General features: G+C 39.4%; 1 protein-coding gene and 2 long non-coding RNA genes across 17 annotated transcripts; 2 read left to right on the top strand and 1 right to left on the bottom strand.

Moving 5' to 3' along the window:
- Nucleotides 1-12,228: 12,228 nt before the first annotated feature.
- LOC146544212 (uncharacterized) lies at nucleotides 12,229-25,117 on the top strand. Its single transcript, XR_014883344.1, has 2 exons — nucleotides 12,229-12,328; nucleotides 12,905-25,117. It is a non-coding gene; the product is annotated as an uncharacterized LOC146544212 (long non-coding RNA).
- Nucleotides 25,118-25,172: 55 nt separating this feature from the next.
- LOC146544211 (uncharacterized) lies at nucleotides 25,173-34,935 on the bottom strand. 2 transcript variants are annotated; one of them, XR_014883343.1, is made up of 4 exons: nucleotides 34,630-34,935; nucleotides 34,259-34,413; nucleotides 30,609-30,751; nucleotides 25,177-25,422 (listed from the first exon to the last, which is right to left on the bottom strand). It is a non-coding gene; the product is annotated as an uncharacterized LOC146544211 (long non-coding RNA). The 2 variants fall into 2 exon arrangements; XR_014883342.1 differs by having other exon boundaries at nucleotides 25,173-25,422; nucleotides 34,259-34,935.
- Nucleotides 34,936-37,791: 2,856 nt separating this feature from the next.
- ANO5 (anoctamin 5) lies at nucleotides 37,792-88,050 on the top strand. 14 transcript variants are annotated; one of them, XM_019615252.2, is made up of 23 exons: nucleotides 37,792-38,024; nucleotides 46,841-46,885; nucleotides 49,287-49,357; nucleotides 54,173-54,220; nucleotides 59,811-59,852; nucleotides 61,173-61,286; nucleotides 65,496-65,564; nucleotides 66,676-66,960; nucleotides 67,298-67,411; nucleotides 68,450-68,616; nucleotides 69,326-69,460; nucleotides 71,035-71,140; nucleotides 71,233-71,293; nucleotides 72,658-72,809; nucleotides 76,203-76,277; nucleotides 76,892-77,114; nucleotides 78,883-79,052; nucleotides 80,155-80,252; nucleotides 80,488-80,618; nucleotides 81,398-81,603; nucleotides 82,597-82,778; nucleotides 83,589-83,694; nucleotides 84,419-88,050. In XM_019615252.2, the coding sequence occupies exons 1-23, from the start codon at nucleotides 37,964-37,966 to the stop codon at nucleotides 84,638-84,640; spliced, it is 2,883 nt and encodes a 960-aa protein (XP_019470797.1). In that variant the 5' UTR covers nucleotides 37,792-37,963; the 3' UTR covers nucleotides 84,641-88,050. The 14 variants fall into 14 exon arrangements, with proteins under 14 accessions (XP_019470797.1, XP_019470796.1, XP_019470800.1 ...); XM_019615251.2 differs by having other exon boundaries at nucleotides 59,808-59,852; XM_085223915.1 differs by having other exon boundaries at nucleotides 37,793-38,024; nucleotides 68,501-68,616.
- The last annotated feature ends 15,372 nt before the right edge of the window (nucleotides 88,051-103,422 follow it).

The following is a 103,422-nucleotide window of genomic DNA, read 5'->3' as shown; positions in this document are numbered from 1 at the left end:
ACTCTGTCCTGGATTATGTGATGCTCTTGAAGGAAATATGTTCACTGAGAAAGAAGGTAGAGAGTGGGATGAGCAGAATCTACCTAAATAATCTACTGATCTCATTTAATAGAGGGAGAGAGAAAGAGAGAGAATTACTCTATTACAATAAAAAGATTTCACTCTATAAAATAAGGAGAGATTGTTGCCATGGCATCAGCAAAATTCATCCTTCACATAATTGCACACACATGAACCTTTCTTGACAGAACAGAATTATAAATGTGCAAGGTAAAATATTTTCTATTATGCTTCCTCACAGAATTTTAAATAGATATTTGCATTATATTTAGATGAAATCATATAGGTAATTATATCTTGCAAATATCTTCCAAAGCAAAGCAACAAATATTGTGCTGGCATGGAAATGCACATCCTCAGAAGGCACTAGGTAACTCAAAGCACACAGAAAAAGATGCATTCACTTTCAAGCTACTCTCCAACGTAGATTTCTCATGCATGAGAAACCCTCTGAACCTTGACAAAACTATATTCAACAGATAATCAACAGGCTTAAAGCTGTTCCTGGAATGACTGAACAACTCAGAGTCATGTTCCTGGGGATGTGTTCTTCACATTCCTACTGTTATTATTACTACATGGGCTAAGAAAGTATAATCTTATGTTCCACTCTATTTGTATTTACAATGCATATGGTATTATTTTATGACAGTTTTCCCAAGTGCTCTAAGTACTTAGCAGAGAAGATTTTATTATAGAGTTCAGGGGCCTGAAGTCAAAAGGCACTGCTAGATTTTCACTGCACTTCTCCACTTCATGCACAGAGATTTCACACTGGTCTTCAATGTGAACAAAAAACATTGACTTTATATGGTGGTGTAACATCATTGTTCACCTCATATTATTAGTCCTTGCAGTTATAGTGAATTTAAAGATTGCCATTTTGAAGACAAGAGGAACCTCCTTTAAAAGGCAGCAATCAAATAACCCATGTTCTTGTACAATACGTGATAAATAATTGTCTGTTATGCTAATTTCTGATTAAGTAATAAATGTGTACGTTCAAAAAGATCACTTTGATGATCCCAAGTGACTAAAAGATTTCCAATCATCGAATAAGGTCTTTAATAAGTGGATTTTTTTATTGGTTTTTACTGTTTTATATATATGTGTGTGTGTGTGTGTGTGTGAATATATATAAAAAATAAACTTCTTTACAAATGAAAGCATAATTTCTGAGATTTGTCTGACGTTAACTTCTAGCCATTAGACTGTGTTGCATTTTTAGTCAGCTTAAGCATCCTGCCCATGTAATATACAGGTGTAATTAAGCCACCTTTTAAAGTAGACAGACTGGGCTTCTTTAGGATGCAAAATAACTTCTGCGCCCTTCTGAACAACAGATCTGGAAATAACAACCCCAAAGGATTTTCACAAAAGCCACACATGCAGGTAGTATCACCTCCTAATTCCTAAAAGAAAGTTCCTTTTCATAAGACCTCTGAACACATGATTTCTCATAGCCAAAGCTCTGCACAGGGAGTTCACAGTTGGTTGATTATCCATTATGACCAGAAAGTCTTTTCCAGAGGCAAGACCATTTTGAGCATAGTCCCTCAGTCTGACAATTTGACCTACATTCACTGCTCCTAGATTCATGATGTTGCATTTGGTTATACTGAAGTTAAATTTGGACTTACCAGATGAGGAAGCCAAAACATTCAGATGATGCTGTATAATTGGCTTGTCTTTGAGCAGATGAAATTTGAAACTTCACATTCTCTCTGCAGGATCTGTAGACTTTTTCTATAAAGATAAGAATTCACCCTCCAGTGCTCTCTACCTCACAGTTTCTACCAGTATGACACTCTTGGAAAACGTAACGAGGGAAAAAAAAAGATTGCAACTTCGTACAATGATGTCTTTAGTCCTTCCTTTCATCAGCTACCAGTCCACATCCAATCACTTAGTGCTAAAGCCACCCACCCTGTAGGAACTTTGCTGCACAGATCTAGAATTCACATTTGCTGCGCTGACCCATCAGTCTTTCCTTTCCTTCAGTACACCAGAGTGAAAACAGATGTGCTTTGCTGCATTCTAACATGCCATGTGTTGCAGACTGACAAGAAAGATTATAAATAATATAGAGCTTCATTCTCATTACAGTGATTGTAATGAGAATGATAAATGGGTTCAAATAAAACCATTCAGACTCCAGTGATAAGATTACTATCTCTTCTGAATGTGTATCTAACCCAATTTCATGATATCATTATCTTCCCTGAAATGCAATGGAATATATGGCAATTTAGAGGATCAATCCTCATATATTTTATATATGCTGCATTTTCTCTAGCACAGGAAAAGTCCTTTCACTTGATCTTCATTATGACTACACTTCTAGGTATCTCTGCTCACAGATGATAAAATAGATTGCTACACATTAACACATACATTGATCTGTGCACACAAGACAGTTACCTCTCGGTTGGCTTATTCCTTAAAGATCAAAGATCTTCTGTTATGACTTGTACTGAGTTGAGAAATCTAATTAAACAACACTGAGGAGAGAGAAGAATTAGAAATGCCCGAAGAAAGAAACTCATTTGTTTTTCAGATGCAAGTAACATTTTCTAGCAATATAACCACTCTGTGTACTTAAGACTTGACATGACTTTTTGGCAAAGTAAATTTTGTTCTCTTTCCTTTTTCTTCCTGAAAGGTTTGTAAATTTCAGTAGCCAAAAAGCACAGAAAGACATAACTAAAACACGGACATTTTCTCTGAACTTGTGGATTGAATATTACTTAAGTTTTCACCAACCCATAAGCCTGAATGTTTATCACAATGTTTACACAGCTTTTTGTTCTTTGCAAAATTATCAAGTCTTTACTGTGTGTCGGTATTTGGATGAGATTTATCCCTGTTGACTCAACTAAATATAAAATAAGAAATTAAACAATATTAACAAAACCCTCTGACTTGAGCCTCCATTAAGCACTAGGTTTCCACAAGCGTTTCCTTTACATCAAAAATGTCAGAGAATGAAAGTAACTCCTCTGCTCTGGGCTGTGGGAAGGCCCTAAATCACCTCTTCTTTCCAGAAATGACTAATAATTCCTGTATATAATATAACTGTAATCTTGTGTAAAATATAACTGTATCTTGTGTATGCATGAAAGTGCTTCAGGATGAAAACTGCTGCATAAATATAAGCTGCTATTAATTATGGCACCCAAAGGAACGTTCAGATAGCTTAGTTTTCAATCCGAGCCTATATTAACATTCCTGTGTGTTCTAAATTTCCTTTTCTCCACACCTTTTTATTTGCCATTCTGTCAAAGGAATACAAATTCACCATTCCTACACAACTCCAAGCACAGATATACACTCCCTGCTGATTCAACTGCAACAATTTACTAATGTATGTATTATTTCTGGAGATCAGCTGAGGCTACTGGGAAAAAGGGAAAAAGTGTATGTACATACCCAAATACATATAAAAAGGGAGATTAAGAATGAAGCTGCTGTATATAGATTTTCTTCAGATTTCCAATTGATTACATAAAATGTAGCAAGTAAGAGAGGTAAAAGATGATAAAGGATTATAATCAAATTTATCATTTGAGAACACCTTCAAAGCACTTCATTACAAAATCAAATCTTACATGACATAAATGTACTAAGAGTCTAAAAAGTATTTTCATCCATCACCAGGATAATTATCCGGTAGATAAACACTCAGTAACAACTAGAAAATAATGAAAATAAGAAGTCAATCTTCAAAAGAGATTAGGGCAAGAATTCATCAGCAGGATTGAGGTGGACAAGGCAGCAGCCCTTACACCTCTAGTGCTGCAGTAAGCACCATGAGACTTCTGCCATAATGCAGTATTAGGCTTTTCCAATGCAGTTGAGCATGGAACTGATTTGTTTCTATGATCTACAGCAAAGATGTGATTTTGACTACCAGATATTTTGTAGTGATCATAAAACAGCAGCCATTTCAACATCTGGTGGTTTGTAATTCCCTTCAGAATTGTGAGTTCTCCTTTTGTATGCAGTCCTTATTAGTTAGCAAAATTAGCTTACCTACACATATTCAGTATGGGGCTCTCCTTTAAACTCTTCACAGATAAATCTGGAGAACTCATTTTTAAACTTGAGTGGCATGCTAGAAACGTGTTACCAAGTATTAACTTCAGTATGGCATACAGTCACACTGAGAGGTAGTTCTTTCCATTCCAAATTGCTGTTTGCCAGGAAACCTGCTCTCTCTGGACCTTTCATGTCAGGCAAAATGTTCCCTGAAGTCTTGTTCCCTTTTTGATCTGGGGCCATTACATCAGGTTAGAAAGATTTCAGACTGATAAATAATTTTCACATGCTGAGGCAAGAGGTAGTTCTGTCTGTGATCAAATGACTGATTAATTGAAGGTTTCATAGATTTAAGCTGCACTGCTAATGTGCATCACAGTACTAAGAACCTAGGCTGAGGAATTTGTCTTCTGACTATGGATCAGATCCACCTGCCCATTAAGAAACTGTTTCATCCAAAGTGCATCTCAGAGAGACAAGAAAGACCTTTATTACCTTCCTTAATTTATACTTCTCTTCAGGAAAGCAGTGCAGGCAACTGCAAGGTTTTCTTTTGGTACTTTCCAAACACAAGAACAAAGAATAGAAAATCATTTCAGATCTCTTACCAGCCCAATGGAATCTCCTTGTCTTGCTTGCTGTGGCTGCTTAAATGTTTTTTCTTTTATTTTTCATCTGCTGTCTTCCACATTACACTTTGTTTTAGACTGATGGCTATTTCATTGTAAGAAACTTGGAGATCATAAACTGAATGCTGGCAGTGTCATGCAGAACAAGTTTCTAGAACAAACACTACTCTGCAGTTACATCTACTGTCATATCCTCACAAGCCAAGCCTGCCCAAGTCCCATTGCAGCCCCAACAGTGTGTATCTGCTCTTTAAACAAGCAGCATTAAAAATTGTGTGTCACAGAGGAGAAGAATGTAAAAAAATCCATTACCCATGCTTTACTAAATGATTAATCCAAGTGTTGTTTTAATTTTTCATTTGAAGAAAACGAAGGAAAAAATTAATTTTTGGCCTTCAAATTCCCTTATTTCAAATTAATACAAGATGCAAAGTCAAGACTGTTAACTCAGTTCTTTCTTAATGGGATGAAAAACTGTGGACTACCCAAAGGACAAGCCAATGTTCAGAAAATTCCTTCCCTGGACACTTATATTATAATAAATTATTTCTCTTCAACTTTGTGCGTGGAAAAAGAAAAAAAAATAACACCATTGTCAATTGTCACTCATCCAGAACTACTTACAGGCACAATCCATTTTGAAGCCCATGCTAGAGCAACTTTTAATTCAATGGGTAACACTCTACTATTTTGCTGCCAGAGCATGTGTTTCATTTCTTTCCTTTTGGCTATTATTGATGAAGCAAGAAAATCACCTCGTTATCTTGTGTAAATCTAATCTCACACAAAATTACAATTTAAAAATCTACAACATTCCCCAGATATAAAGCTTCTGCACTTCAGGGTGTTGTCCCTCTTAACAGTCAGAGAACACAGTGTTCTCATTTAATCTAAATACCATGGATGATTCAGATTTAATTCTGATTAGAGCTGTGGATTTCACGTTGCAGATAAAGACTCAAAGATGGACGTTAAAATTGAGTTTTACCATGTGTATAGCTTGGGAGGGCACAGCTGTGTTACATAACTTAGCAAAAGTCTAACAGTGAGTGATGAACATTGGTAATTCAGAGAAAGTCCCATGACAACGTTTTTCTCCTCTAATTGTTAAGCAAGTCTTACCTAAACATGAACTATATTACATGGGAACACTCAAATCAGTGACTTTCTGTCATTCTGCCAGTAAATGCTGCATAAAAGGGTATAAATTCCACCATTCTGTTATTACCAGTTTCAATTTTTACAGGATTAGTTTGTTTTTTCTTCTTAGAACTCTAAGATTTTATGGTGCTTTAATGAATAACTAAAAGGGATCCAGACTCAGTAAGCCTGTGACAGATGTTGTTTAATATCATCATCATTCTTGTTCTTTTCAGAGCTTACACCATGGGGATTATATTTTGTGGTTTGGTATGTGATCTTTATAAGAATTTAACTATTTCATTAGTTTATCATATGAAGATGCTATGTTAATAGCTGCTATTCCTGCTTAATTGCTGCTGATTTTTTTCTTTCCCTTGCATTTCCCAAGCATAATACCCTGTAAATCACCTGTCTTTCCTTCTCAATGACATAACAAGACTGCCAAACACTGACATATTATAGATAAAATGGTGTCAGCCAGTAGCTGTTAATGCTGTACATATTTAGATGACACGATGCCCTTCCTTTGGATCTATCAATTACCTTCAACTCTTCCCTTACACTAGTTTACTGTTGCAGAAATAGGACTAATTTTATTTTCTGATAGCACAAGCATCATCTGCGATTCTATACATCAGGGAAGGAAGAATGGCAGATATAGAATAAGAGAAATATGATAAAGCCCAGGACACCAAGATGGCAGATGGGCACATAAGTAGATATCCTACTCAACTTTTACTATTTTTTTAATCTACCAGAACCATAGATTTTTTTCCATAGGAGGAAAAAACAAATAAAAACAAAACAAAAAAAACAAACATACACATCATCACCAAAACAAAAACAACATTAACAATCCACAATGATTATGAGATGGCTTTAAGAAAATGAGAAATATTGCAAATGCCTATCCTGCTCTTCCTTCCTGGGATAGCAACCAAACAGTATGGGCACACTTAGAATAATTCGTGTAGATCACAGAAAACAACAGAAAAATGATCCTTGAGCTTCATCTAAACAGGACCCTTCAGATATTAGCACTAGCTGTGTATGTGTTGATTTTATTGAATCCTGCAACAGTACTGTGGAGTATTTCCTGGTAACTCATTCATAGCTAGTAAAATAAGGTCACCCATCAGAAAAAATGTTCTATAATGCTATGACCTCAAATACTCCATGTTCCTTGCCTGTCTCCAAAGATTCCTCATTAACTGCCTGGTACAACTTCCCTTCTGGAAGTACCTCCCTACCAGCTCAAGCTTCTCACAGATTTTCTTCTCAAGAGTTCACTGTCATTCTCATTCCTTCTAAATTGTGGGGGAAAAAAATCCTGAATGTAAAAGATGCTTTTCTAAAAAACTATTCTGCTCTTGCTTATTCACCTTAACAAAGTTAAAAAGAGTCATAAATGTTTGATTACTGATAAACACAGCTTTTCCTGCATATTATGGGCTTTTTACTAGTTTAGTTGAGTGCTGAGGCCAAGGGGGAACTTAGTTATATATATTTAAGCTCAGTGCTAACTCTTTAGCCTGTTTTTGCAATAACTGCAGCTTATTCAAAGCCATTACTTACAAAGTTCAACAAGATGAAAATTCCCATCCCAGAATCCAATCAGGTTTTCTCATTAATCAAACTGCTTGAGAGCTCCTGCTCCCTAATCACATGCATGAATGTTGCTAGTTCCAACCACTTCTCTTTCAGATGTGAACTGATATATTTAACAGTATATTTTTACAGGGCTTAAATACTATTTCATGGAAAGAAGGAATCATTTTCCTGTTTCCATTTCTTTCTCTTCTCCATGTTATATGAAATGGTCATATAGCCACGTCTTTAATTATCTCAGCGGTGCTTTTTTCTTTTTTTCTACTTAAGTGCTATCTGCTTCCTATCTCTGTATTTTCCTGTCATCTTTTATTTTATTTTCTTCCTCCTCCCTTTATTTCTTCAACTGTAACAAAGGAAGAGAAAGTATAAGCTCAGTATATGGCTATGTCTGTATTTACAAGTCGTGCAAGACAATGCAGAGCAAAACTATTACTGACATCCAAACTATGCAAATTTCAGGAGTTTTAATTTGGAGTAACTACAGTGAGGATCCATTAATGACTAGGGTGCATTATGTGCAGTTCTTGAATGCATCTGCTCCTTCACTTTCATTGGGAAGGAAACTGGTCTGCATGTTCAGTGATACAAAATACAGCATGATAAAAGAAGACATTATTGGAAAATCTCCTTTAAAATCAGACTTCTGAGCTAAGTTGTTCATGTAGACATACTCTAACGCACTGAAACCCAAGTAGTTCAGGTCTTAGAGTTACAATTTTCTTACAGTGAACTTCATCTAAAGAAAACAGAAACCATATTGTGAGCAAGCTCCAGACTCAGGTAAAGTACAGTTTCCTTCTGACTGAAAGTAGTAAATGCTACGTCAGACTTGAAGCAGTCCTGTACCTGAAGGATACTTATGCATGCCACTGAGAGGCTTAAGGCAGAATTTGGGCACCTTCAACGCTTGTGTTTGGCCTGCAGCAGAGCAAGGAATGTGTACCAGACCATCTACCTCTCTTTTCAATTTCTCTAAACGTGCTAATTGTTAAAAACCTCAGAAATGCTGCACTTCAGAAAGTAGATATTTCTAGGGTGTTAAGGGTACTAGAATATGAGCTATGTAGACTGTTTCGTAGACCTGGCAACTACATTCAACCTGTGCATTACAGATGAAAATAAAGAAAAGACGTATGGTTGGCTTTTACCACCTGAGGTACAGTACTCTGATTTGTACTAACACTGATGAAACACCAATCTTTACATTTCTGCATCCCCCTCTCAATTTCTTAGTTACATGGAGAAGCAATCAGCTTCTCAAATTCTTTGCTTTCAGCTTTCTTTAAAGCTAAAAGGCCCTGCGACCCAAGAGATGCTCATAATGTCTGTCTTATTCTGAGTCCTGAGGGTGAATAGTAAATTGCAGCGAAGCTAGCAAACAAGAGACATCTCAAGTTTAGCTTCAGTTTTAAAATAACAGACTCTTCCACTAATGGAGTTTATTAATTACCATGGGATCCTTAAAAACATGAGGAAGTAGAATTTTTATGATTGTTCTTCTTAATGGAAAATGTTTTTCTTCAGGGTACAATGTTGGACACATCACAATTTCATACAGTAAACAAACACAAATACGAATTTGAGAGGAATTCATTTTCACAAGTATTTAAAAAGGATTGCTTGCACCCAGGGAACATGCCTGTTTGGTGATTTAACAGGTCTTTTAATCTGCATCCAATTTTGTCCTAAATCTTAAAGCAGCCTTTTCACAAAATGCCGTGTGACGCATGCCATACATAAAATGTTACCCTGGCTCAGGCTCTGAGCTAGCTGCACACTGTAATGGAATATGGAGCTCTCATGTGCAGTGCTATTTCAGAATTAAACTTGATGAGAGACTGAAAGCACTTACTCTTTTGATTCTCCATGGTCTGTGCCACTGGATTTTCAGTCCCTCCTCTAAAACAGTTGAAAACTCTGTGAAATATCACTGCCTTCACTGTTTTCATATTCTCCCCCAAACACTTGGTGCTGGCTAACATTAGAGACGAGATACTATAATAGATGAATCTGACAGCGATTGTTATGCATTTTGTGTTTTTCTGAACTTTTACTAGATCATAACTACCTCACTTTATCACGATCACCCTCAAATTATACCTTTGGTTGAACTTAGGAAAAAAAGGCCAAAGCCTGATATTCTTCCTGCCATAAGCAATGCAATTGTTATTGGTGCTTTAAGTAAAAGCTGCATCAAGCTTTAATACAGAAAACTGGAGAATGAAGAATCTGAAGTATTTTCACCTTCTCCAAGGTTATGTTTTGGATCAGACTGACGTTTTTCATAGTGCAATAATTTTCTTCTGTTTCTACTTACCCAAGAGGAACAGAGAAAACCTAGCACTAGTCATATGACCAATGACTACCCATGTAACATCATTCCTGAGAGACTGTCAGAGAGATCAGCAAAAAGCCTCTGTGTCAGCTGAACTACCATAAGACACTTGTAGGCAAAAAGCTCTGCAAACATATATGTAAGAAAAAATATTTAATAAAACTTTTTCCCTAGGTCTACATACACAAATTATATTCCTATCAAACAGACATATATATGGATTCAAAGGTAAAATAACGATGCTAGGTAGCATTTCACTGTAGAGCTCTAATTATTTACATCGTTTTCCTCAAAATGTTAGAAAACTGTATAGTGAGTAGCATGAACACTGTATTCCAGCTGGAACAATTCCAGCCTAAGATGAATACATAAGTTAGATTTTCAGTCAATGAAATTATGATATGATCATAGTCATGGAATCATAGAATGGCCTGGGCTGAAAAGGACCACAATGATCATCCAGTTTCAATCCTACTCCTAAATGTAGGGTCACCAACCACCAGACCAGGCTGCCCAGAGCCACATCCAGCCTAGCCTTAAATGCATCAGGGATGGGGCATCCACAGCCTCCTTGGGCAACCTGCTCCAGTGTGTCACCACTCTCTGAGTGAAAAACTTCCTCCTATCATCTAACCTAAACCTCCCCTGGCTCAGTTTAAAACCATTCCCCCTTGTCCTATCAGAGGGGGACGATCACCTCCCTTTCCTGCTGGCCACCCCTTTTTTAATGCAGCCCAGAACACAGTTGGCCTTCCGGGCTGCAAGCGCACACTGCTGGCTCATGCCCAGCTTCTCGTCCACCAGGACCCCCAACTCCTTCTCCACAGGGCTGCTCTCAAGGAGATCTTCCCCCAGATTGTATAAATACCTGGGATTGCCCCGACCCAAGTGCAGCACCCTGCACTCGGCCTCATTGAACCGTATCAGGTTTTCAGGGCCTCACTTCTCCAGCCTGTCCAGGTCCCTCTGGACGGCTTTCCTTTCTTCAATATATCGACTGCACCGCTCAGCTTGGTGTCATCTGCAGACTTGCTGAAGGTGCACTCGATGCCATCATCCATCTTCGAAGATGCTGAAGAGCACCGGACCCCAGACCGACCCCTGAGGGGCACCACTTGTGACCGGCCTCCACCCTGACACAGAACCATTGATCACAACCCTTCGCCTGCGTCCAGCCAGCCAATTCCTAATCCATGCAACAGTCCATCCTTCACATCCACAACACTGAAATACCATTTCAGAGTCTTTTGGATAGCATGCAGAAGTACAATTGGTTATTTATTTGGTGTTGAGTATTGTTTTGTTATGGAGTGGTTATTTTGTATTTCCTCCCAATGAGTGGGAAAGAGTCACACAAAGTCCAGCCTGTGTTTAAATTACATTATCTACCTGTACTTCGGCTTTTTTTTTTTTTTTTTGCTTTTTTTTTTTTTTTCTTTAATGATTTTAATTGCATATGCCAATGATTCAAGGCTCTGGTATTCATCAGAAGACAACACATTAGAGACAGGTTTCCAAACTGGAACGGCACGAATCCAAAGGCATACAACTACCAGTCTCTAAAGCAAAACATTCCCACCCAAGAAATCATCAGCTTTTTTCATCAGTCTTCACCAAAATCTCTTCTTAATCCAGTCCTCAGAATGACCAGTTGGTGGAAACTACAATAACTCCAATGGTGTACACAAAATAGCAGCTGGTGTTTAGGGCAAGTCCTAATGAAGCTAATGGCACAATTCCCACTGATCTCAATGAGACCTGAAGTAGAATGTGACAGCTGCATATAAACGAGGGCAAACTGGTAACAGCCTTTCAGCTCATTGTATTTCCTCGCAAACACACGGAGGCTTTCATACATCCTTTTGTCCACTCCAGCTCCTCAAAGGAGATTTACAATTACCTTGAGACTAATGCTGAGCAGTACAGATGAAACTGATTTTTAGTACTTTTCTGTGTAAGAAATTAAAAAATGAATGTTGTCTCAGTCCTCAGATGGACTTTCTAGACTACTAAAATTCTAAAAATACTAAGCGGGCAAAAAATCTGTATGATTTAAAATGTTTTCCAATGCAGTTTAAAAATAAAAACATTCTGTTCATTAAGTTAAACATCAAAAAAGTGATTTTGATTTTAAAACCTTGTAAAGGAGTTTGTTTGTTTTTTTTTTTAATAAAAGGTATCACTTCATTTTTGACATGAGCAAGCTGGAACTAGGCTTACAGAAGTCGTATAAACTTCTTCTCCACAAGGATATTTCTCATGTCTTGAAATTTTGACCTTCAGATGGCATGAGGCTTGCAGGATGGGTCACAGGATGCTTCTGCACACCTTCCTAAAAACAAGTGCCTTGGGGCATGTAAAAACATGTCAAGACAGAAGAGAATTGGGTTCAGTACCAGTAGCTGACGAGGTGCTCCTGTTGTCATGTGGCTACTGTGCCTTAAGCTGAGGGAAAGGGAGAACAGGACTCCTGGGACAAAACAGAGACTGGAAATGGACTTCCTTCAACCAGGTTTGTTAAATGCTTACTCCTTTATTACACTTGCATAGAGAGATGAGAATTTCCTCCTTGTCCTTTGATTTCTCTGCTAGCAAACTAGCTTAGCAGTGCTGTATTCAGACACACTACTCTGTAGGGAGACCTAATCATGCCTACAAAACATCCATTTCACTTTCTCATTCTCCTACTATATCTTTGTCTTTATAGTTCATATCACAGGTGTTCATCCAGCAGGAAGAAAAAGGTCAGGATCTTCTCGTTCACTTTGAAGAGAGTATCAAAAATCTAACCTGTTTTTTCTTGATTTAATTACTTTGTGAGGAAAGCTCTCACACCAGTTCTGTTACTGTTGTTTTGCTTCAGTTGCTACTTGAGGCCATAGTATAGCCTGCATCAGATGTGCCTCTAGGCTCTTTTGGCCTGCTGAGATCTTTTTTTTTTTTTGACACTCTGAGAACTACTGATGAGTTTTCATACCCCTGTAGCCATGCAACCTGTCTCCTTGGCAGCTAAAAATAACACTGCACTGGTTGGACTGCTTTCCAGCATGGTTCATGTATTCTTTTCTTGGCACATAATTTCCAACAGGTGTAATCATGCTCTAAGAGGCCCATGCTAGCAGCCTGTACTACAGTAATTGCTTAAAGGAGCTGCTCTTTTAGAAGAAATGATGCCTGCATTGTCACGCTGGCTGCTGATCATTGCCTGGCACCTCTGCCCCCAAGGCAGGAGTCCAAACAACTTGTGAGAAGGCACTCTGCCATTGCAGCAGATGGACATGAGCATAAGCGGCTTAGGGACGACGCCTGCACATCAAGCATAGGCATTGAGGGCATGATTCCTAGCCAAGAATACTGCAACTGCTGTTTATCTTCTGCTTATGAACCAAGAGTTGTTTATATTCTGCTTACCAACCAAGAGTTCAGGGAATGTGTCATTGCTAATTAAGACCTGGGCTGGCCTCATATTCAAGAGCATAAAACATGACTGTGCAAAACGAGTGTCTGACTGGCTTGAGTCAGGCTGCAAGTCCTAGCAGGGGACAAGGGAGTTATCAGGACAAAATCTGCACTGAAGCTGACCAAAATGATCTGTGCTGGAAGCAATACCCCAAAACAATGCTATATCATCAGATTTAGGAAAAAGAGGAAAGCAAGAGTGAACAGCAATATGAATGTTAATATGTAGGTGTATTTATTTTTGCTCAAATGAAGAAGTAAAACCTTGGTACACACAGGTATGTAGTTGAAATGGGTAAAAATGTAGACCCAGTTTAAGAAAAAAATCCTGACTGTAAATTGCACGAATACATGGAAAAATCTCTGGAAGGAAGGTCAAAAGCATTTTTGTTTATCAATTGTAATACTTGAAAGAAAAAAAATCCTCTAAGTAAGAAGACTAAATTGCATTCACTAGTAGAAAATCCAACCAACCTGAAGGAACTTTTCCTCAATCTGTTCCACGAGTCAGATAAGATGTTGACTGAGGTGCAGTGGGACTACAAGTCTTATAATGTTTCTGAAAAACTGATCTAGAATTAAGTGCTTCAGAGGCTGTGTCCTTGTAAAGAGAAGATGTGAAGCTGAAGATCAGACAGTGTATTTTCTAGACCATGATGGGACCTGCTTCTGCCAGTGGGAGCCAACCACAGTAGCAGACAGCAGGATCAAGGGCATGCTGAAAATATATTGGAAACATTAAAACTGGATTTTGATCTTGTTATCTGAGAAGCCAAGAATTCATTTAATATCACAAAATCTTGCATGCCCCTTTACCTTTGTAGCATTAGAAATAGTTAAAAAGAGGGTAAGGAAAGAGGTCAAGTACTTGCTTTTCTGATGAAAATGGAAATTATAGACAGATGGAGAAAAGCAAATGAATGAAAACGGCAAATCCAAAACTTAGTGTGTTTCACTGCATGATGTTTTAGTGAATACTTGAAACGCAGCACCCTAGTACAGAAAAACTTGCCAGAGGAGTGAAAACACAGGGAGCAAAACTGAAGGATGAGCACAGCTCACATAAGCTCCCCCGTAGGTTTCTTTTTCTTATAATGGAGGTCACTGAAAGGAAGCACACTGAGAAAGGAAGCCAGACATTTCTGAGTATTCGCATACAATATAGGAAGCATACAACTCGCAGAAACTTTGATGTCTGAATGCAAAGAGTTGGAAGACAGCTTGAAGTAACAAAATACATGTTGTATCTCTAGAGAAGGATGTTGAAACATGCTGCTTGTTCACCAGCTCTATCGACAATATTCCCTTGTCTTCACTAAAAAGTCTTTCTACAGTTTTCAAAACCACTGTATTCCTCACAGCTACTTTCCTTATCACTATATTTGTATCTACAGCAACATCTGAATTTATATTTAGTATATTGAATTTATATATCTCTATTACCTACAGACATAAGAAAAATATATCAGAAAATATTTTTGATAGTTAGAAACACTGTTAGATAGAAATGTTGCAAAGCCATCACATCCTCGAGTTGTTTCATGCGATAACGTACATATTTTAAAATACAAAGTAGATTAGGAGTCATTTGTAGTTCTGCCCTTCACTGTTACTGTGCACTTCCCCCTGCCATGAATGTTGAAAGTCTTACTCAAAGACGTGAAGCTTGAATTTGCTCAATGAAATAAATTCTTATGTAGCACTCTTCAAGTCACTTAATTCTCATCTGAATATCCTGTACACCAGTTGGACTAGTGTAAATCATCTTCTCACGTAGTGCAGACAGGATCCTTCCACACGTCAATGAAGTCCATTAAATGGGTATTCTCTGCTTACTTATAGAACATAGGTCACAAGTTGAAGATGATGCTCACAAGTTGAAGATGATGCATTATCCTTGTCCTCTCCACTAGCTGGCAGAATATCTAATACGTGTAGGGTTGGTTTTGCAAAGATGTTGAGAAAGATCACAAAGCACAAGATGATGAAGTGATGGCATTTAGTAAGGAATTTTCTGGAGGAGGGCAGCATTTGAAGAGCACCAGGTAAAATAAGAACCTCAAGCAAGTAGCCAGTAATTTAACAGCAACCAATAGTACATGGCATACAGACAATAAAATGCATATACCAAAGTAGTACTTATTTCTGTTTTATCTTTAGCTTCTCCCTCTCCATCCACCACACACCACCCTCCACAGTATCAAAGTCAAGGGTAGCAAGCAGACGAAGCACCTGAAAATCAGGCACTCCACAGTCATACCAATTCTCTGAAAGGTCTCCAGACATTTGCATAACATACCACAACTGCACAAGCTGTGCACAAGGAGGGAGAGCAACCAAAGAAGGTTAGAATGCATACTAAGGCTAGATACTAGCATTCTGGCTCTTCTCAATGTTATTGAGTCCTTTCTCTAGTCTCCAGCTTCTTGCTTTCTTGAAAAAAGGTTCTTGTGTCTATCCTCTCACAAATTCACATATTCACTGTCTAACTAACTCCAGTTATTCATCTCAAGCTCCAGCAAAGCAAGTGTCACATACCAACTCTCATCTGGAACTCTCATTGCCTACCTGGAAACCAAGAGATCTAAACTCCTGCACTAAGGAAGGTTTGTATGTCCCTCTCCCCACTGCTCACCTCAGGCCTTGTGTCCCAGTTCATAGAGATTCCTTGGAAGTGTATCTTTTCTTATGTAAACCTGCTTTCTCACAGTCCTCACATAGCTGCTGCCACAAGGAGAGAGCACGCTGGAAGAAAAGAGAAAAAAAAAAAAGGTAAAGTAATCAGATGGATTTTCCTTGGGCCTTCTGACACTCCTGATATATATTTCAAGAATTTATTCTGTCCTATGGAGGAAGGTGGGGGAGGAAATGCTATTTGAAAGCAGCTGTTATAGGAAACACTAAGCATGAGGATGTTTGAAATGTGACCCTGACCTACTCTGTGCTTCGCATTTTGCAGGAAAATGCTTTTATCTACTGCAGATTCACAGATTTTAGCCCTTTCCTGAAAGAAAGTGTCTGTGACCCATCTTTGAAATAGCTAAGCAGGGACTACTCTTTTTCTTTTTAAAACACAGTTGAAAGGGGAGATGATGAAACGGCACTGAATAAAATATGAATTCTTGGAGCAGAACTCGAGCTATCCATCTATCATGTCCTGCCCTACCCGTGAAGCTATGTTCATACTCCTATTATCTTACTGGCCCAGTCAATCTTGAGTTCTTTTCAATATAACGATGCAGCTTCACCAGAGTGCCTGGAGAACACTGCCCACACAGATATGCAATTAGCCACCAGAACCAGGCAAGAAAATGGGACATGCAGGTCTGAATTCTGTAAGGCAGGAAAGGAAGATGCATCTAATTCTTCTGCAATTACAGGCTACTACATACAAGGGAAATGGTAGGGTGAGGGGATCTTCCTTCCAGAAGGAAATTATATCTTCCACTGTGTTTTGTGGTATCCTTCCATCTTGCAAGTCATTTAACTAGATGGACTGTCTTTTGAGACTTAATCACAGGATTATCTAATTGCTGGATCTTGAATGTGAAGCCCATCAAATTCAGGTTCTGAATTGTTACTAGAGCTTGGTGTAGACAAGGCAGAGTAATGTGAACTCTAGCAGAAAAGGGAAAAGAAACATACTGAAGTATCATCAGCTGCAGCTGAACTCTGAAAGCAAACAGCAGTCAAAAGGACCAGCATTCAGATCCTGACACAGAGAAGGAAAAGGCAGAATTGAAAGAGGGAAAACATAATAAAAATGTCATGAGCACAAGACATTTTTAGGTTTCCTATTAAGTAAGTGTGGTCCAGCAAAGCAAGGATAATCTGTAGTACTGGTTCACTAGTTAATATGTTAAGGAAATTCTTGCTTCAGAATTCTACAGGGAACAATTGTCATTAGGCACTGTCACCTATTGTAGATAGTTATGAAGGATCTTAATAAAGAAAGAGGATATTACACTTTTCATTTAATAATATCTATCTGCTGTCTCATGGTCTAGATAAGAACTTCCCATGATAAATGTATTTAATTGAAAAGCAAAGACTGCTCCTTGCTACAGATTATTTTTGGCTGAATTTTTTCCACTTGTCTTTTTTTTTTTTTTTTTTTTTTTTTTGCTATTTACTCCATATGGTCTGGAAGCATTTGCAACCGGAGAGGAAAAATATGTTCTTTACTGAACCAAAACAACAGTTCATGTAATTTTATGTACTATCATTGGTAGCAGTTAGTATGAGTTACTTCAAACAGAACAGAATTTCTTGTACCTTTTCCATTTAAAAATGTGGAATAGTAGCCTCGATAAGAAAATTTTGGCTCAAGCTCAATATGAGTGTGCCCTGAAACATCGTGATTTATGGTCATTTAAATACTGTATCACATTAGTATTAATAAGTTCTAATTTTAGTTACTGTAGTTTGGTAATACTGGGACATTTTCAACTCATCTGTGGGCAGTGTTTTACTCTAGTATTACTTCCTCCTAGTTCACCAAGCATGAGTTAAACTGCTTGAGAAGCAGACTGCTTTCCATTTGTCACTAAGAAACTTTGTCTACAGAATACAAAAAAAATCAATCATCAAACAGTTCTTCAATAAAAGAGCTAGAGAACTTTTCTCACCAATTTTTCAAGTTGTTCTTTTTGCTTCATGGTCTTGTCTAATTCTCCAAAACCACTAACTACAGTCTGCATTTGAACAACAAGCTATTAGCTTGCTGTTTAACAGCTCTCTGTCTTTTTAGTTTAAATTCCCAAGGTCAGATGCAGATCCCTCACATTGCCTCCTTTCCTCTGGACTGTTCTGTTCAGGTAAGCTTCCTCACACACACACACCCCTTCCATCTCTGTTATGCTTTCTGAAGCAGAAATTAAGTGTGGATTTTAACATACACAGGAGGCCTTCACACTGGTTCACCCAACACAGACAGTCATGCAAATGTTTTATGCATTCCGATCAACACCAATGTTTGTGAGACACGCTTTCATTCTACTAGAACTGTGGAAAAAAAAAATCAGTGTCATTGATTAGGTATTTTGTCAACTACGTTTTGATGAGATGAGTAGCTGGAAGGATGTTTGACTTGTTTTGCATTTGTGCACTCCAGCAGAAACAGCTCATTGGCTTAGATTGTATGTTTCAGCAGCAGAAAGCTTGGAATGAAATGTCATGAGACTGTGCTGGGTTATATGCAAGGTTTCCTAGCATTATTAACTTAATTTTTTTATTTTTTTCTCCTATTAGTGCAGTATGCTTCAGTAAACTTAGTATCTGACTTTCATAACTACTTTGGAAATTACAGATACCTCTTTTCTGAAGCACTATGAAAATTCATCATCACAAGTCCTACAAAGAGATACTGTAAAAAAAAACAACAAACGACATCCTTCATTAAAAATGCATTAGGTGCTAAATGAATCTACAAAACTACATTCATATACCCATACATTGCCTGTATGGGGAATAAAATGTATAAAGTTTGCAGCTGGCAATCTGTTATTGAAATAGAACATCGATGTAATAGGAAGTATCTGCTTGCATCAGCAAGACTGCCATCATAAACTTTACAGAGTAATCTCCTGCTGTTAATAGTATTTCACAGGAATCACTATAGACAGCACAGAAAACATATCCACTAGAGAAATACATAACAATATTCAATGGATACTCCTTTATCTTAAGTAAATATAATGCAAACTTAAGACAGATCGATATTTCAAAAAGTTCAATACTTAAATTTGATTCCGGATCTCAGAAGCTCAAAATATGAGGATAGGGTACAAATCTAATTCAGATTTCTCATTTTATCTACAAAAAAAAAAAATCTACCCTGTGAATTCAGCACTGGAATCTAGTACTAAGTATACAAATGTATGGGGAAAGTTGAGTCGTGGCCTGATTGAGCACCTTGGTCAGCCCTGGGAACATAGGTGAAGGCAATTCACCTGGGTGACCAGAAGGGGTGGAACTTGGCTCCAATTGTCTGAGACCTCATTTAAGGGCTGACTGGCACTGGAGGAGGATATCTTCCTGGTGAAGCTTTTCCCTATGAACCTAGAATCTTCTGATATGGGTGAGCAATCTTCTTCTCTTCCTTTCTAACATCTCTCTATTGTGTCAGTCCTTCCCTCATCATACCTTTGTTGTAACTCCTTTCCCATTATATTGATTTAATTGCTGCAGTAAGGAAGGAGGAATTCTCAGACATCTCCCATTATGTTAGTGGTTCGCAACTGAAATTGTAATGGATGTGTACATTCAACAGAAGTCTCTAAACCAAATCCTTAAACCAGTGTAATTCTGTTACAGTCCAGATCACAACAACAAAATGAATCACCAGTGAGTAAAAACAACCACAGGAAGAAAGAACAACTTGCTTAAACTCATTTCACTGAATAAATAAAATCCCAAGGTCCAATAACTTTAGCAGTAGTGAAGCTTCAAGTGGCATTTACAGATAAATTTCTTAAACAATATGTGATTTGTATTTTCTTGGTTTCCAAAATAATAAGATTCTTTATCTTGGTATTTTCTTTTCTTTTTTTAATCACTGCAACATTCAGGTGGAAAAATGTGTGATATCTAATGGTCAGGCTCCATTTACACTTCATAGCAGTGTGCAATGGTCCTTTCTGACCATCTTGAGGCTGGAAAACATTTCTATATTACTATTTCCATATCTCAAGTTCTTCACGCTTAAAAACTGCTGATTCATAACAGATATTCCTCTTCCTTTCTCCCTAAAAGTTACTTTCTGAGCATGTTCAACTCCATGAAAGAGGCAAGAGGATCCATCCACAAAATCATTAAAAGATTTATTTTGATATATGAAAATCTGGGTTAAAAAAAAGTTTCACGGTAGTACAAAACATGGGCTTAACAAACCTACCAGTAGAAGAGTATTGCACTGCAAACTGTAGAGCAATTGGTTCTTAGTCTTTCCTTGTGGAGCTTTTCTTTAGCACAGAAAAATATTCTTCATTTGTTTGAGAGAGATTCTTGGGATTTATATGGTATAAAGACAAAATGAACAGAAGTTTATGAGAAAATTAGTATTTGTTTCTTCAAAGTAGAGCCGTTTCACTAGGGAAATTTAGGAGAGCTGTGAGAGACAGAGTGCTTCTCAGAGGCACTGAAAAAGGACTTGCACCTGGTTCATTCACTTTGCTAGCCTTTCTGCATCATGTAGCTGCTCTGCCACTTCTGCATGCATTAAAAACCCCATTTTTAGTTGAATGTTAGATCCAAGAATTGATGACAGAATTCATAAACTTGTCTCAGAATTATGAATTCCTCCAGCTGTCTGGAAAAGAAAAGTTAATACTAAGCCATGTAATTCCTACAACAGGAATTCACTTGAGAACCTACTCTCAATCTCTCAGTTATGTGCTGCCTGAAGACAGGCAGAGGTCAGGTTATTCTACAGAATAGGACATCATCATAGCAACAATAATGTCTACAGAAATCGCTGTTGCTAGAGAAAGGAAGAAAACTAATCTCTAATGGCAGGTTGTCAGAATCAAGTGATTTTCACTGGTCAGTATAATTGGGAACAGCACTGCCAAAATGATCCCACTTCTAAAAAACATGACTTATTTCCTTTTTCTGACTTTGAAAACACTGAAAAGCCTTCATCTTATTAATAGGGCATAGCTTTTCAGAAGCACAGAGTACACATTTGTCTGGAGTATTTCTAGATTAGATTTCAGGACAGTCCTAAATCTGTATCAGTAAATAACTAGGCAAACAACCACAGTATGATTGCATGGAATGCTCCAGAGTAATTAGCAGATTAAAAAGAAATTAGCAAATTTTTTTTTTAGAAGGCTAAAATCTAATCTAATCAAACACAATTCAACTGAACTTCCTGGAGGAAAGGATAATGCAGGTGCTCCACTTAGAAGACTTACTGAGGATTTTTTTCTTTTTTTAGGATTTTCAGAAATATGGATGTAAAGATGTGACTCAGTGCTTTCTCAGACTCCATGTGGAGTTGCCTCTTGGGGACTCTGCCTTTCAGTTTTGCTTTTTCCTTGCATCTACAGTGCCGTAATTTCTCAAGAACGCTTTCCATCAGCTCAGTATTTCAGAAAGCATTAACTAGCACGCTTAGTTATGGAGCATGTGCCCACTTTGCAATGATTTTTCCCTTCTTTTTGTTTTTGTAGATGAGATTAGGATATTTCTGCCTATCTGCGCCGAGTCTCTTAACAACTTACTACTGTGAAAGGTTTTGCCCTTCACGCACCCCAAGCCTCTCAGAAAGGGCGCCAGCCTTCCCGCCTTGAGGCAGCGCCCGCCGCGTGCTGCCAGCGCCCCCTGGCGGCACGCTCGTGCTGCGCAACGGAAAGCAGCCCCGCTCGCAGCTTTTGGGAATATCCCTCAAACGGGTATCTTCTCCTTAAAAAAAAATAACACAGTGAAATTGAGATTTAAAGGTTTGAGTTCTCTCAAGACTGCTTTCACTTGTATAAAGAACGTAACAAATTTCCCTAAATGTTTAACGTCAGTACTTGCAGTACAGCAGGAGGAAAAAAAAAACAAAACAAAACTTGTCTAATGCCCAAAAATGACATCTGTGAGGGAGAAAAAAAAAACAACAAAACTGTGCTATAAAGGACGTCTAGTACAATTTATCTTCACAAATGCCCTTAATAGACTACATTTGCAACATAAAACTGCTTTTCTACCCAGTTTCAATAACAATTTCTTTATTATTCATATTACTGCTTAACTAGCTCCGTGCAGTAGTAAATCATACTTGTGCTATGCTAAACAGATGGATGCATTTCTGCTGCCCATTACGGACAGGTTAGCCATCACAGAAAGTCTTAACAACACGTTTCTCCCTGTCATGTAACCTCCATCTAGGAGCATTACTAAAATCAGTAGCTGAGATTTCAAAGGTTCGTAAGGAAATCTGATCACCACGACGTTTGTCACACAGCCAATGTCACATAGCCCTTTCCACAGATCAGATACTGGTGCTGCAGGCTGAGAACAGCAGTCTGAATTCAAGCAGCAGCCATCTTCCCAGAACAGCATCTGAAATTTCACTTGAGGCACATAGTAGAGTCAACTAAATTAACATTTTCACCATTATTGACACTACAAGATTTATTACTGCCTGTTCAATTTAAAAAGATTCCCCAGGGAAATTTTTAAGGGGTGCTTGCTTTATTGGTTGTTATTGAGTTGGACCATTTGACAGCTGGTGTGGAATGTCTGAATAACAAAATCCTTGCTCGGAAGAAATCAAGAGACCTCTGGTGACTGATATGGAGGATATTGATTTGATTTTAGTGTGATGCATTTAGTTTTCATTGTTAAAATAATATAACAACGGATTAATTTATAGAATGAATAGTAACCATATGAAGTGTATACACAGAGGAGCCTGTCTAGGGCTGCTGCTAAAGCCTCCTGTCTCATAGAGCTCAGCTCTTGATCCCCTAGTAAGCAATACGTTTCGGTAAGGTTGCTATGTAGAGTTGGATTATTATGGGAAGAACCAGGGCTGAACCCTAAAACTTCTAAGTTTGATATTCCTAGAATCACTCCAGTAACGCTTTACTGTGGATGTTGGGTGAGGAGAGAATGAAAGACAGGAAAGGAAGATTTCTGTCATCTTAGAGCTCAGGAATTATTTTCTTCCAGCAAAAAGTATTAATCACGAAACATGCTTTTATAATAAGACTATTGAAACAATACAAATACAGGTGAATTAAAGTCATGCAGTCTAAAAAGTATTCTTGGTATTAAAATATAAAACATTTAGCAAGGCACAAAACACTGATAAAAATGGAAATATTTTCTGATTATGAAGAAAACAGAGAAGATCTAGTAAAGTGGAGAAAGGAGAGACCAAGAGTGCAATTAATTCATCAAGATGTACCAATGTTTATAGAAACATAGAAGAGGCAAATGTCTTCATATACCTTGCTGATGAAGAGAACTTTCAGAAAAGCACAAGTGCATCAAGTTTACCTGCTACCAGCATTGTTTGCTAGTTGCCATAATCAATAAGTCCTTCATTTTAGATTTAGCCATTACAGCCATAAATTTTACCACTGCTATCAAAATGGCTCTCCGTCTCCAAAGAAAGGATTGGTGAATATTTTACACCAAGAACCAATAGGTAGAGGAGGGATGTCATGTACTCGGAGATAGTTGAAATCAACTCCAATGAAGCTTAAACTAAAAGTTGAAGATTTTTTGAAGGGACTTGAAATATATCCTTAAAAATGCTCTAGAATGTCTGGGCTGTTTCAATTAAAGTTGAACTCTCTGCTGGATGGGCAGAAGCTAATACTGATTCAAGGTGAAGAACAGGACTAAGAGACCCTTTTCCAATGGTTTCGAGCTAGGCAAAAATTCCTCAGCCTCACACATTTGTTCTCCTCCCCGACTTTGCCTATGGCAAATGTATAGTTGTGGCAACCTGGTTGTTCATCTCTACAGCCCTAAGCTGCAACCACTGAGTCTGAAAAATTACCCTGTTAGCAAAGGAGTTTATTCATTCTGTGAGTATTCTGGGGCATATCTGCTCTGAATTTTCTACTCTTGGCGTTCATCTGAGGCTTAATATGAATTGATCATTAACTCAACATCTGTGCTGCATACTGGCTTTTGGCAAAAAAAAAAAAAAAAAAAGTGTTCAAGGCAAGTATTTAGATTCTACAAAACAAAGAAAGACAGGAATCTGCTTCTCTAAGCACACAAAGGTTACTCAGCAGGAATAGTTTTGTTCCCACTGTTTTTCTCTTATTGTATACTTTGCTGTGTGCAGCTGCTGTAATTATATTTAAACCTCTCTGTGTTATGTATGCTAATGTAATTTTCTGTACTGTGTTTGAGTCATCCATAATTCACTTCTGCTTTTCTAAGAGAAAGTTTTGTTCCTATGGGGCTGGAACATAAAGTTGGTTTCCCAATATGACAGATGAATGCCCAGCCCAGTAGATTAGAGCAAGTTCCCTTATCTTTGATTCTGTCATCAACTATTCTACAAAGTGAAGCCATTTTAAGATCAAAAGATTCCCTGGGGTAGGAGACATTCATAAGCAATAACTCTACCTCACCATTTCTGGTTATCTGGCATTTGTCCTTCATCAGGCTAATATCTTGATATTGGCCAACAGTACGAGATTCTTTGCATTTTTGTCTCAAAGCTTGCTGAGGAACAGAGATAGGCAAGTCCAGGTCAAAGTTAGAAAAATCTTTTGTCTGAAGATCTGCAGGCCAGGGGCGACGAGAGAAATAAGCAGCAGGTTAATGTCCAGGAAGTAGTCTTTTGTGTGTGCTGCACCTGACTCTTCCCAAAGTGTCCAGGAATACAACATTGGCAGAGGAAGGAGGATAAAAAAGGGACCTACAACTAAGAGGGTAGGTGTCTGACATCAGATGCCTTGTGACGTGATGCCTGCATGCTGACAGAATCTCTGGACTTGCTCTGTCTGTACCTGCTTGCTTCCTAATGCTGGCCACTCTGCTGCTGCTCTCCCCTGCACTTTTGCCTCGAACCATCAGAATGGTGTGCAACGGGATGCTGCTGGATCTTGGTGGTGACTATCCCTGCTTTATGTAATTCTTGCTTCTTTCTTATCTTTATTACCCGCTTTCCCTTCCCCATCTCCCTGATTAAGATTTGTAATAAACTGGTTGGACCAACATTTGAACCGTTGTTTCTTAATCTCACATTGGGTATACATACATCAAAGAACCTCCTATCTCTCCTATAAATTGGAGTGAGACACCAACTCAACTACCTCATAGTAATTTTATTTTTTGTTTTGACCACAATAAAAAAAATCACTTTTTTTTTTTTTTTTTTTTTTTTGAGAACAGAAAGATACTCAGGAATAGTAAGTTTCTTTCCAAAAGCCTCACCTTTAAATGATTAACATCTGTTGGTGAAAATCAAGGTTACATTGAATAGATATGGCTGTTATGTCACGTCTGAGATCAAAGCCAGTGAGTGACCATGAATCTCTAAATTCTCAAACAGACAGAAAAAATATTGTGTTGTGTTACCTAAGTGAGAGCTTTGCATACTTTCATAACAAAACTGATGAGTCTGTCAGCAGAGGTACTCCATGGGGTGCTGCAGTGCTATTCCTGCCATTACACACTGTCATATCACTGTGAAAGAAAGAGACAAAGCAAGAATACTTCTTGAAAAAACGTTTAACAATGAAGCAAAAGAAGAACACACTCCTTCACATTAAACCAAATCAAAATACCATGTACAAGATCCTAGCTGCAGATGACTAGACGCAGTAAAATGAATGATCATATTATGACAGATTACATCCATGGATACTGTGCAGCAAGAAGTATCTGAAACCAAGGAGCAGCACTTAAGATCAGCCTCACTGAGAAAAATGATTTATTGCAAGCGAAAAAGGAAAACATTAAATAAATAGCTTTTCTGGGGGCAGTATTCTTCTCTGTGCTTTTTAAACCTGCAGAAAAGCCCGTGGGAATTTAAGATGCTAATTTCAAAGAAATGAAAGTTATTCCTAACATGCCGTTACAAACATTTATAACAAGCAGTTCCATTCACTCTGCCTCGAATGCCTAAAGACCTTTGCAGTTCTGTTTGTTTTCTGGTTGATTCTCCTCATCTAAGAAAGAGATAAAAATGAATGCTTCTGATGGGCTTATTTCACTTTTTCAATTACATTATTACTGCAACAAAAGTCTTGAGCCAGTAAGTTTAATGCAAACTCTGTCTAATGATAGACAAACGAAGCATTTAAGGATTAGGTTCATAGAATTACATCATCAATAAGTTCAAACATGAACATTTACTCACTATAAATAGGACTAACATCTCCAAAGTAACTGTGCTGGGTGGGAACAAAGTGTCAGGAACAGCAGATATTAGTTCAGTGCTGAAGCAGTTTGTATTTTCATATGTGAAATATCAGATACTCACAAAGAGACAAGGGCGTATCAGAAGTGGCATAAACTGCTTGGTTGGTGTTCCACAGGGATAATGCCAAACACCAGAAGGTGAGAGCATCTAAGCCTTGAATCAAAAATCTCTTTCAGAGAGCAGGAAACCTGGTTTGTTAGGCAAGAAAGGGGACAATATGTGGAAAATGTGCAGGAAAAGCAGAAGGCCAACTGTGGAAGCAGCAGAAATCCTATACTTCTCCTATACCTTTGTTTCCTCCTCAAGGGAAAAAATTGTAAGTCTGAGATATTCTGAGCTGGTTGGGAAGAGAATGATGAACAAACCTGAGCGTATGGGGATAGTCTGATTAAAGAAGGAATGAAAGAATGAGGGGTATCAGAAGCAGGTGGAAAGAGAAGGGATCCAGACGTGGGTAAGAGGAGACAGGTTGTACCCAAGGGATGGGAAGAGAGAACAGAGGTAGGGAATAAAAGACTCTGGGAAGCTTAGTTACGTGTCAGAGGAATCTTTATAAAAAAAATATAATTTATATATAATAATATATTATTAATAATATAATAAAATATAATTAAAAAACAAACAACAGCAAAAAAATCCCACCCAACTTTCACAGACCAAAAAAAAAAAAAAAAAAGCCCTGTACAAGTGATGCAGCAGTAAATCTTCAAGATTTATGGTTCAAATTACACATAATTTTCACTCTGCATAGATGTAACATAAAAAGAAGAAGAAAATGAGAGCTGCAAAGGGGGAAGGAAAAGGGGATGGGGACGATCTTGTTTTTGAGGGGGATTATGTTTTCTATATACAGAGGAATACATTTTCATTCTGAACTATTGAGAAAAAATGAATAACAAGTGCTCCTTAACAAGAATACCTTGGTATAACCCTTGTATATATATGGTACCTGGAGAACATAGGAGACTAAACATAATGGAAGCTCTTCTCTGTATTATATACGTGTCTCTCTCTTCTCCTTAGCTTTCTACAGGAAGCATTTATTCTGTTCACAACTATTCAAACATGAGGAATGAATCCTATCAATTGATTTTTGATTGTGTAGGAAGAAACATACAGGCAAATAAGGTTATATACTATACTTCCCACACTGTTACAGAGCTTGAAGATTCGAGGGGAAAATTGTGAAATAAATTTTGTGTATCCATGGTATGGAAAGTGAGTTTTGTCTTGAATTTGATGGGGAATTACAAATTGGATGTTAGCTCTTACGATTTTACAGACGGACATTTTGTTAACAAGTCAGAAAATACATTTCTCTTAAAGTAATGCAGTTATTTCAGGCCTGTACATGACTTCAGCTTGGATTCACGCTTTTGCAAAGTTAACTATCTAGAGTTGTTTGCACATTTATCCTGCTTTATGATTTGTTTTGCCTGTTATTTTCCTTCTCCCTACTTCCTTCTCCCTACCCATCTGTTACATGCATATGCTTAATTATCTCCAACTATTGATGAGTATACAGGGCACATACAAGAATCATCAAGGGCAGCCTGGAAGTGAAGCTACTATAGGGCAGAACTGACAAGGCAGCATCAAAGCTGTGAATTCATCCTTGTGAATTAGCACGAGTGAAAAATTAGCAGGAGGATAGATTTTTTGTTTCTTTTGTTTCATTTTCACTTGGAATCCACTAAATTACGCATGAACTGGTTTAGGTTGTAGGGTGACCTACGTAGGTATGAGCTGGGAGAGACTGATGTACAAACTTAGGTAGAACTGAAGAACTAAGCTATCGTTAGGTTACTCTGCCAGGAGTTAAATGCAACACTATTATGGACCATAACACTAAAGAAATTGTGAATCCCCTACCTCTTTGCAACTCCTGCTGGTTACTTTGCTTTTTGAAGCAGCAAAATGGGGCTCCAGCCAAGCCATTTGTTTGGATTTGGCACGGATTTATTTATACCCTGCTGAACCAACTGATTCCACTGGCAAATTGATAGCTTGAAACATATCACTGGGAGTTATTTGCTGCACAAAGCTGAGTTCTGTTGGCCAGGTTCACAACAGGTGTAATAAGCCTGAGGAAAATCTATCATACTTTCCATATAACTCATGCAGGACCCTATTTCCTGACGTACCCCTTAACTACTAGCTGGGAAACTTCTGAGATGCACAGTATAAAAACATGGAGCAATGCTCCCGCTGCTCACCATTTTATCATTCACACTGCAGTTGATAGATTATCACTGGACCGTTTCTATAAAATATAATGATCAGTAGTGACAAAGGGAACTGTTCCGGAACAGCAGCGGATGACAATGCTTATCTTATCACTGTCTGAGACCGTTTTTTTGTTGCAATTAAAATCAGTGGTGAAATGGTCAGTGTTAGGAATCCACCCGGTGAAAATTTTAAATCTAGCTTCTCAAATGGTGATTTCGTTCAGTGTATCACATAATCATGCAAAGCAATATGGCTGCGTTCCAGAGTTTCTTATGAAAGAAAAGCAATAAAAACAACAGACAACAGTGTATGGGAACTGTTGAGTCACGGCCTGAACCACTGATTGATCACCTGGGGAAAGGACCTGGTCAGCCCTGGAAGCACAGGTGAGGGCAGTTCACCTGTGTGACTGGAAGGGTTGGAGGCCTGGCTGCTTCTCTCTTAGACCTTATTTAAGGGCTGACTGCCACCAGGGAAGGATCTCTTTCTGGAGATCCTTTCTTGGCCAAGCTTTCCCCTGTGAACCTGAAATCTTTTAATTCAGGTAAACAATCTTTTTCCCTTCCTTTATAGCACCTTTCTATCTTGCTCATCCTCCCATCATATTGATGTGCCTGATTGCTACTGACAGCAACAAGAAAAAAATGTGAACATTGATGGGAAATATGTGGAATAAGCTTCTCAAAACATTAGAGAAGGGCTCATGAAACAGGTTGGTATGCTGACTCTATTGAAGGCTGAAGTAAGTTTCAGGAAAGAATCGTGTAAAACTTGTTTGTCTTTGGAATTAGAAGTTCTCTTGTATTATTTTAAATGTGAATCTTAGAGCGTTTAGATAGGAAAACACTCTTATCTATTAGCACTTCCTAAGGCCTAGGTGTGAAATACTAAATGATAAGCAGTCAAAAATATCTTTCAAAAATAGCATGGCTGCCCTTAAGTGCGAGGAGTAAGAGAAATGCTCTGCTTGGTTCAGTGTTCATTTAAGCGTAGCAGGAAGAATGTGAGGAGGATATCCATTTCACAAGGAAGAATGGAGGAATGCAGTTTAATAACATCCTAACCTTGTGAAAATACGAAGAAAATGAAGAAAAAAGCTGCTTAAGACTGAAGCAAAAGTAGCTAATACAGATGGAGCTTCACTGGCTAATAACTGATAGAGCAGTGATTACTCACTGGTTTTAAAACTGTCATTCTATTTCAATTCTCAGGATGTCAGACTCAGAAAAATTCAATCACATCAGAAATCACAGGCATACTATTAAAGGGCCAATTTCTTAGGAAACTCAAAAGTTTTAACAGGATACTGCGTCCTTTTCTGGGCTCCTCAATTCAAGAAAGATAGGGAAAGAGTCCAGCAGGTGGCTGCAGAGATGATGAGGAGGCTGGAGTACTTCCATTACAAGGAGAAGCTGAGCTCTGAGACTATTCGCCTGGAGAAGATTGAGAGGGGATCTTAGCAATGCTTATAAACTTCTAAAGGGTGAGAGTCAAGTGGATGGGGCCAGTCTTTTCAGTGGTACCTCAAAACAGGACAAGGAGCAACGGGCACAAACTGGAACGCAGGAAGATCTGTGCAAACATGAGTAAATGCTTCCTTTCTTTGAGGGTGACAGAGCACTGGAACCAGATGCCTGGAGAGGCCGTGAAGTCTCCCTTTTTGGAGATATTCATAACCCACCTGGACACTTTCTTCCTCCAGAGAAGCTGCTTTAGTGTGTGGGGGGGTTTGGACTGGACTATCTGCAGAGGTCCCATGCAATCCCTACCATTCTGTTACTCTTTGATTCTATGTAACTGAAGTCCATTCAATTAACTTGGGATAGTTGAAGTGAATGTCAAGCAAAAATGGGCTAAGAACAACTGTATTTAGTATCACGTGATTAATGTAAGGAGTGGATCAGGAAAAGCCAGTGTTACTCTCCTATTTAAAGCCATGTTCACTCCCGTAACGCACATGTTAGAACTGATGGGGCACAATATGAAGCAATTCAAAGTAAGAGCACTACGCTTCGCATCTCCTTCAGGAACTAATGGGAAGACATGAAAGAAAATATGACTGCTGAGTCCTTCTGCAACTGACTGGTTTCAAAAGACAGGTCAAAAAATGCCGTGTGTTTTATATTAGTTCAGTTCTTAATCACATTCAATTTAAACCTATGAAACACGGACTATTTTTCTGAGATGCCAATTATTTGAAGTATCAGAGTTTATGTACCAGATCAGACGTGTATCGCTTTTTCTTCTTAACTCTACAATACAGAGAGCAATCGGTGAACGTTTGCACGTTTATATAAGGCTGATGAGACAGTGGCTTTTTGTCCAATGGTTTTCCGTTGATTCAGGTCAAGTAAGTGAGCACTGTGAAAAGAGAAAAGGATTCTTCAGAGCTTTTTGGACAGCAATACCGAATTACAAGGGAAACAATATATCTAGGGCAGTAGGGATGATAAAGACAAACTCAGAGTTTTCAAGCATTTCAAAAAATGCCAACACTCAAAAGACTTACCTGAAGATCTAACTTAAAGAGAATCATCCAAAACTATGTATTTGTAGTAAATAGTTGATAGTAAAACTTGAGGATTACAGAAATGACCCAATCAGTGATTACTGAATAAGTAACTCCCATATTATCTTCTTGCCTCTTTTCATATTTAAACAAAAGTATGAAGCAGTAGAACTAATAAGAACAAAAAATTACAAATGAGATTCTTCCAAATATATGAAGTACCTGCATAGTTTTCAAGAGGACATAGTTAGAAAGTTACCACTAGTTTGTCTTCTGATAAACAATACAATATACATTTCATAGTAACGACCTCATGAAAAAGTATTTGGCTTTAATTATGGATGGCAGAGCTCCTCTTATGAATTCAACAGTTTAACAAGAAAGTGGAATTAACATTCTTAGAGACAGCCATGGGAACAAAAAAGCGCTCAAGTATAAGATCTGCTGTACAAAAATTACAGAATTATGCACTGGTTTATTCTTCGTTATTTGAAGCTAGAGGTAAACAACGTAAGAAATCATACTTTTGGCCCTGGTAGGCTTCTTTGAAGCCAGATGCAATAAAGAATCACCTTACATCTTGAGGACCTTCCTCTGTTCCCCTGAAATTTAAAATACACTTTGCAGCCAATGAACGTTTTGCTTTGATATTACATCTTTGATATTACATTTTTCTTATTTATTGTTTCTAACTTTTTTCTTCTCAGTTTTCATCACAGTCTGTTTGTTTTCCTGCTTATAACATCCACATGAATTATTTGGTTATACTGAAATCTTACTATTTATACTTATCTTACTTATGAAGTACTGACTTTTGGATACATTTCTTTCTACTTTGTTTTGTCCCTTTGCTTTCTGCCCAATCCTTCCAATTACATGTGAGGGTGCCTGTGTGTTTCCACTCCTGCTGCTCTTGGATGCTTATCGTGTTCACAGGGTGCACATAACTAATCTATATGCTCAGCATGCACCGTGGCTGGGAAGGATGGGCCATGTGGGCAGCCCTGACAACCCTACATTAGGGTTCCCCTGCATGGGAAGATAAGTGCTGCATTTTTCAGACAGGATCTGGTGTAAGGATCTGCTAGAGCCTAAGGAAAGGCTGGAAACATTATCTGGTTACTATATCTCACACAGCTGCAAGGGAAAACTGTGAAGTACAAAACAAATTGGAAAGGATGCAGCAAACAAGAACTATAAGCTCACTGCTCAGTTTTATTAGGATTAATAACAAGTCTGTGTTAAGTCATACTGGATCGAGGCTGACCTCATATTGCTACTGTTTAATTTCCTTCTTACAACAAAGGACCCCTTCCAGCCTGTGATACTGTTGTTAGATCTATCAGGTTACAGGCCAGCGTCAACACCTCCAACCAGCAGCACCTCCAAACATCCAGTTGGGTTGTGAGATAGCATCAGCCAGTGCACGGCCCTAAGAATCTGGGAAAACCTGAGTGTTTGGGCAGGGCAGAAACACCTTAGTCATCTTCCTTTCTGTCTATAATCATCACAGTTTTTCCTACAGACAGCCCTACATACCCTCATTTTGCTCTTGTTATCCTTATCTTTTCTGTCTCCATAGAAAACTATATATTGTTTTCTTCTCTGGCCCATCTGTCTTCACTCATTTCTGCTTAAAACTATTTCTTGCAGCCTTGGAACTAGACTATCATTAGGCAGCAGGCCTTTGCAGTTTCTATTATCTGCTCTTGAAGGGGAGGAAAATGGGAATGCTGGCAAAGAACAGGAAAGTACTAAAATGCACGTGGTCAGAAAAGATGGAAATCATCAGCCAAGGAATTGGAGCTAAACTGTGGAATGCTCTCAAGCAGACAGGCTAAAAACAGAGACTATACAGCCTGATCATTTGATGTCAAAGAAGCCCACATCAGAAGATGCTTCCATTGTTTGGGTTGTTTTTAGGGTGCCATGCAAGTGCTACATGGATGGTAGCTTTGAAAACTTTCTGTAAGTCTACCAATTATGCAGAATTGGACAATAATTTATAACAGCAAATGTGAAACAACTTCTTAAAACTCACACTTTGAATAGAGTTGTTCCTCACAGAGAGTTTTATAAACAAGAGAGCATGTTAATTCAGTACAATCCACAGGATTAGATACTTGTATCATTATTTCTATTCTTCTCACCAGCTTGGGAGCTGTATCTTGCACAAAATAAGTTGTGCTTTAATATCTTGCCTTATTAATAAGCATATTCAAGTTTCCATTTTCCTAGAAATATTTACAAAGCTGCTCATCTCTTTGTACAATTTAAAAAATCTTTACAATAAAACATGTAACCAAGCAGAGCTAAAAGCATGCATATGCAGGAGAAGAACAAGTCATTAAGAGGTGTGTTCAAAAGTGTACCTCAGCTTTTTCTATACCTGAGGAAGCCAGCTCCCCGTTACCTTTCAGAGGGGGAACACTCTCCTTGTACCTTCATAATTCCACCCTGCTTTACTTTTTAAACTGATTAATGCACACTGAAGTGAACTGAGTTTCAAAATGTTTTTGCTAGAGCTACTTAGGTCTCTGCAGCACTCCAGTGCTTGGCCCTCACACACTAACCTTATTTAGTCAATCCACAGTCCTCTGTGTTTAAAAAAAAAAAAAAAAAAAACCACCACCAAAAAAAACCAACTATAATTCAACTTCATTTTATCCATTTATAGCCATGGCATAATCAACAGATACAGAATAAATAAGAATTATTTAGTGTCAGCGTATGTAATTTCACAGGAGAAATCACTACTACCACAGGAGGGCACTAAACTCTGAGAAACTATGTAACAAGAAGAGAGAGAAAATGGATGAGAAAGCAGGCTGGTATTTATTAAAATGGTGCGGTTTCTTATCTTAATGCTGTTATTTGAGTGCCAGAAATGATGAAGTACCCCTGCTCATCCCTACTGCATTCAACATATATATATATATATATTATTATTATTATTATTTTTGTGAATGTAACTATCAGTGCAGAACCCATAAGAATTAAATACTGATCTTTGCTCATGCTATTTAGGAGCAGTTTAGTAAAATCAGTGGAATTGTATTCATGGAGAATTGACAAGAGTGAAGAATTGTGCCTCAGATGTAGTTAATGAGTAGACTTTTCAGATATTAAGGTACCTTTATAATGTCTCCAGTAGCATGAGGGAGATGGGTTCCCTCTACTCCTCATTAAATTGCAACATAGCTTTCTTTTCGTGGTCTTTCTTGTGGTTTCCTTGGGTTATTTTAAGAAGTTTGATGCTGTTTATAAACTGAGGAATCTATTAGAGTGCAACTACATAATTACACATTCAAAATGTGTGCTTGCATGTGAAATGGAATACAGATTTCTGTTAAGATTACCTTGATCTCCAGCAGTTCTTTTGAAACCTGTCCTGGACAGTCACACAGAGGGCACAGAGCTGGTGCTGTCTCGCACTTTCCTCCTCTGGAGCAATCAGTACCCAGCTGAGATGTGGCTGGCTTAGCTGGGACCACACCCGTGCCATTTCCTTGCCCTGGGGTAGAACAAAAAACAGAGTTAATCTTAGCTCTACTGTTGCACGTTTGAGGGAGCTCAGGCCAATAAAAAGGCAGACCACAGTCTGCAAAAGCGTCTGTTTGTTCGGGTATTAGAGGTACTGTTCTTACCTGCACCACCTACTACATACAGCTCACAAACTGAAAAGCAATGAAAAGGAAAAAAAATGCAGTAATTGCACATTTTTGCATACCGTGTACAACTTCCTTCCTTTGAGAACTGCTAACATTCTGCCATCTCATACCAGAGCTACTGACAGCATCCTCTTATCATTACCATTTCCGGATGTTTTTTGAGCTGCCTGGCAGAATGCAAATAGAGCCATGCTGTCCTCATGTACAAATTCAAATGCCTGTTCCTTCAGTAAGCACATTTCCTGGGCTTCTGGATTGCATGGCATTCACACAGCTGTGTTCACCCTTAAAAGCCGCACAAGAAGAGAGTCAGATGTCAAACAGGCTGAGTAAAAAGCAGAGGTAGTTGAGGAAGGCTGGAGTGAATCTTCAGAAAGCTAAAAGCTCCCTTGGGTTTTTCTCTGACCAGTGCCTATTACATTCCTTTCTTTACCGTGCCAACTGTAACAAGAGAGTGCATTAACAAGAGAGTTTGTGGTGCTTCCTCCAGTAGGTCACAGAGATACTCTATGGGAAGAAGATACTCTGCTTTCCTTTTCTACTGTATCTATTTTAAACTCACACTTTTTTATTTCATCTGTTTCAAAATTTATGCTCACGGTCTGATGTGAAAACTCACTAAAACTCTAAGCACCTATAAAACTTTCCTAAGCAAAGCAATACAATGAACAATACACATATTTTCAGCAGCAGAAAGTTACTACACCCTCTGTGACTCTGATGGAGATGCTGCCATGTGCAGCATATGGAATCCTGAAAGCATGTGCTACCTTAATAACCTCTGGGTCCCCAGGTGGTAAAACCAACAGCTGTATGTATAAAATTCATTCCCAGTAGGTAGATAATAGACAACAAAGTTTTTCAAAGCATCTAACTGATATGCCCAAGAGCTCTATTTTCTATCTGATTTAAGACTTGAGGCCATATATTCTAATATGCTTTGGTGTAAAAAATTGAGTCAGTTCTTTAACAGGACTTTCAAAAGCAAGGATCCCAGAGTGTGAGCTGTGTTTCTGAGCAGGTCACGGAGTACCTTTCTGAGACGTTGGGAGCAGAGATACTCTTAAAACCTGGCTCTCCAGTGCCCACAGTTCTCTATATTTGTATAAGTTTTGAAAATATGAAGGCTCCTAAACCAGTTCCATGCTTTTGAAAAAGCCTTTATAAGGGCTAAATATAAGATTTCATAAGGGCTGCAAATTATCTGCTCCCATTTAGCACAGACAGTTAAGGATTATGTTTTGCTGCTGAGCGTTGTAAGTGCAATCACTGCCAATGATTTCTGCTGATGCTTGCTAATATACATATAGTCTTCTGGAATTTTTTATTTTTTGTTTTATATATACACTGTATTAGAAACAGTATTTGAACTCCAGACCACCAAGTGCAGAAATACAATGGCATTCCTTTTTTTTTTTCCCAATTGATATTAAAGGACTAAAATCATCATGAATAGTGTGGTTCCCCATTTCTTTATTTTGGCAGTATCTATTGCTTGCAATGAGTCACTGAACTGAAAAGCCAGAAGAAAAAAAAGGTCGGTCAGCTGAACAGTTTGACTTCACTCATTGCATATACAGCTTTATGATCATCAGTGGAAATGCAAGGAGAGGGAGAAAAGCATTGTGCTTTCTGAAGGAAGAATGATCTTGCATCACTTAGGCATGCTCTGAAAGCAAGTAAGACAGTGGCTCTTTAAACTCAGAATAGACAAGAAACTTAAATGCTGGGTATTGCATGTACCTCCTGAGTGCCTGCCATGGACACAAGGTCTTTCACAGAGCAGATGCCTGTCCCTGACACGAGCCACTGTGTAATTTACACAAAACTGGTTCTTCCAGAAACCATGCACTTCTGCAATTACAGAGATCTGAAAAGCATCCCTGGAGCACTCGCATAGGTTTGGATACCGACAGCTTGACTGCCACACGTGCTGGGTGGAGCGTGTCATTAACAGGCACAAAGCAGCGATGGCCACCGACAGCCTTGCTTGCTAAATACAGAGTTCTAATTTCATCCGCTGTGGGGCATAACAGCATTTCTCCTGTACTTAAAGCTCCAGTAAAATTAAAGCCTTGGAAAATACAGCCTTTGAGTTGAACATTGTCACTTGCTGTTGTGAGCCGTCCAAACACTCCCGTCAGCACACCACTGTGGTGTGCTTTGTCCCCACACCCTGCACAGAATGATAGGATGGCCTGAGTTGAAAAGGACCACAATGATCATCTAGCTTCAAACCCCATGCTATATGTAGGGTCGTCAACCACCAGACCAGGCTGCCCAGAGCCACAGCCAGCCTGGCCTTGAATGCATCAGGGATGGGGCATCCACAACCTCCTTGGGCAGCCTGTTCCAGTGCCTAGTCTACATAAACACCTGGGATTGCCCCAACCCAAGTTCAACACCTTGCACTTGGCCTTGTTGAACCTCATTAGGTTCACATGGGCCCACTCTCTAAGTCCCTCTGGATGGCTTCCTTTCCCTCCATCTTGAGATCGAAAGCCAAACGGAGCATCGCAGATGTTGGAGAGCAACCAGATGTATTTTTAGGCCTCGCTCCCATCTAAAAATATACTTCAGTCATACACTTCAGCAATGCCACAAAGGCCTAATGCTGTACGGAGAGCGGAGCACAGCCTGCTGCTGTAACTGGGTGGCTCGACCCGCCTGACTTGAGCTTTGTGATTAAGAAATCCTGCCCTGAAACTGCTGTTGTGTGCTGGTTGCTCAAGGAACGCAGCTCTGAACAGGTTTGTTGCACAACATTGTTACTTAAGTCAGACAAATCTGAGTGTACAAAAAGCTAACGTGAAGGAAGGCTTCGAGATCTGCCCTGAAGTGAAATAAATGCGCTGAGCCAACAGACGGCTGGAAAGTATCCCTGATTACTGAAGAGATGAGAAAATGGGGGTGATAGCCTGAGGGATGCAGGTGGAAGCTGGCTGTGCTGGGGGGGGGAACAAATGGACTACAGAACAGCCACGTTTCTCAACATGTGGGTCTATTTTTAGTCATATCTTTATTTTTCCTGAAAGAAAAAGAAAAAAAAAAAAAAGCAAAAGAAAAAAGAAAAATCAAAAAACAGCGGTGCTAATGGTGCCGGGGCACCGCCCTAGCCAAAATGTCTGCGCCTGAGCACAGCCCCGCGTCGGGCCGCCACAGCGGGAGGAGCAGCCTCCCACCGCTACCATAGCGGCCGTGGGAGGGAAAAAAAAAAAAAAAAAAAGGAGAGAGGAAGCGGCGGTACAAAGCGAGCTCCCCACGGAGAGCCCCGGCTTTCCCCGCTCCGCCCCGCAGCACTGCGCATGCATCGCCGCCCCTGACTCACCCCGCTGAGCTGCGGGAGGCGGGCGAGCCGGGAGCGGGGCGAGAGCGGCGGTGGGGGCAGCCACCATGAACCGCCTGGGCAAGAAGGCGAACGAGACGCTGATCGAGATGGCCCTGTCGGCCGACGGTAGGCGCGGGGCCGCAGCTAGAGGCCGGAGTCGGGGCTAATCTCGGTGCCCGCACCGCGAGGGGCCCGAGGGAGGCGGGGATTCGGCTTTGCGTGGCAGCCCCACCGCCGCTCCTCCGTCGGGGTGGCTGAGCTGAAGCGTTCGGAAGGAATGCGAGGATGCGGGTGTCGGCTGTGCCCTGCCAGCGCGGGGCGGGGGTTGGGTGTGAGATGGTACTGTGCCGTGGAAAGATCTTTCTGAAAATATTATGGGAGCCGTGCTTTGCCACCGGTCCCAGAAGCGAAGACCCCCTGGCACGGGATAACCACCGCCCCGTGTGCTGGGGCTCGGTCTTGAGAGCTGTTTCTCCGTGACATCACTTCTCTTTAGGAAAACACGTTTTGAAACTCCTCCAGCAACAGTGTGGTTGCCAAAACCCTCGACAGAATTGTTTGAGAAAGCAATGCCTGTGGGTGCTACCCGGGGACAGCCAAATGGGAGCTCCCCGTGTGCCATCTCTGGCACTACAGCCTGCAGGGTGCTTCCCAAGCCCTGCGGGGAGCCCTGAGTCATGGCCAGACCCGCTGACTGCCAGCACGGAGCAGGGCTTTCCTGCTTTCCTCAACCGGCCTGCTTTCCTGAAGGAGCTGGAGACCGAAACGTGTTTAGTCAATATGTGGTAACCAGGCAGGGAGTGATGCTGAAAGTCAGGAATGTGAACTTAATTCTACAGTGCTCCGTTTTCCCATGAGTGTTGTGTGTTGGGCCTTTTTTAAGTCATAAACCTCGAACCTAAGGAGTTGGGAGGGGTTTCAGTGGGTGGGTGTGATATAGCAGCATACACCATATATTGGCACGTAACTGTACACAGTTGTGCACCAATTAATTTGCTTGTTAATCAAGCACTCTTCTAAAACAGATAAAGATCTTAATATAGGCTAAAGGGAGTGGACTTTTAGAAGCTTGCTAATGTGTTATTTAAAAAAAAAAAATAATAATCTGGTTTTACAATAAAAATAATCTGCCCTTCCCGCTGCGGTCTGCAAAAGTTAGCAATATGCATGTTAGCACTGAGGCTTCTCCAAGATCTGAACATATGCTTTGTACTCTTAAGGAAACCTAAAGAGGCTTCCAGGCATAGATGTCAGATGTGCCACACACAGTAGTGTCTGGGTGAGGGTAAATAGGAAAAGAAAAAGCTGCATTTTTGCCTTAAAGGCATGTTCATATCTTGATAGTATATGTGTACTTAATTCTGGTTTGCTATTGCATTTCATTAAACTTAAATGCTGAAGAACAAGTTATGGGAGTGAAAAGCTACTTACCAGCAGCGGAAAGTTGAGCGTGCACTCTGTGTTTGGAGCTCATGTGCCAAACCTTCTCCTGCACAGGAAGTTCTTTCGCTTCCTGATGAATGAGACCAGTGTGAGGTAATAACTTCCACTTTGAAGTGCGTGGTTTTGCTTTTCATTCAAGATGAGCATCATCTACCTGAATATTAAAGAAAAAAAAAAGAAGTGAACTTGCAAAATTCCCATGTAAGTATTAAAGGAAGAAGATGCAGTATGTTGTTAGGAATGTTTCTTTGTGCTGCCTTTCAGCATTATATTTTCTGCTTAATATACCAATGCCACAGCTTCTGGAAGCTGGCAATTGGCTTTGTACTGTGTTTTGAAATGTAGACCCGTGCAGATGAACGCAGCTTAAAGTGCATGGAACACATAAGGGGAACCCAAATCCAACTTCTTCTCTGCAAGGCAGAAAGAGGTTATTCACCATTCCCCTTTGGTAGTAAAGACTGATGTCATGGCTCATCTTTCTAAGAGGTACCTGACTGCTTCACATTCAAATGTTTGCCTACGTGCTTTGTCGTCTTGCTTGTGTTCCCCCAAGAAAGGCAGAAACATACCAGGAGAGGTTGATGGTGTGACTTCCAAACAGCACTTGTGCTGACTGCTAATAATGCATCGGTGCTCAGGGCCAAGTATTGCTGATGTAAGTAACATTCTCTTAAACTTAACTGAAATTGGTTCGTACTCCCAATATAAAATGAAAATATAGGCCTGTGATCAAAACTACAGCAGTCTTTAATTACTGGGGGAATAATAATTTTTGATCTATTTGTAGAAAATCTGAGCGGGTTATCACCCACAGGACAAAACTGGAGGGTGAACTAACACCAAAACTCTCTGAATGAGTATTCCCAGGTATTGAAATAAAGCTCCAGTGCATTTAGGCACACTTCAGCATAGAAAAGGCAAGTGAGAAAATATGCCATTAACCTCACCAAGCAACACGTAATTCCTACATGAGATTTCTTTAGTGGCAGAGATGTCACTGCCAGGCACAGTTTAAATACGTGTTGGGTATCCAACAGGTTAGCTTTGTTTAAACAGAAAACTACAGTTTGTAACAGGAAAATCTGCTTTGTGGAACAGATTCCAACAATTTGCAAAGTACCACCTTCTATGTCGGTGTGCTCAGTAAGACAATTTTGCTGTGATGCTATTAATGAAAAACTGAAAACTTAAATCCTAGTCCACTGCAGTGTTTAAATATTAATCTTATCCCGAAACTGCATCAAAAAAAAATAAAGATTCTCCTTTGGACTGTTGATAAATGTTTTCTGCAGCTCAGTGGCTGGCAAAGTGGAGCAGCTCCATAAGAAGGTCTGTGTGCTCTCACCTGCCTTATTTGTCCCCTGGCAGTAATTGGGATGTTCTGGACCCTTCTGAGAGCTGAGAAATACAGTTGAATTCAGTCAAGTACAAGAGAACTGACCCGTTTCTCCCATCTCAGATGAATGCTTTTTAGCTTCTATGTAAATAAAAAAAGGAGTTGCAGTTTCACTTATAAACAAAATGCTAAATTACTTTGCTTTCCAAAGCAAAGGTCTGATGCTAGCCAGCACCTATTAAGAACTGAAAGCTGAGCTAAAATATGGATTTTTGCTGTTTGTAATTTGATAAAGTACAGTAATAATGCTTTTTTATAGTAGTATCAAAATCTAGAAGGGCACCTTAACTTCTCCATACACATGATCAGTAATTACTAGGACACAAAGGAAAACTGGGATAAGATGCAACAACTCTGCTGAAAATGCACTTTTAAAGTTACTGCTGGCAGATAGTTTGTCAAAAATATTCTTTTATACGTAGTGTCTAGTTAATGAATTGTCTACAGGTGAGAACAGCAGGTCTCCTACCGTAAAGGTATAGTTTAGAAAGTATTGGTAATATCATCTGGTGTGCAACTGTTGCAGTGTTTTTCTTATATTATGTAGCAAGGTGGTGATGCAATGGACTTTTCTACTGTTTTTTTTTTTTTTTTATTGTTACTTCTGGGCTGAACTGAAGAGCCATGTGATTGTCAGGATGTACTTTGCTGTCTAGCAGCACCTTCACTGTATTTCAGAATAGCTTTTCAAATGTGGATATTGAAGAAGAGGGAGAAGGGTCTTTGTGCCCTCCTGATAGGGATGCCTCCTGCAATCATAATACAGCTATGTAAAGATTTTGAGATGTTAGCTGAAGATGCAGAAAGATGAACAAAATATCAGGAGTTGCTTGTGAAGATGAATTCTTGGAGTGGTGGGGTTGACTCTAGGCTGGGACTTGGTTACTTGGGATTATATTGTAGGCATGTTTGTATTTTCTTAATGAGCCTCCTTGCAAGAACTTTGGGCTATTGGATGTTTGGTGTTGGTCGCTGTAGCGTGGTGGGTGCCAAGAGAAAGGTGTGCTGGTAGCTGAATTGGCTGCAGCTGCTGAGATGGCCTAAGGTAAGGCAGGCTGTGTGAGTCAGTGTGGAGATGTGTGCCCTGTGCAACTGCGGTGGTGTGTTCTAAGTAGTAATTACCTTTCTTAATGTAACATAAGGCAATTCTTAATTTACTGAGCAGGGTGAGGGATACGACATAGACATCTATGTTCAAGTGTGCTTCTCATGAGGAGCTGAGAAAATAGCTTAACTCTGTACCAAAGTCAATTCAATACTGTGGTAATCCAGTGAAGGATTTCTGAATCTATTTATATGCATTCAGAATACATCCAAGGGTGAACTTGGATCACTTATCACACTGCTTTGGGATAGAACTGGAACACTGTAGGGCTGCCTTCAGACTGTCTCTCTTTAGCCCTTGCTTTGTCAGTAGTTTATGCTACTAGAGAACTTGATTTTAGCTGGAAATGATGAGCAAGTAATGAGGAAAGAAACTTCCTTAGCTCCTATTTGCACAATTGTCATCTGGTGTTCTCAACAAATCTTGTAGCTTATTGGGTAATGGGATTTTAGTTCTCTTTGGTGAGGGGGGAGAGGAAATTGAAATACAGTAGTGTGATACAGATCTGTACATAATGGAAAAGATAGGAATAGATGTGCATCTATGGGGAGTATCTTAGGGTAAGGTGCTGTTTTTTAACTGGAAATCCCTTGTGATGCCATGTCTCCCTTAGCAGGCTCCCAAGGGTAAATGTGAAATTGTAGGCCTTTGGCAAGACAGCAGAATGCCAGCAAGCACTGTGGGTAAGGCTTGTGGTGAGATGGCTGGTCTTTAATTTTCTGCACTTCTCCAAAATTAGAAAAGGTGCTGTGGTTTGTTATTCAAAGGGGTTTTCTTAACTATCAGGTAGGAAATCGGAGGGCCTCTTCTTGCCCATTATACAATGTACTGGAAATATACCGCGCTGACAAGTAATGACAAGCAGATGTATTTCACAGGCCATCAAAAAGTTGGATGTCTGAGCTATTTTGGTCCTGCTAATCAGCTTGTGTCTACATCAGAAACCATAAGTGATGGGAGATGTGGTCTGTCACCCTGCTTATTTTCTCGATTGGTAGGGAACGTTTCTGTGGGTCTTCTATATGACTTCCATGCTTACTCCATCTTGTTTGAGTGATTTGAATAGAAGGCATTGTGTTGCAAACTCATACACCAATATGTTTCTATGTTACTTAATAACAGAAAGTGAAGCAAAATTCTCAGTGGCACGTGTCATTGGAAGTATGACAAAAACGGTGCTGAAGCAGAGTATGGGGACAGGAAGAACCAAGAATTGCAGGTGAAATTCAATGTCCATCTGAAATTAAGTGTGGCAAGCTGAGGAATAGGGCCAGTGGACAGAAAATGGATGATGTAGTTGTTTACAGTGCTTACAGTGTTAGTAAAGGTACGAGTCAAATATGTTCCTTGTAGTTCTTGCTGCTCCTCTCCCCACTCTGTTTTTCTCCACTGTTGCCCCATGTGTAGCTCACTGATTGTGCTGCTTTTCTCATACAGCCTCTATAGATTTCTTATGCTAGGTTGTAATGTGTGTCCATAGAATGAATGGTACCTGGGGACCCCCACTGCTTAAGAGAACTGCTGCAGAGGCTGAAAGAAGTCAGAGATTCCGTATCACGTTTTAATGCAATCCATGAATGAATAATGATACGAGATTTTCAATGGGCCTCTAAGAAAGCAAGCCTGTACTTAACACTTTAAGTGCTTGTAATTCCCTTGAGCTGTGATGAAAAGCGATAGCACAGTTGTCCGTTCCTCCTCTGTTCTGCAGTGCAGTCAGCATGCACCTGGCATTTCCATATATGTGCACAGCCATTGCTTGAGCTGCTTGTCTGCTTCTGCAGTCAGCACTGATGAAAAATGGCCTTTGGCGTATAAATAGTCTGAATGCAAACAAACACTGCCATAGTCCTTCGCAAGCTGCCAGGTCTAATGCAGGCTGCTGTTCTACCACCCTACTCTTCTGATGCTTATTTGCCATTTAGGTCCTAATTCTTCCACATGTAAAAATGCCTCACTTTGTCCAACTATTTCTGGTCTGGGCTTTCTCTTTTTCAATTGCGTTTGAACCTGTCAATTGGTTGACATGCCATTCTGCATAATGGTGGTACCTGGAAGGTTTAAATGCCACGTTCCTCACTCACAGCACATTTGATGCAGTGGCTTAGACAGGGCTTACAATGTCGTAGTAGTTATTGCCTCAACCACATTAAAAAGGTTGTTCAGGTTGTGTTACAACACTATGCTTGTGGTTTTTTGCTAAAAACAGATTTACATAAATCCAACATATTAAGCTTTGTGCTTTCTAATCAAGATGGGAGGTTCAATGGGTTTTATAAAAGGAAGGCAGCTAGGAGTAAACTTTGAGTTCCAATTCAGAATACCCATTTATTATACTAGAGGTTAGAACTACGGACTGTATTTTGTCCAAATTACCCGATTTTGTTTGTTAGATTTTAAATTACTGTTTCTTTTTTTCTTTTACTACCGATGTGTTGATAAACACCTGTTCTGTGGAATTGCCCATTTAATAATTAAACACATGATGGCCATGAAGTAGGTAATAATTGAAGGTGTTTTTTTTTTTTTTTTTTTTAAGGGAATCATAAAATTCTTTTCCTATGTTCCTAGTACATTATCTTGGATCTATAAGAAAATTAATGTTTTCACTGTTTAGGAATAGCTTCAAATTTTCAGGAGCAGCTCTGTGTGTGTATAAAACACTTCAAGCATAACCTTAAGATGGAATCTTTGGCTCAGGAGCGCAGCTGTTACTCTTCAGATGATATCAGATGAAGTAATAATGCTTATTGAACTTGCTGGTGAGCTAGCAATCTAGGTAGGTCCCAGTTCCCCTAGGCAATGCTGTCATCCAGCTTGGGAATCTAGTCAGGCTGGGATCCTAGTCCCAGGGATCCCAGGGAACAGGGGTGCAGCAAGTCTTGCTTTATTGCAAGTCAAGCTTATATGACTATAAAATAGTAATTGTGTGGGAGATGAGTGACCTTATTCTGGAGCAGTATTCAGTTTGCATTTTTGTTAGTGACTCATTGCTGAATCAGGCTCCTTATGAGTAGAAATCGGTCAAGTAGCTCCCAGCTGACAAGTTCAGCAGCAATCCCATGCTGATCTTTTGGGAGCACAGGACACAATGCTGTAAATCATGTATTGATTTAGCAGTAAGTATTCATGTTCTTGAATTGATTCTTCTCTTCCCCTCAGAAAGACAGGGTGCTGAATAATGGAGGAGTTTACTGAGATGGTATCTTTAAGACATCCGGGAATAAAATTTTCTTTGACTCCTTGGTAAGGGTGAATATTAGGAATTGTGTTCATAGCACAAAGTAGCTACCTCATTTAAGTTTTTAGTTCACCTCGAGCATCTAGACTTCACTCTAGGAACATGCATAGGTGTGAACTGAGGTGTCAGAGGTTTGCAGAACGGTATAATGGGTCTCAAAGTCCCTTTTACCTGCTAGTTTTTGCTGATTAAGAAAGTTGCTATTAACATGTCTTAAGACTGGGTTCTGCTTCACCCTGGGACCATCCAGCTCCATTTTGGTGCTCATTCTTGGGCACTGCTGAGCTCTGCTGCTTGACTTGTCCCATCTATTGGGTGACCACAGGAGGCCTTGATCTCCAACAGCACCATTACTTTCTTGTGACAACACTGAAGAAATTGAGATTTTTATAGATTAACATCTCAAAATAAACAATTTATTTTGCACTGTTTGTTTTCTTGCAAGTTATTTTAATTCTTGACTACACTGTTAATACAGATTTTATAAAATAAGAGAATTTTTCCACTTCCTGTCATACTGTAGCATGAAGGGTAGGTCAGTCATCCACGTGGCCTTCCATCCATTTATCTCATTTTAAATGTGTGACTTTCAGGCATATCTACATGTATTACTTCCTTCTGTAAACTGCAGCTACTGTAGTGTCTTTAAAAAGCTGTAATCTTGGTAGTGCCTATGCCATTAAGTGTTTTTGGTCCTTCAAAGTGGAATGCCTAGACAAGTTTTTGAAGGACAACTTGCTCATCATATTAAAACACTTTATTTAACCAAATAGGTTCAAATGTGAAATTGCATTGCTTTCTTTTCTTTATCTGTATAGGAAAAATGAAGTGATTCGGGCACTGTAAGCAAATTTAGACTATTGTAGAATAACTCACCAGTTCAATGCACAAGAAGACATTCTTCATGCTTGCGATGGAAATAATGAGACTGACTTAGAAGTATTGCTTGTTTGTAGAGTAAGCTATATAAATTCTGACAAGCTGTATCAGTCACATTTGTATTCTGCAGTCTTCGGTCCTGGATGCCAATTTCTGTGAACTGTTTTGGATTACTGTTGTTCATCTAGGTCTGTAATTGAAATAGAAGTGAACTGTAATTCTTCAGGATGACACGTTGAAAGTTTATAAGTAGATTGCCCTTCAGTTGGGTACAGTGTAGTTCATTGTATGTTAATGATAATGGAAATCAAAATTACAGGTCATAGGAAGCTCGCTCACTTCCAGTAATGCACAGCTCCTGGGACACATATGTTTAAGGCATTAGAAATAGCTGTGCATGGAATTGTAAGGCTGTTGGAGACCATTCTTTTAGATGTATGAATAGTTTCATATCTTGTTACATACAGCAGAGCAAGTAGTCTTGAAGAACAAAGCAGTTCCATTACAGATGATGGTTTCATCAGTGTATCATTGCCTTGCATGTTTGGATATAAGAATGCAATTTCTTGAAGTGTTTTCAAGATATTTTCTTGGTTAGTGGAAACTATTCTTGTCCTCCCTGTTGCTGGTACGGGAAAGCAAAAGCTCAGCTTATGTTGCTGAATGAAGGGCCTGGACTGAAAGCCGAGTGCTGAGGTTCAGGAGAAGCCTGCTCTCTGCTTTCTGTCTGATCCGTTGTTCCTACTGCAGGCTCATCTGCTCAGTTGTCGAGGCTTATTGTGAAGAATAGAGGAGGCTTATTAAATGTGTTAATGTTAGAAGTGGATGTGACTTGAGACTTTTGGTTTTAACTGAAGCGTTTTTTCCTTTTAAAGATGACGTTGCAGTTCTCACCAGGTTCAAGCTGTCGCGGTCAGAAGGTATCACACTGAGCAGCATTGTGCCTTCCTCCCTTCTGTGTGTGTCCTCTATTGTTACTCTCCTAATTTTTTTATTCTTTTACTTACTACTCTTCTTAATTCTAAAAGCCTCTTGATTAAGAGCTGACCAGGCATTTCCATTCATGGTACCTGTTGCAGTTCTGGGTTGAGGCTTCTTTACACCTAGATATGCCTTTTCTTGTCTTGCTGCCTAGGAACCTGCTTATATGTTTGTCAAGGAGTGAGCATTTAATAATGTTGTATATCTCAGCTACTTCAGGTTCTGCATTCTCTTTTTGCCTTTTTGTATGCTGCACCAGCCTTAATTCAGTTTTATTTCCCTGGATTAGAAATGCCAAGAGGATTTCTTTTTACAGTTTGTGTAGCTTATTAGCTGAGCTAATAACCAAAAAAAGCATTTAATAGTAAAACTCTTAATCACACTCGTTCCTGGGGTTAAGTTTTCCCAACAACAGAATTCATAATCCAGAGAAGATGACCATCTAGGCTGTTGTAGTCTATGGAGTTGGTTCAAGTCAGCAGCACAGATAAATGGAAGGTCACTGCTCCAGGGCCGAGGTGCCTGGCTGCTTCTGCTGTGGGGAGCTGTGTGATGTTGGGGCTTTCTGCTCTTGGGCTTCATACCTTCAACCAAAGTTGCAGTAGCCAACTGCTTCCCAGTGCAATGGGCAATGTGGGCAGTGGAGTGATGGTGATGCTCCTTTTCTTTTCGGCTGTCCTAGGCAGCTGCCTGCTTGGCTTGTGCTTAGAGCCAGCCCTGTATCAAGGTACAGCCTCTTTCTATAGGAATATTCTTGCAGAAACAGTATCTCAAGGAAATTATTCTGAATATTTTGATAGTTGCTGCTTTTTTGAGCAAAAAGACTTCTAGGTTCTTCTTATGTTTTTTCCCATTTTGTGCCACGTGTTTCTCTTGTTTGAATGTTTGTGTTGTTGGGAAGGTGACATGGGTTCTGTTCTGTTCCGAAGCTGTTGCATTAAATGTTTTCTCTTGTTGGTGTTCTGTCTTAGACTGTAGCATTTATGATGTAATCGGGTGGGAAAAGTGAACCTAAATTAGTTACTTCCTCACAAACTGTTTATAAATCACTTGACACTGGTCTTGATTCTTATATGATAGAATCATAGAACGATTAAGGTTGGAAAAACCAGTAAGATCCCCAAGTCCAATCCCAGCCCATCTTCAGCATGCCCACTGACCACATCTCCATGGCTCTGGAACGCCCCCAGGGATGGTGACTCCCCTACCTCCCTGGGCAGCCTGTGCCACTGCATCACCCCTCTTTCTGAGAAGTTGTTCCTTATGTTCCTGCACATCAGCATATACAACAAACTTTTTATAGGAGCACATATAAAAAATTATATGTATAGGTATTTCAGGCTTGTTTAAAAAAAAAAAAAAAGTAGGCTTATGTTTTTGGTAGGAGTTAAACTAAGTGTAGTTGTTAGAAAGCGCACCAGTCTAAGCTGTGATATTCTGACCTGCCTGAGCTATATCCACTGCTGCTTCCTTGCTGTCTGACAGGGAGGAGCATGATAATTCCCCTGCTGCGATGAAGAGGCAGCTTTGTTGGATTCCTGCTCTGGGTTGTGATGAGCTATATACAAAGCCATTTATCCTTTTCCATTTATGGTGGTGGAGTTATTTAGATACCTGATCTAGGACGCTGTCTGTCAGTCTGATAAGAAGGGACAAGGTTGTTTGCAAAATCTTCCTAGAGCAAGAGCCCAGCTTAAGGGCTCAGGATTGCTCTCCAGAGGAAACTGCTGACAGGAGGTTCAGATCCACAGATCCAGCCAACCTCTTACAGTGATTTAAGGGTATTCAATGTAATTTCCTTCATTATGTTAATATTTAAGAGGTAATCTATTTGGCAGACCAACTGTATTTGTGGGAAAGTCAGCTTAAGATAATATTCTTGATTCTGCTATCCTGTCTCCATTATGTGGACATCCGTAATTGTGACGTTCAATGCCATCAATCCCTTAGCAACAAAAAACAATTTAATAGTTAACGCACAACAATCAGGGTAATTGAACTTTGATTACCAAAGCAGCAAAGGTCTGGGCGTTGGACCCTCATTAGATGGTAGCCTGTAGGACATTTGAGGAATAATTTTATCTTCTCAAACACAAGATGCTGATGGGTTTTGTTTATCACTGTTAGGAATGTTTATGTGACTGCAAGTTAATAGATGCTGAATGTGATGTCTCATGGTGTTTTCTCCCTTCAAAGAACCATTCACGTAGCTAAATATTTTTCTAGATGTTGCTTTTGCTTGCTCATAGTTCCATGCCTTCTGATTTTACTTCACTTTCAAATACAAGGATATTTTTAAAGGCCTGTGCTTATACAGATCTCTCTTTCAATGTTCTTTAGGGGAAGAAAGCAACGGACCTTTATGTGAAACCATTTCAACTGCAGGATCTGAGGTCCCAAGTGGCTCTGAGGTAAGGTACAGTACAGACAGGATTAATGTTTTGCTGGTAGAATGAGAGAAACAGTGCCGTGAAAGAGAAAACTGATTTTGATTAAGAACACTGCTACTAGATTCTCATATGTATATCTTTATCCATGTGAATGTTTTCTTCCTATAATGTTTTGAAGGAGCAAAACTGTGAAAGTAATGCTACTACTCACTGAGGAACTTCACAACACAAAGCTTTAACAGCAGTGGAAAGCAATTTGGGGCTTTATAGCACTTTCAGTCTCAGTCTTCAAAGAAGAATCACATGGTTGCTTCAGTGTTTTGTTAATGGGAAAAACATCATGCTCCTCCACAAGCCAGTACTTAGTTTTATGCTTGTGTTACAATACTAGACAATCAAGGCTCTCTTCCATTCCTGTGCTGTAGGTATTTTTAACAGTATAGCTCTTGATGAGAAAGCTAAAAGGAGGAGAGTTATAAGAATACCTCTCCCTTGCAAGATGTGCAAACCGAAATGCATCACCATTTACTCACTTGTCCCAGTGCCTCATTTCCTAATACAGAACACACAATAAATAAATAGGGGTACGTGGATACTATTCAGTTAAGAAAGAAATTAAAAAGAATTTTGAAATATTTTCTGAAATGGATGGTTTTAATCTCTGTTGTTTAATTTCTTAATTGTTGTTGTATGTTTAGAGGAGGATAGGAAGAGTTTTAGATAAGAATAACAATAGCTGCTTTGCTGAAGTACAGTCTTAAGTTGCCTATGAGCCCTCATCAGAAATGATATCATGGAATTGAGTGCTGGCAAAGTGTAGTTCTGCTATGTTTCTAGAGTACCTTCCCTCATCTGCCTTCAAGAGGTAAATTTAAAGTTGACTTTGTGAAGGCAGAACACCACGTCCTTCTTAGATTACACAGATCTTTGTTTTGCTAGCACGTGCACCGTATCACCCACGTGTTTTCTATGAATCTACCATATTTCATCTGTTACTGTGTTCAGTCTGCTTCCTCCCCATCTATTGTATGAGTTCCATAGTAATCTTCTTTTCCAGGAAACATCTTGTTGAACAGACATAGCAAATACTTCACTGAACCCAAGCAGACATGAGCTCAAATTACACTGTATGAATCATTGCACCGTGATAGGCAGCAGAGTCTGAAGCTGTTTCTAAGTTCATTTTGAGTGCTTGTGTTTACATGAAGATTGCCCATTTCACCAAGACCTGAAAGATTTCAGTTTCTTGTGGGAAAGGGCAGGAGACGTGGGAGAAAGGGTGTGTGACACATTTAATGTTTGGGGACATGGGATTTTAACTTTTTTGTATGTGTTCAAATGTTATAGAAAAGGAGGCTTTCATCTCCAGCATTTTCTTGTCTGGGAGGCAGTCTGCTTGAAGAAAACACATCTGGTTTTACTCCCAGATGCTATCCGTGGTCGATTCATGCTGTATTTCCTCTTTTTCTGCTTATGTATATTCTTAACCTAGTAATTTTTCTTAATTTGTTCTCAAGTATCACAAAGAAATGTCATACTAACATGTCCGTTGACTTAATGACTTTCTCTCTCTAAGAGGAGACAGCATAATTTGGTTGTTTCTTCAGGTCAGCTGGCCATCTGACATGTGTTACATTTAAATTGATACTTCTCTCTGCTTTACATCACCCTACCGTGCATCCTTTCACTCAAAGTCATCATCAGATTTTTGCTCTCTATACATTAACTTGGCATAAATTTATACAGTTGTTCCTAATCATCTCGCCCAGCACTGTAATCAGCCATGACAGCCTTAGTTTGTAATGATTAATGTCCTTTATACCCAAGTGAAGTGTTTCCATGAATCGATTCCAACAGTAACAGGCTATGTTGCCTTCATTTTTTTCATATAATACTAATCCTTTCTCTTGATATGTCTTCACAACTTCAGTTTCTTCTGTATAAACCGAAAGACTTTACTTTCCCTCAGTTCTTTGTTAGCTTGCCTTTGTCATCCTTAATACATTCCTAGCAGTTGAGTGGGCATGTGAGAAAACCCATTGTCTCTCCTCTTTTTGCAAAGACCCGTTTGAACTCAGGTCAGTGTGCTCTGTTATTTTTGGCAGCCAGCATGTTTTTCTGTTTTACAAATTTGGTGATAGATGGGTAAATGTCTTCTTAACCAGCTACTTAAATTTATGTTCCTGCAACTTGGGTGCACTTCATATGAATGCTTGAAGTCTCAAAGCCATCTAACTTCAGTGGTTTTTAAAACAGAAATGGAATTCAGTCATAAAAAGGATAGTGGAAGAGAGTTACCTGAATTTCCATCAGGTCACAATTACAGCATGCTTGTACTGTTGGTTTTTTGTTTTTTTTTTTTTTTTTTTGCTGCCCCTCCAAAATAAAACATAACTTAGGATAATGTCATACTTAGCAGTAGTAGAGTAGAACTAAGGTCTCCTGGCTAATTTAGAAGCAGGGAGGATTGGGAGAAGTTAACATCTAGATTCTAAAGAGAAAACATTACCCATAATATAGAGGCATATTCCTGACTTTTGCAATTTGTACAGTAAAATGATTTGTATACAAGGAACAGGGGAGGAAAATAAAAAAAGATGAAAAGCAGTCTGTGGTGAAGCCTGTCAGCATTTATGCAAAAGTCAGATGAAATCCAGAACTCAAAAAGCAATGAAATGTGCAGTCAACAATGCTTGTGGTCCTTCCTTTATGATTTTGCATTTGTGCTCTAATCTGTTACTACTTTATTTTTTTTTTTCATCTGCTTCTTATTAGTCTCCTTATTTACTTCACTTCCAGGGCCAAAAGAAACAAGGGGCACTTAGAGTTCAACAGCCCTGGATATTAGAAGCTTTACAGCATGAATCATTTCTAGATGCTTTGTCATGCAGGGAGGCAAGGAGATCTTTTCAGCAAATAGCAGACTGGAAAAGGGAAAAAAGGGACATGGTAGGAATGTTTTCAGATAGGTGCTGCAAAGGGATCTGTTTCCAACTAAGTCTTTGTGAAATCAATTCATAGACAGCCACTCCCATTAGGGATAGACAACTGTCCTAATTCAATCTTGAAGCAGAATCTACTAAATTAGCTTTTATAGAGTTCCTGTTCCAAGAAATACATAAATGAATCTTAAAGATTTCAGGCAAATGGGAAAATGAATGAAATAAACACTGAGAATCTGTTTTTCCTCTACTTAATGCTTGTGCAGTGAGAGAAGAAAAAATATATCATGAGTCCATTCCGTTTGATAGCATGTTTTGTGGGAGATGAAAACACAAACTTATTTGCAGTTTATTTACATCTGTAAGAAGAGTATATGGAGGAATACTTAAGGGAATATGTTAGGCTTAGGAATGAAGATTTTGAAGTATGAAGGACCAGGTGAACACTGCTACCACCAGTGTCAAAGTGTTTGATTTTGGCTTTTATTTGAAGGAGTTGGGGTTATTTGATTATTTCTGAAAGCACTATTTAGTTCTTGTTCTGGAGATTATAAAGAGAAAAGCCCTGCTTTTCAGTGCATGGACTTCAGCATGTAGTGGAAAAGTGGTCTCTCTACAGGAGTTTGAATGGACAAGAAGAAGTATGTTGACTATCAGTAACTTTGAAACATCCAGTTTCCATGACTTACTAATTTCAGACAGTTGTACTGAGAGTGAAATAAGATCCCTAAATTAGTAGGAAAGCAGTTCACCAAAGTCTAGGACTAGACTTTGCCTGCTATATCCTCTCATTTCACAACATACTCTTTTACTAGGTATATTCAAGTTCTATCTCTGAGTAAAGCTGTGTGGGCAGCTCTTCAAGGATGGCTAAGGCCCATGTTGACATCTTATCATGGCTGAGATAGGAAGCTGTGAGCAGAAGCAGTACAGGAAGGAGAGGTGGAAGAAGAGCTGATGGATGGCTTCTGCCATGGACATGGGCAGATCAGGAGCCTCAGGAGATCACTGACAGACAAGGCTGTGCCTCCACTGGTTTCCAGTTTGTACACTACTTTACATGGCTGATATTTGCAGAATATAACTGGAGAAAAAACTTTGCAATTAAGAATTTCGGTGTGCATTGCTGCATAAATCATAGGATCATTAAGATTAGACAAAACCTGAAAGATCATCTGGTCTATCCCATCCCCACCATGCCCACTAACCATGTTCCTCAGTGTCCCATCTCCATGTTTCTTGAAACCTTGCAGAAATGGTGTCTCCACCAGGATACTGTTGTCTTTCTTGACTATCTGCACATACTTGTGGCTCACATTCAGCTGGGTTTTTCCAGTAGCAACAGTAACACGAGAGTTAGATTTGTAAATCCTGGTCAGACTGTCTTAAGATAAAAGAACAGTAGAGCCATTATATTGGCATTGCTTCTCATGTGGATTTTTTGCAAAAAGAAAAATTTCTTTCTGTTTATTTGGCTGAATTCAGAAAAAGATATTTTTGCTTAGATGAGCAAATGCTCAGGGATGGTATCATTAATGAAGAATGGAAAAGAGTGTGTTTGTGTTAGTTCAACATAAACAGGATCAAAAGTAGTGTTTGTTTCATGAGCAGACCTGTGTGGTTTCTCTCAAGTAAAGTTTTAGACGAAAATAAAAATGAAAAAGTGAGTGAACTTGTAATCTCTGCAGGCTAGGGACTCAGTTACCTGGGGAAGTAGAGTTCTGCTCAAACTTTGACTATCTGAACTGAAAATCCAACCATCTCTCAGAATAACTTCCTGATGATTTAAACCAGAAGCTAGACTGTTTCTCCTCAAGTAGTTTTTTTTTCTTTTTGAAGCGTCATTTGCATCATTGCTAACAATGTTATGTTTTTCCCGTGATGCCCCTGGCAGGGTCTAAACAGCACTGAGACTACTTTACTCATCCCCGATCATCAAGTGGTAAGCAGTAAGCAACATTCATGCTTCCTTGCATGAATTCGTGTGACGTCTTCTGTTACCATATGCCAAAAAGTCCCTCACTAAAAAAATTTTCCAGTTTCGAGGCAGCCATCCTTCCAAACAAATTGCTTTCCTAGTGTGTAAAAATGGATGTGGCTTTTGAGTCTATTGGCCTCATGACCACATCATGTGATGGCTTAATTGATGAATTCAAGGTAATTGAAAGGGTTCAAATGGTGGATAAAATGTCAAAATTGAGAAGTTAACTGTTGGTGAAGAAAACTGGAAAGTTTGCTTTTTTTGTTATTCTTTTGGGTTGATGGGATATAGGCATTCTGACTACGGTGTGATTAACTTGGGATCCCTTTTTATCATAACATGCAGGATTCTGAGTCAGCATGATACTTTAACACGTTTTAATTACTACACGTTGGTAGTAATTACCAAATATGTTAGAAAACAATCTCCGTTATTTTACAGAGGGGGAAAAAAAAAATAAGAAAATAAGTGGAGAAGTACATGCTGAAGTGTATTTAAGTTGCTTGCTTACGTGGGGCTCTGGTGTCTTCCATTAACATATATGCTCTGTTAGCATACTTTTTAGTTTTCTTTGTTCTGTTCCTGCTCAGTAGTTTCTTTCATCCAGAGAGGGTTTTTTTTCTGCACATTCAACTTGTAACGTGAACATCCTGAGTGTCCCTAAACTGCTCTGAAATGCATGTTTTCAAGCTTTTGTGTGTCTGGAATTGAAACACAGGTGTTAAAAAGATGCAGAAATAAAAAAAAGAAAAAAATAATAAAAAAGGATGTGGGGCTTTGTTTCTTATGATGGCAAAGGTTATAGTTTCTGATGCAACTTCGTACTTTGCATGAAGCATAACTGGAAATGGGGCTGCAGAGAGTTGTAAATGCACTGGGTAAGTGCATGAATTGGGTAAGTGCTTCAGTTACCTGGGTTGCTCAAAGGAAGGATATAGAAGTGAACCTCAGTCAAAGTGATCTCTGATGTAACAGTGGCTTTGTTTAGTGTGCATTAACTATGGAGGAGTTTGCTTTTTCCTTTTCCTTGCTCTGTGTATTTGCAATTGTTGTGTAAATGTGTTTACAGGAGCTTTTTGCTTTTCAAAATTGCGTTTCATTGAGTGGTTACATTTGGCTCAGCAGAACTCCGGTCTGAGTGTCACCTGTAGCTTTCAAGATGTTTTGTTCCATGAAGAGGGAAGTACATACACATTGCACTCAAATTTGCAGTGATAGTGTTCTTTCTGTTTTTAAACCACTGGGTTTTTCTTGCTCTTTCACATCTGGAGTTTTTTTTGCACTATGGTTCATTTTTAAACCCCTAATTTTGTTTGGTTTTCTGTATTCTGCATTTCTATATTTTTTTTTTTCCTTTCCTGCAATGGATTGTTAGTGTGTAAGTAGAATCATAGAATCGCTCCAGTTGGAAAAGGCCTTAAAGATCATCAAGTCCAACCATGACCTAACCATCCTACCCTAACTAACAACCTTCTGCTAAATCATGTCCCTGAGCACCACATCCAAACGGTTTTTAAACACATTCAGGGATGGTGACTCAACCACCTCCCAGGGGAGCCTATTCCAGTGCTTAACAATCCTTTCTGTAAAGAAGTGTTTCCTGATATCCAACCTAAACTTACCCCAATAAGGTCTGCCCTCAGTCTCCCTTTCCCCAGACTAAACAACCCCAGTTCCTTCAGTCTCTCCTCGTAGGGCACATTCTCCAAGCCCTTCACAAGCCTTGTTGCCCTTCTTTGGACCTGCTCCAGCACCTCCATGTCCTTTCTGGACTGAGGTGCCCAAAACTGAACACAGGACTCGAGGTGAGGCCTCACCAGTGCCGAGTACAGGGGCAGGATGACTTCCCTGGTCCTTCTCACCACACCATTCCTGATACAAGCCAGGATGCCATTGGCTTTCTTGGCCACCTGGGCACACTGCTGGCTCATATTCAGCTGACTGTCCATCAGTACTGTCCATCAGTAAGTAGATTAATTGTTTTATAATGTAGTCATTCTGGTTTGTTATGGTGTGTACAATAAAAACTGATTGGTGCATGACTATCTGAATTATACAATAAATAAATATTTGCTTTGTAAACTATTTTGCAAACAAGTAAATGAAGTGTTGCCTTTTTTTCCTTGTAATCTCAGGAAGTTTTCTTACCTGATAATGTAGGACTGTGGTTATGCAATTCTAAGATGTGCTGATGGGGTGCTGTTACTGATGTAATTTAGCATTACTCATAGCTGGGAATTCTTCATTGTAGTATAACTACTGTAGATAATATTGAGATTCTCCATCTTGGGTTAGTGCTCAGTACCATGTAATTACTGAAATGACAGCTGTAAACGATATTTCCACTCTTGAGATACACAAACTAGAAGGTGGTGAAGGACACTGACCCCTGGACCTCCAGTCCCAGTGCTGCAGAGTTTGGACCTTTGTGACACGTGAAGCTCTGGAGGGAGGAATGGCTGTATATGGGAGCTGCATTTCTTAGCATAGGCCTCCAAGAAAGCTCAAGTTTTCTGTCTGAATTTTACTCTGAAAAGTATTGCCTTAGGCAGTTCTTCTGTTTGTCAAGTCCAGACATAGAGAGGGCTGAAACACTTAGTAACAAGGTGTGTTTGGAGGAAACTTCATTTTACATAACGGAGAGTTATCCCTTGCAGCGTATACCAACTTGAGTTTGTTGTTATGTGAGTGACCAGAAATAGAAATCCCTCTGAATCATGAGAAAATAAACAGGACTGAATCATCTGTGCCTGCCACCTGAAGAATAGACTTGCTTTTCCGCTACTTGTAATGGAGCACTGAAGAAAAGCTGACTGTATTAAGCAAGGTCTGATGCCTGTTCAGGTGAGTCAGTATGGCTAAGGAAACGTTTACTACAGCCTGTGTCACTCAGCTTCAGCCCAGAGCTGTTTCTCTGAGGCACTTTATTACGGCTCCCAGTGGTCACCAGCACTTCCAGCTGCCTGCTCTCCCCTGCTCTTAGTGGTGATGGTTTTGTTTGCTTTGGACCTGGCAGAGCATAGCTGAAGCCCTGTGGGAGGAGGCAGCCAGGCCTGCTCCTGGAGTGCTTGGGGAGCGGTTAGCATGTGAGGAAGTTTGAAGGGAGCTCAGTTTAGAGCACAACCGCCAGCTGGCATTTTACACACTTCATCTAAATCTGTTTGGGCAGGAGTCATTGTAATAGTTGACAGCTTCACTTTGTGTTGAGCTGAGCTTTGTTTATTTCCACGCTGTCATTTCAGTCTCCCCCATGAGTCAGGAGCTCCTGCTGCAGGGCTGCACTTTTGTCTCATATGGGATGGCAGTCTGCTTACTGAGATTGCTGGGCAGTTAAGCAAGGTGGTGTGCTCTGATGTGTCTAGGCAAGTGTCTAGGCAAGCTAACAATCACAAGATCAACTATGTAGTTTATATGTGCCCGGTTATCTTGTAGCTAGATGAAAATTTAGCCAGGATGTTAGTGTGTTCAGCTCATCTGCCCAGATGCTATGAAATCACTTCACTTTTAGTGAGATGGTGAGGCTGGGAAAATTGAGAAATGACTTCAAGACGATGAGTAGTCCTTGTAAATCTGCTTTATTCATCTTCTGGAAGCACTGGCGCATGCTGAGCACTGTCACATTGCTTCGTGGAGTCATGCAGTGAGTTAGATTGGAGATGAGCACTGGAGGTCTCCTCCTCGAGGCCAGGACGTGGATCAGGTTCCAACCATAGAATGGCTTGGGTTGGAAAGGACCTTAAAGGCTGTGTAGCTCCAGCCCCCAGCCGTGGTTGCTGTCATTCAAGCTGTGGATCCAAAGGATGGAGATGACACGGTTTGGGCAACCTGTTGGACCTGTTTCTGCTCAGCCACTCCCTCAAATCCAGCAGGAATTTTCCTTGTTCCAACTTGTGACTTTCACCATACGCCTCCGAGAGAAGGCTGGTTCCATGTCCTCTGATTCCTCACTGGGCACCACTTAGTTACTCCAAAGCTTTTGCTTGTAGTCTGTCTGTGTTGTGCTGGGAAGTTTTAATTTGGTTACTCGTATTACAGTAGAAGCCCATCAAAGACCATCTGCTATGATGAGAGGTATAACTTAATAACCGTGGCTTGTCCATGGTAAGTTATTTTGAACGCAGTTCTGAGAAGACCTGTGCAGAAGTAAAAGATAATCCATAGCCTTGTACGATTGGCAAATATAACCAATGCAAGCAATCACCATTTCAGGCATTTTAGCCCCATGAGTGCACATTCAGGTGCAGAACAGCATGAATATGCAAGACCAATCTTGTTCTTCCTATGAAATTCAAGTGTAGCACATTGGGAAGGAATAATTTATGGGTTTTGTGAATATGCCTGTCATTATCTATGATGAATAAATTAATGTACAGGAGAGAGCTGAGAAGTGTTCTTCACAAAGCAGATCCAGAAGTGTCTGCTGCATCTTTCTAAATTGCTGCTGAGACTGTTAGTGACTGAATGGGATTCCGACACATCATGGAGAATAAGCAAACTTGGATGGCACTGAAAATAAAACAGTACTTCAGTTGTGGGGAATGATCTGGTTGTAACTGTGCTACACAAAGAATTTTGGATGCTTATTTGACACGAGCTTTTTTGAAGTTGTCATTATATTTGTGTATATGGCTTTTGTTGCTTCATGAGGACAAACTCTGTGCGAGCATCTCTGCCTTTTTAAATTGGTGATTGAGATTAGCTGGTGCTAGAGTGCAGCTTAGGGTTCACTTAACTGTAACATTGAATAATTACAGTACTGTTAATACTGTGTAGATTTCAGTGTGGTTTTCTTTGCTAATCGGGCTAACAGCTGCAAATTACACAGCTGTTTTTTTTTTTGTTTGTTTTTTGTTTTTAAACGAGCAGAACTGTAAGAGCTGAACCAAAGAAAGAATACCATTCCCTTCCTCCTATTGGATTCCATGATTATTGTTCAGGCATCTGAATTGTGCCTGATTGCATGCTACACTGGTTTGGAAGCACCAGTGAAGGGGCATAAGGATGTACAACATGATGGAAACACAGGGATTGCATTTATTTTTCAAACTTGAGCATATTTGAACATAAACACGTTTCCTGGAATACGTGGATGTTATGCACGTAGCCTTTTCAGCTCTGGGATGACATGACTGCTATTTTCCTTTTACTTTTCAGCGGATCCAACGTAACATGGGTGTAGTAGGACTATGCATGCTCCATTCATGATCTACTGCCAGTTTCTGTTTTCATATTGTCATCTATGCATTACATGCAAAAAAGTCTTCCCATTGTTCTTCTAAACTACACTGAAATATCCAAATGACAGTAATTAGCGCTCTCAGAGCTGTTTAAAAAACCCAAGTTTATTATCAGAATGCCAGGACACTTTTCCCTTTAATAAAAAGCACAGTCATGCTGTTTGTGGATGGTCATGCTTTTGCTGATACTTGGAGGCGTTTCTTGGCTTTGTTAAGCACTGCTCACTGACACCAAGTGTGGGGTGCTGCAGTCTCCCCTTGGGACTTAGAGAGGGACGGCACGCTAACTAACTACTTGTTGGTTATTCCAGCAGAGTGGAAGGAGATATAATCTGTTCCTGAAACGACGACTCAGGGTAAAACAGTGATGAATGATATTGCAAGTGCCTTGGGTGGCTGCAGTAATAACATGCTTCACTGTGTGGTGTCTTCTGTTAACTGGGAGTGAGGTTCACCATTGCAAATATTTTGTGCTTTTCCATGCATCTGAATATGGTTTAAGAAGGAGAGAGATGCATCTCTCTGAGTTACTCTTTTTTTGTTCCTGCTCTACTAAAATAAAACCCACTTGGATTCTATATAACTGCATGCCAATTTGGTGATTGTGCCATTAAATAAAAATAAACAACCGAAACAAACAACTTCCTTAGCATGGAGTTAAATTTAGCCCCAGGTTTATCTGCTATAGAGAGCTCTTTGCCATGTGAACCTGGAGTCCTTTAGGCAATTTGGTAGACCTGAATGTCGATGCAATTGTAAATAATATTACCTAATATTAATTTTCATAATAGAAGGAGGTAATTATCTTTCTTTGCTAAACATTAATTGTTCTAACCTGTTACAGAATGACAGAATGGCCTGGGTTGGAAGGGACCTCAAGGATCATGAATCTCCAACCCCCTCCCACTGGTGGTGGTGCCACCAGCCTCCCCATTTAATTCTAGACCAGGCTGCCCAGGGCCCCATCCAACTGGCCCATTAGTAGATAAGATCAATGTTATTGATACAAAATTCGTATATGCTGATAAATGAAAACACGAGCCTCAATAGTACAACCAGAGTATCAATTTCCCTGTTGTGTTAATGTGTTTCATTCATTTTTTTTATATTTTTTTTTTCTTCAGGGAAATAAATATACAATTTTAAAATATTACCACTGTGTCATTTGTATGCCAGTTTGTACATGGTCATTCCTGGGATGTAATTCTCTGTGGTAGCTGGCCTTAGTGACTCTTGTTGCATAGAAAGAGATGTATGGGGTTTCACTTCTTGCTGCCTGCTTCAAGTTGTTGAGCTGTGCCCTCCAATGCTTTGGTGCAGAGTGGTGTTCTTACTAACTGCAGAAAAACTCATGCTGCAGAATAATGCTTGTCTTGATCACTTGTGACACATTCTAAAAAGTGTGTAAGAAGAAATGATAGCGTTGTTCACAGGTATTGCTATGCTAGCATGTATTGTATTTACTCTTTGTATACCAGCTATTTACACGTGATGTTTGTGGTTATAGTCAGTTAATGTGAAAACGATTGCAACTGCATATAGGCCTTGCTAAAACTTGCCTGCAGCTATGAAGAAACTGAAAAACTGAGGCAACTTTAAGGAAACTGTTTTGCCTTTTGTTATTTTAGAGCAGCAGCAATACTTGATTCTTAATCATGTGCCCATATCTTCCGCAGATTGATAAAAGACATGAAAGCAAAGATTCAATATTCTTCAGGGATGGTGTCAGGAGGATTGATTTTGTTCTCTCCTATGTGGATGATCTTAATAAAGAATGGGAGAAGAAGTTGGTAAGTTTGCTTTTTTGAGATCTCATCAATTATCTATTGTAACCTGAATATCAATTGCTAAGCCTTTCAAATCACTGCACTCAGCTGGTACTCAACTTTGTAAAAAGATCTCTTAAATGTGCGAAACACCATTCCGTGTACAGAAATTTGTGTAATGGACTGTAGTGTGTTAGGAATCAATTTTATTGGATTTTGGGGGACTTAATTGATCACTTAGTTGTTTGGGTCGTTCAATATATTATACAGTCAGTTTAATGCCAAATGATTTTGCTTTCTTCTTTCAATAATCTTAGAAGTAGGTGAGGCCTTAGTGAGCCTGTATCTGCACGGTGTTAAGGAAGGAATTTTCTTCTAAGTAAGGTGTTATCCAGGTTACTTGTAGCAATAATGTATATTCTTTTATACAAATGGGCAGCGTTTTGATTTTTCATCCTTATCTTCCTTTAGTAGAAAGAGAGCTAAATTAGAATCCATGCAAGAATCCATGCAGTTCTCCTTTTAAGACTTCTTTAAGATTCTTTCATTACTGAACAAGCACAGCATCTCCTCTCTGAGCTTTTGCTTGGATTTTATTTACTCTACGTATGTTCTCACTGTTCTAGTAAAATACTTAATGTGACTTTGGTAAGAAACCTCCTGTGGAACAAAGTGCGCTGTAGCTGGAACAAGCAAGCATGGGCTCCTTCTAAAATGTCAACTGCTGATCATCCTTGGGCTTCCCAGCAAGATCTACTTGCCTGAATGGCAATATTTCCTTTGGCAACATAGGTTCTTACAAGGGCATGCTTTATCAAACCCACTTTGCTTATTTGTCAGCCATAAACCTGGCTAGATTCCTTTTTCTACCATAAAGTAAAATGCATGTTAAAAAGAGTGAAGAGAAGACCAGTCAGCGTAGAGAGAGGAAATATATATCAATGCAATATAAATGAAAGCAACTCTTAAAATAAACCTTTTCCATTAATCAGATTCAAATAGCATGAGGGAAGAAGTGGAGACTATTTAGGTAATACCTAAAGCTGGAAGGAAAATGAGCCAGTTGCTCAGTCTAATTACTCATTCTTTTTGTTGCAGCATTTTCCTTCTTATTGCTCATTAGTGGGCAGCAGGAGTCTTAGCCAGTGTGTCATTATTTACTGAAGGGAAAAAAATAACACATGAAAACTAGCGGCGGATATTATAGTTCCTCTTTGAGGTAAAGATGCATTTGATAGGAAGAAGCCTCTGTCTTGCAAAATTGCAGAACATGCCTACATCAAGTTTTGTGGGATTTAATTCTGTATGTCTCTTACCACAAGGGTTGGCAGCTCCTTGAAAGAAGGCCTGTGGTTTGTGTGTGTGCAGGTCAGCTCTGCAGGTGTCACTGGTAGGGCACATCACCTTTCACATGGTCCTTGGGAATCTGTGGAGAAAACAAAATGTACCCTGTATTTATGTCCAGCAAAGACCTTTGTACAATGAACATGCCATGAAATGAATGCAGGCTTTTGTGCTCAGGAGTACTGTGCTGTCATTGTTTCAATATTGATGTAGCACAGGTTGTGGAATTTGGTTGAGATCCTGTGCTGGCGATGGCACACTTTCTGTTACTGCAGCACAGTGATGCATCAAAATGTAACAGCTAAGAATGCAAGTGTTCATCAGAAGAGAAAAACAGTCTTACAAAGGGTTCTGTTTCCTTGTCTCAAGGAAACAGCTTTATTCTGCATTTCCAAGAAGGGGGTGAATAACTCCTTTGTGTGTTTCAATATGGCCCTGATACAGATTCATGAGCTGTTCATCTTCCCCCTTAGCTTCCTGCAGAACAAACACCATCACTTCTCTGGTGTTTCCAGAAACTGACCAGCTTGAATTCTATTTTGTATTTGCCTTCCATAGTCTACATGAATAAATCCTAACCACAAGATCGCTGTATACAAAAATTGTGATGATATTTTGGTGAGACAGTAGCTTTCTTTTTCCTTAAAGAGCAGAGAATCAGAAGTATTTTATTGATGCATTAAAATGTACGAGAATATGGAAAAAATAAGTGACATTCCAAAAACATATCTAACAAATGATTCACATAGGACCAGGGCATGATGGTTATTTGTAAGGTTGGTGCTCCCTGCCTGCCAGAAAGGGAAAAGTGAAGAGAGTGAGGGAGGTGAGGGTTTGATTAAGAAATACGTTGGAAAACTTAATGGCTTTATTCTTCTGTCACCAAAGAACAGATTTGTAATCTATGCATCCTGGGTAACTAAAGATACAGTGCTGCATCTGCATTGGGTATTTTAGTGCTGTTGGACTTTGGCTCTTGCCTTGTTAATCTTATCAGGGCAGTTCGTTGAGCTCAGCTATGTAGGAGGTAAGGTTACCCTCCCCAAGCCCATGGGCTAGCCAAGCAGAGCTTGGAAAGGTGAGTGCTAGGTTGCTCTATACCCTATATGGGCCCCAGTTGTCTCAGGAAATGGGGTTTCTGTCTTACTGGTGCTCCTGAGAGGTTTAAGAAATGTGCTTAAGCCAAATGTGAGAAAGGGGATTAGGCCTGCCATTACTGTCTGTCCCACAGGGCTTTTTGTATCCCTATGGAATAGCAGGACGGGATCTGAAGTAGAAGCCCAAATGTGTGCCCCAAAAGTGTAGCTTTTTATGGTTAAGGCAGTGAATATAAGATTGTTGTATGTATATATTAAAACACACAAAAAAAATGGCACCGGGACAAGGGTACTTTTTGTCCAGTTTAAGCCTTTGCTAACAATAAAAGGAAATAGAGTGTTTGCATAGAAAGGAGGGGAATTTTTTTTTTTTTTTTTGCTTTGTTTGTTTTTCCAGCAGATTGATTTCCTTTGAAAGATGGCTCTTTCAGGTGGCTGGGAAGTAACATTTACAAGTGTTTCAGGGAAGGTGGCACATGAGAAGAGAGCAAGGTGGTAAAATTTGTATTAGGGCATTTCAGTTTATCCTGCTATGTCTACAGTAAGAGAAGCAAAGTCAGACAGGGCTTGTCCTTTGGCTCTGCCAGTGATTAAGCTGCACAGATTAAAGAGGAGCTGGGTGAGAGCATCTCTGATGGCAGAGGCCTTGAGCTGGCTCTCTTGGATCTCCTCTAGGGTTTGCCAAGGAAAGAACACAGGCAGTGTGCTTTGGTGGGGGAAAATGGCATCCAGAATAGCACATGTCTTTGGATGTGAAGCTCACCTATTTGCTAGGTTATCTAGTGTCTAATTTAATGACTAAATATATTTGACAAAATGAGATGTTAGAGATAAGGTAGAGCCTTGCTAGTAACATAGTAAAAGTATCAATGTGTTTTAGCATAGATCTGAGAGCTGTTCCTCAGTCTGCATGCACTGATCCAAGTACTTTATGCAAACTTAAATGTAAATAGGGCAGCCTGCTCCTCACAGAAACAGTAACAGGGAATTGGCTGGTAACTGTGCTGGCTTTTTTTTTTTTCCTTTATCATGTGTGTGTTTAAAAAACATCATGTAAAACTGTGATAGAGAACACATGACACATAATTGCAAGTTTTAGCAAGAAATCAACTGGTTGTCCATCTGCTGCTTTCTAATGAGGCCAGGGCTCAGTATTTAGTATAGCTTGAGGTTATTCTGGCACTTCTTCAGCAAAATTTTATGCAATTAAAAGGAAATTAATTCAGTCTCTCAATAGGAGCAAAAACTGTTCCTGCGGAGAAAGAGGGGAGGAAAATGTTCTTGCCTGAAGACTGCCTACAATTACTGGCAGAAGTACAGGGCTCAAGCAGGATATCTCCACGCCTGTCACATACTGCCACAGGCACGGTTACTTATCTCTGCCTGAAGTCCATGTTGACTTGACACAGGCAAAGAACATTTGGGCTCCCACATGATGATTTTGTAGTCTTATCTACCTGTCCACCTAAGCTGTTTATGAAACGCATTGAATTGTCTGCAATTGGTACCTGAACATTTGCATCAGGCAGGGTTATTAAACTGAAGACACTGTAAACATTAACAGATAACATTAACCCTATCCTGAATGCTTCCAAAATTTTTCTTATTATCTAGTTTTTCTCTTCTACATAGAAATATCTTAATGATAACACTTGCACCAACTCAGAAATGCTTAAGACTTGGCTTGCCTGTCCACTTAACAGGATGGCACAGCATACAAGCCTGTTTCCAACAGTGGGCTAGAAGCCATTGTGAGTCAGCCAGCAAATAAAATGTATTTATTTCTCTTCAGGAAAGAAGAAAAGAATTTGAGAGCAATCTGCAGAAGGCTGGTTTGGAACTGGAAACAGAAGACAAGAAGGTAGGAAAAGAACAAAAGGCAGCTTGAAGAAAAACTAGTACTAAACAAATAGACCTGCAGATAAGTATTTAGCGTATAGCACTTTGTTGCCTTGTAAGAAAAATTACAAAAAGCCCTAGCAGATTTCAGTGGAGCGTGACTTAGTTAAGTGTAGCTATATTTGTCTAGTGGAATTATTTTTCCAGACATGTTCCTAAGGATTGTGCAAAGAAAGTCATTATGTTTCAGGAAGAAGTGATTGTTTTTGAATTCAAAACAAAAAGAAATCGGTTCCAAACTAGGTTAAACCTGTGTGTAGGGTATGCTCACAGCTAGATGTTATCTCACCGGTTAGCAGCATATGTGGGAGACAGTGAATAGATTAACATCTGCTCTCTGGGTGTGGAAGTTCCAATAAGGACAGACCCTGGTGTAACGACTTCAGGATGTTTGATCTGTGTTACTGTTTGGGTTTTAAGTGGAGAGCAGAGGATGCTGCTTTTACAGTCAGTATGTTTTTGGATTTTTTCTTTCTGCCAGAGACTGAGTGAGGCAAAATAACCTGTGATGAAGTCCAGGCTATACAGCCTTAGATGGGGATTCGTGGAGCAATATGTTATATTATCTGATGGCTGCTTTCTTCTGTGTGCATATATGTGACATGCTACAATGACACACGCAGGGTGACGCCTCATGATAAGATTATTCCTTATCATAGCTGCAGGGCTGTAATGGATGTTGCAGCTCTTGATAGTATTGGTCTGCTTTGCTGTATAAGAACTGCTCCTCTGGGAAAGAAATCACCCTGAGAACCTGCAGGACAGCTGGACTGCCAAGTGGCAGTGCTGCACAGTGAACCCTCACATTTCCAATGCCATCAGCATGCAGTGAGCATGCTCAGGCTTTGCAGTGCAAGGTGAATGTAGTCTGAAAAGCATTTAATGGTGCAGAGATTATCTGCATTAACAGTCAGCCATTCACATAACCTATTCAATGTTTAAAACTTAAAGTCTGAAAAAAAGAGGGGCTTTCAAAACTGTAAAAAGAAATAAGCAGTGTGTAACAACTGTACTGATAAACCTTGCAGTAAAACACAGTAATTCTGATGTCAGCTTTAACTTCTGTGGGACAGGAATCTGAAGATGGCAAAATTTACTTTGTGAAGATCCATGCCCCGTGGGAGGTTCTGATCACATATGCAGAAGTGCTGAACATTAAAGTTCCCATCAGGGAAAATGACATTCCCTCAACGGTGGAGAACCCCCTGGACTGCATGCTTACACCATTCAGGCTGCCTGAGAAGGTGATGCACCCAGAGCCAGATTATTTCACTGCACCGTTCAGCAAGGACAAGCAGGAGCTGTACCTCATCAATGATGAAAGCACTTTCTTCTCGCCATCCATGAGAAACAGAATAGTACGTATGTGACTTCTGTCCACTTTCATTTACATGTTAATTTACACTGACTGGAGGAATATACGTTCAAGGAAGGAGAATGTAAGCTGTTGTGCCTGTGGGTAAATATGAGGAAGCCTAGATTTCTGCACAGTTTTCTTAGAGCGCTGAATTAATGTATTTAAAAGTGGCTCTTCTGCACTTCTGCAGGGCAGGTCATGCAGGGAAGGACCTTCTGAAGAACTGCTTTTTCCTTCACATATTATTCTTGCAGATTACACACAGTGCACAGCCATTAGAGTTCTGTTCAGTGGCCTTAAAGCAGGAAAGGACTGAAATTCATGTGTTTGAATCTCAGGTTAATTATATACTTACACGTTGTCCGTATGGAACAGAAGAAGGGAAGAAGAAGTTTGGGATTAAAAGACTGCTGAATAATGGCACCTATTCAGCTGCTTATCCTCTTCACGATGTAAGTATTCTAGCATTCCACTCTCTTGAGTATTTATCAATGTTTTTATCTTTCACCTACTGTGACATTGCTGTTTACAGCAGAAATGAAAATGTGCTGAAATTCTCTCAGTTTGTCCTGGTAATGGATTCTGTTTTGCAGTACACAAGAAATATCTGCCAGTCTTACTGTTGGGCTTTTATGTTCTGAGAGGTTTCTTCCCACTGATGAGTTTCTAGGGTCTACTTTAAAAAGTCAGTCCTACAATTTCTAGGAAATTTATTCCATAGTATATTCCTATAATGTTTATGATACAGATTATGTGGTAATATGTTAGAAGGATAAATGTAAGTTTATAGGGAGAGAGTGTAGCTGATGAGACTCTAGGCTGTACTAGTGCCAGAAAGTACCTCCAACTGTTGGGAGCACCAAAAAACAGTAAGGAGGCAGTGCTGTGAAAGTCTTTTCTATACATTACAAGAGTAAATTAGTGTCAGAATTTCATTTTGTTCGTCTTTTCATTCAACTTCAAACAACCACAGCACTGAGTACATGCTAGTGCAATGACAAGGGGCAGGGGAGACAGCTCTGACTTACATTCTCTGGCTGTACAGCTCTCAGTGAAATGCTTTCAGCTGTGGAGTTTGTAATGAGAGACTGCTTCTGAGCTACAGAAGAAAGGATTTAAATTTCCATTATTTTTCCTGAATCAGGAGTGAAATGGTGTTTTTCTGTTTCTGGCAACTTCTGCAGCTGCATATGCTGCACCAGTGTAAAAACCATTCACTGCAGTAACCCTACTGGAGCAAATGAGTATCATAGTACACATGCTGTACAGTGCAGCTTTGGTGTAACATAGCATGAAGTCTCTCCTTACAGTACAGGTTGTTTTAATGTCTGTGATGTTTACTGAAAATGCAGATTATCTTAGAACATGCATATATGAAGAAGTTTCTACTTAAACTGCTAAAAGAGAGCGTGGTTGAGTGAATTGCAAATTATTTTAATTGCCTGTTAAGACATGTACATCATTATTAATGCTCACCTCTTTCAATTTAGTGTTTGAATCTGTCGATGAGCTGTTTTGCCTTTCCTCTGATTTGCTCACAGTGTCAGTACTGGAAAAAGGCAAGTGATCCAAACTGTGACAACGAGAGATACACGCTGTACATGGAGTGGGCCCGTTTCTTGCGCTTCTACAAAGAGCAGCCTTTGGATCTCATCAGGTAAAATATTGTCTCCTTTGTATTACACTGAAAGCCAATTGAATGTAATAAGCTTACAGATTGGAATTTTTTCTTGCTGGGAAATTTTTATTGGGTGAAGACCTGGTGAGAATCAGGCACATAAGGGGGCACTGAGTCCTTGGAGGAGGTAGTATGCGTTTTAACTAGCAACTGGGATAATGCTGTTCTGCAAGTAAAGTCTAGCCAGCTCTCCTGGGATTGATAGATGTGAACGCATATAAAGAATATTTTTTGTTTTATAATCAATATCTGCCACAATTTTCAAATTTCAACTTGAAAAAATGTTGATGAAATCATTTTCTGATGCATAACTCAGTGTTAAACACGAACTTAAGCTAACCTTACCCAAGATTTCTTTGATTTGCCTCATATCAGCTTAATAGCGACCGCGTTACTGAATTCATGGGTTGCACCTGCTCTTCTGCCGTACAACCAGTTCTATTTCTGTGATAAACTACCTTTACGTTCTAACTGTGTGATCAGAGCTGTTGTGCCCATTTCTGTGACTCCATGGAGGATGAAAAAGTACATCTTCATTTACACTGTCCTCTGGGGAAGAAAATGATTGAAGCTGGAGCTCTGGTGGAGGATGTGGGAGTGGGGAAGGGGGATGAAAAGAGGCCATGTGTGTTATTCATTCAAATTGTTTCATTGGTTTGGTTTTTTTGTTTGTTTGTTTTGTACACAGGAAGTACTATGGTGAAAAGATTGGAATCTATTTTGCCTGGCTAGGATTTTACACTGAGATGTTATTCCTTGCTGCAGTCGTTGGTGTAATCTGTTTTCTTTATGGCTTGTTTACAATGGATGAAAATATGAGCAGGTGAGTGTAATGTTAAAAATCTCCTGAGCTTGCAGTGGTAAAAGCTAAGTAAAGAAAAAATACTGTTCATGTAGAAAGACAGGTAATGAGCTTTTAAAATCAGCAGACAATTTTATTTTTCACCTATCTGCATTGACCTAAATGGTGGTGAACCATTGGTCCACCATTGGTCCAAAATGGTGGAGTCAGAAGAAAACTGACTATTCTAACTATTAGAATCATAGAATCATAGAATGGCCTGGGTTGAAATGATCATCTAGTTTCAACTCCCCTGCTGTGTGCAGTGTCACCATCCACTAGACCAGTCTGCCCAGAGCCACATGCAGCCTGTGGCCTTGAATGCATCCAGGAGTGCTGGCATCCACAACCTCCTTGGGCAACCTGCTCCAGTGTGTCACCACCCTCTGTGTGAAAAGATGCCTTTGAGATGCTCAGCAAAAGGTGCAGGTCTCCAGCTGCACTGGGATCAGACAGCAGCTGCTACAGTCCAGCAGAAAGCACTCCAAAATCTAAGCAAAAGCAAGCCCTTCTGCCTCTGCTAAGGGCTGGAAATGTGAAACTCAACTTGTATGTGAAAAGCAGTATTTTATTGCCATTTGGCAACGGCTTCTAACATCAGAGTACCTACAGTACATAAGGGCTAAAGAATACCACTGACATGTCTCAAAATTGTTCGTTTCAAGTGTATATCATTGCATTACGCTTTTATATTTTAATCTGTCTCTTACTCTATTGACCATTTTATGTAGGTCATCATTTTTGCTGACTACTAGAAGCACGAGTGCAGTGCAGATCAGCAGTGTTCTGCCATCAGAAATGACTTGATTATGGCAGAAGCTAGAGTTTCCTTCTTTTTAAATAGACTTATTGGTTTCTTCAAGGACCCCAAGATTTACTGTATTCAGGAATTTGGGGTGAGGCAGAAAAGAGGGTTGAGATTTAGGTTTTTCTAAGGAGTCTTTGATAAAATGCTAAGTGTAAACTGCAAAAGGTAGCAAATTAGAACTCAAGAGCTAGCTTTTTGCCTACATTTATCTCTACACAGAACGCAATTGCTGTCATCTGTTCTATTCTGTCACTGTGAGACTTGCACAGTTACATTCAGAATTCACTGGGGAATGGTGCTGTGTATATTCAATTTTCTCTGGACAGGAGAGGTAAACACTAGATTATAAAATTCACTCACTTGCTTGTTAAATTTAAGTAGTAAATCATATTGTACATGACGAGTTGAATTAACACTTTCTTTTAGAAAAGGCATTGTGGGCATCTTGCTAACCTGGTGTGAAATAATGTGGTTTGTATCTCACATAAGAGCAGTGCAGTACAGCTCCTTTCAGACTTCTGTTCCATTACTGGAAAAAAAACAGAATGCCCAAGCCAGGGGATTAGCTAGTTAGCCTCCTTGTAACAGCTTCTTCTTCTTTGCTTGCCCTTGGCTTCTCTGTTAAGCTGCAGATGTTGAGCTTTGAACAAAAAAAGCTTCAACATCTTTATTTTTGAGGAAGTACATTTCATATAGCAGCTCTTAAGATGCTATAAAAACATATACTGTGCAACGTTTCTGTTCTCAGCAAAGAGATCTGTGATCCTGCAATTGGAGGAGAGATCATCATGTGTCCTCTTTGTGACCGAGAGTGTGAGTACTGGAGGCTAAACACCACCTGTCAGTCCTCAGAGGTCTGTACCTGCTTCTTCTGCCCTTTCTCATGTTTATTCACACTGAAAACTGTGAATTTGTTACTGAATGTTTCCTCTGTATTCTGTCGCAGTATTCCCATTTGTTTGACAACGTGGCAACTCTTTTTTTTGCCATTTTCATGGGCATATGGGGTGAGTACATTTGCTAATAAGTTTTAAGTCAAGCAGTAGAGAAATCTTGACCAAACTGTTGAGAGAGGTGTGAAGAAGGAGGATGGATGGCTTTAATATCCTGCCTCCAGTGCAGAAGTGATTATTAGCAGCACTGTCAGGATGAAAATCACTTGGATTCTGTTCCAATCAAGTTTATAGATTACAGTGGGTTTCGATGATGTGGAAATAGATGAATTTTCTGAGACTGCCTGTAAGCATGGGCTCATACTAACTGGCTCAGACTTTAAAATAAGATCATTTTGCACATAAGTTCTTTTCCTGAAGTTCATACGTCTTTATAGATGCAGGATACCAAGGTTGTTATTTCTCATTCCCTAACTACCATGTCTGCTGCATGGGTGGAACACTATATGAGATGCAACTAAGTCTTCAGTTTGGTTACAAATCTTCCATTAACAGACACAGATCTGTGTGCTAATGTATTTGTTATTGAAGGATCTAGCAAGTCACCTTTTCAGACATTTCTCAGAAAAATAATTTTGAGTAAGATCATTTTGTATCGCTGTTTTCCTAAACTTGCTGTGGTTGTAAGCTCTAGCATTTGAGTGACATAGATTACTCATTTAGGAAATACCAAGAGAAGACTTTAGAACAAAAGATCAGGTTTTCTGTGGCTGTATAAGCTATGGAGTCTCTCCACCTCAAATAAGAGCAATCAGATGTCCAAAGGTTTACATTTTAAATTAGTTTACAGAAGGCTTTTAAAACATTATATGATAATATAACTTTTATAGCTGTTTACATATGAAATGAGTTCCTTCTAATATCTATATATATAATGTTATTAAACAACAAACCTAAAGCTAAGCTCCCTTTTGACCATACAAAGCGTTGGACATCCCCTGTGCCTAGAATGACCATCATATCAAATAACCATCCAAAAGCAACAAAAATCCTTGAATGTAATATTTGAAAACAGCTCTGCTTACTTGTAACAGTTCTTCATGTGTTACACAGTTATACACAAGCAATTAATTGAATTATCACAGGGTTTTTTTTTTTGCTAATTCTGTATTATTATTTGTATGTGAGAAGTAATGACAGCTGTAATTGAGCATGGTTGTTATAAGCATGCCAATAGCCATTTCCTGTCTTGGCATTTCCCATTTCATCCTCTTCTGGAGTTAAATTAACTGATAAATGTAGTGAAACTGTGTTTAAGACTTAGCTTTGAAATTCAAAAGGTAGCTAATAAAAATAGAGGAGTCATATTGTGAGAGAAAATAGCAACCTGAAGAATAGGAGCCAGTACAGAAGCAAGCTTAATTGGTTCAGAAGGTTTTTCACTGCTCCGTTTTAACTATACTTAACACATCCAACAGTTACACTTTTCTTGGAGTTCTGGAAGAGGCGGCAAGCAAGATTGAAATATGAGTGGGATTTGGTTGATTTTGAAGAGGAACAGCAACAACTCCAGCTGAGGCCAGAGTACGAGGCCAAATGTACCCAAAAAAAGAAGAATCCTGTAACTCAGGTAACATTCAGACTGGGTGGACACACACATTCAGTTGTGTGCTGCCAAGATAGTTTGATAGTGTGTGAGTTCTGTATCTAATCACTAGGTAAAGATCCATGCGGCACGTATGGATTGCATAGGAAGAAATAATGCAGCTGACAGCAGTGTGGCTGTGTTAGCATGCTGCAGTTAATAACCCTGCCTTCCAGGGGGCTGTTAGCCCCAGGGCAGCACTGTCAGGGTGTGACTGCACTGCTTCCATGGTTGAAATAGGAAGCAAGGCCTCTCTGCACTTCAGCCTCTCACATGATGGGCATGGTCCATCCCTTAGACCACAGCATTTGTTAATAATTTTCATTTACTATCCTCTAAGGATTTAAATTTCTCCAGGAAACTGATGCATTAAATCAGGAAGACAGAGCAGTGTCTATACCTTCCAGTTGGCTAACACCATCTTTATGGTGTCCTTTACATTTCAACACAGCTGTCTCTGAAATCTTCACACCTCCCTGTGCACTCTTTCTCATCCTTTTACAGCATATTAGGGAGCAGTTGTCTTCACTAAAGACAGACCAGTGTGAGCAGCTGTGGTTTTTCCTCAGATATACGAACACATTGCTGGGGAACACTGGAGACATGAAGGTTGCTGAAGACCATGCTTTGAAATCTAATAGAGATATAATTAACCATGCTTTTTGACTATGCTAAATAGTCTAAATACCTACCAGAAGTTAATCATCTTCATTTACATTTAATTTAGGTAGGAATAATTTCAAATATTTGAGTCTTAGATAGTTGCGTTCCAATACAACATCCACCACCTTAATTTGATGTATTTTTAAATCAATCTTCCTTATTCTGGAATTGTGTATAAATAATTTACTTTCCCTAATCATGAGTACAATAAGGTAACACAGTCTTCAGAGAAAAAACAAACAGAACTTTGCCAGAGTTTGGGAAGCATCCTCGTTACATCAACAGTAGACTTATTTTTCAGGTCTGTCTCCATTCTTATTAGGAAACATGCTAAGTTTATTTCTTGTGAGTTTTTCTGTCTCTCTTTCCCCCTCTACACATTCAGCATTAACATTCTTGCTGCCATACCAGCAGCTTGCATGCTGCAGTCATACAGAGATCTTTGAAGACAAACGCTATGATTTTGAGCGTAGCTCTGCCAAGATATTGCTTTCTGCATGCTCAGGAAAAGAGTTTCAAGCAAATGATAATTTTTGCCAGGCTAGTTGAGCTAATTGCAAACAGGTGCCTACATGCTGTGTGCTAGTTTGCCTCCCTGCGTACACTTCAGTTCAAAACCTCCACTTTCTTCCATAGCTGTGCAGTAGCAAAAAACAGTGGAACAACTGTGGCTCTGCTGCCATGGGAGGAGAGGGGAAATCAGAAGTAGTTCATGGCCCTGGTGTGCTCTGAGGTCCTGTGCAGCAGCAAAGCATGATCGTGTGAGGATAGGGAAGTAATGGCCTGGCCTGTGGGCAGTGCTTACCTACAGTGGGGATCAAAACCTGTGAGCTGGTGAAATGAAGCACCCACAGCAGTCAAATATGGCACGGGTTAATGTAACTGTCTGAGGGAAAAGGCTGTTCTCTGTACATTCATGCTGCTCTCGTAAGTCAGACAACCTATTTGGAATTCATTCAGGAGATAGAAATTGGACCTTGATATGTTTTTATCTGTGACTGAGATACTGCACTGTTCTGAGCTTTATAACTATGTATTAACATTTGCCATAAAAATTCAATGGCTGCATAATCCTTTATTTTATGACACATTAATTTATTACCTGGGTGGATTTTCAGAAGCTTTTGTGCAGCTGGGTTTAGCAATGATCCTTGTCAATTCCCAGTTACAGCAAACCAAGCAGGTTGGCCACACCATAATATAATTTCACTACATTAGATAATGTGCAATACTGAGCAGTGACTTCAAATAAATTAATTCTGCAGACTGGGTAAGATGATATAGATACAGGTCACTCAGTTTCTTGCATCCCAAAGCTAGCTTTGCTTCAGTTACAAAACCATTTCTTCATTGTTTAGCTTGGAGAAGAGAAGGCTCTGGGGAGACTTCATTGCAGTCTTCCAGTACTTGAAGGGAGAGTATAGACAGGAGGGGGAATGGCTGTTTAAGAGGGTGAATAGTGAGAGGACAAGGGGGAATGGTCTTAAACTGAGACAGGGGAGGCTTAGGTTAGATATTAGGAGGAAGTTTTTCACACAGAGGGTGGTGACAGACTGGAACAGGTTGCCCAAGGAGGCTGTGGATGCCCCATCCCTGATGCATTCAAGGCCAGGCTGGCTGTGGCTCGGGGCAGCCTGGTCTGGTGGTTGGCGACCCTGCACATAGCAGGAGGTTGGAACTGGATGATCATTGTGGTCCTTTTCAGCCCAGGCCGTTCTATGATTCTATGATTATTCCTGGCCATGATTCAAGGTACTAGGTGCACTGAAATAGAAATTAGCCATCTTCAGGCTTTAATTAACACCTCATTTGCTGTTAAAATAGTATTGGCATCATCCTCACGGTGCTGAACAGTTCAACTAGAACATAAGTGAAGTCTGCTTTTGCTGATTATAGCAGAATCATTATGATGGCATGCTTAATATTGTGCTGGCCTGCAGTAACCAGGGTTTCTTTGTCCAAGAGGGGCAGAAATATGCCACAGTGCCCTGGCCTGAAGATTTATCAAATTCAGATTACTTGCTACTAGATTGTATTCCATTGGCATTAATTTTTAAATGAGCATTTCTTAATACATGCGATGTGGTATTCTAGGAATTAGAATTGATTGAGAGAGAGAGACCTTTACACCAACATGGAAAGCTGTTCTTGTGCTATGTGGGAATACTCTTTTGGGTAAGACCTAGCTGCCTGATGCTGCGGCAGAGATGGGCAACTAATGAGTGTAGCCATTTCTTCAATTCTAAAATTGAAGGAGTGGGGGAGAATGATTTCTGGCTGTGTGGAAAAACATGGTACATCCAAGTAAATGATTGTTTTGTGAAACCTTGACAATAATTTCCTAAACTTTAGTCCAGTTCTGACCTTAGCACTCTACGACAGCTTACCTAGCATTATAGTAATGGTTCTATCCTCTTGTTGGTCTTTTTCCTTCATCTAATTGATATTTTGCAAAGGTTTAACCATTCTTTCCAGGTACCATCTTTACTCTTAGCATTGTTATGGCCACTTCTGTCCTGATGGTTTTTATTGTTAATTTTCTGCTCCAAATTTCAAAATCCTATCCTATCTACTCCTTTAGAGAGACAGTGGTTCTGAGCAGTTTTCCTTGGATGTGGTTACTTTCACACAGCTGTTGAGAGCTCTGTGTGCTGCTTGAAGTTAGAATAAGATGATAGATTTGTGAACTATGCTGTGCTTGCTTGACTGTTTCAGGAAATGGAGCCTTATTTGCCTCTAACTAGCCAGGCTGTGCGGTTCTGCATCTCAGGAACTACAGTGTTGTTCTGGGTGAGCATCATTTTTGAATCATCACGTTAACATCTATCACAATTGCTGATCATCACTAATTATGGTATTAACACATACTAGCGTGGTAGCTTGCCACCTGTTACTGTTCTGCTGATTTCCTGCTGTCATGCAAAATGCATTTCAATTCAGAAGGAAAAGAAACGAAACATTGGAAATCCATCAATAAGTAGTAATTTGAAGAGATCTTATAGGGATAACTTCTCTGGCTTACATGCTATAGTGAAAAAATTGTGCAGCAAAGGTATATAAATTAAATATTATTATTCACTACTGTGAAGTATAGAAATATCCACAGAGTGAATTTCAGGGTGGACAGTATAATCTAACTTGTCTTACCCATTTCCATTTCTGAGTCTGTATCCTTCTGCACAATTTCACTTGTCTTCTGCTTACAAAGTAATTTTAGTGGCTTTAATGTATCTAGTATAACAAATTATTTGTGTACTTTGCATTTCAGTGCTGCTGAACTCATAAAGAATTGAATTTCTCACAAAATTCATAAAACTCATAAAGCATGATGCTGACCTTATTTCAAAAGATGCATGTGTTGTAGCTATACTGAACTGTGTGTCTGAAATCTGTCCTTTCCTTAGGTGTCTCTGATCATAGCTAGCATGATAGCTGTGATCGTGTATCGCCTTGCTGTATACGCTGCCTTCGCCAGCCTCATGGAAAATACTCAGACTCTGCAGCCCATCAGTGGATTACTGACCCCTCAGCTGGCAACTTCAGTCACAGCTTCTTGCCTCAATTTTGTCATCATCATGATACTGAATTTCATATATGAGAAAATAGCTATCTGGATCACTGATATGGGTAAGCAGTGTAAATGAAGTCAGAACTCAGAAGGAATGGCTGGAGGTAGAACATGTTGAAAATAGAGTAATTTATTGTTTGCAACTTTATTCGGTATCCATGGCCATGTTAAATATTTTCCCTGCATTTCAGTAGCTATTGTAAGCTTCTTTCTCATAGTGCTGCATTTGCAGGTACTAAAAACTAGCCTGACGGAGTCAATTGCAGTTCTGAACATAATTAAAATAATTAAAAACCATTATGCATTGAGTTTTTAGGAAGCTGAAAATTATTAGGTGATGATTGTAGTCCCTACCACTGCCATAAAAACAGTTGGGTGATTATTTTTGCATTTTGAGGTTTTACAAGAAGAAGGAAGAATTGGAAGGTGTGTGTTATAGAAGCTTAACTTAATTAATTGTACAGAAGTTCTTGTGTCAGATGTGTGTTGAATACCTCACTTGACCAGATTAGACCAAGAAAAGACAGAACAAGTCATAGATGTTGGTCTTTCTTTCTCAAAAGGCACGAATTATGATCATGAAGGCTCAGTTACGTTATTTTGCTGCTTGGAAGCGAGGCGGATGAATTTCTTAAGTGAGCGCTGCCTGTAGTTATGAGTTAAGAGAGAAAGGAATTCATTTACTTCTGTGGGACTGCTGCCCTCCCGTGGCAGCCCTATGGAATGCAGCTGGCAGAGGCTTAGAGTTGTGGCTTGTGTCCCTGAAACATCTTTCTGAGCACTGCCTGCTCTATAGAACGCTGATGTCAGATTTCAAGTAAATGCCTTCTGTTCTTGAATCACACAAATTTAAACCACAAACTTAGTCAACATGACAGTACTCAGATGTGAGATGACTTTAGCACTGGGCTGGTGAGGTCAACATATTTTCCTGAAGGGGAACTTGAATTTTTGTGGTTTACTTTCTTCTCCTTTCTTCTAGCCTGAATTAGTTGTATTCAGCTGTTAATTAACAGGGTATGTTATTAATAATATGGGCTGCCTGCTACCTTAAGAAGGTAAACATGATGGAAAATGTCATCATGGAAGTAGGCAAACCTTAAGCAAAGGTTTAAGTGATGTCAACTGCCACGAAGATCAGGTTGGAAAAGACCTTCAAAGTCATCAAGTCCAGCCATCAACCCCTGCTATGGAGTTCTATCACTACATCATGTCTGTTAGTGCCATGTCCATGCATCTTTGGAATAGCTCCTAAGATGGGGACTCTCCCACTTCCCCAGGCAGCCTGTATCCTACCCCATTCTTCCCCACTCTCAATTTCTCATTTAAGAGGCACTGGGCCTGTCCAGTTTGAGCTGATGTCAATTTAAGCTGCACGTATGCAGAACATTGCAAAAATAGCACTAGCATCATTCTCTGCAACAAAGCAAAAATATTGCTTATCCTGCCCATTGTCAACATTAGAATTTTCATATTCAAGAATACTAGTTGCTGGTTGAGATGTCCTATTTTTAATATAAGAGATTTGGGGGTAAAACAAATGATATTAGATAGTGTGAAGAAGGCAATGGAATTCAAGAATGGGTTCAAGAATGGGTTCAAGAATGAATTCCACTTGCTTGCCTACTCAGACCAGTGCCTTGTAAAGTAAGAGCAGGATGCCTCAGAAGAGGAGCTCCAACTGCTGAAGTGAATTTGGAGAGTATTTTTGATTTTGTGTTCATTTTCTTTGGGATGTAGGGGCATTGTGGGTGATGACAATTTATGGAAACTGTATCCCCTTAAGAGAATGAAGGAAAATAAAGTTCCTGTTTTCTCATTTCACAGAGATTCCCAGAACTCACATGGAGTATGAGAACAGGCTCACTATGAAAATGTTTCTGTTCCAGTTTGTCAACTACTATTCATCCTGCTTCTATGTGGCCTTCTTCAAAGGAAAGTTTGTTGGTTACCCAGGTGCATACACCTACATGTTTAATCGCTGGCGAAACGAAGAGGTAGGATTTCTTGATAAAGGTGGAATTCATAATTCATAACAAAGTAATTAAACTCTTCATCCCTTTCAGCTTTTGGAGTTACAAATTTCCAGCTGCAGGTCTGGTCTGCAGGCTTCCAAGTACTCTTCCTGCTGTTGGTAGTCAGGGAAACCCTGGCAGTGGAAAGTTGTGACTCTCTGGCTGAGAGTCTCACCCATGTGGCTCATGGGTGAGAAATCTGAGTGCTATTCTTGGCCCCACTTCTCCTGAATTATCAGTGGATCTCACCATATGTTTTAAAAGTAGTTCTCTACACTGAGAAATACTGTGAGAAATGGAAATGGCTGCTGGTTTTTTGGGGTCCCTGCTAACTTATAGCTAGATTTTTCACAGAAGCCATCTCGTAAGAGGCACCTCTGTAAGGCTTTGCTTCTTTCATACATCATTGCTAATTATGCTGGCTGTACAGAGATGAAACACAGCGTTTAATGAAGTGTTATGTGGAACTCAGTAGTGAAGGAAGAACTTTAGGCAAAGTACAAAGAAGTAATAGTGTGGTTAGTGATAGAGCATCTCCTAATACAATTTGACTACTAAACTTTTAAGAAGGCCACAATAAAGAGCTGAAATTTTGAAGATAGTGTTCTTCGCAAACAACAGAGACTGAATATTGGCAGTTATTTAAATGTCCTCAGTGTAGGGAAATGAACAGAAAATGCAGGTGCTTGCTAGGTCAGGGTTGGCCTGGTGTTCAGAGCTGCTCAGGCACCATAGATTCCCCTGGTTGGGGCTGTGGGACAACAGCTGCACCCAGATCCTGCTGCTCCCTCCTCAAAGTGACCAGTCTGAAGCATCTCTGAGTTTCTCTCTCTTTCAGTTATCATTATGTTTGAACATGTGCTCTATTGCTCTATCAAGCATGCTGAGCATTTAATGCCTTTCTAAAACAGCCTTGCTGAAAATTGTATCTTAGCTGGCAGGCAAGGTGAGGATTTAATTATCGTCCTAAGAATTTTTAAGACCTTTTCTTCTCTCCTTTCTTTAATTTATACAGCTGTAGAACGTATTTTGTCTGGGTAATGTCCATTATTAATGCCCATTAATCCCCCAATCTGTCTGTCAGTGTGATCCTGCAGGCTGTTTGATTGAATTGACGACTCAGCTCACCATAGTCATGGCTGGCAAACAGATCTGGGGAAATATCCAAGAGGCCATTGTACCGTAAGTTCTCTTACACTGTGATGCCTGTGTTGTAAGGAAAGGATTGGTAGCAAGCATTGGCGTGTGATGAAGCTAAGAACAATGTGTGCAAATTAACTGTATAGATAGTAGATAGTTTTTGATTGCTTCTCTTTGTGAAAATGTTTGTAAAAGCATATTGAAACAAGGAGATCGCTTAGGGAAAGGAATGCTTGATTTGCTTTTCTCATTCTTAACTTTTTCTAACTAAATGCAGCTGGATTTGTAACTGGTGGGGACGCCGCAAAGCCAGAAGTAATCCAGAGAATTTGTATAGTCGCTGGGAGCAGGACCATGATCTGCAGACGTTTGGAGCCCTGGGCCTTTTCTATGAGTATCTGGAAATGGGTAAGTTTTAAAAGTACGGAGTTGGAATGAGGATAAGGTACTTTGCACTGACACAAGAAGACTGCATCTCAACTAGTTGTTGAGGGTTAATTGCACCACTTTAATCTAATAAACAGGAGAGGGTTAATAGGTCTAAATGATTCAGTAGGTAAGCCCAGTTATAAATAAATGAAAAGGTGCCTTGTACATCTTTGAATGGGAGGGACGTCACAGAAACATTGTAAACACTGTTTCCCCCATTCGAATGCTGAGCATTGTTCTCATTGCAAACAGCTGTCTCAGTCTGTATCCCGTTCTCGTTTGCAAGCTGATGTCAGTGGAAATTCAAAGTGGTGGATGAGTGACAAATCTGCTGCAAGGGTGTGTGCTACAGATGTGAGATCTGTGAACCACATCAGAGGGAATCCATTTGTTTTAGGAGTGAACTGAGATTGAACCCAGCAGACCAGGAGGGGGAGCACGAGCAACAAAGAGTTTTTCCAAAGGTTCTGTAAACAGGATGTGCATATTAAATTCGTTTACAAAACCTGGGTGTGTTGGTGTATTGGGATTTATTGCTATCTGCTGCTTAAACCAGACAAAAGGTTGTGTTTCATTTCCTGTCTTTAAAATAAAGTGGCAGCATTAGGTCTGCAGTGAGGACTGTCACATTCTGCAAGAGATGTTTCATTTTGGTAATGGAGAGGACTTGTGCAGCCCGATGGAAGTTCGCTGTCTGCAGGTGGCAAGTTGAACTTTCCTAGAGACAGATTTTGACAATTTTCTTTTCTTGCTTACAGTCATTCAGTTCGGATTCATTACTCTCTTTGTGGCATCCTTTCCCCTGGCTCCTCTTCTTGCTCTGATGAATAATATCTTGGAGATTCGAGTAGACTCCTGGAAGTTAACCACTCAGTACAGAAGACCCGTGGCTGCAAAAGCACATAGCATAGGAGTGTGGCAAGAAATCTTGAATGGAATGGCCATCTTGTCTGTTGTCACTAATGTAAGTAAGCTAACCATGCCAAACCAACTCTTCCACTCTTCTATAGGCTCAGAATGTGCAGATTTAAAAGCCAGCTAATGCTTTATCTCCTTCATCGACACCATTCACTTTATCACGTCACCCTATGGAGATATGGTCCATTTGAGTCTTTTGTCTTGTCCATTTGCTGATATGTGGAGCTTTCAATCCTTATTTCACTGGACTGTAATCTTTCCTTCACATGTCTGTACCTTCTGTCATTTTGAAATGGCAGAAGCCAGTCTGAACTTTAGTGTGGTGGTAGGAGTAGTGGCTCAGAGTACTTGGAAACAAAATGGTATGTCAGTATTTTAAATTAAGTATAATGTAAAGCAGGCTGCTGATCAAGAATTGCTTCTTTTTAATGCAGAATATTCAGCAGTATCAGATCTGTAGATGTCTTAGGCAGCTAGACTACTCACAGCTATTGCCAAACTAGTAAAAATACCTGAGCATTTCAAGTATCTCAGGTTTAGAGGCAAAGCCATAGTTGACTTCTTAAATACAGCTGGAGAAAAAGGCTCCCCTTCTTTCATCAAATAATTTAGCTGTTCCCTCGCTGAATTCACATTCAGCCTTTCTCACATGAATTCAAACCTGCATCTCCCTTTCCACTGTTAGAGAATGCTATTGCTTTGGGGTGGGAAAGTACCAGGAATTTGTCCTGTATTGCATACAGTAGCTGGCATTTCTTAAATGAGAAGAAAGGGAAAAATGATTTTTGAAGTCAAAGTACTCTTCTAGAGAAAAGGATTAGCTGCCTCTTAAAATAGCTATTCATATGTTTTGTTCACCAAGCGTTTAAAATTAGCTGGTTCTTACGGCAGAGGATAAAGGCAGGTTCTTTTCCAGGACAACTGCACTCACCCTTACTTTAGTGGATCCTGGGCTATGTAACAGTCACAGTACCAGAAACTCTTTATGGATCCCCTCACAAATTTTTGTGCTCAATTTCTTCTCCAATTTCATTTTCAGGCTTTTATTGTTGCATTCACATCAGATATGATTCCTCGTTTAGTTTACTACTATGCTTATTCTGAAAATGAAGACTCGCCGATGTCTGGATACATAAACAATAGTTTGTCAGTATTTGAAATCTCAGATTTTCCTGAGAGAAACAAGCCTAAAGAGAATCCAGAAGGTTTTGAACAATGCAGGTTGGTGTTGGTATAATAATAAATATTTTGTGCCTTTTATAACATAAAAAGCCAGTACAGTTCTGCGTAGTTTACTAGAAATTAAATATCATTTTCAATGTTCTGAAATTTATGTCCCTAAAGTTGCAACTTTGGCCAAAATTTTCTAAGGATTCTAGGCTGCAGTGCTCTGGTGACCATGGAAGTATGATAAAGGGGCGGATTAGACTCCAATGGTGGAAATGAGATATGGCCTTGAAAGTCAAAGTATTAGAGGCTTCTAGAAGAATTGGAGAAGAAGTTCAGAGAAGTCCTGAGTAGCATTTATATTTGATTTGGTGAAGAAAAAAAATATATAAAAATCAAGCTAGAGCTCTGTGATGCTTTTGCTTTAAAGACTCAGGTGTCTGTCCTACTTACACATGTGAGCGTAGAACACCTGATTGAGACTGTGCTTCCATTAAGCCCTGCATCTGTTCAGTATACACAATCTGTCAACATCTGTTGCATTTACTCTGTATTTGTCAATTATTGCGTGGTAAGTTCCATCACTCCTGCATTATTTGATTATTGCCTGGAAGGGAAAAGTAAGCTGTATCTGAAATTTCACTTCTCACACATCCTCATTTATAAGCTGAGGCTGTGAGAGTGTTTAAACAAACATAAGATTGAAACAAATTGCAAGGCAACCTTTTCCTGCAAAATGAAACAGACCGTTTAAATCAAGATGAAAAGGTTCCTTAAGTGACAGCTGTATTTGCTTGTAAGTGTCACTGAGCTTGTAGTCTGTCTCAGGCTGAATGTGACATTTCACATTTTTCTATTCAACAGGTACAGAGACTACCGGTATCCTCCAGATCATGAGAGGAAATATTTACACACGATGCAGTTTTGGCACATTCTTGCTGCCAAGCTGGCATTCATAATTATTATGGAGGTATGTTCCCTGTGTTATTCCCTTCTGAAGTTAGCACCTGATAGATTTTCTAGGTAGTTACTAATGTTACAGAAAAACAAAGTTGTTGAGAGTATAAAATAGCCTCTTCCCCAAGTCATACCAAATACCCAGGTCCTAAATGGATACTCCAAGTCTAGGAAGTTAAACTGCATAATACCAACAGTGAAAACAATGGATGAGGAGACTGCAAGAATTGATCTGTATTCAAAATCCTGGAAGTGTTTTGTGGTGATGTGTATTGGTTAAAAATTAGCTAAGTCAGTAATTTGGATAACTAGCACTGCAGCATGAAGCTGGTGTTTTAAAGCTTGCTAAGGAAAAGGGTGTACTTGAAGTGTAATCCTTATCACTTCTCCTATTGTATGTTATCAGTTACCCCCAGCAGATCGCTATCAGCACAGCATTGGGAATTTTTTAAAGAAACACTTGGCATTAGAAAGTGATGCAGAAATCCAGACCCTGATGTTTTCCTCCTGGGCTTCCTACTTCATAAATGGTTTGGGATTCAGGCTTTTATATAATAGGGAACATTTTAATCTTTTGGCACATCTCAGGTGCACATTGTTAGTTAGGACAGCCAAATGAAACGTGTTCTGCTTAAGAACAAAAAGAGGACTGGTTTATTCTACATTATGCTGCTTCCTTCAGTTCATTTCCTGTGGCTTCCTTGTTTTATTTATTTCCTTGTTTATTTATTTTGCAGCATGTTGTATTCATCGTCAAATTCTTTGTAGCTTGGATGATTCCTGATGTACCTGCAGATGTGAAAGCCAAGATAAAACGTGAAAAATATTTGACGCAGAAAATCCTGCATGAGTACGAACTTGAAAAACTGAAGGAGAGACTATGTCAAGGTGATAAACGAGCCACAGAAAAGGAGTTCATTGCCACAGAAGGGAGAATGGAGTTATCCAGAGCAATGTAGTTGAAAAAACAACTATTTGGGATTCAGCTCATTTTAGCTTCTTTATCTGTGATTTGCTCAGTATGCATCATCTTGAAAGCTGTAGGACAGCTTCAACCCTTTGCTTTCGGTCCAAAGATTTTAGACTTTTCTTTAACAGTCATACTGAGCATTTTAGGTTTAGTGAAAACTATTTAAAGACATGACTTAGGCACCGTTCTCTATGTATGCATCACTTCAAATAATCAGTGTAATCCTGTAATCCTACAATTTGGACCCAATCTCCATACAAGGGATTTTAACAAAAAGGACCCACAAGGTATCACAGTCATTAGCACCAAGCCCTTACCCTGTATCCCAGCTGAATGAGAAAGATATCCCAGAGGACTTCTGCTGTGGAAAATGCTGAGCATTACCTTATGATGTGAATCTTTAAAAGCAGAAAGCACTCTTGAGGGAAGATCTGGGATAGGGTTTTAGGGCATTTTTGTATCCACTGTGTTTTCTGAAGTGTTTCTTCCTGGCTTATAACGTCTGTACCCTTTTTTTTAGAAGGAAATAGGTTTTTAAAGATACACCGGTTTAATTCCATTTGGAATTATTTTAAGGCACAGAATTCAGGTAATACTTACTAATGAAGGAAAAATACCCACTGTAATTTATTTTCATTAAGCTACGCCTGCAATAGAGTTTGCTCTTTAAACAGATACTGTGGAATCATCTAATTAATTTTCTAAAAGATGTCTGATTTGGAGAAATACAGCTAATATATTTCTCCATCTCAAAACTTGCCATTGGAAGAACGTGCTTGACGTAAGTTTTGGGCCAAGCTGCTCCTTTGGTTGGATTCTTCCCATCTTTGTGAATGCCAACTAAGGCCTTAAAAATCACATGCCCGTACCGTGTACTGTGGAGCGTGACTTCAGAGCACAGCAGGTTGGGAGTTGGGCCTCTATGTTAATTGATCAAACCACGTGATTGTATAGAGAACAGGATTCATATTCAGATGATTTTAGGGATGCCAAGTACTCTATGTTTACGTTGTTATTGTCCTTATACATAGGAGCTTTTCTTTTTAATCCACAAGAGGGAATTTCTTTTGTTCTGTCACGGGGCCTTTCACCAACGTTATAGAATCTGTAAGTAGGTAAATAACTACTTGTGTGTAGGAGCTACCAGCTGTTTACAAACGTGCCCTTGTTTTATAATTTTAAGCAGTTATGCATTTTTATCATTTTGCTGTATTTTTAAAACATATCAACACTTCCACACTTAGTGCCTTGTTTATTTGCATTTGGCAAAAGATGTGAAAACAATCACTATGTGGAAACGAGCATTTCCAAAGTGTGCTTGCAGGCATCATGATACTGTGAACCTGCACACATGCCTGTAGTGTTAGCCACACAATGCCTGCCTTGGCACACTTGTCTTTGTTAGTGCTATGCAAACCATTCATGCCCAACTGCCCATACCTATATGCTTGGATCAGCTAGCACCAGGCTGTTGAGTTCTCTCGTGTGCAAGTACACTGGCTAGAGAGATGAGAGATTGTAACACATTTGCACTTTGATAGTTATACTTCCTTGCAAGTATACAAAAAAAAAAAAGTTGGATTTGAATGCCATATCAGCCAATGATGTACTGTTTACAAGATCCACAACCTACGGTTTCCATTTTTTGTTTCAGCAGACCTAGCCAATTTTGTCTAGTAACTTTAATGTTGTAATCGGTGTCTTGGGTGGAACTGTAATTACTAGCAAAAGATCTAACACAGAAGTGCCTACCTCGAGCAAACATTGCATGGTTTGGCTGCCAGTCAAGGAGTTGAAGCAGATGTACATTTCTCTCCATTTCTGTAAGTTATTCAGCTTATTCTGTAAGTTTGCTTAGTAGATCAAGCATGTTGGCAGTTCAGGTTAATGATGAACTGTGTTCTTACATATCCAGATACATTTGAAATAATGGATTTACTGCAGGAATGCATGTATGAATAAGCTAGTTCTGCTGCTTAATATGTAAGCCAAAGAAAAATACCAGTCACCATGATTATGTAAGTGACACCAGAACTTATATACTGCAAGCACTTTGCTGCTTCTTACATATGTACTGTTAATTAAACTGCTTAATTTAGATTTCATGGTTTTTTTTCTCCTGTTAGCAAAGCAAACTGTTGCTTCAAATAATAAAGTGGTGAGATGCAAAGCGATACTTTAGTGCAAAATATACACATCTGCCTGAAACTGAAAAAAAGTTGGAAATTCAGCTTTAGATTCCCACATATGGAACATTAGCTTCTTCAGGTCCTACAATAAATCAAGTGTCCTTTCAAGTTATTGCACTTGAAAAGTTGTCAACAAAATAGCTGTCTTGTGAATGATTCTTGCCATTTAAAAGCAAGATTAAAAACAACAAGGAAATTCCTGAGTTCAGGGTACAGCACTGAGGTGCAGAAGCCCCACGCAAAGACCCTGAATTTGATTTCATGCTTGGCCTCCACTTCTTGCTTCTTCCAAATGTGTTTTTTGACATCACTTCCTATTTGTTGCTATAGAAATATGTTTTGCAGCAAAAATGAAAAGATCTGGGACCTACTTCTTTAAAATATATGCAAGTGAAGGAATCTATCCTTACATCCATAGCATTACTTCATGGTATAATAGAAAACTGTTGGCAAGAATAAGTGTCATATTAAGAGCAAACGTCACAAAGAAAATCCTATGCCTGTTTGTGTAACAGTTTGCCTTTGCTTGTCATTCAGCAGTGTTTTGGCAAAAGCTCATTGGCACACTTAGAAGGATTATAATGGTCCAAGTACCTGCTTCCTGAAGTGTGAAAAGTGGCAATAACAGAAAAATAGTCTGGTCAGTTTGAGGATGTAGTTATCATTAAAAGATTGGCTTTCAAGATGTCCAAAATACACATCTAGAAGTGTCCTTTGACCAAAGGGATGTTACTTCCACATTGGAACTGCAGCAGGTAAAGCTACAGCAGATTGCTTCATTAGAATTAGTGAAAAAATAAAATTGGCCTTTCAAGTGTCATACAATCAGGGATTATTATTTTTTCAGTTGAAATCTAGTATTTATATATTAGGTTGATATTATCTGAGCAAATGACTGCAAAATGAGTGCTACTATAAAACACTATGCTGTTTTTTTTCTAGAAGATATTATTTTTAGTTTTTTTTATGTAATACTATCAGCTGGAGACGGTGGGAAAGAGTGAAAAATCCATGGACTTCTGTACTGTTCTGTGTGTACTGCTTGTTCTGACTCATACTGTCATGTAATCAGAGTGGAATTTGTCTGCTATGTATGTTGCTGGTATATACGATACACTAATGTTGGAATAATTTTTTTAAAACGTTGCATTCAGCTAACTTATATATGTACATTTAATAACCTGGCAAATAAAGCAGTGTTTATTTTTAATACGCTGTCAACTTGTTTGTGAAGATGCCAAGAATTCTTTTAAGTGAAACACCCAGAGAGCCTCACAGAGAAAGATATTTGTACAGATTTCTGCAGCTCAACGTGTGGGATATTTGGGTGCTGCATACAGATTTCCTACAGTAGTAATTTCAGTAGCCTGAGTAAGAAACTTGGTAAGAAAGCCTACATCTGGCCACCATCTGAAACAAGGACCACACTGTGTAATTTTGTTGCCTTACATTTCCTTAAGAAACTACTTAGCATGGGAAACGTGTGCTAAATTCTAAACGCACTGTAAGCAGTGCACATCAACTGTGACGGAATGAGTATATGATAGCTTATGAGTGAACTTAGCTTTGAAAGTTTCTCATGTTAGAAGGCCATGATATAGTAAAAAGATTCAGCCTTCAGGTACAGTACAAACAGTACATCAACATAAAATCATTAAGTTTGGAAAAGATCTCTCATCCCTAAGTCCAACTTCAGCCCCTCTTCACCATGCCTGTTGACTATCACCTTCATCTCTATAGTTCTGGAACACTTCTGGGGATGATGACACATGTAACCCCATTCACAAGGTAACCCAAAGTTTGAAATCTCCACATTCCATGTCAGATGTAACCAGAGTTGGAGATAGAATGACAGGTCACTAGGTGGACCAACCTGTGGTTTGGCAAAGAGGTTGGATAAAGGGAGAGCAAATGCAGCCCTGCCAAAGGGCTTGCTTAGATGTGAAATGCTTCCTTCCCTAAACAGATGGAAAGAAGGAAAAAAAAAAAAAATATATGTGATCATTACCATATTGATGCTTCAAATAATTGAGAAGATATATGGTAATTAAATTAATTTGTAATGACACTGAGCCCTAGCTACTGTTCTTGTCTGTCTGCCCGCATGCCCAGGGTCGTCACTCTGCAGCTTAGTCCCGGAATCCTTGAAAAGGAATAGCTAAATTAAATCTTGTTCTGGTTTTAAATAATCATTTTTCTCTTCCCCACACTTACATCATTCAGATGCAGCTCAGGAAGTTTTTTTTTTTTTTTTTTTACATAAGCATGTGTACTGAGAAATGTGCAGGGAGCTGAGTAGGATGTGAAATTCAGCCTCCATGTCAATTTTTGGAAGACGCATATGCACAACTCCCTTTGCAACAACTAGTGACTATGCTTTCTCAGTCAGAAATGAGTCAATCTAAAACAATTAGTAAGTGTCTAACTCCTTGTAATTCCTCTTTTAACTCCTCAGCAAAGCAGTGCTGTTGTCTTGTGGCCTGAAGGCCTGCAGCTATTACTTAGCAACACTACATGGTAGGTCTACAGTCACTGCTGAAAATGCCTAGAAACCCCAGCAACTCTGTGGTCAAGTGTTGCATATCTATCTAGCCTAAGTAGGAATAAAAGAGATACAAACTCAGCTGGCTTTTCAAGATATTGTGTAATTTAATCAGAACCATTCATTGTAGGTGGTAATAAAGATATTAAACTACTCTTTTTTAGGATGATCCTTTTCTTTTTTGCCCTGGTGTCAGGCTCTGATCTGATTGCATATAGTCCAAAGGCAGAGCAATTGCTGTAAAACATCATGGGGTTACTTCTCTGAGCGATGCCTTTAATCAACCAGCCTGAAGCCGCTGTGTTTAAAGGCCAAACAAGAAATGGTGGGACAATCAAAGTAAAAATACCTGTTTTCAACAGGAGAATAGCTAAGGAACTGTTAATTAGATCTACAAGTTCAAGAATTATAAACAGAGCTGTAAATACATAAAGGACCTGTTTCTATTTATGTATGCGTGCCTGTAAAAGTGGGTCAAGAGATTTGCATAAATACAGCTCACTACGTGATGGAAATCAATTATGTGACCATCAGCAGAACCAGCAGTTCAGTACCATGAGGTGTCAAGACTTCACACTGCTGTAACTAAGATACTAGTGCTTTACAAACAAAAAGAATTTCCAGCTTTCCCCTTCCATACAGGATTGCTACTGTGCTGTGACAGCCTTTTTGACTTCTGAGGAAGTGGCAATACTACTAAACACTGAATTCTATGTGCCAGGTAACACTTCCACTCGTCTGCTAGCAGAGACTTTCTTTCATGGTGTTACAGTCAGAAGGATTAGTGCAATGGAAAAGCAAGGCAGGAGTAGCAAAATGGCAAACAGAAAGGGAATGCTCACCCATTTCTGAGGATCTAGGCTTGTAGGGAAAAACTCCATGAGGGAAGGATCTCCAACCAGAGCTCCTTCCCCAGTGCCAGTCAGCCCTTGAATGGAGTCTAAGAGAGGAGCAGCCAGGCTCCACCCCTTCCAGACACACGCTGAATTGCTTTCACCTGTGCTCCCAGGGCTGACCCAGTCCTTTCCCCAGGTGATCAATCAGCGGTTCAGGCCATGATGCAACAGTTCCCATACACATGGGCTTCTCTTTCTCAAATAGAGAAGGCTGCAGGGTGACTTCATTGCAGCCTTCCAGTACCTAAAGGGCACCTGTAAACAGGAGGGGAGTCAACTCTTTGAAAGGGCAGGAAAATAGCAGGACAAGGGAAAATGGTTTTAAGTTGAAGGATGGAAGATTTAGGTGGGATATCAGGGGGAAGTTCTTTACTATGAGAGTGGTGAGGTGTAGGAACAGCTGCCCAGAGAGGTTGTGGATGCCCCGTGCCTGGAGGTGTTCAAGGCCAAGTTGGATGGGGCCCTGGGCAGCCTGGGCTGGTATTAAATGGGGAGGCTGTTGGCCCTACATGTTGCAGGAGGGCTGGAGATAAATGATCCTTGAGGTCCCTTCCAACCCAAGCCATTCTATGATTCTAAGAAACAGAATTTCTCAAGAAATATTCCCTGCATTTCACCCAAGAACCAAACCACCCTTTATTAATGATGCTTTCTGGCGTGTCAGCACCTCGGTAGCTGGTGTGTGTATGTTCAGGCCAGAGAAACATTGACAGATGTCAAGTGCGGCACAGTGTTTTCTTGGGGAAAAGCATACTTTCCATCTGTATAATCAATGAATATAAAGATGCTGTAATTACAAAATAAACAAGAGAGTTTGGCTAAGCAGGTTATAACAACAAAAAGAGAAAAGACAGAATGCTTACCCACATCCCATGCTCACTGCAAAACTCCAGAGGAGGGATCTCCAGAAGAGATCCTTTCCCACTGGTCCCTTAAATGGGCCTAGGAGAGATGGAGCCAGGCTCCACCCCTTCTGGCAGCACAGGTGAATTGCCTTCATTCATTTAGAGCCCTCAATCAGAGGTTCAGGCCGTGATTCAGCAGTTCCCATACACCATACCTCTGCCTTTTTCTATTTTTTTTTTTTTTAGTGAGACAGCCTTCTATACCATTATAAGGCAATTTTTAACAAAGATTTATCAATAGGAAAGTCTCATGCTCTGAGAGCAGGTTCACTGAGATTCTGTGTGTGTTATGGTACGGCTATAAACTGCTCAGAGCCTCTTTATTATGCTTTTGTTGGGTATCCATGTGAAAATAGTAAGTTATTGGCTACTTTTTTTTATTGGCTACTTTTTTTATTGGCAGTTAAGACAGGAACTGAAATGAAGTATCCAAGAGGTTGATTCAATGGAAAGGAAAAGCAGGCTTCCCTCTACTTTTGCAGCTGGAAGAAATCAAATGCAAAGGAAGGTTTTGGAGCATTTGCTTCACTTTCAATGCAAGGATAAACTCTGCTTCAAACATCAATCAAGAAAGCAGACACCTCCCTGTTTGCAGGACACCCCCTATTCTCCTGCACAAACCTCCACATATCAGTGATGGCTTCATACAGCCTCCTTAAGGTATTTTGCCTCACTCCTGGGCACAAGGACAGATTGCTTCATGCATATGGTGAGGATGGGGCAAATGCCAAGCCAGGTAACTTCAGTTTTGTTTGTGGAGAAAATAGTTACAACTTCCTAGAGGGTCATCATGGTGTGTTATTTAGCTCTGAAACAAATGCCAATTATTTATGAACAAATGCACAATATTTTCTGTCATTCTGAAGCTATATAATTAAGTCTCTGTAGAGGAAAAGGATTGATATTATTGAGTACAGGAAAAGAAAATAATATAGGGTCAATGTACTCTTCAAATAATACATTCATTTACTGCTTCTTAAAGTATGCTGTTGGGTCTAGAGATGTTCTGGCAGGGCCAATCCAAAATAGTAGATAGGAAATTTTTCTGTTGGTTTTAATGCTTTTGATCAGATTTGTCAGTAAAATGTCAAACACCTAAAAAATACAGTCCCACCAGAAGTCTCTTCTCAAAACTGGCAATAATGATCCAACCAACTGCAGGATGTTCGTGTTAGCTGCAGTGCAGAGAGCAGACATCTGTCAGATAAAATGGACACATCGTGCTTTATGCCTCTGCATTTGGACAGAAAACAGAGACAGATTAAGTGGAGCTGCAGATGCCCTCTTGGCCACTGCTCACAGGACTCCTGTCCATAGAGCTCACATCTCCGTATGGAAAATGGAGAACCACTGAGAGGTGTGCCGGTTGTTCAGACATCTCCAGACAACAAAAATGTTTGTTCTGTCTGTTTGATCTCCAGCTACACCTCTCTAGCCCTCCATCTCTCCCTGGGTGTAACTGCAGCAGCAGCAGGAGACTGCTAAGTGGAGCCCTTCTCGCATTTTCTTAGGAATAAACTCACCAAGCTTGGGTTCTCCGCTCTGATCAGTTTTGCCTTCCTTTATTTCCTGTAACACTTGTGCAGGATGACTTGCTTCTTTTTGAGAGCATGGATCCATTGCCAGAAAACCCATTGAGTGGGTGGATATTTTCTGGGGATGGCAGCGTGCAGCCTAAATGCTTGCATCAATCCTTTCTTCTGCTCTTTATCTGAGGGGATTTTTGAGAACAGGTTGCTCTCAGACTGGCTTCCTCTTTATGTAACAGCACAATTCGAAGAAGTCAAAAGCTGAAGACATGTATATCCACTATAACTCCATCCTCCCATGGTGTCAGAGATGAAAACTTTCCCTGCCATGAAGCCAGTAGCAAAACCTCACCTGTTTTCTGAGATGGGGTTACGCCATATACTGACACCAATGCTTGTATTCTGAAGAGTACCAATTCAGGGAACTCTGAGGATCATACAGAATGACTTCAGGTGACAGAACTGTTGATCTCCAGCCCTGAATATTCTGTGATTTGGAATGAAGTAAAGTAGCCAAAGAGCAGAGCTAGCAGAAAAATCAAAACCTTGATAAATATTATGCTTTCAAAATTTTATTTTTAAGATTCACAACTGATCTCTTCATCAATGTATGTTCATTTATTTCTTTTATTGCTTTTGTATTCACAAGTACTATTAAAAATGCCAGTGACATGAGTTAGGATATTTTGAACCCCCACTTTTGGCAAGTGAAACCATTCCTTTGCTTTCTTTCCTGATTGGTTACCCAATTTTAAAAAATAAGACTTCACGAAACAGAGGTCTTACACGCTGACAGTTTTGAAACTGAAAAAGCTTTAAATAATACAAAGATTTCTAAATAAGCAATTAAGTATGCTTTGGGGAAAGGTTTAAAATACTAAGAACACAAGTTTTCACTATATTTTGTTATTATCAAAGACAAGAAGTTTTGTGGTTCTTGACATTCTCAGTTTCCCACCTTATTCTGCCAGACTGAGTCACCAGTTCCAAAACTTGAGCTGCACATGCTCATTTTCCTGAGACCTCTTTCCTGATACACAGAAAACTATGAATTTCGGAGCCTGATTTCTCTTGAAGTGGCAAATAGCGAGAAAAATTATGCTTAACTCTAAGTGTTAAGTGTATTGGAAATTGGGCCTAAATGTCTGGCAATGTTATCAACTGTTTGCAATTATTTTAGTTTTGAAGGTGATCTCTTTCTGTCCCTCTAATACTTGACAAAAAGAGATTAATAAAAAGCTTGGAGGAAGAGGTTAATTCAGCTGTCCCATACACTGGCCATCCCACTTCTGCTGATATTAAACATCTATGCATACACAAGAACCACTGGATCTGTAACTTTTCATCACCCTACTACAGGGAAATGGGACTAAAAGGGAAGATGAGGCATTGAGAATTCAGAGGGAAAAAAAAAATGGGATATGTATGTGAAATAAAAACAGCTCTCATTACTCCAAGAAAGTTCTAGTTCTGGTCTGTTTTCAGGCTGACAGCCCGTCAGTGGTGTGGGAAAGCAATTCCAGAACGTGCATCACTGTAGATATTTCTGATAAAAATGCTAGAAATCATGGGAAATTCCTATTGTATTTAAGATCCTATTCCTTGAGAGGGACTTTCAGTAGAGAAACTTGAGGTTTTGTGTTTTTTTATACTATCTGACCTCTCCTATACTCCACCCAGGCTTACAAGGGGAATCCTGCTCTCTTTCTCCCTCTCTAAAGATAGTTTCCCATTTCCTGCAGGATGTATGATTAGTCATCCATCCTTTTAGTGAAAAAGGATTAACATGGATCATTTTGAGGTCTATTAAAAGTGCTGTAGTGTATGGGGCAGCTTTTGAAAGGCAAGCAATCAATTTATGAAGCCTTTTGGAAAACACAGTACAAGACACGCGCGAAGGAAAGATGCCCATACACACTGCAATGGCATGTGCTGCACGAAGCCCTTAGGTGTAATGTTAACCAGATGCAAAATTACCTCTCAGTGATTTATGATGTGTACTGGTGATGAAGCACGCACCATTCTGAGAATGATTAATACCCTTGTCGTAAACGGAAAGAAGTTGGCAGTTTGTCAAGAAAAATTTGTCTGTGAGAGCAGAGCGGATTGATCCATCACCAGTGATGCAGTAACATGAGCTGGATTGAACTCAGGGATTCAGTGGAGATTTTTTATTAAATATAAAATACCTCCAGGGAAAGGTGTTTCCATGAGCCATGGGGCCTCCCAGTGGAGGAGAATTTGGAAGTGAAGATGATGTTACCAACGGAATGCATTTTTGGAGACTATTTGCTTTCCAGCCATTCAGTTTGGGAATGTGGTTATTTCTGAGCTTTGATTGTTGTATTATTATTCCTAGTAGAAAGTCAAAACACCATGAAGCGTGCTAATCCAAAGACCACAAAAGGTAACAATTGAAATGATTATGACGTGCTCAGCCCTTTGGAATGCATAAGACATCAAGAAAGCAAGGAATATGTACCAACATATAAGCTTGTGGATAAACTGGAAGTTTAAACCCTTTTTACTGAATGTATGTGTAACTCTAAAGAATTAGTTAAACAAGAAAAAAACACCACCATTCCACACCAACAAAATCACCAGCTATCCCAGCTGATACAACGAATTCTGGTTTGGGAAGCTAAATCTGCAACAGAGAAGCCGAAAGTACACCAATCCTCATCTAAAATCTAGAGCTAAATGTGATTTTTGGCATCAGGGTTGAAGATGGTAAGGAAGAATGGGGTGGGAGAAGGACTTAGCTGCTGACTTTCTAGCCCCTTCTAATTGTGTCTTCAGAAAGGCAGACATATTAGATCAAGTCTCCAGTTCAGCATGATAAAGGGAAAAAAGTCATCTGTGCAGAAAACTCATAGCATGATTCAGATGACGGTAAGACAATTGACTTTTTTGTTCTGGAAATAGCCCTGGTGATTTTACAGGAGTTTATATAAAAATTAAGACTTACAGTTTGGAACTGGAGGAAAATATTAAGTGAGAGAGAACAAGAAAATGAACAGCTAAATTTAACAAGTTACGTGTTGCAAAAATTAATTACCTAGCTGCAGCCCCTTGGGTGTGATCTTAGGACACCTGGCAAAAGCATAGAACTGTGCTCATATTCTTTCATATTTATACACATTTCAGTTGTGGTTTTTGCTTGACTGTGGCGTAATGCATATTTTTTGTTAATAAAGCAGGCTTAGTATGTAAGAAATACATTCCCCTCATAGGCCTCTAGAACAACAAAATGGTGAGAGAACTTCTGAGGACCTAGCATCACTTCTTCAGGCAGGCTGTAGAGGATTCTGTGTTTGAGGGTCTGTTAGCTAAAGATAGACTGCTGGTAAAATGCAATGTGCACATTAAGGTTAGTTCCATGCAGAAAGCCAAATCCTGAATTCCTTTTTTTGTTACTCTGCTGAGACATGCCTCCTGCTGAGTTAGGGAGGAATGCAGCCCAAGCAGAGACTTGGACAGTTGTCCTTCTCCTCCTTTAAATTATTATTTTCTAATGTATTGAGAAATGTATGTAGCTCTAAAACAGAATAAAGAGCACTGCCTCGTAAGATCTGTCTACGCTCTTATATTTGTCTTTAGCAAACAGAGCAGCATTCATGGCTCATACACTGCAGTCTACAGAGATAGCATTAATGGTGAAACTGATCGCTTCTCCCAGTGTGAGAAAAGAAGCTATTTAAAACCTCCCCATTAGAGAGTGCCCTTAAGGTTCAAAAGGAAGCAGCCAGAAAGCCTTTGCCACAGGAATAGCCAGAAAGCTTCTCAGCTACAGAACATGAGTTGTAATAATCAGACGTGGTGCAGCAGAAGGCCACAGAGACTTGTGTGTAGACATCAGCTGTTCAGATGAGGGCTGTTGGCCTGAAAACCAAAGGGCAGAAAAGCTTGTTCTGGCTTCTGGAATGCAAATGCCAACTTAAGAGACAGAGGAGCAAAGCCTGAACCTGCTAAGGGCTGAAGGTAGAGACTAAGTCTCTTGAACTCTTTGAACTTTTAAGTTTAGTAAGACCAGTAAACATGGAATTAAAATGAACTTCCCCTGTAGAAGACCTGGCATAGCTAAAGATATCCAAACTGGGCACATAGAGATGAGATAAGAATACTCAGGGGTCTCGGTTTGACACAGACAGAATTGAATCAGCCAGAAGAATCCTTGAAACATTTTCAGCTTGTGGCTCACTGCATTCAGAGGAGCCTGGGAAGGAAGGATAAGGACAAACCTGGAAGTGAATCAGAACAACACTCTTAACTAAGTGGAAGTGCATAACCTTAATCCTCTGTGTAAATATATAAAATTAGCATGCTAAATAAGGGTCCAGAAGCACAATACTCATTTCAATTTGTGTCCACAAAGCCTGCTCCTGCCAGAGCAGTGCCACTCTAATACAGCTGTCAAAGTTTATATCACCCCATGGCACTATATGATATACTTGGAATCACAGCTTCCTCTAGTGGAATCAAGTAATTAATCTACCAGGTGTGTGACAATGTATTTATAACAAAAAAACAAGAAAAAAAATGTATGTTTACACCAAAACACCAGATTATAAAATGAAATGCACATGGGAGCCTAAGCTTGAAGATACTCCTTCTGACATTCAGAAAAAGGCTCTTAATTGAGGAGTTGATATTTTAGTTACATTTAGAGCTCGCAGATGTCTGATGCCTTGGCAACAAGCTGGCTATGTGATACCCCCATTTTCCCCACACTCCACAGAACACAATGTAATTAACATGGATCTAGTCAACAGTGCCCTAAAATAAAGTGAAGGTTTTCCTTTGTCTTGAAATATGCATTGTCCCAAGTCTTTCTGGGAAGGAGGAACAGCTTACACATTCAGCAAAGCAATGGAAAGACCTTCCTTGTGCTCATATTACCTCTGAAGTTATTGGTTTTCCTTTGTATCTTGTGATAAGAAGAGGAACATGAACTTTTATGCCTTCAAAACCATGAACATACTGCTCAAAGAAAATATTGAGTTAACTTGTTAAATATTTATTGTATCAAAGAGGAGATAACTTAATGGTTTATAAAAAGCAAAGAATCTTTTTCTCAAAAGATAAAGAGGTATTGAGGATAACTTCCACTCATCTTTGTAGCAACTGTACAGACCAATACAATGGGAAAGAAGTTACAACAAAGGAATATAGAATCATAGAATCATAGAATCACAAGCTTGGGAAGGACCTGCAAGATCATCTAGTCCAACCACCTTCCCATCACCACTGCTACTACAAGCACTAAACCATATCTCATAGCTCCTCATCCAGGTGCCTCTTGAATGCTGCCAGGGACGGTGATTCCACCACCTCCCTGTGCAGCCATTCCAGTGCCTGACCACTCTCTGAGAGAAAAAGTCTTCCTTACGTCTAATCTAACCCTCCTCTGGTACAACTTGCGGCCATTTCCTCGGGTCCTGTTTGTTGCTTGGGAGAAGAGGCCAAAAATTTGCATGGCTTGGTGCAGATGCAAAGATTTGACATAAGAACCTGTAGTGGAAATTCTAAGTCACAGCCCAAACCAGTGATTGGTGCAATTACACAAGCCATTTCAGTACTTTTCTACACAGAAGGGCTATGAAATAGCAGTAGAAATAGGACAAGTGTCCTTAAATCACCGGAACCTATTCTGGCAGAGCTTAGTGGTGAAGATGAAATGTAGGCTGTTTCTATTACCAGAAAATTATGCTTTGTATGTATAGATTACTAATCACATTTTTACATGTGTCTTTCTCTGTAGAGAAGCCGCATTAAATGCAACAGTTTCTCCATACATTCCTCCCACACAACATTTTATGTACTGTGATTTAATTAAGTCTGTCAATAAGCCAATATTTGACATAAAGGAGAATTACTCTCCATGTTCTGTATACGTATAAAAAAATAATAGTAAAAATTGAGGCATGGAAAAATGAAGTGACAAATTCAAGCAGGAATATCAATCCCAGACTCAACACTGCAGTCTAAGAGTCTGCCCACAAACCCATATGTCAGTTCCCTGCTATGGTAAGCACAACTATTTTTCAAATACGTACGAGCTGTGTTTCGTTTGTTTGTTTTTTCTAAATCACCAATAGTTTCCTGTACAAATGGTGCATCTGTACAGTTGGTGCAGTTACTTTTGATTTATTTTTAATAGCTGTTCTATTAAATGAATATCTGCAGTGCTGCTCAAAGCTGTAATCTGGATCAACAGCAATTCCTCTGAGTACTTCTCTTAATACACTTTAAAATAATTTTAAGAGACTAGTCAGCAGAAAAGAGAGGTATTACTGCAACCTCAGAAAAGATGTTTCTGGTTTTCTAATTCTAGCAATAAACAGGCACCATCATAAATTCTTCAATTGATACATTTATATCAAGGTTTTCCAAGCAGTGAAAACAGACCTGATTATCTAAGAATCAAACTCTTGTGTAAAAGCCTCCCTGTGCTGTTAAACCAACCAACAATGTATATCGTGGCATAATAAAATGGTAGATCACTGTTGTAAAAGAAGATTCCCATCATATTAACAAAAGATAATATGCTCCAGTCCTTGGTTAAGATTCATTGTGGGTATTTGCATCCCACTCACCAAGTGTTACATGGCTTGTCTGTGTTCTGAGAGAATTCTTACTCCGTTTCACCCTCAGAGGTAGGTGTGTTTCTGTCTGTGTAGTGTGACAGATGGCTTCACTTCCTCAGGGGTCCTTTGCATTTAACTCATGAAGAAGTACAGGAATTGAAAGGAGCAGATGTTCCTATATTATTTGGCAGAAAGATAAGCACCCAGATCTACTTTCAAGATAAATACTTCTATATTGTTGAATTCTATACTATTGAACTTCTACGCAGATACGCATCATAAATAAACAAAGATTTTAAAATACCAGTGTAATTGCTTTGGCAATCTAAAAGACATTTGTATTGGCTGAATTTCTTTTAGAGGGTTGTTTTGTTGCTAATATTACTAAAGAATTGGGAAAAGAAAAACAGGACATTCTCAGTGTAGAACAACTGGAGAAATTCTTGTCGTGGAGTAGCCATATAAGCTAACTTCTAACCACCCGGTGCTTTGTTTTCACATGAAATGTGGTATGCTATTAGAAAATCAAAAATTTCACTCGTCATGTGCTGGTGGTTTTTACCACTTGGGGGCAGAAGCAGCAGCCTCAACGCAACGGTGAAAACTGCTTGTAGAACGCGAGGCAAACACACCCTGGATCATCTGAAAACCTGATATGTTTAAAACAAGATATTCCTCATTACCAAAAAGTACGGTTTTCAGGTATTTTTATGGGGTTCCTTTTGTTTGTTTGCCTACTTTGTAAATGATTGTTATCTTTTCAGAAAGCAGCAGCAGGTTTCCAAGCGCTGGGCTGTGTAACAAATCATCAGTACGTATCACCTATATTAGTGCAGATTTCCAGGAAAAGTGCTTCCAATTCAGCCTGGAAGTAGCAAGTGCCTCGTAAGAATAGAGTGAGTCTTCTGTCCAGAAGTATGTTGTTAGGTTTTCTATTTGCCCCTGTGATCTTGGCCCAAAGTTCCAGGTTCCTATTTCTAAGAAAGGGAGGAGTCCTTGTGAATGAGCTCTTTCTGTCCACATGCATACATGCTCTAGTATGTTTCAGCTCAATTCCATATTCTTTGGGGCACAAAAAAGAAAAAGAAAAATTAATACTTGTATTTGCAGTGTAGTAGTGAAAACCTCCTTCCTGATAGCCTGACAAGCAAGATCATTATTTCGGCTTTACTTTGTGATTTTACAGTTTCATGTTTCCCCCTAAAAAAGTAACATTTATTTGAAAGTGACATCAACTTCTATTGGGTTCAATAGACAGCTACCATAAATAGAAGAAAACAGTTGCATCATAATTTTTAAGGCATATTTATGCTATCTTCAGTCCAAAGTGACTTGGTATTACAGGCATGCATTTAATGGCATAACTAAGATTTTAAACTCAAAACTTTTTTTTTCCAAAGGAGATAAAATGCTTTTAAGAACAGTATTTTGTCATCTTTTTGTGCACGGGGAAAATAAAATTTATTAGAAGTAATATGTGTGATTGTATGATTTAAAGAAACACACAGAATTGTAGACTGGCATAGGTTGGAAGGGACCTTAAGATCATTCATTTGTAACCTCCATGGACTCAGTTGCCAACCACTAGATCTGTTAGAATTTCTTTTAAAAATGGATTATGAAATGCATATTCATTTGTAAGCTCTGTGTGCACAACATCTGGAAAGAGCAAATCCATTTGTCAAGTATACTAGCAGCAAAGCTAAGGTCAAAAAATGAATTCAAGTTCACCCTTGGTAAGTTTACAGATGACACCAAGATGACACCTCCTTCCTGGAGGAAGGAAGGTGGTTGAGTCACCATTCCCAGAGGTGTTCAAGAAACTTCTAGGTGTTGTACTAAGGGACATGTTTTACTGGGGAAGTATTCGTGGTAGGTGAATGGTTGGACTGAAAGATCTTGGAGGTCTTTCCCAACCTTGGTGATTCTATCGTTCTACCACTGTTAAATGTTTGCTTTAACAATGCTAAATCTTAGGCAAGAGAAATGTAAACTGCCGTGTTGATTTTGTGGTCCTCAAAATGGATTGTGCTATATTTAGACCCAATTCAGAGGTCTGCTGTGGAAAATTTTGAGAATAAGGCGTGAACTAAATATGAAAAACTGAGTGAATTAATTTATTAAAATAGCTCAAAAACCTATAAAAATGGATTATTTACAGAAATCTCCCTCCACTGTTCTTAGAGATTTTTCAGAACTATTTCTCAGTGAATGGCTTTTGGCTGGTTCTCTTTGCTTCTGACCAATACGTGAACACTTAATTAGTGGTGATGTCCATGCTAAAATTTTCTTTTCACCTGGTACTGATGCCAACTCACGATTATTTCAGCTGAGTTGGAATTAGGCTTTTTGTGAGAAGAGAATGTGGACAAGTATTAATTATAGAAATAATTATTGATAACAATATTGGTAACATTACTGTTATATATCAGTGTATCTGTTGTTTCCTCTAAAAATGTCTTACTCTCCCAAGATTAAAAAATTAATACATAATACTTAAAAAGCTGACAAGTCTGTGCATCTGCAGTCTGTTTATAACTCTGCTGATATTAGCTTTCTACTATTCCTATCAATTCTCAATCTGAAACAGTAAGAGCTGAGTTTGGTCAGGATAAAGCTCAAGAGTATCAGCATATAGCATGTGATAGACATAAAATTTCTACTCTAAATGCTCACATCATTAGCGTATTCACAATAGTTTTTCATTATCCCACAGTAGTTTGCTATTATGGGTATATGACACAATTAATGAGTAACTTACTCTCCTCTTGGAAGACACTCAGGAATATCTTATCTAGCCCTTAAATCCATGCTCATGAAATTATTTCTCTTTCCAAAATCAGATATTGTTTACTTAGCAAATGCTACGATTTTGATGTAAATTTGTGTTGCTACTTTGAGCCATAGAAACAATGTCACTTCTGAGCTTTCTAAATCAGGGCCAGAGCCGCTTCTTGCTTGTAGTGTGTAAATAAACAGAATACTCTTGCCCTACAGATATCACAGTTTCTCAAATTCTGGGAAAAAAAAAAAAAGAAAAAAAAAAAAAGAAAAAGAGAAAGAAAGAAAAAAAAGTGCTCATCACTTTTTATAAAGGCTTTCTTCATGGAATTCAATCTCATTTCTTCTCTACTAAATGTTCCTGCCATCCCTTTATGTATATAGGTTTCCTTTGAGCATTTGCAATAGCACACTGGGAAGATTTGCTTATATAACTGTCTAGGCTTGCATGTACAGGGAAATATCCTTTCAGCAGTGCAATGGGAATGATGATTCTATATGGAATCAAATGCTGAAAACTATGTTCAGTACATGCTGTAACATAGAAATCAGCAACGTGTTGTGATGTTAGTTAGGAATGTTTCAGTTACCTGCAGTTTTATTTGCTACTGTAATATTTCATGGTCCTTTTACAACTTTTAAAAGAAATATTTGAATTCTACAGATCAGTCATTATGGGAATTACAGCATTAAAATAATTAGCTATTCATTTATAAACGCGTTCTGTTGCTGTAAAACTTCACTAACCCAACACCAGAGGGCAACATTGGAAACAAATGTTTATATAAATCCAAAGAGTAGTTGCTTTTAGGATACTGTGGCTACAACATGCATTTTCAACAGGAAGCCAAATTTTATGTTTTCTCACAGGCTAAGCAAGGAAAGGAGATCAATAATTTTAGAAGAAATCATTTAGATCACAAGCTTTTGTTTGTTTTTGTAATTAGCAAGTGTACAGGGGCTTTAAGATTAGCATGAGTCTTAAGAGAAATAAAATGTTTTCTATGTAAAATCTACTGTGAAATGATAACAGTTGGAAAATCGCAGCTAGATCCTGGAAAGGAAAGTAACTCTGCTTTCTGAAGGTGCCAAGTTCATTCCTGTACTATACATTCTGCTGAAGGGGTCTAAGTATTACATGGGCCTATTATAATACACGAATGCAGAGGGCATAAACGATATTAAACTATTAAGCATTTAAAAGAAAATGCATGCTAATATGACATGAAATAAGCCTTGGAAGTCCATATGCAGTGAGAGATAAATACCCCTTAGAATATATGCTATTTATAGCAAGAGCTATACTATTTGTAGCCCCATCCCTGATTCAAGGCCAGGCTGG

This window comes from Meleagris gallopavo, chromosome 5, assembly GCF_905368555.1.
Source record: "Meleagris gallopavo chromosome 5, MGAL_WU_HG_1.1, whole genome shotgun sequence".
Taxonomy (NCBI): Eukaryota; Metazoa; Chordata; class Aves; order Galliformes; family Phasianidae; genus Meleagris; species Meleagris gallopavo.
This window is presented reverse-complemented; position numbering and strand designations above follow the sequence as displayed.

Coding starts and splice junctions, on each gene's coding strand:
- ANO5 (XM_019615251.2), top strand. CDS start 37,964: ATGAACCGCCTGGGCAAGAAGGCGAACGAGACGCTGATCGAGATGGCC. Junction 72,810..76,202: donor AGAAGAATCCTGTAACTCAG/GTAACATTCAGA, acceptor TGACTGTTTCAG/GAAATGGAGCCTTATTTGCC. Junction 77,115..78,882: donor TATCTGGATCACTGATATGG/GTAAGCAGTGTA, acceptor CTCATTTCACAG/AGATTCCCAGAACTCACATG.